Source organism: Danaus plexippus (assembly GCF_018135715.1).
Source record: "Danaus plexippus chromosome 9 unlocalized genomic scaffold, MEX_DaPlex mxdp_24, whole genome shotgun sequence".
In the NCBI taxonomy this organism is placed as follows: domain Eukaryota; kingdom Metazoa; phylum Arthropoda; class Insecta; order Lepidoptera; family Nymphalidae; genus Danaus; species Danaus plexippus.
In genome coordinates, this window is record NW_026869847.1 from 2,506,753 (window position 1) to 2,650,931 (window position 144,179).

Sequence of the window (144,179 nt, forward strand, 5' to 3'; positions counted from 1 at the left end):
ACTATTGGGGTTCTGCGTCATATTAAATATTGTTTACTAACGAAAATAAATGTAAATAATTATATTTAATTATTTTCATAGTTTTATGTTAAGTATATTTTAATTAAAACAGAAATAACAGAAATGTTGAGTCCAAAAGTAGCCATAAATAAATGATTTACAACATACCTTCCCTATGATATACAATTTTTAGATAATGTATATGAGATCAAAATTTCATATTTCCGGAAACTGAATTTATATTTATACGAAGGAACTAATAACGGGGAGGTTCTATTACCTTACAGAATTTAAATATCGAATTTCGTTTATAATTATTAATTTAAATAATGCTTACTCTCATTTTCTACCTTGACTCTCATTCAAGACCGACATGATCAGAAAAAACTAGCAACTCAAAATTAGTACAAAACTTTTACTTTATATATGACGGCACATCCAAAATATATTGTATAAACTACCTCATTTTAAGAGAATTTGTTGATATTTTGATAATATATCTTTTATGTTTATAAATTAAAATTAACGTATTGTTTTGGAGCAATTGTTGAGATTGAAGTATCAATTGAGACGGGGAGATTGAATGCCCATACTTGAACGTAATATTCATAATTTTTTTATATCAAACTAAATAACTGTCTGTATGTTGTTCCTTTAACTTAACATGGTTCTATTAAAAATGTATCGCAGTTACTATATAACCTTTGGAATAAATATTAATCTATAGGACTATAGGAGTACTAAAAGTTATTTTGGAGATAGTATTTATTTCTCTCACAATTTATGATTATAAAAAATTATAATATATCCTTACTTAATAATAGTATAGCAAAAAAGGGATTAAGAGTCATACTTACACCTACATTTTTATCTTCAATATTCCCAAAACTTCCTTTGCTCCACTGTGCCCCAGACACGAAGCACATTGAAACACGAGCAGCATTCATATGAAAAAATTTGCCAAGGCTGTCAATATCCTTTGAATATCTTGTTAGGAAATGTGCAGTTGCTTTAAAGACGTCTAGTTTTTATGGAAGGATGAGTTTTACAATTCCAGTTAAATATCCCCAGCATCCTCAGCTGAAACCATTACCATATCCAATTCTATTGGAAAATAGAAACCATTGCCAACTTTTGCGCTTCGTCGCAAATAACTTATTTGAAATTCGTTCTTCTCATCTATATTCGAACAACGGAAAATTTTATTGGCTTCTAGGCAAATTTTGTGATGATAAAATTGGAATAGGATAATTAAAGTTTTCCACCGCATCCCGTTCTACAGCGTTCATAAGGTGTGTAAAATCAGGATATATTTGTGAAATAGCTAGTTTATTTTTGAACTATTAACAGCTGTGCCAAGTGGACAAATAATTAAGATTTCTCACAAAAAGTAACAGTTAGCAATTACCATTACACAATACTTTTGAGAGCACCATGATCTTGGGCTTTATATTGGAGACTTTTAGGAAGTATTCTTCACTAGAGAGCTCACTTTTAACTTAGAGAGCTGTTAAAGATGCGACATCTATATCAAATACATAATCATCCGGCTTTGTTAAGACCTTAAATTAATTTGAGAAATATATATGAATGAAATTTTGTATTTTAATTATGTGTGATTGTTTTTCGTCGTTACTCTGTACATTGATTTTAACTGTCTCCCTATTATTAATTTACTATAACTGTTCGTAGCCATTTTAGGCAGTTTCTTATTTTTGAAAGACCGTTCGCCATCTGACTTTTTGATTAACGAAACTTGAAAGCCGTGAATATGAAATATTGGAGCGAGTGAAACAACAATATCCGTTTACAATCCGTTCACAAATATAATTTGCGGAAAGGATATTTCTATTTGGGAAATATATTTGAGGCTAAGCAATTATTTCAACACAATATATGATATTGGATTTGTTTAAGATTGAAAATGACTATTATACAATATACAATATTGCAATGATTATGTTTGCGTATAAGTAGGTGTGGTGCGTATTTAATAGTGTGTATTTCCAATTTTCTATATCTGAGAAAGAACTAAATCATCTGAGAGTTAATTCAAAGAAAAAAGCGAAGAAATAAATTTGGACGGTTGAGGTGAGCGTTAAACGCGCGTTAGATATGGGCCCCTTAAACTTATACCTGGGCCCCTTAAACCTGGGTCGCAAGTCCCAGGCACTGGTAAAGCTCCTCTTTCTGCAACGGGATGGGTCCGGCAACCGCACGGTGAATCCATTAAATGCTGAGAGGTTTCGTATCTATATATAACTTAGGAATGATATTAACTATCAAATATAACAAGAGGTAAACATTGCCATAGTTACTTTGAGCTAAGTACAAAGAATATAAGATATAATATTGATGGTATTTTTACAGCGACGTATAGTTGGTTGTATATAATACACAACATCGTTTAATTTAAAATGCATTACGATTATAAGTTTCCTTTTCTATCTTCGTGGTTATTTTGGTCGTAAAACCATGCTATAAAAGACATCATAAGCATAATAAATAAAATTATATCCGTTTTCTCTGATATAAAGCTCGGTCAAATTTGTTTTGGTGCAACTTTTATAATTGATAAGATACAGATGCGACTCCTGTAACAATTATTTAGAAAGGAAACATAAAACAGTACAATAAATTTATTCATAATATATACGCTGGACATCATTCGAATAGAACAGTGTTTATAAATTCAGAAAGACATTTTAGTCTATCTGACATTGAAAATTGAAGTGAAGACCTACTTGGTGACAGTAAAATTTGCATTTTGAACTAATTTTGCTGGCTTAAGTTTCAATTTATAGCGACTAGTTATATTATTGGTAACCATTTGTCAAATTGTAGTTAAGGGATTTAATTAATATCTGAATAACGCCAATAACAATGTTCCAAAGCATTAATTAGTTTGGATTTTTTAAATATAACTTGGTACATTATAAACTTTATATATACTGGTCAAAATTGGAATTAAAATGAATTACTTCAGACTGAAAGAACGATTACTACAAAGTTAAATTTTAACATTGATATTAAAGCCAATTTTCTTTGGCAAAGATTGATTTTAAAGAATTCTATCTAAATGACTTTTATTTTCTCTTGAGTTTGAACATTTTTTTTTTATCATACCTTTGAAAAACCTTTCGAAATAAAATTTTGCTACTACTTAACTTTTCTTGATATTGAGTTTACTCTTTTGGGTTATTTTGTTTGGCTTCTAACAATGTCCTTTCAGTCTTTTCTAGTCGTTTTTTGGTTCAGAGCGTTCCGATTCATCACGCACAAGGCAGTAAATATATCTAGATTCCGAAAAAATCTTCGTTTGAATTTATCTTTACTCCTCTATAAATTAAGGTCATTGCTTTTGAGAAATTGCGAAATTTAAATATAAAAATGTTTAGATTTATTCAAAAATATTTTTAGCGGATACTATAACTTTTATCTAAATTTCATACGAAAAAAAAAATCATTTATGGTTTGGTTAATAGAAAAAGTAAAAGCCTACTAATTTATACACAGTTTATAATTTGTCAAAAGAAAATTTCGCTTTTTTCTATAACCTATAATAGAATTTAAAACGTAGTTACATTAAACGAGTAAAACATATAATAACCTTATCTAGGTAGCAATAAAACTGCACGCAATGCAGTCGTTTAGCTCCAGAGAAGAATTGGCTTGAAGCAATTTGTGCGGGAGAATATACAAATTACACAGAACAGACAGGCTTGCGTTAAATTGATTATAGATACAAAACGATACTAGCTCCAATCTCTCATTATCGTTACATAAATAATAAGCTCATACTTTTGCCTGTCTTTGGATTATGTAAGTTTATTACTTGTTTCTGCGAAAAATACACATATGTACATACATACATATGGTCTGATTATCCTTATTCTTGGGCGTCTGGATTCGCATGTTTATGTTATATTTACATTGACCTACAACAAAACTGACAGTATCACACCCACACGGGATTTATGGAATGGTCATGGAATGCTCGAATTGTATATTTTTTACTTTGGAGTGTCAAATAATATAAATTTATTATTATTAATCCCAGTCTATATGAAAAAGTCTGTCTGTCTGGTTCAACTTTTTCTCTTAACCTTAAAGAAATTCATGTGTGATTGAATAAAACTATATTATAAGGAAACATGTACAAGAAGCGGGTAGTTTTTAATTATGTTTGTATAAAAATATTATTGATTTACACAAAATTTTCGCGTTGTGCTCTGTTGTTATGTAATATTTTTAATAAATCTGCAGTTTTAGATAATGGAAATAAACCATACGTTTTCTGTGATCTATTAACAATAATAAATCAATATGAATGTATCATTTGAGTTACTATTACAAAAAAAAAAAATTAAAATTAAGCGTCTTCATAATTTATGAAAAGGAAATAGATATCTTAAGGCAAGAGCAGTAAATAAATGGCAATTAACAGAAGACAAAACAACTATTACTTATGCATTCAAATGCCCGACGGACGTGACATGCATCATGGCCTTTCATTTTCATAATCATTATTAAAAACATTGAAGTATATAAACATTCAAATTACAAAGCGTTATCGCTTTAAATAATTATCGTAATTATAGGGCCAGACATCAACCCACTTTCTACATGTACCAACGATTGGACATAACGATTATAAAATTGGACCTGGAAACTATTTTCTTTTACTTTGTTGATTACTTACGTCATATATTCGTAAATTATTTATCGTATAGAAATTTTATCAAACTGGAGAACGGATATTTAGACGTAATACCTAGCTCTCGTATTAAAAGTGACACAACAAACAATGGAATGCTAAATTTAATTATCAATATACACATTTAATTTAAAAATAAGGTTGATTTACGAGAAAAGGAATGTTGAGGGCAATCAAATAAACCTTGGTGTATCACAAGTTTTTTTTTTCTTACATCTTATCAAAATCAATAAAGTTTTATATCTATTAAAATGAAAAGCCTATTGGGACAGACGTTCAGTGATAGGGAATAAAGCTATTGATCACTGACAATTAACTGACCAATCATGTGTCCGTGCTGACCCCTGATCTTTCGTAACATTTAAAGACATCGAGTTCTCTCCAAGCTTTAAAAATCTTCCATTTAATAATATGACTAGTTTTATTGTTATGATTGAGGAGGTTATAATATATATGATTGCTTACGGAATACGATATGCTATGCGAGAATGCCTATGCCAACTTATTTGAATTAACATCCACACGGGAGCATTTGTTTCACTAGGAGTCATGATGAGAGCTTTAAGAATTGCCACTCAAAGGTTTTTATAGAACTTTGTTTTAATTTAAATGTATTATTGTCATTTAAAGCAATCATTCTCCATTTTTTGAGATATTTTTTTTGGGGACATTACCTTTACATTACATGTTGACGCAAGTGACATTCTTAAAAGAAACATGGCGGAATATGTAATGTAACGATTAATAATATTTTTTTTGTACTCTCCCAAGATATCAAATTCAATAGTTCATAGAGATGAAGGTAAAAAACATTAATTTTTAAATTCACCATGGTGGATGGGTAAAGCCTGGTGCTTTTTAAGCTTTTTTTGAAAATATATTAAAGGTATTTATATTAAATTTACAAATATTACAAAAATATTAAATTTATAATAAAAGCATGTTTCAACGGCTGAGGCTTAGTTTCAATATAAATAAAATCCGTCAATGAAAAACATACCTCAATAAAAATATCATATTTGTAAAAGCTTGGGATCTCGAACTCAGTAAATTTTGATTTGTTCATGTACGCTACAGAAGAGGAATTTTTCCTGTAATGCTGATATCACGTTAATGGAAAATATTTTTCTCAGTTGCGTAAAAATTGTTGTCGTAAAAAATTTTGTGCATGCCAACTTTCTGAGAACCTTTGTCGGGGTGAATATTCGACGCTTCGAACAGCACAGACCAGATCAAAGAAAATATGAGCACGTACAGAAAAAATATATAATCTTCAAATTATTCTCACAACCAAAACTTTCCGTAAACCGAAAACGAAAGAATTGTCACTTTTGTCATATTTTCAGATAACAATGTCGATCTTTTGATTGCATATTTTGCTAAAACTTAATTAAGTTTTTTATTAAGTCATAAATTATTGAGTAACTAATTAAGATTTATTGTGTTCTTAAACACAAATTTCAATCAGACTAAAATGGTACAAGATTAAGTTAATCAACTAAAAATTTCAAGTATATTTTTTCTTATAACAACAAAATGAAATACGAGTAGCTTAGGGTAATAAATAAAACAAGTCATACCTAATCCCTTTTAATCTGATGGCGAGATTATATTTTGTATTAAGAAATAACGTAGGTATTATAAGAAAATAATAGCTTTCATTAATAATCGTATAGTCAGTTAGTTTAGTTATTTAAGGTTATTGTTGTAATAAAGAGTAATAAGTGGTGAAATGTTATAACGGTCACTTTAATGTTCTCGACAAGGCGAATGGTGTACAGGTTTTTTATGTCTTTTAACATTTAAGCATTAATTGATCCTGTTTTCTTATAAATATATAATTTTATGAAGCCGTATATTCTATTATTTATTACGTCTTAAATTATTTTTATAGGTACTCTTTGTGGATATAAAAATAAAAATCCCGAATTACTTGACAGAATGACTGACATTCACATGCCAGGATGAGAGTGACAGTCTTATTATGATTAATTCTATAAATCTCTGACTTAAGGGCTTTGGTAAAAGTGCGGATTGTGTTTGGGTTGTTTAGGAAACCATATCTTTTTAAATAACAGCAAATTATGTCATAATTTTTTTGACTAAAAGTATATTTAAAGTGTTTTTACGTCAGGTAAAATATATACTGGAAAATGTTGTTGAATAATAAGTGAAATGTGAGTCGAGAATAAATGGAAAACTTTAATTACCCTAGTGAGTAATAACAGTGACTGAACCCCGTCATTACGCTTCCGAGCTGTTATTACTCTGTAATGAGTTTTATCAAAATCTTGATGTATTGTCTACACTGATATATATATATATATATATATATATATATATATATATATATATATATATAAAGTTACCGAATTCCTATATATAGCCTAAAAACATGAATAATATATTATAAGTCACTTTATAATTGTTAAATGAATTGAGTTCTTGAAAGTTATTATTGGCTTTACCAAATATATACAAAACTATAAAGGACTAATGTTAGATTAAAAGACATTAAGAAAGAATTTAAAACATCGATCCATGTGCAACTAGGATAACCGTAACATAATTACTTTGTAATTTTCATTTTAAATTGTATTTATCATTTAATTAAATACAATAAATAACATTAATTTGAATAAACAATCAGTATTCTAACGAACTTGAACTGTCAGAGCACTCAAACTAAGTGAACCCGAAAATAAAGTGCCATTTTCACTACTGTGAAAAGCCACAGTACCTACTGTCTATATATACAGGAGGAAATTGAAATTTTGGAACCAATGCTTTATTAAATCTATAAAATGTTTAGTGGTATGGTTTAGGTTAACTGTAAAGTTTATTTCTTCTTAAAATACTTGTAAGTTGTATCATCATTTATGTACCAAAATTTGTAAATGTGTATATTTTATTATTTGAATTATTCGATTCTTACATAAGTATATATTTTGGCAAACAGATTTTATTTCATATTATTATAAATTGTATGTATTTATTCCACGATCACAATGAGCTGTAATTAAGTCATTGCTTAATATATTTTAGATCTGTGATAGCTATAGTGTATACCACTCTTTAGTTCGCCTGGCACGCCGCCAAACCTTGTAGACTGAATGTTTTATTTAAGGATATCTAATCGATGCGGTACATCTATAGAGACTGTTGGAACCATCAACTTTGTCTTTGATTATTATCTCGAGAAACTTTTGAATGTTACCTTAGTTTTAATTTAATATAAACTTTATATTCTATTTAACTAGAAACAAGTTACGTCAGGAGTGTTCGTTGTGTCGAGAATGTCCTATCTCTTCCTTACTGCCACGTCAGCATATTATTTGGTAGCTACAAAGGAACCTCTTTAGTTTCAAAACTGTTAATATTTTGTTAGTTTTATTTATGTTGTGGGATGTTGCTTTAAAAAAATAAAAAAAATCTTTGAATTGCAATGTTTACGATTAATATACACCCGAAACTCTACCTACTTTAAATAAACATCACTACTTCTATATATAAATTTCGGTGTTGTACATCACGTTATTGAAATTCTCAGACTGAGACTCCTTTTTTATTCAGATTTCACAGCTTCCAATACCTCAAAACAGAATGCTTTGAATTTGACTTTGGTTATTGGTTTATTCTTGAATAAAAAAACAGATAATACTATTTGTAGTTTCAAAATTTTTTGTGTAAATTTCTTTAAAAGTCAATTTTATTTATACATAAAATTTTAATGAACTTGACTACATTTTATGTCGACTAAGCTATTATATGTTATCGTTCATTTCTTTATAAATGTTTTTTACATTAGGTAATAACTTTATTAGAGGTATTGTTTTCAGAAAGAAAATTAAAAGTAATGATAAGATAAAAATATAAGAGTCACAATTATAATATAATGTGGTGTCTTTCAAATGTAAACGTATATAAGTTTTATAGTTTTTTCTGGCAATAAAAGATTTACGACGATCAATCTTTGTACAACAATTCATTTTATACACATGATTTAATAAATTCTTTTTAGTTAACCTATCATCAAAATAGTAAACGACAGGCTTTTATTGCTTTTCCTTTTAAATATTTTAGTAAAAATATGATGAATTCGCGCATACTCTACGAGATTATAAATGGTTTCACCCATAGAAACTTTAGTGAAGGTAAGTTGTGTTAAGACCCTGGTGACTCAAGGAATATGTTAAGAAATTATAGGGTTGGATATAGGAAAAGAGGATTAAAGGATTCCGGGTCTTTCACGTATATAGAAGCTAACAACATCGAGGTCAATTCGAAATATATAAAAGTTATTAAAAAGAAACTTAGAAGTTTAAAAAGTTTCATTGTTCTGCTAAAACCGAATAGTTTTATTGTTCTTAAAAAAAGCTATTCTTGAAAGCCTAATAAACTTTTTGTTTTGTAAGAAATAATAAAAAATTACCACTACGATAACGATATACTATATAAGCATAATTTTCTAGAAAAGTAGTATTCCACGTTATAATACGATTAATCCATGCAACGGTCACTTTGACAATGAGCTAACTTTTTGCCAGACCCATTCGATGACGTTTGTTATATTGAGGTTAAAAGAGAGTGATTCATCTCAATGGCTTCAAGTTAGATATGATAGATTATTAGCACTTCATCCTCGACGTTGATAAAAGTATCGAATTACAGTTGGTTCTGTTCAAAATGGCTTTTCTTCAATATTTTATGGAAGGTGGCCATGGATAATTTTATGGTTGCATAAATCTCTGCGTTTTCCCATCTCGGTGTTTCTTTAATCTACAAAAACAGAAAAACATCTTTAGTATAAAAGAGCGAGTGGATGACGTCAAACCTAAGTCAACTGTAGAATGTCCGTCTCCAAAAATGCCATCATAATTGCTGGTGGAAATGCTATCATAACTGTTGCACATTTCAAGATTGAGGGAGACCCCCTTGAATGCGACATGATAATAGAACAAATAATTTAAAGTTTGCTCTTTTTGAGGATTGCTTCAGCGGGTCAGCGTTTGTAAAGGTATGGTAAAAATTCTACTATCGCTTTTTCAAACGACAAAAATTAAAGTCATTATCTCTTTTTTGTTTATTATAGCGATATAATTTGAACTGTGATAAATTAATATGATCTTCATCTTTGAATTAATATGTATTGGCTTACATTACTTTAATTATTAAAAAGTTTTGTAACCTTGGGTATTTTATCGTAAAAAAAAATAATTAAAATTGCAAAGATGTATTATTAAATTAGAAATTTGCAATTAGTTTATAACAAAAGTTTGTCGATAATAGTATTTACCTTCTGTGTAGTTTTTGGTATACCAAATTAAAATGTTGTTCCTAATATGAAAATACAAAAAGAAATTCTCAATACGATAGCATGTAAATCGTGAATAGAGTATGAATAATGAATAGAGTAAAACAGTTGTTTTATTTTTTTATTCTTAAGTATTTCAATATAAAATGTTTTCTGGCAACGCCCATTTGAGAATATCCATTTGAAAATTAGTGCTTCAAATAACATGATTAATAGTTATCACGATATTTTCCTGTAAAATTTTCTCATCGTCAAAAATATGTTATTTTAGCGTTCTCGTGTTATAAAAGGCGTTTTCCATCGAACCGTTATTCATGGTTCGCTAGTTTCGAATTTACTTAAATAAGTTTTCACAATCAGCAGTTTAAGACTCTCCGTAATTTCTCTTTTGTAGCTTTAGAGGTTCTTTTATTTTATATTAACTTAAAATTTAATTAAATAATTTAATTTAAAAGCAAAATAGTATTAGATAAAAATCATTTCATTAATCCGTAGCAGAAAAGTCTTCTCAAGATAGAAGCCATTTAATTTGTGCCAAGTTTTTTATGTTCCTGAACACAAGATAACATATCGGCAGACATAATTAAATGTATTATTTCTTAATCAACTTTTTATTCTGGAGTTTGGCAGTTTTATTATTTCCAGAAAAAAAATCTGGTTATATTAAAAGAAATAAAATTTAGGCATTGCATAAAAATATACATACAGATTTTAAAGGAAACAATTTTTTTTTGATATATATAGAACTAATAAACCCTACTCATATTATCGAGATGAGCGATACATGCATATGCAGTAGCCTGCCGGCAGAGGTTTTTAATTAAAAATCACCTGTTGTTTTTAAAGAGATATAATGAACTTGTAGTGGATAATTTATTAATTATTACTGTGTATTTTTTTTAATTATATGATATTATAACTATAATATTTAAAATTGAGTTCGATTCCATTTTACAATATATTTTTTTATAATAGTTCAAATAACTGCTATTTGTGAGTTAACATCTTCCATGTACTTCTATTTTTCAATTAAATTGTATAAGTTGCATCATTGTTTCATATAAATTAATAAAAACTTTGAATATAACCAGATATATTAATTATGGGAACAATACGGGACAATTGACAAACTGATAGCGTTAACAAACATCATAGCAAAAATCTTTTTTCGGTTCTACAAATGAGCATGTTGTGATTTATGCTTAACAACAGGTATTTTAGGCCAAATGACCAGAAGGGTTTTTTATCCGGGGTTTCTGGATGCCTAGGATACAACACTTTGTTGTCGGAGAGCTTAAAAGATGATAGAAAAAGCGAGAGGCAAATTACAGTTTGTTGGATAGACTTAGAGAATGCGTTCGGGTCGATGTAATATGAATTAATGCTATTCGCGCTAAAACGGTATAACTGTCCAACACTAGTTAGTGATATGTTCGCGTCATATTCCTCAAAATTAATGTTTTCTATAATAACTAAAGAAAGCGTTTCAAAAACTTTGAGTTACAATTTAGGACTATTTCAAGGCTGTTGTTTGTCTCCAATAATATTTAATATTGTTATTAACATTTTAGTATATAAACTAATAAGCAGCGATAATAAATGGGGGCTTAGGTTCAAGTTCAATACTAAATACACAGAATCCATTTTAGCCGACGAAGCGAAATACCAAATATACCTCATACGAACCGGGATAATCGTAAGGCCGTCAATGCGTTTCTACGGTTTCGGAAAATGTTCCTTTAAATTTCTCGGTCGTAAGATAGATAATATAGGTCGTACTCCATCTTTAGGAGGAATTAGTAGATAGCTTTTTGAACGATCTTAACAAGGTCGATAACCAACCGATTAGTAAAAAACATGAAAAAAGCTTGGATCTACGATAATTATATAATATAATATATAGGAAGTAATATAAAATCCCAGAGGATATTTGTGCGACGGCGTCCAGACCGGACATATTTTTATATTGCCGAATTTTAAATCGCGTTGTGATAATAGAGCTCATGGTTCCTTGGGAAACCAACATTCCCAAAGACCATGTCATGCAGGTCAACAAGTATTACGAGCTTACTAAGAAGAGTTTCGTTGTAAATTTGTACGCGATAGAGGTAGGAGCGAGAAGTATAATAGCCAAATCTCGCTACAACCTGCTAAAAGACTTGGGCCTGTCAAGAATTAAAATCAGTTCATTCTTGGAACGTGCGTCGACCGCAGCCCTGGTAGTTTCGTTTCAAATTTGGTTAGGTAGAGAGAGGAGCTTGGACAGTGGAGCTGAGCGTTTACCGCGCGTTAGATTGGGGCCTCTTAAACCTACACCTGGGTCACAAGTCCCAGGCACTGTAGAAGCTCCTCTCCCTGCAACGCGATGGACTCGGCACCCGCACGGTGAATCCATGGAATACTGAGAGGTTTCGTCTCTATTATTGAATAAATTATATAGTCATTAATTAATGTAAGATGAGGTGCCCTTAATTCGTTGAAATACCTATAGGTGGTGCCTATATGACCTGAGCTGTAGCTAATAGAAACGTGAAAGAATTGTTTTTATTCTACTATCCGTTTTGAATTTAGCATAAACAAAAACTCCTGATACAAATAAATAGCATTTACTCAAATATATTTTTCCTACTTGATAACAATACATCAGTCAAACTGTCACTTTTAAAGAAGCGATTGGGCAACGTTTTGATTGCTTGAATGTAAGACAATCTGACAGTGTTTTTCTTCTTTCTGAAGTCGACAACAATTTGTTGAAGAAAATATTGTAAGAGTCGACGTAAGCGGATCTTTGGAACGTATTATCCTTTCTATAAAAAATAATAACGTCGTTAAATCTTCAGACTCATTATTGGACTGGTTCGCTTTAATAAAAACTAAGCTTTTCTTTTTACCAGCATCGTTGATGTTATTATGTTTTGCTAAGATGACCTCAGATTATTTTAAAAATAAACACAAACTAAAATATATCGTATACGTTTAACATAGAAATGAATTCAGCTTGTTCTTAATTTTAGATTCGGAACTAGTGCTAGTGAGTAATGCTTTTAGAGTTTTTTTACAAGTTTGAATTTATATTTTTGCATGACTACGGATTTGTATGTTTGAAATTTTTGTAACAAGAAATATAGGATTCACTAAAATAATTTTTTTGACATTTAAAAAAAGAATTTTAAACCGTTATACAAATTAAACCTGCGATGCTGTTTGTTTAAAAAAAAAATTAAAATCTTCGTATTGAATGTTGCGATATAGTCTCTGGAATTGGAAACTGGACTGAACGATATAAAAGAAAAGATAATAGTAATTTGTTTCATGAATTAAGTTAAGACATGTGATTTTAGTATTATTTGACATATCCATTTGAGAAATTTAAAAATGCCATAATGGTAAAACATAAATATATGTGTACAAGTATTCCCTTCCTAATATTAAGTTCGCGTGAAAGTGTACGATACGCGTATTTTCTTGTGGCTATTTTCTTGTAGGCCGTTTATGTTCTTTGGTTTTCTATAATAATCATAATAAGAACAACATTTAAAAACGTATGCTATATATAACACAGTCAGTGGCTATTATTACATTATCACTCTTTTATATTAACATCAAAATAAAATGTTTTTTACACCGTTAAATTTTCGAGGAAATTCATTATAAATGTCAGTAAAAACGGGCAAGCATAAAAAGTAATTGATACATTAAAAAATGGCTGGCAGATGAATAAAATAGAGTCAGGTGCTACAATATTCGGAAGAGGAAAAGAGTAAGTATATATATATGCATGTATACATAATATATTTCTTTTTTTCGTACCCACACTGAAATCATTCACCCATTTCTATCTCAAATCAATCCATTTAAGCAATAATTGGGCTCCATTCGCTCGTCTGCTTTATTTCAGACTTATATTTATTGAACGATATAATTGTTTACATTCTATATGTGTAGATGATAATAACCGCATTTCTGGAATTTTAACTATAAAATGTAAACGTAAGGAGAATGTCTCTGAAGCTAGATATCTGATATATCCCGCAGTATAAAATATTCTTTTAGCTTTTACTAGCTATTGACAAATGTAGGAGCCATTATATTCATCCTTATGGGTTGAAACGTGAGACTTTGGTCTTTTATGACTATCGAAAACGCTTAACTAGAAAGGAAGTATAATGGTAAACGTTCCTGTTGTCACGTTTATTGGATGACGTGATGTAAATTTTAATTCATATTATCCAATTCACCACATATGAACATAGTGTGTTATATTATATATTTTGACAACTTTTTCTATGGATATTATCTATCATTGGCATATACGCTTAGTCATTGTCGTTGTAACCAGCGAGCCCACGAAGCTACAGAATAAAAATAATGATTTATGTATTTTTAAAATAAATATAATCCAGGAGATTTATTCGTAGTTATTTACATGTGATTTTTGTGATCATAACTGTGATGTAAGTTCTACGCCGTAGCATCTCTACGACGTGGGTTTGCAGAGCAAGCTGTCGAGATGGGCATGCAAATAGAATTAGTTGGAAGCAAATATGTTTTTGAGCAATGTATAATATTTATATGTTTTATTAACATTTTAAATCTTAAGAGATATTTTTAAGATTTTAAATAGTTTCAATTCACATCTTATTTAAAGAGATATAAAAATGACGTTGAATGTAACTTGTTTTGCCAAAAACACTAATAAGTATTTTATAGGAACTAATTGCGTTATTCCTACGATTCATCTTCCCAACTCATCTCAATATAGGGAAAGTTGTTTGTTATAATGGTATTGTTCTCATGAACCTTCACATCAACAAAGGGAAGGCACAAATAAATGAGATTCGAATTACGATAAATACAAAATTACTGTATTGTTGGCATTCTGTTATTTCTCAAGGGTATTTAATAGATTATTTTTTGGAACATTAAATATTCATCGACAATTTAAAAAACAAAACGTACAAAATATAAATATTTTTTCCATAAAGCAAGATATCTATTTTCTTTTCAATAACCGATAAAACAAATCAATCTTAAACAACAATAGATTGGCAGAAAGTGTGCCATAAAAATCTGTTCCGTATAAAATTTTGTAAAAGCTTTTGGCTATGAACAATGGTGTTGAGTGTCACAAAGGGCGCGAAGTCTAAACGAATGAAGGCACTGAGAGGGTAGGAGGGGTGGCAGAGCGGGGCGCGGCAGAACAACGCGCGGTACTGCGGCGAACGCACGCTGCCTTTAAACCTACCCCACACAGGACAACAAAAATCGCGCCGAAATCGTATGTGAGACAAAGCTTATATATAAGCGGTGAGGATAGTCCAAAACTTTTTAAGTCCCCCTAAGTCAGTTTTCATCCTTACATGCAGAAAGAAGTCTAAGAAGTTCTGAGCCGCATCTTTTGAGGAAAATTTTAAGGTGAGTAGGATCTCTTTTGTTGGTACAATATATTAAAATACTGAAGTCGTTGATTGTCCACTTAAAAAAAAATCTGTCTTTTTCGTTTCAGAAATAACAAATCAAACAAGTATTACATATACATACCAATATAATTTAAGGTAATTTAATTGCCTTGATTTTGTATTTAATTTAACGTATCCTACAATAAGAGATTATATTATTAGATTATCTAAAAAATGATTAATTAGGACATTTCATTTAATAAGAAGGATAAATGAATTTTAAAATTAGTTTAAAATTCTATAAAACTATTGAAACTTGTCGAGAACGTTTGAACCAGAATAACAGTTATTTTTCAAACTACAATGTGCATATTCAAATAAACCTGATTACATATTGGTTTAAAAAAAATACTTATTTTAATATCGTGAAAGTACCAAATTTAATTGTAACTAGCAATGTTTAAATATTATCACAGGCAGAATTCATTGTCAGTCAACATTACCACCAACAAAAACCTGTCCTCCATTTTGTTTTCGTTTCTTGTGCACAGCAACATCGTGCTTAGAAATTACAGGTAAATATACAAAATTATCAGTAGAGTACTGGGGACTGAGCCTATTATTGTGCCCATAATATTTCTACGTCTTGCGTGCACCGGTTGTAGTTAAATTCTTGGGAATATTTTTCATGTCAGCCAAGTATTAGTAAGTTGACCTACTTGGTAAGTTTATATAATGTCTTAATAGTGCGGCTAAGTGTGCGGTAAGCTTACCACTAGCTAGTGCGACGTTATGATTCTCACATGATTCTGAAAGGGGAATACGTAATTCAGACTCAAGAGAATAGACCTTTATTCGGCTCGTTAAAACTTTGCAACCCACATAACGAGAGAGACGTACATGAGGGATATATCGAAACAAAGAAAGCTTAGGCTTGTTTAATTTGTTCTGCTAGGGGACTGGATTAATCAGTTTAACTTTTATTACTCGATGTCAAAAAACGGCGGCCCCCAGCGGTTCGCTATAACTAGTATCTTTGCATAATTTAGCAAGGGATCAGTTTAGAAAACGATATTCTATTAAGCTTCGGGGATGAGACAGAAATTGTTTTTATAAATTTTCTTGCAAACAAATTCAATTAAGTTCTAACATAGCCTCAAGGATTGAAAGGGATTGTGTAGAAAGCTGCAGAATGAGATAATACGTGGATATAATATAATAATCACGTATGATACTGAAGACACTGAAATATTCGGTGAGGAAGAGGGACGTTGTTAGAAATAAAGTGAAAAAGGTCAAATTAATTTTGATATCTGCCAAAATATTGGTTCAAATTTAAAACTTAAAGATTATTATTTTAAGAATAACAGATTGTTTCACACCATTACCTTAATGCTACGGTATACGGAATGTTTGAATTCCATGCTAGTAAGGTCGAGCTAAACTACTTCTGTAGTTATAACAATCATATATAGATAGGTAAATATGACGCAAAAACATAAAATTTGATTTTATATAACAAAGTATGATGCCCAGTTATTAATGATATTATTGATCCGTAATTAATATAGCGAAAGTTTGATTATACAGATCCATTTTTATATATTTTTTTCACAAATATACATAAATATTATGAGGAAAATATTATGATTGATGAGGACTTAAGGTGTCTCTTACTCATTGTTTTTCTAACATTCAATTTCGATTAATTGTCACATAGGAACCGATTTTTATATGAAAAAAAATTGTTGGGTAGAAAATTGAGCATAATATGGTAAAATGAATCAATGATCGCACCTATGGGATCCATTAAATTTTGTGTGGAATGTTTTATTTGATAGAATTTCATGAACGTTGATAAAAAATTTGAACCCTTTATTTCTACCACTTTCAATTTTAGTTAACCTATATAATTCGATATATATATATATATATATATATATATATATATATATATATATATATATATATATACTCTTCTCCTCTTCTGAATATACGAGTAGAGTTTCCAACATAATATGTAGATAAACAATAAATTGTATGGGATAGTGAATATTTTTTTTAATTCATTATAGCATAAAAAAAGTTATATATTTTCACAGATTGGAATTTAATAAATAACAGGTGCTTTAAATATTTAACGAGACGGATCATATTTTTAAAATTGGAAGCATTTGCAATTCCTGTTCAACATTTAAGCTATTAAAATATCTATTAACTTATATATACATATATATATAAGTTAATAGATATTTTTATATATATATATATATACATTTTAACGTTATTCATAATAATGGTGAATTTTTAAGTGATAAAAATATTTATACATAAACTTCAAAACATATACATAATGGTTATTTAAATGTTCTTTTGAATTTGAATCGATTTAATGATGATTCCAAAACAGTGACGAAATTATTTTGTCCAAATAAATGGTTTCCTACTAGAAAATACAAATTTAATGCATTCTCAAACGTTTGAAACACACAAGAGCAGTACTTGAATCGTTGAGGCGAAAGACGTTACTGTAGTTTGTACCGATACAATCAATAAATATAGCTTTAGGATACAACAGTTCCTTTAAACAAATTTTTTAACAAATCAAACAAATAGTTAAATTTTATTTAGATGATAAAGTGAATTCATAACTTTTTAAGCGAAATAAATTTTTATTTTTCAAGGAACTTAAGTATGTACTCTGCTGAAAGAGTTTCAGAATGTAGCTGTAGTTAAACTTTCTCCTTATTGGTTAGTTAGTGCTATTGTACGTATGTACATATGGATGGAGAACGTATCTTTGTTCCCTGACAAAACCTTGAGATCCTTACGAATTGAATATAATTATCATTAATAGGATTTGTTGATTGCTTTAGATGTGAACTCTATTGAATATAATATATCCCTTAACGAGCCCTATTTTCTAAGTAATAAAAGTGGTGGCTTCCGCTAAGTAATAAATGAATTTTAATTAATCAGAGTACTCCAGCAAGGGTTAATTAGCTTAGTAGACACTAGGTATCTATTAGGTAGGTAGACTATCTAGGGGTAGTCTGAACACGTCCTTCTTGAAAAGTTAATCATTTGTTAGGTGAATATATCTGAACTTCTAAAAGTCATTACTAATATTAAACTTTTGATAACAAAATATATTCCATCGCGTATTCTAGTTTTTTATTTAGAAATGTGTTTATTTATTTTAAGACTAATAAATCCAATATTAGCTGTATAATCATAGTTTAATGTTTGTGAAATATAAGTAAATATTCATCACGTTATAACGAAATTGTAAAGATACTAGCAGTTTTTTACCTTAATTTGTAATGCGAATATATCATTGAACCTTCCCATCCTGAGACATTTCTCATTTATGATTCAACGATATGCCGGCTTAGAACCAATATATACTATCGCAACAACATTCTTTGAATCAATGCTAGAATACTTGTAATACATTCAATAATTTTCCTTGGTCTGTAGTCAAAACATCTATTTAGTAGACACACAATATATATACAAATGTTTATGTTATACTGCTTAGATCACTTGGATATAAAGAAATATACCTGTTAGAGTGTTCCATTGAATCGTATGTTAAAGAGAAAGTTATTGCTTTAAGAAAATCTATGTAACTGATTTAATATTGTAAAGTGCAAGGTATCAAACAAATATTTAATGTATTTCGCTATATTCTGAGTTCTTCGAAACGAATTCAAATTTATACCGAGCTCTAGGCTAGATGAAACCAATGTTTATACTTGAGATATATTTTAATGCACCCTCAGAGGATAGTGTGAAACGGCTACAAGTTATGGATGCTGTTAAAAATATTGCCCTAGTTTCTCGGAGTTTCTGGATAGAACGATGCAGTTTTGGCATATAGTAGCTTGCAGTAATTTTACGATGCTGCAAGCAGATTGGTTATATTTAAACATAGCGATAAAACCTTCGCTTCAAATCGATCGTATAGATTTAGATTGGAACAGATTTTTATGACTCCAATTTAAGCTGTTGATTTATTAACTTCGCTGTTTTATATGACTCTCATAAAACGTTATTAATTCAGAATATAAGATCATAATTGATTGAGAGTTCTATAATGATTTAATAAGGATTTTATTCAGAGAATACTTCCAGATTTTGGTATTAGTGGTAATTTTGCAGAATGTTTTTTTTTCAAAGCTCTTGGCAGCTGTTTCTAGGCAAAAACCCTTTGTAATTAACATTGTTATTTTATGAAGAACCGACAACCCTAAGGTTCAGTAACGAAGTCTATCCGAGCGCGTAATGGCTCATTTCCCTTTGTCATAAAGTTGCGTTCTAGAGCACATATGAACGTAAAGGTACATTTTAATTTAATATCTTTGTTGTTTCACCAGGAAATATAGATTAATTTATTTTAACTACTCTATGAAAACTACAAATTTGATTAATATTTTAGCCTATATTAAAAATTGGTTTTTGAATTCGACACTAATGAGTACATCCGAATGGGATTATTCGATTGGGTTTTTTTAATTTATTGTTCAGTCTACTAAAAAAACGTGATACAGATATTTTATTATAAGAAGCGTTGTTTAAAACAGGGAAAAGTAAATAAACTTAAAGATTTTATTCAAACGAATAAATAATATTGTTGAAGAAAGGATAGCATTGTCGGGATTTAGAGCGACATTTGTGTAAAATGGAAAAATAAATGGAACGTCTTAACTAAAACCGCAGTCGGAATCGATTCCGGGATTGTACCTGGCTAAAAAAATCAAATTTACATAAAAGCCTTGGCTAACTTTAATCTCTTTCATTCATAAGGGAAGATTTTTGGTTCGTGTTAATGAAATCTTTGTTATTCAAATTACCTTTACCAATAAATATTTACAATAGAATTTTGTTATATATTGTGTATCTGAGGGTTTATGTGTATACATATATTTGACTACAATAAGTTCAATCATTCCTGTCGGTCATATCGTTGACAGTTTTCCCGTATCAATTAATTTTAATAATAAGTAAAAAAAAATATATACTCACATTATACATGTTAAGGACATTCAATGTCTTTAAATAATGTTTATTTAAGGTTATATTGTAATTAAGAGACTACAATACTTTCGACTGATCATTTTTAAATTAATCTACAAACTCCATTATGTAGAATATCGGCGCTGTGCACACCCGATTAGAAGTCTTTTATAGGTTATATTTTTTAATCTTACTTCACTAATTTTACGAATTAAGACTATTATAACAGACTTAAGTAATTATTTTATAATTAAGGCTATGTAAATGTTTCAAAATTTTACATTTTATTAGCAGAACAATATATCGAACATATTTTTTATTTATATATAAAATATATGAAAATTAATTATCTTCTAATAAAGCTGTATCAAACATGTTTATTATATTGAAATCGATTTGTATTGTGTACGTATGACGTTGTTACATAATCTATTTATTGATGAATATAATTAATTCGAGCTGCAATACAGTATTTTTGCCAATTATCTTTAATATATATTGAATAGGTATAGTTTTTGAGGTTCATAAAAAAATAAACACACATAAGAAGGATAAACAAATAATTGTATCCAACTTTTCATAAAAATGTCCATCAAATAATAATAATTAAAAGATAATATGGGCAATGAAGAAATATAATATTATATAGAAATCTTATATAACGAAATATTTGTATTTAATTCAATTTGTTTGATATAAATATGTCATTAAATTAATCAAGTATTCGACCATTATGAGCTTGGTTATTATGTGTTCCTACTGGAAAAATAATCTGCGTGCAATCTCTCCTCACCTGAAGTAGCACTTACTTATGCTCAGAACTGATGCAAGTATGAGTTGCATTGTTGAATTTTAATGAGGAGGCCTTTAGCCTTATACTTTCGATTGTGTACTGGATACTAATGTGGAATGAAAGCCTGTATTAGAAATTATTATTTCACACAGTCTGCCCCGGGGGAAATCTGAAAGGGAAGGTTATACTTTTGAAAAATAGTCGTGATATATTCTTGGTTGTAAGTGTCAACTTTATAGTTTCATTTTTAAAGTTACGTATTTCTTATAATATAATGTGCGTAAAAGTGCTGCTGGCACTATGGGTTCGTATATACATACATATGTCTCGTAAATAAAAAGTTATGTTAAAGCTATGAAAACCTTACAGTTAGTTGTGCGGCTTATTGGATTAATGTGTATATGTCTTATATATAAATTTCTCGTGTCACAATGTTCGTTCCCACACTCCTTCGAAACGGGTTGACCGATTCTCATGAAGTTTTGTGAGCATATCGAATAGGTCTGCGAATCGGCCAACATCCATTTTTCATATCCCTTAGTCATAAGGGTTGTTCACCCTTAAACTTTTTTTTTTAATTTTTTGTTTTTATTTTTTTATAATGTGCCATTAAACAATACATATAAACCAAAATTTTTGCTTTTTTATCACTAACCCCTATTTTTTTATATATATGTAAACACAATAACGAGTGCATGTTTGTTTCGGCTAATATCTAAAATGGCTGAAGCACATTTAACGGGACTTATTGGCAGGTTGCTTATGTAATAAAAAGTAACTTAGGGTACTTTTTTTCAAAATCCCGAATGACCATTCCGATATTATAACCCGCGAGTCGGAGGCAGGGCGCATACGGGGCTTTAAAGTTTTGTCATAGTTTCTTATTACTTTTCAAACGCAGACGGAATCGCGGGTAACAGCGAGTATATATATATATATATGTATATATATATATATATATATATATAAGTTAATTGATATTTTAATAGCTTAAATATTAAACAGGAATTGCAAATGCTTCCAATTTTAAAAATATGATCCGTCTCGTTAAATATTTAAAGCACCTGTTATTTATTAAATTCCAATCTGTGAAAATATATAACTTTTTTTATGCTATAATGAATTTAAAAAAATATTCACTATCCCATACAATTTATTGTTTATCTACATATTATATTCGAAACTCTACTCGTATATATTCTCTATTAAGTTTCCGTGCTTTTGAAATACTAAACGAGATCCTCCTAAGAGTTCTTCATATTTCTAATTTTACAATATTAAAGAGAAAATAACGGTTTTCTTTTCCGACTCTTACTTTAGACTGAAATAATTAGACAAGGAACAAACTCAAAGAATTTTTTTATTTTAGTCAACTTTCTGGAAAATTCCTGCCAGTGTTTTGTGTGGTTGCAAAGAGTTCTGTAATAACAGAAGCGGATATTCGCGAAGTGTAAAACAAACATAAATAAAACTTGCTCAAAGAAAATAACTGTGTTACGTAATATAGAGTTTTATTTATAATAAAGTGAGCACGCAAATATTCTGTTACACTAATTACAGTTAATCCAAGAACATACGAATGTTTCGTGCATTATTAAATATAATGGGTATCAAGGTTTGCGTTAAAGTGAATAGTAATAAACTCGAGGGTCGTAACACAGCTATATTTGTACATCCTACAGTAAGTTGAAGCTAGCTTAATCTTGTTTGTAAAACATAAAACACGAAAATATTCCCAAGGGAAATACGTTTCACGGGAGATTCGCAAAATATTTAGGTGTTGACATCTTTTTTTACCGTCCGGCTTTTAAATATTACATGTTTTGTGTCTTATAGAAATTTTGTTAAATTTTTAGATGAATAAATATTAGCATATTCGTATCTAATTATATTGATAATCACTTAGCAGCAGACAGGTATACTTATAATCGTTATTGTTTAAAGCAATAAAATATGTGTATTAAAATACATGGTAATTTAAATTTAATTAAGAGAACAATTCTCTTTCTAACTGAACGGACTAATGATGTATTTAATTATGTTCCAGAAAAGATAAAAGTAACGTATCACATTCTTTAATTATATTTGTTAATAATATCATAAAACTGAATGCTCTCTAAGGCTATTTTAGAAATGATAGTCGTTTGAAAGTGATTGCATAACAGTTTTGTGATTTAAATCGAATGCAGTAGGGAATGCTGGCATGAAATATGTTAGGTAATTTTATTCCGTTACCATGGGTAGCGACAGGATCGTTACGCTGACGTCAAAGTATAACAGTTCACGAAACAGTATAATTGAGTAAATGTAAAATAATTAGTGAGGTACCGAATGTCTCTATGCTATCGATTTTGTGTAACACATGTTTTCGTTCTCATAAAAATTTAAGATTCTAACATAATAGAAAAATCGTTTCTTGGTTTAAATTCAAGACGATATACATTTTATTTCTCGATTTTGAATTTATTTCTTACGTCAGTTATATTTGAAATGAATCTTAAGGGAATTAAGTGATGAAACCTAGCAATGAACAACCACGGTAATGTTATTAATTTTTGTCTCAGACTTATTTTAAAAACTTTTGGTGCTAAACACAAAAAAAATTAATAGACTCAAATTTGTGGCTTAATATGATGAGTCTGTAATGAAACTGATTAAATTTTGTTCTAGCTTTATTTTATGCTCTTCCCTCTTCGTTGAAATGAGAATTCAGTGTACTTTCTTTTGATGTCACAATTGCCTTCATCTGATAAGTCATTATTTTGTAAATTAACTATGAAACTCTCTAGCAATAGGTGGTTCCTTTCTTTAATTACAACAGTTTTGAGCTCTTTTAAGTAATTTTGTTTCCAATTTCTCTGGCTACTATGTAAAATCGAATATAGACCCTGAAACGTGTACGAACATCGAAGTTAGTAATTCACTTAAAAATATGTGCGTTGTGTGAGGTCAATTGGTGAGAAGCTTTAGAATAGCTTTATATTAAATATTAGGGGATAAACCACTCTAAAACCAACTTTCAAAATCTGTTAAAATATTTTTTCAATTGGATTCGTTTGAAACATTGTTTATTCGTGAAAACATCATCTACCATAAATGACTCTATGCAACCAACAATAGTCTATTGTCTCCGGGTCTCAATAATTTGGTCATTGTAGAGACTGATTTAAGTCTGAAACTGTACTACTCGGTAATGAGTGTTTCTCCAAGCGTTCGTTACCAATTGAAATGCCAAAGAGCAATGTTGAAGGATGCCATTATGTGATCTGTGTTGATGGGGCTTATCTTCGGTCGAATAATTTGTATGTAACAGAAGTTTTATGTTTTTTAATGTATTTATGAATATGATTCCTGAGATATCTACTTATTAATAAAATATGAATTTTTATTGAGAAGCTTTTGTTTAGTATCATTAGTTTTTCGAAGGTCCAAATATTAGTTTTGCATTCATATTACAATTTGATGCAAAATCTAATCCATATCGAAAAGAAAACGAGGGTTGTACTGTTTTTTATTATTGATATAATCTTAAGTTTTTCATCGAAATACATGGTATACAATAAGACTTGCAGACAATAAATATGAAGTCGAAAAAGGCTGTAAATTCAAGAAACGTCTACAGTACAATGTAACTTCATATAAATTTCATATTTGACCTGAGTTTTGAAAAGAATAAGTCTTTTTTTAAACTTCGTCTCTTATTTATTGAATTCAGAAGATGCGATGAATTCGTACTGTCTTGTTGTGATACAGAGATTACAAACCTTTTCTTTTATGTGTGTTCACCTATTTCTAAATGTAAATTGAAACCGTTATTGGTTCTGTATGTAAATGTCATGGGGATTTGCTTCAACGCATAGAAAGTCATCATTGACACAAATGAAACTGTAAAGCATGGGGGTTTCAAATATATATTTATAACTATAAAGGAATTATTTATATCACGTTTCTTGTTATAAATAAAATGGAATTACGACATGTTCATGTTACACGCTATTGTATATTTTACTAAAGATATCTGCACACTTAAGTTAGTAATATATAATTATGGTATAGTTGATTTTTAATTATCGCCTTTTTAAAGTTCTAATGATATTGTAATTGTAAAAAAAAATAAGCGGACTAAAGAAAAGTTCTCTATGAAAACAGTCACGACAAAGTGTTGATTGCTTCAAAAAAACGACCCAAATAAAACTGACTGCTAGCAATCGTTACGGATGAAAGCGCTCTAGAATTTTGTTTGGCTCTTGTCAATTAATGATTGAACGGTGGTTGAATGAAAAATAAGGTGAAAGAATAAAAAACGTAAACGTAAGGCTTTAAGCTTTTTCGGATTACAGTTCGGGTCTATTCGTTTTAAATGTTAAAACGCATGTTTGATTCATTTCGTGTTTGTGTTACGATACTATTTAACAAAATTATACACAATTTATTTGTTATCTGATAATTATATTATGGTATTTTGATGACTGCAGTTTCAAACGTAATAAAGTCGTATATGATTTTGATTTATTTATAATATAAAATAAATATTTTTACACTTCTAATTGAGTTGCACAAAATACTGACTACAATTTGTAGTTAATGTAAAAAGTATGACCGCAATGAAGTACAACAGACATAAAATATCTGTCTTTTTACTGAGATGGATTGAGTTTGTGGCCTTAGACATAATTTATAGAATTCGTATGTTGCTACATCAGATCGTGACATAATATTTGAAATATATATTTTTTGTCAGAACACCGCTATTAAATAATAAAAGAATAAACAATTTTAGACATAAAGAATCAGACATGTGGTATTTACTATAATATCAGGCTTTAACTTAAAAAAAAAATACAAATACAACCTACGACAATTTTTAATTAGAATAAACCGTTGGAAGTTTTATTAAAATTCCGTATGCTCTGGAATGGTGATTCCTATTAAGGGTAAAGCAAAATAATTTATGTAGTGCCCGATGAACAATCAAACAAGTTCAGTCCTTGCTGCTGAGACTTGAAACTCAAATATTTATCAAGTCCCTACTACAATGTTAGCTTGTATTACCTAGTAAAATTGACCACCATTAATTTAATGGCTTACAAACTTTATAGTATCCAAAACATGGTAAGTAACTTTTATAGTTCTAACAGTTGTTGTATTCAATTTACTTGCATTGCTTCGAGATCACGTAATTATTTAAGTAATAAGTTCTTTTTAAATTTTATGGAACAAATTTACCGTTTAAAGCAGGCGGAGTATTTTAAGTAACTTAGTTATAGTCACATAAACAACGCTTTCAGTATGACCAGCTACATTTAAAACTTTGTCCAGACATTTTGAAACTCAAACAACATGGTGGACAAGTGGTTCGATACTGACTTCCGGTACTGAAAGCTTTTAGTTGTTACATAATGTTTCTCCTTTGGTAAAAAGGTTCATAGATTGGCCGGAATTTTCAATTTTTTCTGTAATGGTGCTCAAACGACTATAACTTCTTATAGATTCATTTATTCCAGTTTACGCCTACCTAATAGATCTATCTCTGTACTGCTATTTATATATCTGTAGACTATTTTGTCCAAACTTTGTAAGGTCAATGAAGTAAAAAACTTTAATATAATACATTCATATTCTGATTCATCTTTACTTGCATTAAGCCTATACAGGACAATGTCAGGTATAATACAAATATGGTACTAGTCATTTTGTGACTGAACTTAAGATTTCTTTCACTTCGATATTAGGTTTCGTAATTATAGCACTATATGTGCATTTGAAATTTGTTCGAAAAAGTCATTAATTTACTTGATAGAATAAACTATTAAAAAGTTATGCAAATCGTGCAAACTATTAAAAAGTTATGCAATGTGAATTATATGTAAGTTTATAATCTGATACCGTAAACTATTACACTCTATCAGATTTCTTACTTATACTCTAGGAAACTTGCAATTTTCATCCAAGAATTTGAAATATGAAACTATTTATCTTCTAAGGTTTCCATCAGGGAAATCAATTACTTGTTAAGAATTAGTTCAACAATATCTTTTCAAGAAGTCCTTTAATTAAAACTACCAGTAATAAAATTCAGTAGAGTAATATACATTATATGTAAAATTTCACTCAATGTGATATAAAAATACTACATAATTTGAACACTTATGCCTATTTGTTATTTCCACACTCCCTAAATGCTCGTTCGATTTCATGCAAGTCGGCCACACTAGCTGGGTCACTAGAGGCCACTACGGGTATGTTTGGTCACTTTGTCCCAAAGCGAGGAGATTTAACAAAGGAATTAAACTATTATGCAGTCAAAGCTCCTTCAAAGACTAAGTTTATGTATTCTGTTCAATTATTTTTATTGCTTACGAAGTGAGTTAATGGAAATTCAAATAATTTATAATATTATTTAAGTTTATAATAAAATTTCGTAACAAACGTGTTATTGATAACATGAAAACATTAGTTTTTTTGTGATACAATTAAATAAATATTAGATGTATGAAGCCCATTCCTTTTTTAAGTAATTAAAAAGCGTGTCAGTTTGATTAAATATGAATCATGTTTTTGAGACCTGTCGTCTAATAAATATGCTTTTTGTGTTAAAAGATATTATTTCTTTCGTGATATCAAACAACTTATTAACAATAGTTAACTATAGTTGGTGGAAAAATAATAACTAATGTCATATAAACATACACTAGCAGTACCAATGAACACAAACCGGTAATCAACATTGAAGATCTTGAAGCAAGTGCTCTGCGACATTTCTATAGATCGTATATTCAGATCTTCATAGGGGGTAGGTTAATTGTAAGCTTCGTCATTTGATTTTATTGGCTTGAACGGCGGAGGGTCGAGGTTAGAACAAGATTCGGGTCAAAGGGTTTGTGTATCGTAAAATAAAATGAGCACACAACCGGCTAGGCCAGAGTAATTGACAATTCTATCATCATCAATAGTGAAGTTTTGTACACTTTACTACAAAAAAATATAAACGAATTAAGTAAGAAATGAACTTGGCCGGTTGTTGAAGTCCATTACAATCGAGATATGAGTTTTATGTTATTTATGTACATTCTTAAACTCAGTGTATGTTGATGTATAGCTATTTACGAATTCAGATGCCGTTGGGAGTAGCTTAAATGTCAAAAGACGTTGCATTTACGAAATTTATCATGCCGTCGTCTGGTTTGCATCGGTAATGACAATGGACGTGTAACTACCCTCTTGTTATTATCTCACGTTCATACAGTAATTAGCTTATATTTTTATTATTCTATATAATTGATTTCATATTACAAGTTATATATCAATTCTATATATTTGATTGAATGATAAATCGTAGTATACGTGATGTGTTCCGAGATTTTGCAATCAATGTACCCCGATTTACGGGACTGTTTTACCGAAAATTGACATTTCAATTCTCCGTGCAATGGGAACATTTAGTCACGTATATGATTGCCGTCATTGTGCTAATTTTGGTTTAGTAAATCAATTCCGAATTGGATTTCAGACGAAATGTGTCTTGAATATTGATTTTTTTTATAAACTTTATATATTAAATTGTTGAATATTGTGCTGCTTGACAAGAACAGTGCGTCTATTTTCAACACTTATATCTATTGATAATATTTATGATTTATATAAAGAGTAAATGATTATTTATGTAATGACTTTTCCGATACCGTGACTAATGAGAACTTGTAATTAGTGGATTTCTCGATATCATTGTTTACGAGAATTATGGATGGAATATATACAACAAATAAATATTAAATCGTATAATTTCTTACGTGCCTTTATTTGTTCCTTGATGTTTTCGGCCGTGGTTGACATATGCGAGTAAGTATTGTATTGTAAACAATTACCATTACATTTTTGAATACGATTTAGAAAAATAAACTTTTCACAAATATATATATATATATATATATTCAAAGATTATTTAGTTTATACATTGTGACGTAGTAAACCTTGAGGTATCTCGTACGCTGATTAATTATGTTACTTGCCCGTCAACATTTGTTATTGAAAATACGTCATTTAGTACAATTAACAAAATTACATTTACACTTATGTAGTACTTTTTTATTTTTACTATGTTCCAAATAAGGTTAAGTGAATAAATTAATCGGGCGTTTCAACTTGAATATATAACAATATTTAATTAGGGTAATACAAATTTAAATATTATAAAAGTAAACATGAGATTGAAAAACATTTAACGAGGAAAAAAAACTGATAGTAATCTATAAACGAAAATTGATGTTTATAATTTCGTTTTTGAAAGCGTTCCGATCCGTTTGGAGAGTGGCGTGAGATTTGGTTCGCATTCAATTTGCTAAATACAGAGAAGAGCATCTTTTCATTTTTCAGTTAACATTTTCTGTTTTGAAAATGTTTTTTTTTTAAATCATTTGGACGGTTTTCAACCACATAGCAATAATTTTTATCTTTACGGGCAATAGACGAAGGTAAACTAATAACATTTTATTGTTTTGCTCCTTAATGGTGGTCTTAGTCCATTAAATACGATATCAGCCCACAAAATTTAACAAATTAGGATTATAATTAATTGTGAGATTTATTTTCACCGGAAATTAGGCCCGTGCGTTTATTTTTATTTATGAAAGAATTGTAACAAAACACCAATTAGGCTTTAAGAACCAGAATTGCTTGAGGTAATTATAAACGGAGATATTTCCTCTTTGTATTAATGATAAAAGTAGTTTGTTTAAAGGAAGCAAGTTAGAAATAGGGTTGCCTAGTATTAACACCTAGAGGTTTATGTAAAACATTTTTATGACGTAAGCAAATAAGGGGTGTCCTGCTGTTTATGCTCTAATTAGTATCAATGTTTTAACACTGAAGAATTAAGTTTTATTAAAGTGAAGTCGGGATCATTTGGAAATTTTCAGTGCCAAAAAATTTGACGTATTATATTATGCGTTCTACGCAAAAATATATGCTTTGTACAACAAGCGACATTAAGAATGTTAGAACAATATTTAGTATTTTAATTTAATGTTTGCTAATCGAGCAAAATATATTAAAAAAAAATGGAAAAAGATAATGCATATGCTGTCCCAGCATATATTGGTTTGTAATGTCGCACAAAATTGTAGCTATATTTCCCAATTAGAGTAGATTAAGTGATGCCGCACGTTCCAACGTCCCCAGCTCCCCGGATATTCGTCGTAATTCACTCTCAGCCAACACCCTTACTGCGGGACAAATGGTTCATTGCTGTCGTCCGACTGTAAGGTCGTACCAATTTGATTCATTAATTGTACTGTTTCGATCTGGTGTTGATGTGAATGCAAGAAAAGCGAACTCTTTAAATCTCTGTAGCTCAATAGCGGCTTGTAAGTCTTTTATAAACTTTCTGCTATTGGCAAGTCTATTGTAGTCGCTTGTACGCTTGATTTTCTACAACGACAGTTTAAAGAGAGAAGCCGCTTCATTTGTTCATGAGAGTATATTATCTAAAGTGGTGAAGTAGATCGGAGCATATTCTCGGTTTATATATAAGTTTTCTTTCCTTTAATGTCGCTAAATAAAAATTATAGGTATGGTTGTCGTCATATTTTTCCTGGAATTGCAAATTAATGACGCAAATCAAACACCTTTGACATTTATGTATACTATGAATTGTAGGCAATATAAATTCTGTTCAGTTTTATGGAATAAACCTAACCGTCTCAGATTGTTATTATTGTTCGAAACTAAGAAATTACTAATGGAAGATTAAATATTTGTTGAGATACTGACTTATTAAGACTGATTTATTAGGTATACAGATATATGTTTAATAATAATTATTAAAGGAATAAAATAACGAAACGTGTTTGATCTAAAAATATGTGTAGATTCCTCTTTGAAGCTAGTCAGAATGAGTTGGCAATCGATTTCGCAAACTGTGAATAATTTTCTATTATTATAAAACTAAAGAAACTTGCATTGCGTTGTATGAAACCATTTGTCGTTACTACGAATAACATCAAAAAGTATATTTTTAGTTTTATTCTAAATTATCATGTTTATTATTTTAGTAAAACAAGTGCTAATGTGCTATGGTCTCTCTCAGAGTTATTAATGGATAACCTGTTTAAGTTTTCGAAAGAGCTTTTCACACAAAATTAGCATCTCGTTGAGCTATTACTAATAGATTAACATAAAGTTAAATCTTAGATTAAACATTATAGTAACAAGAGTGGGATGTGGATCGGAACTAGCTTGGAGGTCTTTTATAAAGTTTTCATTGAAAATAATATGTATTTTTTAAAAATTGGTTTTGTATTTTTAAATGATAGCATTTTGAAGGCAAACTTAAAGTTTTTTTTTGATTCGTTGCTGGATGGCAATTTTGATTTCAATTAATTAAGCAAACAAAGCGTTGAGCTGGACGAGAAAATATGTTTGAATAGAGAGACGATGTAAAAAGTTTAGTTTTAAATAATTTTTGTTTATTATTACTCCGTGGTAGCAAATCCGAAAAGTTTATTTAGGTAATAGAATTTTGATCCGCTCAGTGGAATAAAATAACTTTAAAATTATGAAATGAAACAACAGATTTGATAATACTGAAGTGTATAGTGATGACAATGTGTTTTGCCTTGTTTATAGCAATATTTTACAGATATAAAAGTGAATAGGTGACGTCTGCCCGTGATCACGGTTGCTGCAAAGTAACCGAAACGTCGGGAATATGTAGTTTTTAACATAACAAAATACGCATATTAATCCGAAAAATATTAGTTTCATCATTTTATTTATTTCGAGTTTTTAGGTCTCATAAAAGTCTAATTTAATGCTTATCATGAAAAGACTGTAATGAAAACCATGAAAATGGGCACCGTAAACATAAATTAAAATTTCTATTAGTACATATCTGAGCCTTAGCATTCAGTCAATATAGTTGTGAATGGTTAAAATACTTTATATGGGTCTGAGGTCGCGCTTAAATTATCAGGAAATAAAAAAACAATAACTGCAGTATTTTTACATGAAAAATATTTGTGAGTAATTAAGTAATTAAGATGGAATAAAAAAAAATATTAGCATTGTCAAAAGCCGAACAATTTAGAGAAGTTAAGATCATTTTGTACCCAAATTCCTATTTAAGTTTTAAATGTTAGGTGCTTGTGACACTCAAAATAAAGGGTGTAGGAACCATTATATTCATATCTTAATTTTAACATAATTGATATATTGTGTAAATTTTTGTAATGGAGGGTAATTAGTGCAGATGTTTGATTGTACATAATACAAAAGCTGAAAAATAATAAGTTATATCTTAAAATATAATAATAATAATTTACATGGTAAAGCTATAAAGATGTATAAGCAACAAAAGATGAATTGGCAGCTAATAGACGGTTATCGTGATCCAGTGAAAAGACTGCATGCTTGAACGGAGTTCCGTGGAGCAATTCATGTAGTATATTGCTAAGTATTGAATAACGCATTGTAGGGTAGTCGGAGTTTATTGCGGCGCCTTTTACTGTCATTTGTGCATTAGAGCTCGAAGTAGCAGGACGTCTTATGCAGGTTAGTTAGCATTTATTTGTTAAAAAGATTTTTATGTGTTTCTTTTATAATATTATAGAAACTTAATAATTATTAAAATATTAAATTAAAATCGTTTTAGGATGGTTACAATTACATAATGGATTTCATAACAAGTTTTGGATTCAACTTTGAATTTTAATATTTGTATATATAAACTGAATTAAATTCATTGATGAGAATATTTATTGGGAACATAAACACAAAGAGCGTAGCTAAGTCCTTGATTAAATAATAATAATGCAATGCTTAAGGTTGTCTGAACAAAAAAAAAAACTTTCTAGTTTTCGGTTTCAATACGCTTGCGAAAACACACTTTAAAATATAATTCTCATAAAAACACCAATGCTTTCTAAAGTTTTCAGGAGCAGAATAATTTTATATAAAACTATGTTTGAATCGCGTATATTTTTTACTATGGAACCTTTGTAATTCTGTCTGGGTAACATGAGTACCGTAAAGTAAATGAAAAGTCGTAGTAAAGGAAAAATTTTAAAAAGAGGAAGCGAAAAAAATATTCTCTAATTTTATTCTTCATTTAAGAAGAAATTTTTCAGCATCGCTATTACTGTGTAGTAAACAATTTTTTGTGCTTTATTTAAACAATTTCATCCTCAGTTGGATTCAGTCTCACTGACTGTAAATATTAACATCAAAAATTTCATTTACTTCAAGAAACATTATGAACTCATGAATTATTCAACTTCAAACATATTATTCTCTAAAACATTAAAGACGATTAAATCCCTATTGTTTAAAACAGTTGGAAACAAAGAAAAATATCGAGTTGCTTGGCAAGTTTATACAACGAGTATTTCTCTGCTGTCTTGGATGTAGATTTACAAACATGATTGCAAAACTTTTCCTAAGTCACTCGTATTTTTATTTGTTGAGATAAAGCAGCTGGATAAGTGGAAATGTATAATGATGTCTTACGTCCATCTTTATGAATAAAAATTATAGAAGAAGAATGGTAAGTTTTACTTTGATATAATGTTATGGCTTATGTATTAGTGGTAGATGGAAACAAGTTGGTAATGGATTTTAAAGGTAACATGTAACATTAATTATTATATATTATGCAGTATTTGGTGTCAAGACACTGTATATTTCGTCACGTTTAAATTTTAGTATCAAGCCATAATTTTTCTAATCATAATCTTCTTTAAATATAGCCCTCTATTACAGAATGAAGATTTAAGAATACAATAATAAGAAGTTATTATAATTGCTTAAGAGGGTTAGGCGACGCGGTGCCGTAATTGAGTGTTCAATTTTCCCATCTCCTGTTTAAGAAACCCTACATCTTTACACTTTATTATCACGAGCAGCTCGGAAAGCGATCACTAACTTCGAACATTAATCCCCTTTAACTCTGTTTTAGATTCTTTCAAGGATATCGCTAGTAAAGTTGAAAACAAATATCTCCCGACACCTCGTTTCCCATTTTACTCTTAGGGGTCGGATCCATAAGCCATCGCTTAAAGCAAGCTAGGATAATGATTGCTCCAAAATTGGCTCACCCTGTCGCCATATTGGATATTCCTCGGTAAGAGATATAAAGGATGAATTTTGGCCAATTACCAGCAGCGGAGTTAATATGGGTCCGTTCTTTAAGCGATTTACGGTAATATATAACATCTTTTGTCTATATTACATATAGATTTTTTGTATAGGGATTGCATTCCAAAACAATTAATTTTAATGATAAACATATTTTTCAAAATGGCGGTCGACGTGGTTATTATGCTGAAAGCTTTAAGCTGTCACCTTTTCTCATTCTCCGGCAGTCTGTTTATGATGTAACTGGAATCGAGAGATGAGTTGATCATCCGGAGTAAAATGCTGGGCGTTGCTCGTTATCTGAAAATCAATAGTTAAAGCAAACATTGTTCAACATTTATCGGTTGGCACTCGTCGGCTCTCTGACTATAATAGATCAGCCATCATATTTTTAGCATCGATTGTAAGCCCCTCGGGATTGTATATCTATTAATTTTTACAACACATTTCGGTGAATTGGTTTTTGATTAAATATTAAGGTAATGAAGTATTTCAAATTAACGAATAAAAAAATAATAATTTAGATTTGAATGAAAAATGTGACACAAGTTTGCTAGTTTTGTTTTGAGTGGATTGTATCTCTTTTACATTTTTAAAGATTTTTTTAGTTGTTTTTACATTATATAACATATACACTTAATTCAAAAAGATTTTTGTATGCTTCTATAAATATATTTCATAGTAAAATGTAAGAACCCGCAATGGTCTGCAGTTATTTTTCCAATTAATTTCTTATGATAGTGTTAATTTGTTATTATAAAAAATAAATTCTATATTAAATTCAGATGATAATTTTTGATCTTAAAGAAGTATTTAGTTATTAGGATTTTAGACTCGGAAAGATCAGCACGATCCCGGAATCTTTAATTGATTTTTTCACGACTTTAAACAGTAACATCATAAGGAACGATGGATTCTCATAATTTATGTGTTTATATATATCTAGACTAGCATAAGCTCTAGTGTTCATGTTCATCCTAAGTCTAAAACAATGTTTAATGATAGCACGTCGCTCAAGACGGACTGGCTTAGAAGACCTGGGTGGGATTATTCTACGGATTTACGTTAGAACAGCCTTATACGGACCGATCTTTAACGAAGATGAAACATTCATACATACAAAATTTTCATTTGTTACTGTTATCACAAGTTATATTTAAGTGTTTTAATAATTGGGATAATGCTTTTCAGTAAAAAAATCGACTCGTCTTTTTAAACATTTTGTTAGTAAGAGTGATTGAAGAAAGTGTAACAGTAAAATAACTTGGAATGTAAATTTCGGGGACAGAAAAGACAACTTTGCATTATTAATGAAGTCTTGTAGCACTGAACAGACTTATAATACATATCTTACTGTACAGAAAAATGTAGCCAATTTCGTTAATCAGACTACAAATATGAACTCTTGACAGTTACAAATTGTCTACGGCCGAAGGGGGTATTCTAAGTTTTACTTGGGTATTAGATTATATAGTTTCTGTTCGATATAAAATAATGAAAATACGTTTAATTAAAACTCAATTCAGTTCTGATGTCTCTTAATAGCCAATAATCTTCTGGATAATATTTATTTAAATGGGATAGATACGTAATTTGGTGTATGTACACGGCCTTAATCGACTCCCAAAAATTAATTATATTGTATCATGTGGTATGAATTTCGCAAATTATTTTTAGAAAAGAGTCTGATAGGATAATAATAATAAAAGAAGCTTCTTCATAATTAGAAAATAAAATATATGTGAGCTTTAAAATGAAATTACATTTTCTGTTTACGTACAAATACAAACAATTTTCTTTTATTTTAATACGAGTTCTTGATTACTTCGCTGTTACCGTGTTCATTCGAAGATCAGGTGAGACTACACGAGATGTGTTATAACATACACGTAAGTACATGACCTAATAGAGAAAATCGAGTCTTATTTCAAAGTAACTTTATATGAAAATAGCTTAATAAAAATAGTTTATATAAATGAAAATGTTCTATTAATTATTTCTAGTAAACATATGTAGACTTTTGTATTGTTTTAGTTACAAAGATAAATATCACAATGAGATTGGGTAGTGTATCCATTAAAAATAATTGCAACATAGTCTAACATAGATTATGTTTCATATGTACCTACGTACGTAGTAGGGATAACTTTTTTTTTACTGTGGTTGAGAGGATGTTTAAGCACGCTATAAACTTTTATAAAGCCTGTTGTAGACAACGTTTGAATTATTAACATCAGCTTTTTATCTCAGTATTATACATTCTGGACATAAACAACAGTTAACTGTATTTGATTTATCACGTTAAAACGTTCTGTGACATATCGGTGATCAATTTTAGTGATATATTACCTTTCGCGCAATCGTCTTTATGAGGAAACAAATATCAAAATACCTTAAGCAAATATAAATAAACTCTTGGTTAATGAAATGTAAATTTCATATGTTGTTTGAAGCTAAACATTAATACAGGTATAATATATTGAATAAATAATAATTAAGCGCTTACTTTTGGAAAAAATATAACGAAGAAATTTGCTCTTAGTCGTTATATGAAGATACTAGGCAAATATTAGAAGAGAATTGCAAAATAAACGAAATTTCGCATATAAATCTGGTGCATGAGTATCAAACGTTACAATTATGTCTTTGATATCATCACGTCCTAATAAATTTATGGCTAACGTACAATTAATCACACGAAGCAAGCGTTAACTCAACGAATGCTCACACGGTTGATTGGCTTTGGTCCACCAATTTCACTGTAGTTATTTAATGGACTGCTGCCATAATGTTTGTGTGATAAGTGAAGATTAAATTTGGGTTAGAGGAATGTTAGTTTTTGTAGCATTATTCAAATATTCTGGGCTGACTTTCTATTTCTGTATTAGTCTTAGTTTGGTGTATTTTTTCATAACGGTTTAACTTAATAGTTGGTATATAAACAATGTATTTTGGCACACATTCTCACATACTAAATAAAACACGTAGTTCATATTATATGATATGAATTTAGCTCAAACAAATCTTTGCCGCAATATATGCCAAAAATATTTACTCCTAAAGTATCCTAAAGCCACAGAGTATTCATTCTATTCGATGAACCCTTTGGTATTATAAAAGCTACCGGGAATTTACTAGTTTGTGGAAGTGTGTATTTTGGGAGCTTTAACTTCACTGCCCCCAGCAGCTAATCCTTGTAAGTAATTAATGTGAGACACGTAGGGAGAAAACACGCAACTGACTCAACCGTGAATATTATAACGGTGGGGTAGAAAACGAAACTATGTATATACACAGTCTATAGAATTTCTTTACCAAGTGTTTTTATTTCTTGACTTGACGTAAAGAGAAAACTATTCTATGTATTTCTTTGAATCAGCTTTCTAAGATTTTATGATTAAATATTTTTAAAGCAAGATTTCTTATCATCTGGTATGCTTTTGAAAATATATTTTTTGTACCTTTTGTTGCCTTTCTTACTTGTTTGTAGTTATTTTATAATTTACTTAAATTCTAGTAAGATTATTTTAATAACATAATATAAAGTAATTGAAAAATTTAGAATTTACACAAAATATAATTACGGCAAATTCACAAATGAAAAGCAAAAAAAATATATTTATTCTAAGTTGATGGGACCTGCTTAAAGTATGAAACGCTGTCTGAAAAACACTTAAATTTTTATCAGTAGTATACTACAAATTCTTCCGTGGACTAATACTATATATAGAATAAATTAAAATGTTCAACCCTGACGCTAATAGAGGAGTCTGTTTGTGATATCACAGCTCTTAAACGTATCGACCGATTTCAATGTGGTTCGTGTCGTATAAATTCCATATCCCTTGCGGTGGTTTTGGCTATCTTTTGGTTAGCATCGATTCAGCAGTTAAGAGTACCAGCTCTTCAAGATGATTTAATGCATTTTGGAAGTATAATTAGTTGATCAAGTGCCTCCATATACCAGCATAATTGTTAAATATTAACAATTCAATTATAAGTAAACCTTTTAAACACTACATTTCTTCGTAAATTCCATTAAACAAGAAAAAATTATAAAATATACTTAAAAAGTACAAAATCATAAATTTATAAGTCACTTAAAACTATGTTTTTCAAATATATTCCAAAATTTTATTATTCCATTGTACATTTCGATTGCTTTGTACCACTTTAAAAGTGCTTGTGGGTAGTTTCATTTTAATTGAGTGCAAATAGTGTTCGTTTTTCAAAGAATTATCTTTGTGTGATTGAAAAATAATTATCAAATAATCGGATATCTTTTGGCCCTTGTTTATTTGAGCAAATGCATTTGTATCTAACAGGTTAAATAAACTTAAAGTAATTGTACAATTAACTGTTGACGACTTTACTTTATATCTTGATTCATTAAGCCTTAATTAAATGAAAAGTTCTCTTTAACTAGTCTCTTCGTTCTCTTCGATAAACAGCGTGGTGAGATACTTGGAAAACTATATTTAGTGTGTTATGTAGGTATATTTTAAGTCATTAAAATTATTAACTATAATTTACCAAAATACATAAAACTTAATAATGAAATCATAGTTTATGAATACAAGTAATACTATTTATTTAAATTTATTATGTAATTGAAATTAGCTGTATTGTATAAATTTTTATTAATACTTTGGACATATAGGAGAAGGGGTATTTATATGGGAGAAGTTACTGTTGAGAACATTTTTATTCCTAGTTCTTCAGAGCAGCCTATTAGGAATCTAAGTTATTATACTATTTATCTGAGAATACTTTTCATACACAATTAATATTATTCACAAACTTCACACTAAATCAAGGTACTACTAAAATATTTACAATGTAAATTTTGGGTTTATGAAATGCAAACATAAAACACAGAAGGGTCTCGAACGTTTGATATTATACCAAGGATCCCATTGTGCTTATACATTATAAACGAAATTAGAAAAAATAACAATCTAACATTGAAGTTTTGACGATAAACAAAACCTTTATTACATTTTAGTTTATAAATTGCATATATATATATATATATATATATATGTTATCAAGCTAGAAGGAAAATCATCTACAGCCATTTCAATGATGCTATGACGTAACATATTATTTACAGTAATACAGTAAAACCATACAAATATAACAGAAATATATTTAAAGATATAGATATAGAAACAAAAAATTGGTATAGATAAAACTGCAAGTAAACGTGATCTTTTTTGTATTGAAACTGAAAATTTCACCTGTAGTCATATGTATTTTTATAGTAATATTCTCTCCCATCCACCATTTTCAGTACGTGGATATTACATTTGTAATTTATGCTACGTATGCTACGTATGACCTTCCGACGGCCTGTTGCTGTATAAGTGAAGAAAAATTTGCAATCGAATTTTAACCTCATCGATTTCGCTGTTCCTGAAAACTAACACCTATCTACGACTACATAACCTGGTTGTTATTTTTAACTGTATAACAAACGATTGCAGTTTGGTTAAATAAGTTTATTAAGCGAAAAAGTTTGAAAAAATACCAACACAAAATATTAACGAACGCCGGAACGTTGTCAAAAGTTTATAATACTGTCATGAACTAATTTCACTTAATAATTATTTATAAAAGTTTTGTGAAATGTTGTAACCTTCACACTAAATCGCTTGTTCTAATTATGATGTAATTTAGTTATTATAAAATAAAATCTTTATTCAATTGTTTTTAGATTATATTTTATTTTTTGTTTATTTAGGGAATAATATATGGTAAGATGGAAGAACATAACTGTATATAAAATAGTCCTGAATTTAATTCACGACGTCTTAGGACAACGCTTTATTTTTTCCTAGTTAAAATATTTTCAATACTTTAATTTACTTTCTCAAACTATTCGTTAATATTAATTTAAAGTAGGTATTTGTTAATTTATTAGAATTTGGGTGATGAAAAATAATAATGGCCTTCGTTAAAGGTTTACAGACCCTTGACATTAAAATGTTAGAACTGGTTATTAGCTAAACTATACTAACGGATACTTATGAAAATGTCGTCATTTTTAGGTTGACCGTTGTTTTAGTTAATATAATATTGTTATATAAATAGTATGCTGATAGAATTCTATATTATCAAGCGATAGTGAATGCTGCAATATGAATTAATCAAACTTTTGCCTTTTTTCCAGCCACGCTTGTTGCTTCATTCCATTTCAAACTTGGCTCTCACCCAAAGTAACACCACAAGTTTAATTCCGTGCCGTTTTTTGGCACGCCTCAATTATACAAAGAAGTTATTTTATAACTCGTTGTTTAAAAAAAAACAACTTCAAACAAAATAAATGTTAAAATTCACTGGAAACCAAACACGACTTAAACATTGAATATAAAAGGGTAGTTCATTTTTTTATGTTTAATGTTTTTGTGGTAATTGTTTAAGTTAATATTTTAACAAAATGTTAACCTTTTTTTTAAAATTTTAACATTCTTAGTTGTTCTTCTATTATAAAAATATAAACAAGTGAGTCGACCTTCCAATCCTAGCACACGCCCGTCTGTAAATTTGGGATTTTTGTTTTAATTATCAGGATTTAAGAAAAAATAAAATTTTATTTGCCCTCCATTTAGTTAATAATTTATATAAACATGGACTTTGGACCAGAGATAAATGTAAGTTTTAAACGCCAATGATATTTTTTGTTTTATAATTTTATTTCTAAAGTTGATATTGATAAATCTCGTTACGCGCGCAAAGTTTACTCATATTGAAATTGAACGAACGTCGCCAGGGCATCAATACTGTATTGCTCTCCCGGTGACGTCAAAGCCAATAGGGCTAAAAGCTAAAATCAAGTTGCATCTAAAACGTTGTACATTAAATATGGGTAATGCTGATGACTCCGCACAGAGAACACGTGAACCAGAACATTTTTGACACCACACAAAAATTGTTAAGCCATTGCTTTACTAACATTGGGCCAATCATTTACTCTTTTTCGTTGGTCATAAGTTCCTCTGGCCTCTGGCTGGCCGTGAACCGCGCCCTGTATCTTCTCACATTGATATATTTTTTATGTCTCTGCTTGTGTATTCAAACCACGGTAGAGTGCATTGCATTTTTGTCTATTGGTATGAGAAATTCTCGTAGTATTATTTAAAATAATTTGTTATTCTGTATGTAACGTTCCTCTATTAAAAAAGGTATAAGTCTTTTAAATTAAAACAACACACATTTCTAAGAATATTGTACTGGATTTCTGATATTGGATTTTGTATTTTATTGAAAGGAACAAAATTAAAATGTATGGATTACGCCTCCATAGACTTTTCTAAATTTATTACCTTAACAATCTCTTATATTTCATGAACCATATATCTATTTGAATTTTGCTCCTGATGACTTCTAGTTTGGCTTATTAAAAAAAATATACATTTTGTGAGCCAGAGCAAATGCTCTCAAAGTAGTTACTTTATACAGTCATTCACAGTTATTTACTGTTTATTCGTTCAGTAAACATACCGCACGAAGTTACAACTGACATTAAATAAGACGTCTTGCTTATTTATTTTATAAGTATACATCGCTTCGTACGTTCCACGTAATTGGAAAACTTGTCCTGGTTACAAAGCAATGTATATAACACAGAAAGTTTATGCAGCGCAAACATAGTGTGAACGTTCTATCGGCTGTTGTCGTGTAACTGGGACCGGTCGAACGTAGATTGATTGTTCATTGTGCTTTAGATCGTGGCACGACCGTTTGAAAGCACTTTGATCACTAAAATCGCATTTCTACTAAGAATCATTGTTTTACGACTCCCTTTTTACTAGATTTTACTTTTAACCTTTTATTATTAAATCAAAATTTATTTTTTGTTAAACGCACATAGAAATTAGTATTTCATTTGAAATAATGTGAACAAATTAAAATATAGTTACCATCGTTATGAACTTCGTTATCGTTATGAGACATACCTTTTATGTCGTTAAATTTATAACAGTAAGTTGTACTATTTAAAAAAATAAATAAATTTAAAGTACATTAATCTATAAATATAAATATCTCTATACCTAAATCTCACAATCTAGCCGAATGCATATCTTTTCCCGATAATTTTTAGTGTTTTATAAAACTTAAATAGTGCAATACTGCATAATTATTTAATGAAAACAATAGAATTCTTAATATTTTTCTATACTTCAATAATAAATCCTACGCGTATTGATGGACATGACATTGTTATAATTTAAGTGATTCCATCACACCCTAATGTAATTACAAGAGTGGCTGCGGAACGTGTCAATATGTACACTAAACTAGCTAGAGAAGTTGATTAATTCAGGAGATACAGCAACTGTCTAACCGGGCAATGTACTTGATTAGATTTTCCTTGATCCGATAGATTCACTTAAATGTTGGTACATGCTTTAATACGCTATTGTTGAGTAATTCAATCTTATACGCCGAGAAGCGTCCGATTAATATTCCGAGTGAAACCCCAGCTTCTCCTGAAATGATGATGAAATGGAGGAATTTTTATATTTTTTTAATAAAAATATCAGTTTTCTCAGCTTCTCCCGGGGGCTGAAGAGGAAGGTTTGATTTGAAATAATAATTTATACTTTCCTTTACATCTTATATAATGATTGTACTCTTGTAGCTACTGACCCTTTTTGTCTTTATAAAGTCAGAATTAATATTTCAAGTAGTATATTTATTTTAAAACACTTAAACAAGGAAGGGATTTGAATTTATGTATAAGTGTGACTTTAATTTTCTTGGCACGCTTGTTTAATGATACGTAACACTTGCTTTGTTTCAATTGTGCTTCAAAGTCAAATATAATTAAATAAGCATCTATATATAATGTATACTAACAACACTTAAAGCCTGAATGTACATGGCGTTTGAACAAACAGATCCTGAAACACAAATGATCTCGTTTATTTTTTCACCCTGAAAGTCTGTTTGACATGCTGGTAAAAGTTTTTAAGTAAAAGAAGAGAGAAGCAGGATTTAAAGATTGCACTTTACAAGCAAACTTGCAATTTGTTCTTCTAATAATGTTACTAGAGACCTTAATCTTTCCAAGCTTCTTGTGCGACCGGATGAACGAGGACTGTGCTAAATGGTCAAAGTTTTTTTGGGGAAGTGCTTAACACTATTTTTTTAAAGTAAAATGCGTAAGAATTGCATTAAAGTAATTAAAAATATCATGTATGAACCATGATATTGACAGACACATATAATACATTAAAAAGCGCAGATTCTTAAATATACATGTATATTGACATTAATCTTTAAACACAGTAAAATTTCTATCAAATTATTATAATTCGAATAATCAGTAAATCATATTGTTTATATTAAATAACTATGTACATTTTTTGTATCATTATTTAAACAAGGATTGACTTTGCATATTTATAATATAATTGAAAATTTAGCAGTAGTAGTATGTTGATAAATGACTTAGACAAATCCAACAGCCATGATAGGTCAGGAACAATAAATAAAAAAAAATCCTTGATCCGTGCAAAGACATGCACAGTAGTTTAAATGACACTAGTATTATTCGGATTTACTACGCGGATTTTATTATTTAAAAACTACATAATCCCGACGTTTCGGTTACTTTGCAGCAACCGTGATCACGGGCAGACGAGGATCTTAGATCTCATTATGCACAGTAGTTTTTCATTATTATTAATATTTGGACTCTCCTTTTCTGTCAAACGAACTGTCCGTTTCTTAAGTCAAACACATTCATATCTCTCCTCGAAGTTGCCTGTTCATTTATAACTTTTGCTGAAAACAATATAGCGGTTAAATGAAACAACAATATTGTAGCGAAATAGTAGCTCAAGTTTCTCGTAGCTCAAGTTCCTTGCATAAATCTATGAAACTTTTGAAACTTCATGTTAAGAAGTTGGTACTTATTTCTCAAAGTTCTGTACGCCGCACTTAATTTTCCACACACGCTTTTAAGTTTTCTATGAAATTGCTATTTTAAGGACGATTTAAGATAGAATAAACTAAAATACATCCAAACATATATTTAATTTGTTTAAGAGCTAAGTATGCTTAAATTACTAGCACACTAAATTGTTAATTAGTTTATATAAAATTAAATTCTATAAATTATTAAAAATGATTGTTACTTCCTAGTTGGTATAAATCTTTGCTAATAAATTACGGAAAGTTCTTTAACAATTGTCTTAAGCATCTTCAAGAGCAAAATTTGCTGCCAATTTTTGTTGGGGTCAATTGTTACAATAATTTTTGTTTAATGAACTTTGTATGTTCACAGTAGGTATGCGATTTTGTAAAAAGAATTTTATAAAAGGTAAGGCTTATTAATTCAATATAATATTAAGTAATTTTCTTGCCACCAGGATAATTTAATATTAGTTAAAAAGATGAATTCAGATTCACAATTTTATAGCTGAAATTACGTACTGCGAGAAAAGGTTTAACAAACCATTTTATTTTAAATCAAGTCGTTCGTAAATATGGATGACTCGATTTAAAATATACAAAATTAAAACGTAGTCGCATAGTCGTATTTGGTCATTTAACGACCACATACAATCATCATCATTTTAGTGTCACAGACACATTTACAGTCGAGGTGGCCTGGAGGTTAAAGACCCACCTCTCATACCTGAGGGCGCGGGTTCGAAACCTGGCACGTACCAATGCGATCTTTTCGAATCATATGTACTTTCTAAGAGTATTTAGACACCACTGATGGACAGTGAAGGAAAATATCGTGAGGAAACGTGGTCTTATAATTTCAAAATTATAAGATTGAAATTGCCAATCCGTCTTGAGCAAGCGTAGTGATTAATGCTCTAACCTTCTCCATGTGAGAAGAGGCCTTTGCTCAGCAGTGGGCTCCTATAGGCTGATGATCATGAAACATATTTCATTTTCATAGTATTTAATAACATATTTTATCCTCGGATTTTTGTCATGAGAAAAATAAGCATTCTTGAAGATCTAACTTCGGCTTGAGAAGACAGACATCTCTCCCTGTTTATAACACCGTTTAAAAACTTGAAGTATGTTAGAAACATCAATTTAAAAGTTTTTGAGAAATCGATGATTTTTAGTATCGATACGATATAACGGTCTTTGTCCATTGTCACAATAGATCTTATCAGAGTTCTTACTTAAGCTGAGTATACTTGAATACAATGAATGGGTTTTATCTTATGTTTTAATTATCCTTAAAATATCGCTAGATAGGAATTTCTCGGTGACCTTAGGAATGGTTTAATGCAATACTTTCATACAAATTTCAAAAACTTAAAAATAACGATCTGGTAGAACTTTAAAATAAAACTTATATTATGATATGAATCGCAAGCAAGGTTTAGAGCAATTTCATGTATTCTTTGGAAGTCGAAAGTTGTGTCCTGAACACGAGTTTTAATATTATTTAGATCTAAGGCTTTCGCGAGTTTTATTCATTTAAATAAGTTTTTATATTATTTTAGTAAACTCACGATGATAATATAACATGCATATTTATATTTAAAAAAACTGTGAATGAAGCAGTAGGATACATAATATGTAAATAAATATACATTTTTTGAAGAATTAAATATAGTATGTTTGTAAATGAATCGGGACTCAAATAAATGTAATCAACGTGGGTACATATTATTTATGAGCAAATAATTTCATTTATTACATCGGTATTGTTATAAAATTAATCACGTATTTTATTTTTCATTCAGATTAAAGCTTTCTATATGTAATTAAAATTGTTCGTATGAATATTTTATTCATCAACCGGTTATGCAATGTATTGGTTAAGTGTTTATTATCAGAAATTAATTATAGTGTCATTGTTTTAATACAATTCGCAGAATGCTGCAAATTGTGATAAAATTATTGTACTTTCGGGAAAGAGACAACTAAACAACGAGTTACAAATTGTTGTTACTTAACTTCGAAAAGCATATTTTGAAAAGCTGTGTTTTTAAATCCGAATAAGACGGGTATAATTTACAGATGTCGTTTGGGAGCTTTACTTCCGAATAAACAAGTTAAGCTATGGTATAAAATTTTAAAATAACACAAGCAAAAATATAAAATTTACAATAGTACAATGTTGTTATAATGGAAGTGGATTACAATATGGACGCTGTCAAAAGTTTAATTTTGTTTTACTCTAAAATAATTTTATAAGAACTCCGAGGAAAAAAATAGATAAATTATCTGGGTAAATGTACGTTTTTTTGTTAATCGAATAAAGAAGCAACTAATACAATATTTTTTATTACGAAAATAGATTGAAAAGTTATTGTTGATACAATATTCTTCACTACACGCTGTAATAACAAGGAGAAAAATACTTACGTCAGTTCTGACTGACTTCTAACAGTGAAATTTCAGTTGTGGCTTAGTATATATAAATATGGCAAAGGATATAGTTTCAATAAAAAAAATTAATGTTTCAAAATACAGTAATTTTCTCATGACAAATTTTATGAAATATATTTCTTTACTGTCAGTGTTAATGGTTAATACGCAGTTCTTTATCAAAAATATTTTTACAGCCGGAAGGCCAAGTGCTGACGTCGGACAATTTACATAAATTCCATTATTCATTCACGACTCCATCTTTTTATACACATTTATTTTGTTATGTAAAACGACGTGATTTATTTCATAGTGTTGTAGTACCAAAATATAAAAATTATAATTTGGAATTAAAAAAATAAATAAACAGACAACAACACAAAGCTTTAATTAATGCTTAGAATGGATAGCAGTTGTTGGGTTTTGTTGAAAATTTAATTTCGGTACATAAATACATCGTTTCCCATCGTTTATATTACTTTAGTACCTATAATATGGAACCTATGAATTAAAAATATCCTTTAATTAATGATAATCAAGAAATAAATATGAAGTTCTTAATATTCCTTAATGGCAAGGAACGTTCAAATCCAAAGCATTCCTCAACTTCTTCAGCCTTACTTTTTTTACCTGAAGATATTTCTTAAAGATAATTTTATAACATGAAGTGAATATGTCTAATGTTTTCTGGTACTAGGGACTCTGAAGAAATAAAAAGTCTAAAATTTAGACTACGTCTCCTTTACATTTAATATTTCCTTTCTGCAATAATTATGGCCCATTCTACAAAAATCTAGTAAATGAAAAATACTTAAAACACCTTTAATCAAAAAATGTTTCTCTTCGTTGGCCATGATATGCTTATTTCTATAGGTTCTCTTTCAGAATGTATAGTAAGCAAGGTGAAAATTATTACACTGAATTTTAATTTATTAACAAAACTTTATTATATTTATAATGTAATGTTACGGAAGGGTCTTTTTGTTTTTTCATCTAAGCAGTTTGTCACGATTATTACAATTCTTTACTCGAACATAAAAGGAAAATCCTGTTCAACATCAACCCGTTTTCTCTAAAATAGAAAACCTGGTTTTCTACAAACCATGAAATTTACTCGGAAATACGATCTGTTATTTTAATACTGAAACACGAGCAATACTTGTGGCTTCATTATTATGGTTATTAAATTCAGAGTCTTTATAAAAATTACATGAAATATATTAACAATCAAATGAACATAATAACTAAATAAATAAAGGATAAAACGGTAAAACGGTAAAACCTTTTATACAATCATAAATAATGATGATATCCAAGTTTCTTACATCTACCAACTCATTTAAATTAAACTAAGCTTTTCGGATACCATGTGTTTCATCATTTTCATATTGTGTGCCCGTGATAACGGTTGCTGTGAAGTGTCAAATAACCCCAACAACGGGATTATGTAGTAACAAAATAATAAAAAATGCACAATATCCCAAAAAGCTTTGTCTGTTTAGATAAATAATGATTTTGAAATTAAATATATGATCAAAAGTTATTAATACATTTTATGAACCTCCCACTATTTTGTTGAGATGTTATCCCTCGTACATAACGTGTGCCTTTGTACAAGAAAATTTGATTCAGCAAAAAAAAAACCTTAAAAGGATGGGTGTCAATATTTTCGAACGAAGCGATTCATATAATAATTTTCATACATTCATAACGTATTTCATCATATCGTAATTTTGTTCTTAACCATAATTACATTTCAGTTTGAAGGAATTTAAATTTAATTGTACTTTAAATTTGTATTACTATTATTACTTTTAGAATAGCTATGGTTCAATAGTAACAATAGACATTTTTGACTCTTAAATATTTTAGTGTAAACCATACGTATTTATTGTACAATAAGCTGTTATAATTATCTCAATCAGGCGAGTGAAATTTTTAAGTGAGCAATTTGGTTTTTCGAAAATGTTTTCAACGAATTGTGCAATATTAAATCATTATTTATATTAATCGAGAAAATAGATTTTTGGTGTATAGAATATGGAATCTGCAAATTCATTGTAGACATTATATTAAGATTTTCTTCTTTAAAATGAAAACCTAAATATTTTCGGAATGTTAGGTGAATTAAATGCTAATGAGATCTAAGATTTTCGCGAGTTTTATTAATTTAAATGCAACTAGTATTATTCGGATATACTACGCGGATTTTATTATTTGAAAAACTACATAATCCCGACGTTTCGGTTACTTTGCAGCAACCGTGATCACGGGCAGACGAGATGGGCACATCTCGTCTGCCCGTGATCAAATGCTATTTAAGAATAAGCTTCTATATAACAAATTGTCTTTACTTAAAGGCCTGAAAACATCATGAGGAATAAATTATGAAGCTGTTCTGTAATCTGAAAAATTTAAAAATGTGACTAAAAGATAAACTTACTATAACTGTTTTAGGGTTTCATATAAATCTTCTTTTATAATTAGTTTTTGACCTAAAAACGTAGCTATAATTTCAACTATAACTGGCTTAAATACATAAATAGCATATAAATTTAAAAGGTGATCTATTGCTACCAAAAGATAGGTGCAGTCACATCGAATTTACAACGATCACAACAGTACAGTACTGTGGTCTTAAATACCCTTCCATACCCAGAATAGAGTATGAGCTTGATTTTTAACTCATCTGAAAATAGTGGGATATTAGTGATTTTATGATATTTGAAACGAGACATAATTTTGCCAGCTTATACTTTATTTAACGTCGCCTCAGCCGAAGACATTAATTGATACTCCAGTTCGTGGTTCATAGCTTTGAGCTTCTAGTGAGAATGAAACGGACTCGTTTTCCTTGTGTAATTTTCTTGCCTCCCTGTTTTATGGGTGGCGAGAAGGTGTCTGGCAGTTTTTCGGGAAGATTTAGCAATGTGAGTCCCGAACATGCGAAAAGTATGCTTTTGGCGTATGTGCTCTATTAATTTATTACCATTATTTGGTTATGGTCTTCAAGTCTTTAAATTTTTCGATAAGGTAGTTTTAAACTTCACTAGTATTCTTTCTAGTTTGGTCAAATATTTTCCCGTAAAAAGACTTTATCTTAGCAACGTGTGATGATATTGTCCTTGTTTACGTTTTCTGACAACGAGGTGCGACATCATGCGTTACCCGCTAGAAATTTAACAACCTGCTGATTATTATAATTTTAAACTAACAAATTTAATATCTTGTTAATCTCTGTTAACCCGGCTTTTGGCTGGTGTTAAAAATTCAACATCTTATTTCAGAATCTTTTAGTTTCGGGAATTGCTCCTTGTGCCCTCAGCTTTGGCATAGAAGCTTGGAGTAATGAGAAAACTATCTTCGATTAAATATCCTTTCAAGAAGGTTTGAGACGTTAGTTTTTAAGTTAGTGTGCTTCCGTGAGGGTATATATCAGTCTATAGATATTATAATTAAATATTAATTGTCATAAATCATCACCTTCTTAAATTTCATCTCTTTGCCATTTAAATCTTGCCAAAATGGCATTTATTATAATAATAGTATAATAACAATACTTTACTCAGGTTAAAACTATGACGTCACCTGGGAGGTCCTCGTGGTGTTAACATAGTATTTTATGTATGTATCTTAATGAAAAGACACATATACATATATTATTACTCCTCGTGAATTCATCTCGGCCAATTTCCTGGTAGAAATCATTAATTTATTTCAGTAACCTTTGTGAATTCAACTGGTGAAAGTTCTGGGTATTAGGGAAAAATAAGTTATAATACGATCTATTTTCCAATATATTATTCGCATGTAATTTTATTTTATTGCATTTACTTGAATATTGTCCAAAACTCAAAGAAAAAATGTCCTATAATTTCGATTTTGTTTTTCTATTATTCGTATCTTTCTCTGATAATCTTTAATCAATGGATTTCCTTTTTAACATTGCTAGGCCTATTTTTAGAGCTCTCTTTGCCGCATACTATAAAAGAATGAAGGTTACACTATGTAAAGGCACAAGTAAAGCATGAAGGATACACTCACCAAATTTGAAACATAAAACGACAAAGTTGCAGGTAAAGAAGGGGGAAACTACATGTATTAATAACCGAAGAATGTAACGATGAAAAGGATCCATTCTTATGTAAGGAAATTTAACAAAGGATTGTCATATCAACTAATATGAAGTAACGAAAGATTTTGCTAGAAGGAAAAGTATAGTATTGTCTGCAGAGGTCCACTATATATCTATATATGCATGTGACAGATACTATTTTGTGAATAATATATAATCATACAAATTACATGAATTGCTTGACACGCTATTTTCCTACTGTTATCATTCGATAGTGACAATATATTAAAAATATCGACCACAATATTGACGTAAACGTATTGAAAAACTAGTAAGGAATAATGTTCAATTTTTATAAGATCCCTATTATTATAGAAACATCAAAAATGTGATTACATCTACAGAGCCACTGTTATTTCTTAATGATACTTACTAGTGTATACTAAATTGTACCATTATTACTATAAGTACTCTTACACAGCGCTCTAGATCAGTTATATTTTAATAAGAACGAGACAGGGTAAAACTAATGGCTTTCATTGACGGTACGAAAATATGAGGACATATTTTAAAAGGCCAGTGAGAACATTAACTTACACTTTTAATTAAATGTTATTCGTACTAATCACGAGACAATCACGTACAGTTTTTCACTGCCAAAATAGTCGTGCAGGAATCCTTACATAATCGAAAACCAAAATGTGTGCACTTCAAACTTTGTATTGATTTTTCTTTTTTAATACTAACGACATTCAATCTCCGTTTTTTAATCGAGGTGTGGTCACGACTTAGTTCACGATAGTCGTAAATTGAATCGAAGTTTTATTCCGAGTTAATTTATAACTTGTAACTTTTTCACTTTACAATATCACGATAATTGAAGATGAAATCTATGCTTCCCCACACTTCCGTTCCGATGATTGAACACCAAAAGAAAAGAACTTGAGAAATATTTATGTAAGAAGAGATATTTCTTAAGTTGGAAAAATTTTTGGTCAATCGAGAGAAAATAAAATGAAAGGTCCTTTCGGGCAAACGGGAGGATATTAAATATTCAAATCACAATACGATACAATACAATTTCCTTTCTAAGAATGTATATATATTTATTTTTACTTGCATCCATGAATTTTTATCTCATGATTAAAAGGAATTTGGTAACTCGTATTTCAATATGTATTTTAATTTGTTGACAGCGAATACTGTTTTTTCTGTTGCTTAGGGATCTTTCAATATTTTTGAGTATTTTGTTTACATACTACAAGTAATAAATATTGTGATTATTTCCTTTGTATAGTGAGAGTGAAATATAAAACCACATATAACTTCGCAATGATAACTATTGTTATCAAATTAAATTATATAAAATATAAACCCACTATATATATAGCTATGTGACATTGTTTAATTATTTTAATAAAGCGTAAAATATTTTGGAAAGAAATAGTTCCAAAACAAGGTATTATTTAAATGTCTTTATACAATGTTGCTGCAGTTTAAAATATAATGAGATCTAAGATTTTCGCGAGTTTTATTCAGTTTAAAATATTTCAAATAACATTCATCGCGTTCTATCACAATAATAATATTATACAAGTATATATCACGCAATCTTATATTTTCGCTAACGAAGACTCTTCTTGACTTGGAAAACACTTTTTGATTTCGGCTTATGTGATAGTAGATGTAGGTTTAAGCTGAATAGTTTGTAGAATAAAGACTTGCTTCAGATTGTTGTTGTTTTGGTTCAGATCACAATTTTATACTGTAGAAGTTATTAAATTGATACAAACATTTTATTAAGACGTATATTTTTTTTGCTACTATTTTCAACAATTTAAATTTGAATCTATCTAAATATATGCTACAAATAAAAAGCCCTTGAAAGTTGAAACTAGTTATAATAAAATAACTTTCTTCCGAAATAAACCTCAAGATGTTTTCGGTAGCGATTCAGAAATGGACGATAAGGTGAGGAGTTGTAAATACAACTCTATACAACAAATAACAAGTTTTTTAATTACAACTATTTAGTTAAAATAGAGTAGAGTAGAGTCCTAGATCTAATGAGAAGTTACCAAATTATACATATTTCTCATTTTAAAAAATCATTCCTATCTTAGTACTGATGAAGAACAATATTTACTGTATGGGATTTTAATATTAAAAGAATATAGTTTTTAATAAGATGTTACGCTCTTGTAAGGCAGCTTAGGACTCAAAGAATCTGCGACATTATACTGATGGTGTATGTCTGGAGGTACCCACTTGGTACGGGAACATTTGGGTTTTAATTTACATTCATATTACGTCATCGTGATTTGAGACTACATCTTTTATCTTAACAAGCACACTAAGTTTGTCTAAATTGCAATTGTAAATTCAAATTATAAAATGTTAAGTATTTGTGTTGAATTTTAAAGAGTGGTTTTTTGCTATTGACGTTTCCAAAACTTACATGCACATGTATGTTATAAAAACATGATATAAATATTTTTATGATAATTACTATTATATGAAATGCAATTTTATTTTCATATAAATGAAACAAATAGTGCCTTTACCATTTGCTTGGATACATGTAATATTAGGCTTTAACAACGGGGCTAAAAGAAAGTAATTAAAAATCGAGAAGATTGTGATAGTTTTTAGATAGTGGGACAGATTCAATCTATTTTTTAAAAGTGTGTGGTTAAAAAAATAATCTCCGGTCTGCTGATACCGGTTTTACAACACATATTTACATTGTTCCCGTGTAAATATTATCTACTGAAAATGAGTACGGAATACAAATATTTATTCGTTCATACGAACATTTCATAGCATAGCGTACAAAGTTAGGAGTTTACAGTTCGTGGAACAGGTTTAACAATAAGAGCGAACAAGGGCACGTAAAGTGGTTACTAAGTAAGTGGGATGGTTATAAAGGAGGGTGAGGGTAGGTTGCGTTATAAGCGTTAAGTCAGTGGCTGGAAATTGTTAAGATATTTCTAAAAGTAAAAAAAAATACATTGCAATAATTTCATATTTTCTTATCGATATTTTTTTATTAATTAAAATATATTTTACCTTACTTTTTCTTGTTTATATTAAATAAAATATATACAAGTAATTAAAACGAACGGATCATTTTATGTTTTTTTTTTTAATTAAAAATATAAATGTACAATAAAATTTTTATATTTATTCTGTCTTCTGTAACCTCTGCAAAATTGTTTCTGTGGTTGAATTAACAATTTAGTAGACTACACTCCCCTTACATTTACACTTTACCTTTATACTTTGAAAGTTTTCTTGAAACGCAGACCTTAATTTGATTCCGTACGGGTTGAGTACAAGAATAAATGATAAAAATCATGGCTGCTGAATTTTCGGTTTCACGTTGAAATCATAAATCTAATTTACGGCACATCTCAGCCTTTAAGATGTTTTGCGGTCTAATTTATTTGATAATTATATTAAAAATGCCCTTATTATTCATCAGAGTTGCAGGAGAGACAAAAACGATTATAAGTTTGAAAAGTAATGATTATTTTATAAAGACGATTCAAGTAAAAAGGTAATGAACTCACTAATTGGATATTTTAACATTGGAATACATTTTTATCCATGTAATACTTTTACTGAAGGTAAGATGCGTTGCACGTAGGTAGATTTGTAAGGCTTTGATATTAAATTGGCTTTGATAGACGGAGAGTGTTTTATCTTATTTCGTTTGGGATCTCGCCTTTTTAGGGGAAATATATCGAACTCCATTTTACTGGTGACTCACAGAATTGGATTTGCGTATGAGATTTTTTTTCTTCATATTTTTTAATAACTTCTTTCACTTTTTTCAAAAATACCGTATTTATGAAAGTTATTTAATATAATATAATTTACACATTTTACTGTTATCAAACAAATACAATAAATTAATTTATATTTTATGTAAATAATTTCAAAATTGTAATTAATTTTTTCATAGTTTATAAACTTTAAGTTTGTTTATAACGAGCTATATATCTTGGAACCAGTTTCATCAATCAATGTTAAAGAAATAGCGTTTTATCAAGGCTTTTGATGGACAATTAAATATATCGAACATCCCACCACGCGTTAATGTCTGTTTAAATGTATTAACAAGACATTAAATTAATAGCTGTTCTAGAGGTCCGTCAAATGGCCAACGGACTGTTAATCATGTATTTTGTAAATGTATTTTCAAAACTCAAATGTCCAATCCCACCCCTGATTTTTTGTAGTCATAGTAACAGCATCTTTTTTGTCATTTTCGACTATTTAATTGTATTTATTAATAAGGTGAATTAAAATTTCTTTTTCATATGATAATTTCAAAATTTTGCCCTCGGTTTTTTTATGACATCGCAAATCAGGTACTCTTTTCATTACTTATAACTTGAACACAATTTATGCCAATAAATTGACGACATGATTTTGACGGGTGACACCTAGCAAACTTAAAAGAAAGCTTTTTGTGTGCCAAATCTATGCAATCAACGATATATAAAATTAGGTCGCATTAGCTAACAGGTGAGGTATCGACGGATTTATACGATCAAGGATAAAGTGTTAAACGCTATAACTTCAATTTGATCGTCTTATAACAAGAACGAATAATTTGGTAGCCGGTCATTTAACGTGTAATTTAATAATGCCTTGTTAATTTTTCATCGTGGGCCGTAAATATTATGACTGACAATTATATTTTTGAAAGTTCCCCGAGATTTAACAAACAGAGCTTGATGAAAACTGGTCTTAATCTGAAAAATTAAACGTGTATTATTTTTAGTATAAGAATTTTTTCTGACGCTCTCATTACCAGTGAAGAAAGTCAATAGCATATATAACCTCGTTTTGGTATTCGTATGTCAACAAGCGTTGACATTCACAATAACAGTTATTCTGGACTTTTATTTATTTTTCATTTTCATTAATAAAGCAAGCAACTATCAAATGCTATGATATATTAATATATTCATTGGTGCATCCATGAATACATTGTCACAGTATGTTCAAATTTTAGTTAAGGGGATCATTGTATTGCTATAATTGGTCATATAGATTATTTGAAATAGACTTGCTAGAAAATAATTATCTCAAACCTTTTAAAGCGTCCTTGAAGCGGTAATAGCATTGAATTTATTTGCTTCATACATAATAAAATCTGCGTGTGAGTTATCCTTAAATATTTAAATAAAAAAACATATATAAATCATAAATGCATGTTTCCGAAATATGAAGTTATGCAATGAATATCACCCGTATATTAAAAATGTTTCAAAACATAAATCTAGCAAGGTTGGCGGGCAGATTCCTTTCATTGCATGTTCATTCGTCTTGAAGAACTTTTATAAAGTTCCCACGGGATACAGGAATAATAGAATGAGAATATATATAGCCCTGCTCATGACAAAGTACTTCAAGAGCTTTGAATTGCTCAGTATTTGAGTGTAACTTAAGCCTCACGTTAATGTACCGAGTGTATCAGACTCTCTGGACGTTTAATTATACGACTCAGTGGGCTGCATCATATTTTAAACTTACTTGTTATATTTTATAGACGAAGGCCATTATTTTTTACAACATAATAATAATTAATGTTGGTTCAACAAGCGGTATACTGCAATTTAAATTTATTATGCATAGCGTAAAATGTTCAAGTTTCTTTTTTCTAGTTCAGAGTTCATTATTCATTCATATCAATTTTCTAGACTACCTTTATGTACATAATTCTCGATTGGATGGTTGTAACCGAAGTAAAGAGAAAGATTTTTATATATTTAAATACGAATATTTTATTATGGGAAGGTTAATCATTGATAGAATATTGGTGATATTCTTATATTATTGACACTAATGTAATCAACAACATGCAACATTTATGATGTATGAGACGTGATTTTATATTGCATTAGAAGTTGCAACACGATATGTAGGTTATCAAAAATAATGGGTAATATTATTAGAAAGTATCATAGATAGGCTAGTTAGATAGACCTACTCTCTTACTACTAAGCTGATGTCACGAATAAGAATATATGTATTTAGGAATACGTATATACATAGTCGTATTTACAACTGGGCCAAATATAGGCTAAAAAATGTTGGCAGGTTATATGTCTATTGGGAAAAGCCAAATGAAAAAACTGAAGCAGGATGATGGTAGTGTAGTGTCCAAAAAGTGGAAGTTTTAAGAAAAATTAGAACTTCTATAGTAGGCTCTACGATACAAACGCAAAGCCTGTTTCCAGTGCGGTTATAGATTCTAGAACCAAACTAACCCGATACTTTATAGAGGAAATCCCGGACATCAGTCTGTATGAGAATGAGATCTCCTTAAAACAGCTAAAGAAAGACAAGGCATCGGGTGAGGAGGCAATTACTTCTGAATTTTTGAAAGCGGCTGGTTCACCGCTACTTAAGGTCCTTCAGAAGCTTTCCAATTCTGTCTTGTTCGAAGGTACCACGCCTGAAGCGTGGAACAAGAGCGTAGGGGTGTTATTATTCAAGTAAAGTAATAACAACTGAACAACTATAGATCAAGCTCCCTCTCGAGCTATGTTCACAAGCTGTTTTCTCGAGTCATCGCAAAAAGTCTATAACTCAGGTTTGATGTGTTTCATTTCCGGAAATGCTATAGTATCGTAGATCACATACATACCGAAGACCGAAGCCTGAAACCGAAGGCCGAAGAGTATAGACTGAAGAGTATTCCTTGCTGCTCCGATATTTGTGGACTACGAAAAAGCCTTTGATTCGGTCGAAACAATGGTGGTAATTGAGTCTCTCCAGCGATGCCATATTAACTATAGGTATTTCAAAGTTCTGAAGTATTTATATAGAAACGCCACTACGTCGGTCCGACCTCAGAAAGAAGAGTTCGAAGCCAATTGATTGACTTAAAAGAGGCGTAAGACAGAAAGACGTCATATCTCCAAAACTGGTTACGGCCTTTCTGGAAGAGCCCTCAAAGCTTCTAGAATGGGAAGAACTGGACATCTATATTAACAGCGAATACAAAACTAAGATTTTTTTTGATCTAAGATTCCTTTGCTATCACTATCTTAAATTTAATTAATAACATAAGTTCCAAAAATTTATTTGCTATTAATAGTGATAAATTTTTCTCGTTTTAAAATAGAGAAATGTGAATAACTATTAATAAAAAAGAAAAATTAAAAGTCAGTGTTGAAATTCTCAATATTTTATGGACACTTTGACTTTACCGCTACTTTTCTTTTATGCGAAATGATAAAACGATGATTGTTTACCAAAATAAATATTTTTTCACCATACATTTGGTGTTTCGTAGGAGTACTATTAATATCTTGCTATCACTTTTTTCTAGAACCTGATAGATACGGCTGTTTTTATAACATTTGTAATTTTTTTGTTATTCACGTTAGGGCGCAATCTGATGGAGAGTAATAAGTAGTAATAAATATTATGCCTTAGTAGTGTTTAAATTATCAGGTATATTATACCCCCACAATGCATCAGACACTAATTTTAGTGGCCCATACGTATATCAACGTATCATAATTAGCGTGATGTTTATGGCTTTGTTTATTAATTTCATTGCAATGTATATCTTCCGTTGCAGTGCCACGTTGTATTAGTGTTACATCTGATCAATTATTATTCTGCAGGATTGTATAAAGTTCTGCATCATTAAAGGGTGAGAGATAAATTTCTAAATGGATAGCCTTGTTCTATTCTCATATTATATATGAGTTAAAATAATTTCATTAAAATGAGAAATTTAATTGTTCTGTATTATACAGTTACTTTCTTTATAGTGGTTCTAATTAGTGGTGAGAAAATAATTGTGGATTGCAAGCGGGGTTTGAATAGTATGGCGAAGATAGTTAAAGGAGTTTGATATGTTAAATGAGGGCCAATCTGACTTGGGACCAATGAAAATGATATATTTTATTTTTTATTTCGTTAAAAATAAAAATAAATAAATTTCTGTTTGTATTGAATAAAAATTATTCCTAACACAGAATCGAGGATGTGTCACATGTAACCATTTGATAAAATAAATACAACTATTTCAATTTTAAGACAGCCGGAAACTTCAACACTCCAGATAATAATGAAGCTTAGTATGTATTCAAAAAAAATCATTTACAAATAAGAATAACGTTTTGTTAGTTTTGCAGAATTATTTAATATTCAGTTTTATAATTTAGATATTATAAAATTAATGTTTATGTCAACGCACTTATGGGCTACAGCAACTGAGGTTGCTTTTTTCACTACAGACTTTAAAAAAATGTATAAAATATTTTATTAATTCAATCTGCGTGGAAGTTTAGTGACTGAATAAATATCTTTTTGTTAAAAGTGAAGGCTTTTAAAGAAAAATATTAATCATTTCTGAAAACATATCCGAGACGAGGTGGATAAAATAAAAAAAAAGCCATTACTAGATCTCACATTGTGATTCCATACAATAATCCTTCCTTGTCTGTAATGTTAAGAAAATCTTTAAAATAAATTTAATTATTTGTGATCTTCTTTAACTGTTCTAACAAATTAAGGATTCAAATTTGTTTAGGACGAGTTAGAATTGTTAATACAAATACTGGCCTCTCACAATATTTTATATGTAAGCAGTTGTAAGTGATCTTATCCTGAAGGATATTTTTATGGAAAAAAAACATTGAAGTGGTTGTTTTAATTTTAGTCATGAGTGGTAAAAGGTTTTTTTACCCTAACCATAAACATATTATTATGTTACAAAGAATGGAGACATTCCTTGTATTTTACTTCAGTTTGAGTTGACTACTGTATATATGAATTTCATCTTTTTGCATAGTTTTTTATTTGCTTAGAACTCAACAAATATAAAAATATAGCAGAAAGACTGCGAGTAAATGTAATCCGTATATTTGTATAATATTCTCTCTCAAATCCTTCACACAATACACTTTTCAAATGCTATAAAATTATTATAATAATTTAGATTTGATTTGATTCAGCTAGTACTTACGGCTCATGATATAATTGATTATGTAATTCTGGAAGTAACATGGTTTCAATACATCATATGTTAGTTAAAACAATATTTGTACTCTAATTTTAATACGTTCTTATACAACGAATTAAAAGTTTTTATAGAATATTTAACTACTAACAAGTAAAAGATCGACTGTCCTAAAATTTTATTGGATATAACTTTAAATTAGTTAATTATAGATTTATAAGTTAAATTTATAACCATTTTATTAAAATAATTTTAATTTAAAACGCACTCATATAAATCACTGAAGAAATTTATTACTGGGACTGAATTTAATTTTATAAAACAAGTGAAATATAATATTATCTTTACAACTAATTAATAAACATGATCCTATTCTGATGTTTAAATTTTGCTGTGTTTGATGTATACGGATTGGAGACAACACACTATAAGAAATAAACGAATATTATATCAAGTTTAAATTATACAAATACGTACAGATTGTTAGGAAATCTCAAAAAATATAATCAATATAAACTTCAACGATTCAACAAACATATTAACAGAGAATAGTTCTTGATGTGGGTTCAGCGACTCGCTATCAGAAGCCGTGAACCGGCAGTTCGTCAAAATGATATTATTCCCACAATGTCGGACGGAGATGAGCGATCAAATCATAATAGATGATCTACCAAAGGGGCCTGGGCAGTCGGTGCCAATCTACGTCCCACTCGTCCATGTAATACGAACTCTTTAAACTCTGTGAGAATCTTAGCTAATTAATTATTTGTACAGTCATGGTGACAAGTGTTTTTATTCACAATCCTAAAAATTTTCATATATAAAATAGTGCGTGTTTTAAATCATTCTGTTGTTTTGTGCATTTTTTTAACATCTTGTTATGACTGGATATTAGGTTATATAATTTTACTTACTGACATAAGGTAATCTGTTTTATTTAAATTATATACTCGTATGTTAAGGTTTGACTTAGAATTCTATTTCATTTGGTGTATTGAAAGACTATTACGTATAACATGTCCAGTTTTGGTAAAAATTTATATTATTAAAAAAAAATATCATCAGTATTGATTGATTACGTTTAATAAATGTAATGTCTAAATAATGTATAATAATAATAGAAGTCCATAGAAAAACTAATAGATACTGTCTGAATTTCTTGTATGCTACTATATAAATAGTCAAAATATACATCCCTGGTAAATTTGTTTTAAACTTCCGTATATTTGAACTTTTTAAATTGAAAATATATCAGTATGCTGAATATTAAGCAGGAAAATTGTGTACCGTTCCGCCTTTTATGAATAAAACAATAACATATGTATTGTTCGTAATCTGATTATAGCTCAAAAGCATTTTACATTGATTCTTATCAGGTAAATTATTGGTTGTTTCAAATTAATTTTAAATTCACTTATTATATGTAGGAAAAATTATTTAACACAAATATATTAATAACGGAGTTTTTAAGTAATTTTATACAGTTAATACTTTAAATATTATCAATATGTTGATGATAAACTTTTATTTATACGAATTATTTAAGAAACCATGTCTTTATTCGAATAGAAATACTATAATAATAGACTATTATTTTAGTTGAATAAATATTAAGGTTAAGCCAAAAAACCAATTTTAAAAGGAAAGCAAAATGTGTAAAAATTTTAGATCCGAATTCCGAAATTTAGATCTCGCGAAATATTTACGCCACGTACGATGTTTTTCCATTATCGTAACCATAAAATCATTTACCCTGCCTAACATACATTGGAACATTTGTGATAACCCTTATATTTCGGTTTCGTAAAGTTTTCAACAAAAAAAGGGAAAACATACATATTTTTATATATATTTTTCGTTTTGACTACACTATTTACAGTCATATTCTTCTGAGATTGTGAGGGGATGTGATTTTTGAACTTTTAAAGAATTTTATAGTAGTACCATTTAGTCTAAAGTCTGCCACCCTCAGTTTTGAGTAATGCAGATTACTGGCATACGAGGACCGCGGCCGCAGTTAGAGTAGGATTTAGCGGCGAGCGATTTCTTTTTGGAACTAATAATTCTCCAGTTTCGGGCTTCTATCCAGAAGAGATACGCCCAGTTCTTGCGCTTTCCAGCCTGCCAATTAAGCCTAAAATCAGTAGTAAATTATGCCACCAAAGGTAGAATGGTATCACTTCAGTTATAGCCTCCCCATATGCAAAGGATCTACAGGGTAGAGTAACAAACTCATTACTAATGGTATGACGTAAATAAGTGACGGTCATCATACCAGTGACTTATACCGCTATATTCGCAATTCACTGTAAAATTCATGATCAGGCAAGGGATATATCGATTCAGATATAACCAGGCAATGGTTAGTAGAGATGAGATTTCGATGATATGTCTATTTGGACCTGTCGTCTGCAAAAAGACAATTGTATAGTCATCCATCACATCCGGAACCCTATTAGTTTTATTAACTAGCAAGGAAGTACTTGTCGAATAGTGTTGATGATGATCAGCTTATGTAGAAACGGACAGTCTTGATGAGATCTAACATTTTTTAAAAAGATCATCGGTGCTGTAGGGTATTGTTTATTTTCACCTCAGTAGTAATATTGAGATATTCGAATAACCTGGTCCTTCTTTTTACCTCTGTGACCAAGTCTTCTCCTCTCGTCTTTATGATACACACCCGATAAAATGAAAATCTTTACTTATCATACTCGGCTAAAATTTCAACACAACTATATAGAGCTAACATTAATTCGGCTTCAGTAAACGACGTACTGGATCCGGCGAATGGGTTGGCGGCATGACTTTGTCTGGGGCATAGTTATTATGCGAGCGGGTCACATTATAGCTTCCTATCAAGAAAGTCGAATATAAGTAGTGAATAAAAAAATCTTGTCTACAGATAAGAGTTCGATAGGGAACTTTTTTAAAGAATATATTTTCTTTTCATTACCTATATTTATAATACTTAAAATCTAATAAGTGAAAAATGTTAATTGCTATACAACAACTGCACTTTTGTACACGACCTGTTTCCACTATAAAGAGGTTATTGTAATAAATTTTAAATGAGTGTAGCTAGGAAGGTCACCACTGAGCTCATTGTAGATTTAAAGCGTTGAAAACAGTTAACAAAGCTTAAAAGAAACGTAAATAAAAGAAAGGTTTATATCAATTTTGCATCAAAAAAACCTTCGACCACCGCTGCTATATCGTCGCTACAATTTTCGTAGCTGACTTTCTTGAAGAACCGAAGTCCAATATAAGGGCTCAGTTATGAATTCCATAAATTGTCTACCTATTGAATATAGACATTTTCTTGCAATATTCTATTTTAATCTCATTTATTATTTATAGGGTATCCAGAGGATGCCTCAGAACATGACTTAGTGCCCCATGAGCGCGGCACGCCACTCACCGATACGTCACATACGTAAGTCATAAGTATGTGTATGTAAATAAAAATCAGTTTTACTAATGTATGTTTTGAAAACAAAATGGAGTAAATGTACGTGGGCCATAGTTCCCCTGGTTATAAAATTAATATGTAAATGATTTTTGTAGTTTTCAGTTAAAATGGTTGTTTACCGAAAAAGAGGTCTTTGTTATTGACGCTGAAGAATCGAGAAATTATCATATGTAGCTAAAATATAACCACTATTATTTAGAGCAAAAAAACTAACAAGCAGTATTTACGTACAAGTACAAGTTGCAATATTAATACATTAATTCAAATTACTGAAACAACTAAGTGAATTATAAGGATTTATTTGTAAATTATTTAAATTTCTCCTAAAACCTTTTTCAATCGTAAAGACAAGAATTTGTTAGATTAATTTAAACCACTTATATTAGCTATTCAAAACTGTGACCGCCTATCTGCAATATTTTTCTGGAAAATCCATTAAAATTGACATACGATGGTTATGCGATGTTTAGTTAGTTTTATTAAGGTTGAAAATGAAAAAGTAGATAATATTACGTTTCTGAACATAAAATGTTGAAGTAAATTCGAAGTTTGCTCGCAATTATTCCTATCTTTGCTTCCTAACCTTTATCCCTTTGCATTTTCGTAACGAGAGGCAACTCGTATTTTATACTTACAAAACTTAGCCAGGATGGAATGTAATGTCTCCCTCTCCAAAGAAACTGCTCGGAAATGTTCTGTGGAGTTATTTGTCATAGTCTACGCGATTATACCATCGCAATGTTTCATGTCACTTATAAAATGGGACTTTCTTTCTTTCTATCCTTCTTAATATGTACATACATTGAAAACTCCCCAACTTTGTCAGACGGTTGTAGTTTGAGTTTTAAAATGTTCGAAAGTTATCTATTGTTCGTGTCATTTACTATTTTTCTATTAATGATAACATTAAGAGTTTTTGTTTGTTGCTATTACTTAAATGTGAGTCACATAGTATATTTTAAAGTGTAGTTTTCACAAATTTTATGTATAATCTAGGAAGAAATATCTACATTGTTGAATGTATTTGCAAGTAACAACAACTTGAGCTTATATATCAGTTTTTGCCTTTCAGATTTTAATATTACGTAAATAAACCATACAAAGAAAATCGTATTATTTTGCACAGTACGAAGACTGTAAGATTGTCGCTGTTGGCTCAGTTGAATATCAGTTATTTAACAATATAAGGTTTGGGAATACTTACGTAGCTGAATGACTGATATTATTTAAAAACTCTAAGAATGCTTATTTTCTTAATACACTGTTAAGTAAAATAAAAGACAATAAAACTGTAAGTAATATTTATTCCGCACCCACAAACTACTAACAAAAAACTTGTGTCTTGTTCGTTTTTCAACTCTGACCTTCAATAGCGGACGTCGCTATTATGAAGTTACACCATCACATAATATACTAAACAGCTGATACTCTCCAATTGTTTGTATTAATTTTTTTGTGGAAGAAAAATCTTTTTCTTGCTGTTCGATCCGTAGCTACTAAAAAAATTTGAATTGTTTTGATAGATTTTAAAACAATATTGGAATTCTGATCTCGTACGGTAAAAAATAATTACATTGGGTATAACGAATAATAACCTTGAGATTCAAAGCTGCAATATTCCACTATAATTAGGAATTAATAATAGAGTAAGCAGCTGGAGAAACCAACAGCTCTTTATTAAATTATTGATACCATCTGTAACTCTCGAATATCAATATCTGTAAATTTGCCTAACCCCTTAGGATTATTGTGTTTAGATTGTTACCGAAGCGTATGAAGGTGTAGTAAATACAATGCAAATGTTATTCATAAACGGTTCAATGCCGAGATTTATTTTAAGATTTAAAAGATATAATAACTTTTAGATGGGTATTATTACGTTTATTATAACTCGCAAAAATTTTCTTCAACTTTACCATTTATAAAAAATTCTACATATTGTCGAATCATCATTACCTCTCCGTACTATTTCGCAAAAGTAAACATCTCTGGAGAATTTCGGCCCCTTATTTGATTTTCGAAAGTTTAACTTTGGATTCTGCACAATCTGTTAATCTTCAAGCTTATTATGTTAAAGAAAAAAGTTTTTGATAACAAGTAAAGAAGATTTCCTACTTAGTAAAGTTATTTCTTGATAATAAATACGTACTATTTTCTAATAGATATTTCAAGATGGTGCCTCGTTGGTTTGTGGTCTGCTGCGTCGTGCTGTTCGCGAGGCCGGTACACCCTCAAGGCGCTCAGCAATGCCCCCCTCCAAACACCATAACACCCTGCTCTTGTACCGTCAAGAAGAATGGATTGGACATTTTGTGTGAATTCACTGAGCAGCAACATATTCAGAAGGTGTCTACGATTGTTTCTTAAAACGCCTTTTTTAAGACATTTTAAAACATAACTAAAATTATATTCAATCATTCAATCATTGCTATTGTTGCAGGCTATGAACACGCTCCGATCGAAGCCCATGATAATATTTTACTTGAAGCTCCGCCACAACAATCTAGCAAAGTTGCCGTCATACATATTTCTGAGCTTGGATATACGCCACCTAACTGTTCACAACAGTAGTTTAGCTGTTATTGAAGACTCCTCTTTGAGTTCTATCGGTAAGGAATAAGTAAATTAGAATGTTTTCTTTAAATAATATTGATACATGATTTGTATAGGTTTATAATACTCGAAATTACATAAAAGAAAATCAAACTGAAAATGATTAAGTTTCATTTTTAGATTGAATACGTTTAAAAAAATTTATCAATTTGATAAAAACTTTTACTTTAATCTGTATTCCTAAGATCACTTTAATTTAATGGTTATTTTAATTAGGAATCATTTATTCGATCACAAATGAAAAAACAACAAATAAATTCCTTAACCTTTTATAGCAGACATTAAACAAACCTTTAAGATTGTCTTCGTGAAATTCAATTAAGGGTAGAGGTTTTTATTTCAACGCCACAGGGATCGCCTTCGAACTTTAGAAGATTTACTGGGAAAGACCGAAAGGGAATTATGGAAATATTGATTAAAAATATTGAAATGTAATTTATAAGGAAATCGTTTTGTAAATAGGTGTTTAAGTATTTTATAATAGTATATCAAGAGTTTATAACTTTTATAATATGTCAGTACAAATATAATTAAGTAAAATATTGAAATTTTTATATTCATTTTGAAACAGTTGTTAATGTTTTATATGCATATGAAATTGTGATCGGTCTACTTAATTATGGAGACTATATGCTCAGATCAAAAGTAGACAGTAAACTCCATATGTACTTAAGATTTAACAACTAGACCAATGCCTTTTATAGACTCGGTTAATTGAGAGTTGGGGGGCTCCTATATTATAGAGATTTATTTCTAGCCCTAAGTTACTGTTGGAAATATTAGACAAAACTTAGAATTTTCTTGTAAGGGTGTATTAAAATCAATTTTGTTAAAATGATGTAAAACAGCAATTTAATAAAATTCACGCCTTATAAGATATTGTTATAGTTCAGATAAATAAACTTTTATTATTTTCAGGCAACAAGTTAACACAGCTTGACGTGTCCCAAAACAATCTGGCGACAATTCCGACATCGTCCTTCACGCATCTGAATCACCTGCTTATACTAAACATGAATCACAACAAGGTAGGAATATAGATCTAAGGTTATTTACATTCAATAAAAATTATATGTAAGTCTTATACATGAAATATTTCTTTTTATACATTTTTAACGTTCATCGAATATCATAGAGGTCATAAAAATGAAACTTCATGCATATTTATTTTGTTTCGGGTCAAGGCAGCGTCTGTGCGTTCCAAATTAATCGAATTTACTTTTCCAATTTAAGGTCGAATATGACGATAACATTGTTTTTAAAAATTTTTTTTAGATACTAGTAAAAAGAAGTAAGTAGTTGCAGGAGAAAGCATTCAGGATTTTTCAAAACATGCTATCTTGTACAGTCGACAGAATCTTCTTAAGGAACCATTACATCTCTTCTCATTATAATTATAATTGTCTATGTTGAATGAAAATGTGTTTTGAAATGTAAAAGAGTTCAGAAGGACTGCGTCGATCTAAGTAAAATTTTAATTTTTAATATTTGCGACATCATCTGTGTCATTTATAACAGTAGAGATCCTTATTGCGCCAATAAAATGAAGGAAAAAAGAATATCATAGCACTTTTGGGACAAAAAAGCATTAATTGTCATTAGATTCAGTTAAGACTCATCTTCAGATATTTTTATACTTCGTCAAAATTGAGAGGCTTACTGCCTGAAATCTAGGGTCCTAAAGGATACTGAAAATTGCGGATTTGATTAAAGAGTTTTTAGCCCAACTAGATCTTCTCTACTCACTTTAACATCATTTGACCTAGATAACAACTTAATCTGCCAGCCAGAGTAAGTTATACGCGTCCATAGAAGGGACAGACAAATGGAAATATTTTTTTTGTTATTTAAAAGTTTAGCTAGCTAATTTTGTTGTTGCCGATTAGAGTAAAAAATTTTTATTAGGTATTAAAACAATTTGTAACATTTCTAAAAAATATTTTTTTTGGACTCGGCGCAAATTTATTGATGGACAAAAATCAAACCAAAATTGATCATTATTCACAAGCAGTAAACAAATTTAACTTGGAAGTAACAGAGTGTCTCAGTTTGTGATTACCGTAATACTATAACGAAAAATATTAGTCACATTTAAATGAATACTCGCAAAAGTCTTAGATCTCATAATATGACGAAAAATTTATAGTCGACATTTAAAAGAAATCGTTCCATATGGTTCATCTTTTTTGTGAAAATGTAAAGTAATTGATTTAAAAATTTATTTTAATATCTGTATTTTGCATTCCTAAAAGCTGTTACTTCAACTTAGCCGTTAAACCAGAAATGTCGCTGTATTTTCTTGGTCCTTTTTTGTTTTGATATGAGTAAAGGCACATCTAAAACGAGCAAAAGTTTAATTTTAGTGTGCTATTTATATCATTAGTATTATTTAATATATTTAAGATAGGATAGATTATATTTAAAAATTATCAATACCTTAAAGAGTTTTCTTTCGAAGGTGACTGCTATTCACAACAAAGCATTTCTGGGTCTGGATACGTTGGAAATACTAACTTTGTACGAAAATAGAATATCTGTCGTCGACGGCGAGGCTTTTAAGGGCTTAGAAAAGTAAGATAAATTAATTTTCTAATTAAAATTCCTACCCGCACCAAAAGTTACTTCCAGTTTTATATGCAGAACATGAGGTTGCTCCTACGAAGTTAATTTTTTTTGATTATGCTTAATGTAATTAAAAAAAAAAAGTGTTTTATTTTTCCCAGAAATATCATAATTTATTAACTAACAAATTTCAGAAGTTCGTGTGAAACGTCATGAAATAAATTTCCGCCTAACAGCTATTTCCTTTTGTTTCCTTATTGCTTGTTATAAAGTTTGTCAATTTTAAGGAAACTTCTGAATTCGAAATATGATTTGTTAATACTTTCATTGCTTTGTAAAGTCTGATATGGCTTTGTACAATCCACAAGTTAAAAGATGCAAATTTTCTTTAATATAAAATTTTATTGTAGGAAGCTGAAACGGTTAAATCTTGGAGGAAACGAATTAACAGCGGTGCCACAAAAGGCTTTAGCTCTGCTCGAGAATTTAAAGAAACTTGAAATGCAGGAAAACCGTATTACGTCCATTTCAGAAGGCGATTTTGCAGGTTGCGGTTCTGTTTCTATATTTACTTTATATTCGTTTTTTTTATTTTTGTAACTAATTCAAAAGAAATTTGTGAGCATAAAGGATATGAAAACTATATTCATTCTAATTAACTATAGCAATAAATTTTCCTTATTAGGCCTACGTAATTTGGATTCCCTCGGGCTGGCCCACAACCAGCTACGTGAAGTACCAGCAAACGTATTTTCTCATTTGACATTCCTCAACTCTCTGGAGTTAGAAGGCAATCTCATTCAGCGGATCGATGAGAAGGCTTTCGCTGGACTGGAAGGTAAGATAAGACTGTTATTTATTTTTTTAATAGTAAGGAAGCGGATAGCCCATTTCATATAATTATTATAGTTTTTAAATCAATTTTTATACGTACAAATCCGAACCACAGAAAATGTCAAAAAGACGTAACTATACTCAAAAATATATTTTTGATATTGATAATATAATTCATGACTAATATAATCAATACTCTTTGTGAATTTTCAAACAGAAAACTTACAATACCTTCGGCTCGGAGATAATCGTCTCCACGAGATCCCATCGGAGGCCCTGCGCCCTCTACATCGCCTACGTCATTTGGACCTTCGCTCGAATAACATTACTTACATCAGTGAAGACGCTTTCACTGGATACGGCGACTCAATTACTTTCCTGAACCTCCAAAAGAACATGTGAGTGATATTTCATTTCCTTCAATTACCTTTACACGTAATGTTCTTATAAATGTGATACTTTTCGCAATACGGAAATTAATTAAAATCTAATCTTTTCTTACAAGTTAGGGTATCCAATGATCCGTATTACAAAAATAAAAATCTGCTCAGAGTAAGTAACAAGCAAATCAATAATATTGGCATTTTTGCTAAGCAAAATATCGTTTTGGAAGCTGTCACTTTCTTATAACTTTTGTTTTCGACTTTTCAGGAATATTGGTTATTTTAAATTATTACTTTTTATGTTTACTAGATTTAACATTTGGATAGAGCGCATTTGTTGCAATCCTGACATAATCAGTCGTATATAAATTACAAAAAATGTATTGCTACAGCTTGCTGTAATAAAAAAAAATTATATACATTCATTCCCGAATAATCTTACACTGTTACAATGTAATTTTAAGTATGGACGAACAATGCTGACGAGAAAACAAAAATAAATAAAATATTCATTTAAAGAAATATAAGTATTCTGAAACAAAAACTCACAACATATAAAACGTCTTTCATATTGAATTCATTAAAATAAAGATGTACACTGTATAAATTATTTTTGTAGGATAATATTTTAAAAGAAAGCATACACCGCATCTATTTAAAATAACAACATTGTCCCAGCCATTGTTGTTAATTTAATTAAGGACAAACAAGGGAGAATTTATTAATTTGGTTAAATATTCTGTCTTCAGCTGTACTTTGAACTTCGCAGTGTTTTGTTTAATTGCCAATCAACCCTTTATTTAAATTATTTTTCATATAGTTAAAGGGAAATCTCTAATTTATCTATCATTTAATTCTATGCGTATTTTTTAAAAATATTTTAAATTAACTGTTTGTTTTTTATCCTCATGTGAATTGAAACGTAACTGCGGGTGTTATACATACAAAGTGAATTTTTTTTTGCCATGAAATGGCTTTGTCAAGTATATGTTACTAGCCGAAGAATTCCCATTTCAGTGTGGAGTGCTTTTATAGCACAAGAATAATAGAACTGAACAAACACTCTGATGATATGCGTTTGAATTCAAATATATAAATTTGAATGTTCAACGAGAGAGTTCATTTTTGACAATTTTTGTTAACCTCATAAATTATACACGGTTAAAGGCATAAGCAAGTTAAAAACCTTATTAACAGCCAGTGAACAGTTTAATGGGAAAGCCTCTTTAGATGCAACTGAGCAAAGCAATTGATCACGCTCCGAATCACTGTTTATTTGGGTCGGTGACTGCAGATTCAGTGTTTCCGCTTGTTTATTATTAATACACAGAGCTACTGTGGGATCTTGGAAGTGGCCTTGGAACGTTATACTGTTTTTAACTCTTATATAATTTCTGTTACATTATATATTCAGTTCTAAACGTATTGATAAAGAATGGTACCGTGAAGAATTACACTCATATTATAACTTAAAAAAGAATTCACAACCTTATGGACTTGTCACCTCCATAAATTATTTGACAGTCAAAGTCCTGCCAAAATCGATCGTGCCGTTCCAGATATAAACCGAAACAAACAGACTAACTGACAGATAAAATTAATAAAGAAAATCACTAACACTCACTCCGATTTTATGTATTTTTATAGGCATATTGCTTATTTTTCAATTACAGATAACTGTCTTATATATATCAATACATCCATGTCTGTTACAGTATTTACAAATTATTCAATATTACCAGTGAAACTAAAGGAATTCATTTCGATATCAATGATGTTTTTTTTTTTTTATTAGTTAAGTAATTGAATGGAGTAAAGCTTGATTGCGAGTATATTGTTTAACTTGATCAGGATACATCAATTGCCTACAATGGGTTTCGATAACTTGAACTCTCTCGAGACTCTCAACCTGCAGAACAACAAGTTGCAACATATTCCCGAAGAGATTATGGAGCCGATACTCGATACTTTGCGTGTTGTGGATATTATGGGTAAGTTTTAGAAATTTCTAGAAATATTTAATAGAAATTGAGTTAAAAATAAAAGAAAAATATGTCCAGCAATGTTCATATATATGAAGGTTTTATATAAAAATCTTCTAGTATATTTATATGGATATTATAAATCGTAAATAATTATGTTGAACAAAATTAATATTATTTTTATAAAATTTCTACATTCTGAACATAATGTAAATTAATTAAAAGCGAACTTGCACGGGTCTTTACTTATCTTGGAAACAAAAATACGATGAGTTGACCTGTTTTATCAAAGGATGAGTTTTCAAAACTACTTAATTTTCGTTATAAACATGAATTGAATAAGTCACGTATTTCATAACTTTATTTTAATGATTTATTTATTACTCTATAATTTATTGTTCAGATAATCCTCTCATTTGCGACTGCGACCTAGCTTGGTACGAATCCTGGCTATCTGGTCTCCGTGACCGTGACGACGAGATGATGCAGAAGAAACGCACCATTTGTACAATGGCTAGCGAGCACCGGGAGTATAGCGTTGCCAAGATGCCATTAGAGAAAATGAGCTGCAAGCGAAAGCCCGGTTACGGTAGACCTTCCAGCGCAACAAATATCTCCCCAATTTTGGCTAATGTTATAACCGCTGTCGTCGCTAGATGGCTATAAATGAATAAAACCCTTTCATTTACCCTTTTAAGTTCAACGAAGAGTAACGTCGGGTTAGCTGTGGCCGGATAGCTCGATGTATGCTCTTCAAATGTATTCTCTTTTAGTTATGACGTGATGAATTTGTGCAATAAATTACGAAACATATCAATTTGGCTGAATACAAAAATTAGTAATATTTGGGACGGTGACTTGTGATAAGTAAGGATTGTTTATAAAAACGCGTGGAAGTAAATATAGTGTGATACACTAGATATTTTTTAAATAAGACCTTTATGGTAGCCTTACTTTAGTATTATACCAACAGAGAAGTGATGAAATTTTAATTCACATTCGTAAAATTAGAAATTTCGACAGTAGTTATTTAAAAAAAAAATATAGTAAAAGTTCTCGAAGATATTTTATCGAGCTCTTATACTTTCCTGGGAGCTAAACTTTTAAAGCAATATTTTAAATACCTTCAAATAACGATCCTAATATTTTTTATTGTTTACTCCTGTCATATACTCTTATTACGTAATAAGCTTTTGCGCATTTACCAAGTTGAATATTCATTGTTATATTTATCTGTACACTTAAGAAATGTGAGGCTCTGTCGTAACCAAATTACAGAGGAGCGTTTCATACTATATCCGTATTTCTACCTCTTGTTTGTCGTAGTGTTATGTTTACTTTATGGAAAATTAAATGAATGTTATATTAGATACCCTTAACGTTCGGTGTAGTTTAGTTATAGTTATTATTGTTAGATATATTTAATTAAACGCAGTTGTTACGTTTCTTTGTATACACGTGTTTAAATTAATTCAAATGTTGCATGTTCGAAATAGTTAAGCTTTTAAGCTCACATATAGTAAAGCATGGACGAGATCTAATTTTCAGTTACGTGTGAAAAAAAAAAACATTTGAAACGCCACCAAATAAGGCTTCGTTAGTTCCTTCATATTATTTATAAATTTTATTTTTTATTTTCGTAATTCTTATCAGCATTGAATAGTGGAATAATAAATGTGACTTTAGATGCTTACACATTTGCCATTTTGCATTTAGTTACTGTGCACGATGCTCCTTTATCTGTGTAATTCATAATTTAAATACTTGCTAATATTTTTGCGCTTTTGTAATCCTACATAAGTGATATATTTGTAACCAAAAACATATCCCCTAGTCTGAATTATATTAGTATACATTAAGTATATTCGTATTAAGTATACAAATGTTGCGAATAATTGAAGCTTTCTATGTGATATCCTGTTCCAAAACATTCATTTCTTAAGAGTTAAATATACGCATTTTTCTATATAAACAAAAAAAAAATGTTTGGCGCGTGTATGACGCGAGATTGAATACCTATTTTGTATTCTTTTTACACGCGTTTATACATTTTATATATCGTATGTGAATGTGAAAATATATATCGTTGTTAAAGTATTCACTATAAACGTAACTGCACTATGTTTAATGACAGTTATGCACATAACATAGTAACAAATCAGAGTCAAAAAACCTGATAAGTTAAGTCAACAATGTAACGTCTTAAAATTGGTGTAGTGTTGTATTTAGAATATTTTTTCTATATTCTACGTGTTGTATAATCTATGCGCTGTATTTATATTAATACATATATTCGGTGTTGGAATTCAGTCAATGTCTGATAACGGCGAGAAAATGTTTACAAAGTATAAGAAAAAAAACCAAATAAATGGTACCAAATATTTCAAATCTTGACTTGACTGTATTTTGAGCTGAACACTAGAGCGTGACTTTTTAATATTATATGTTATTGTCCTTCGTAATATGAATAAATGTTAAATATACTTTGTACCCTTCGAAAAAATTTACGGTATATCTATAAAGTTAACCAGGAACCAACATCTGACATATCGGGAGGATGGCGCGTAAAAAACAAGCAATTCGCCCACAAGATGCATATCAATATAGCTGTAAGCCATTTAATATATACATTTGATTGTTGTGGAATTATTACTGTTAACGTTACTGTGTACCTTATCATATTTTCGATGTATGTGTAATTAATGTCTTACTAATCGTCTATTAAAAATATAAGTAGTTTTAGCAGCTGTTATTTTATATGATTTAAAAATCTCTATAAAATTTCATTGTTGATTCCGAGAGATACCCTATCAAGTTTATAGTCACATTTATTATTTAAGTTAACTTAAGTATTAATTATAAATCTCGCTGTAAATGTGTATCAAATTTTGATTTTAATAAAAATTTAAATATGTCTATAATTTTGTTTTACTGAAATAAATCTAAAAACTAAAAAACTAAAAACTATTTACTTAACCGCTTCATAAGTTTTTTGTAGCTACTTTAATTAATGTACGCCCAGTATTGGGCACAAATTTTAGATGGCAATTTTGTAAGTATAACAAGTTTACGGACTGAAATTGAATGAAAACATAATTTTGGCATATTAAAGTGCTAATAACGTTCCATGCGTGATCACGTTTACGTGAAAAATATGGAAATGGTCTGAACCATAACTCTATGTACTGTTATAAAGCAGTTAAGCGGACTATATGAATCATTTAACCACACAATTTATGCAAAGTTGAAATATTTCTATAACGATTAATGAAGAAAACTTGAAATATCAACTATAAATCTGTATATAATATACAATGATAACATCTTAACTGTGAAGAGAATTTTGAACGGGAAAAATTAAACTAGTCTACATTTTATTGCTATAGTTTCACATACACTAAGCATAAAAATTTACGTCTCTCCAAAGACTAATTTAATACATAAAAAAATTAACAAGAGTTGAAAATTTTGCTCCATTACTATAATGACCGTATATTTGTGGTATGTTTAGAAAAAAAAAAAAACAATTATAACATAACAAGCCTACCTTAATTTCACGTGTCTATACATTTCATAAATGTACCCTGTCTATAAATTATTTATTTAATTTTAGATCCAGTCAATATTAAACTATTGGCCCAGGTTTCCAAATTAATCTTAGTATCAGATTAACGAGGTTTATCGTCCATTTGTAGTGGTAGGAAGCTCGGTTTACTAAAACGTTCGCTATTAATTGGATATTTTCTGTTCAACGTTAAATTGTTTAAGCTCATGTACATGTTAGTTATTTAACCGTCAGATAATATTAGTTCACAATACCTCGTAGTTTTATTTTTCAATCTAATTGTACATTTTACATTAACGGCTTATATAGAATATAGTTCAGTCATTATCAGGTTATAAAAACATATTTCTTATATGAAAAAGGAAATCTGAATATTATTTATAAAGTTTCTCCAAGAAATACACTGAAAGAAAAATATAAAGAGGTTTTTATAAGGGCAGCGCTTACACGTAACGTACTTTTATTTAACATTTTGTTTTATGTTAATATATTATATTAATGTTGTCGACATAGATAATAAATTAAAAAAAAATATCATTCAACAAATATACCTCTTTATCTATAAATGAAACAAGATTAAACAAATTCAAGTCGAATATTTAATTCATATATTTTTTAACGTTTAGCTTATTTATGTATTAAAATAGTTTTTTTATAAATTTGATTAGAAATAGTTTTTTTTATTAATACATCAACCGATGTTTATATTAAAAGCAAAAAAAAAATCACCATAATATACTGCTTCGTGAATTATTTTTTATCTATTACACGTCTGGGTACTATCTTGACATAATTCTCTTATATTATGTACAGTACATTTGTTAATAGGCGTGTATAAGAAGCTGAAGGGGAACGATTCCTTCGTATTGATTGTACTAAATTGATATGTATAATGAAATGTTCAGGTCGGTCTTGTAAGAAAAAATGACATAACCAACACAAAATCACATTTATTTCATTTAAGTTTTATGGATCTAATATATTTTTTAAATTATTTACAATATACTTTAAATTATAGTGTCTTGTTTTAAAAATATTCAATTGTTCGCTAAGAACACATGTAAGTCCGTACAGAATATAAAAAAAATATTAGACGCTCGCTGAAAATAAACTTGAAATATAATTTCGTTGACTTATTTTCATCGGCATTAACTATTCGGCCAATATATATTCCCGTCATAAACTTTAAATGTAACGTGTCCCGATTCGGAAGTAACGTAATAAAGGCAGGGAATGTGTAGACTAACTTAGAGCAATGGTGCGTGCTGTTTGATTTATCGTTTCCTTTGCCGTTTTAAAGTTTCTGTTATAAGATTGCGATATGAATTATTATCGAATTAGTTCCAACTCATATTCAGTCTGCCAGAATTGATGCATGCTTTATTACTATTACGGTATTAATATGCCACATTTGTTACCGTATAAAGAGGTGATCTCAAGAATTATGGTTTTTATGACTTCAGTTAAAAATTTAATTTAACAACAGAATTATTCGAATCGAGAACTGTATGAAGTAAATTCTATGCTGTACCTCATCGGGATATTTTGTGGTTATATTTTCACCTCCTGTTCTAATTCCTTATCAAAATTTTTATATAATAACCAGTTCAGAACCAAAGATACTTAATACAATCTGCGGGAAGGTTTTCAAATGCTTCAAATAAAAAACTTTATGAAACTACAAGAAATGATTTTTTTTTTCTCAATTCGACCCCAATATAATTTAAAACAATTATTACATAATAAAAAAGATATATAGTACATATTTGAAAAGTGGATGTCTTTATCTTTTATAATAGTTCCTGTGAGTGCAATTACGTAAATCAATTGATAAGGGTAAAGTGACGTGCACGAATTCGTTTTTATACAAAGCTATTTTTATCCGTTCAATGAACATAAACGTACTTAAATAAAAAGATATCAATGGTGAATGAGCGAAAAATGAAAAGTTGAATGAGGGCGAAAGTGCAATAAATATATTTAAATTAGAAATTAAATATGTATACTTTTGTAAAACGTCTCATATTTTTTCATAAAACTCATTGGACATGTTTGATGTTTGAATATGTATTTGGCTATTTTTTTAGTGGCCCGCTATGAAACGTCATGGTAGGAAATGAAAAGGTTTCTATGGATAATTTCTAAGGAAACTGAAATTATTACCATACACTTTGACTTTCTCATCTTAAATTATGTTTTATATTATGTTTAATTTCTTCTTCATATGGAGCGCAAAATGTAGGTATCAATTGTGTCAATCAGTAAACTACAGTGAAATAAAAATAGCTAGGATTTTTCGAAGAAAAATATAGGAATAATTCAGAAAAAGAATAATAAAGGAATGTAAGGCAATTAACAGACGGGAGTACTACGGGCTAGACTTGTTTCTTTTTGCTATTTTTATACTAGAAAACTGACTACTATTGCCTTGGTAGTGCACGTAGGTTAAGTAAATCCAAACAGGCTATTCACTGCAGCTCTTCCTTTCATACAAATATAATATTTCTTATGAAGGAACGATGTAAATATAATAAAGAAATCCAAGTAGAATTTAAGTTTGTTGAAAGATCCGGACCAAATTGGTTTTTAATTTAAAAATTAAAAATAATGCACATATATGACACAAACAATAAAATTCGTTTGCTTTATGATTTATTTTATTACAAATTGAATTAAGGGAAGCCTATTTTAGCGTCATTTCCAACATTCGTGATAAAAACAACCTTGTTCATAACATTGCCCCCTTGATCATTATTGTTTGCCAAGTTTATCCATACGCCTATTAACATTTTGATATGTCATTATCAAAGCTTATCGTGATATCGTTTATTGGAAATGATATATCCTTTGCTTTTACATAATTCATTATAATTGAGCCGTTGTGCTGGACGTTGTTTTGTCTTTCGTATATTTCCACTGTTAAAACACTTTACATTATATTATTAAAATTGCAATCTAGTTATTGCGACACTACCGCAATGGTGCTTACAGTAAAAGAAAATATAGCTTTATTTTCATGTATAAGGTAAAAGTATTGATACAATATGAGCTTGAATTTTTATAGATACAGCAAAAATATATTATGGGAGTGTTATGGATAATCACATGTTTATTTTTTCAGGGACGCTTCCTGTAGCAGGGGTTGGCTTCGTCTATTGATGCAGATTATTTTTGGAACTATTATTGTAACAAGTTTTATTCTGATAGTCATGATGGCGCTAGATAACACGACAAAACCACCCCCGAAACCGCCGAAACGATGTGAGATTTTACGATGTCGAATAGTTTGTTACGAAATTCCATATTTTGGAGAGAATGAGGATCAGATTATTAAAGCTGTTGCGGTATGTTATATCGATAGATTGATAAAATATATAACTTTATTGTATTTCTATTTTCAATTTAACAATTTTAGGCAGCTGATGTAACTTGTGAAGACATTGCTGTTGAATTAAATGAACCCACATTCAAAGATTCAATATTACCAGAGTTCTGGCTCTATCAAATGCGTTCTAAAGTCAGTGAAATGGCTATAATTGGGGGCAATATTAATTATATAACACCACAAGCTTTCTTGAGTCCTTTTAGTAATAATCTTAAAGTTTTGATACTAGAACAACTAAAATTAGTCTCGTGGGATACTTATATGTTAGTTGGACTTTCAAATTTGAAGAAACTGTATGTGAAGGATTGCATGATCGCAGATATAAGTAGTAATGTTTTAAAACCAGTCAACGAAACATTACAATATCTCGACATTAAAATAATTAATCATTGGAATCCACACAACGTTACCGGACGTGGTGATCTCGAATTAAGAGAAGTAGATTTTTCATTTAACTATTTTTACGACGTTCTCAAAAATACAAGCTTTTCCAAATTAGGAAAATGCAAAGTATTATTTTTAAACTCATGTAAAATAACATCGATTGCAAAAGGTACTTTCGATTATTTACAGAGTTTAGAAATTTTATATTTAAATAATAATTACTTAGTGACGATTGCGGATAATTTATTTAAGGCGATCTTACCTCACCGACCACGGATCGCATTACAAGAAAACTACTGGCACTGTGATTGTTTAAATGTCCATTTAAGATCGATCCAAAAGTCAGGGCTTCTCATTATTGATCCATTATGCCACTATCCAGAGCGAATAAGAGGAATGACGTTTACAAACTTCGAAAAATTTTGTAAGAGTGAAATTAAAACCCACGAAGGTGATAAATCTGTTTCTCTGCAACCTGTGAAAAATGTGTCATTTACATTATACACCAATGAACTTTGTAGCTATAAAAATGTATCCTTATACTCATCTGACAGTATAAGAATAATCACACCATCAAGAAGTCATAGATGTAAATTTAATAGGATGGCTGATCTGGGTATTAATATTGGAGCAACGAGAACTTATTCCTACGTATGGACAACCAAACAATGGATAACGCCGGTATTTTTTATGGAACAGAGTCCTTATACAATGCTAGAATTAGAAGCCCTTGAACAACCCGGAATTGGCCTGGTCTGGTATCAATCTTCTTGTTATACAGACATTTATTGTGTTAATAGAATTCCAAACGTTTTAAAAGTTTTTAATGTTAATTCCGGAGCGCGGTACACTTTTTGTCCTTTCAATATAACAGCTGGAATGATTGTTCAGTCCGAATGTTTATTTTATGACTTAGGAAGCTTCGAAAGGAAAGAATATTTAAATATCGTTACCTATCTGTGTATATCTTTAGGTTGTCTAACTTTTGGTGCCGTGTGCGTTTACGCTATCATTTTTAAAAATCCTTCTCTTTTAAGAGCGAATAAGAGAGTTTTATTTGTAAAACACAGGTCTATTGAAGCTCTGATTCTGCCTCCTTCAGTGCCTTTGAGAAAAAATTTAATACACGAATCGGATAATTTTGTGAAGCACTATATAAAAAATCAGAATATTTTTGTTTTACCGGGATTAGGAATAAATACACCGAATTTTATAAGATCAACGTCATCTACAAGAAGCATAGTAAGCGATGATGACAGTTATATATCAGCATTACAGCCCACCGAGGAACAGCTTAAGGAATGGCGAGCTAATCAAAATATAAACCAATGTGATAATGGACCCAGTTCTGGCTTTGATACACCTTTTCCCAGTTTTTACGACTACGACTCTTTTCCCTATTACACTTTACATAGCAGTCAGAGAGTGTATGAAGTCCCCAAAGAATACAACAATAATAATTTCGAAAAGTTCAATTAAATTCTTCTAACATATTTCATGATTTTGCAAAATTATTTGTTCCAAAGCTATTAACATTCCTTGACATATTAGTCGTATCTAGGAAGTGTGGACATCGTTTATTCTGGTCGTGGTTAAGACGAACAAATCGGTCAACCATATGAGAACGTCTGCGCCCTTTAAGTGAATCAATTTCGTACAGCTGTTTTTAGTAAGCAGCGCCAGGACAGAGTTGTATTGTCTGTGGCATTGGACGAGAGATCTATTTTGAAAATACACAACAAAATCGACTATACCTTTGGTGATAGTAATCATTAGGCATTATAAAGACACATGTATCTCTTGGCGTATGTAATTAATTTATTAGATTAATAACATGTTTTATACTTGTGTATCCTTAGACTAAATTTATTTTGGTGTGGTCTTAAATAAAATAACTATACAGTTTTTTATTAAAAGAAAAGTATTGGATGTTTAAATCGTTAAGTCCTTTTAATTGTATGTCAATAAAAATAATTAGTGAAATCCGAGGAAGTACCAACAGTAACCAACATCATATTTATTCACATTTTCCCAGATTTTTGTTAAGACCATTATTCCAATGACGGGAAAATTTAATACATAATATTTATTAAATTATGTCAGATTTAAAACTTTATTTAAAGTAAAAATTTTAGCTGTTTCTAATGTATTGTATTTAGCTTAAAATGGTTTCGACATATTAAATATTTTAGCCACAAATTGCTAGTTATTAAAGTTTTGTTTCAAAGTTAAATTTTTTTGCTATGCTCGAAACATACGTAGAACTTTTTTTTTTTTGAGATTTTATAATAATCTTGCGGTTGAGTTTCGAAAGGCCGTCAATTAAATGTTCGATATTTTCATTCTATGTATTCTATTATTAACAAACTATAATCTACTCGTTTCAGTTATTATAACGACATTTAGAAATAATCAATAATTAAAATGCTTTCCTTACCTGTTTTATACGGGAATTAACGAATGATTGTTAATTTACAACTAAAGTTAATGGAATATAGAGTATCATAATATATTTGTTTTATTTATTCAGCCTAATCATTTTATTTTATTATATATTTTTTCTTTTATTATATGTTGTGTAGAAATTCTCAACAAAATTGTATTTGATTATAGCTGACCTTGAATCATTCAAACCTATCATGTCTATGTTTACATTCTGTAGTAATCCTTCCCACGCAAATTTTGTGAGTGCGATTTAACTGTAGGTTTATCTCTAAAAGATTTGTTACTCTGTAGTGACGCCGAAACGAATCAGTTATATATATCAAACCCTTTTACGGCCGCGAGATTCTGTCATCAAGATCACGAGTTTTGATGTCCTTAATATTTATACAGTTTTTAAATTTAAAATGTTCATGTAAGCCGTATATCTCGGTGACAAATTGAGGTAATGAGATCTAAGACTTCCACGAGTTTTATTCATTTAAATGAAAATAATATTTTTCGGATATACTACGTGTGTTTTATTTTTGTAAAAAACTACAATTTGATGTGTGTGTAGGTGTGAATCTCGTCTGCCCGTGATCACGGTTTCTGAAAAGTAACCGAAATGTCGGGAGTCTGTAGTTTTTTACAAAAATAAAGCACACGTAGTATATCCGAAAAATATTAGTTTCATTTGAATGAACAAATTCAGGTACCGAAATTTACTTTAACGTGAAGTTATGTTCTCTTTATGTGTCCACATACGTTTTGTTTAATTTTCATTACTTGTCCGAAAGGTAGATTTTCCAAATCTATGCTAATTACCTGAAGGCGTTGATGAAAAAAAAGGTCTTAACTCAAGGCAAAATGAAAAAAAAGACTAATAAACTAACTGAGGTCTTTACGAAAACTCTTTTTTCTTTTTTCTTCAGAGATCCTCAATTTTTAAGTGAGCTACAAAACCCTAAAAGAAAAAAAATCAATGTAATTCCTTATTCCTATCTGTTTTAGAATTGTTATTTTATTATATTAAAAATATATACATATACGAAAATTATCAATTCTGAACATACACACTATATACTTCTTGTATGAGAATTGTTTGGTGGTAGAATATTTTTTGAATGTGATGCTTTTGTAGATATAACATCTGTAATTTAAAACTTTTCTGGCTTAGATATTTTTATTGTCGTTTGCTATAACAAATTGTGATATTTTTGTACGTTAGTAATGGTAAATATAATGAAATGATTATTTACTATTCTTTATATTCTGCTAATCATAGATAAGGGTTACTTTGGATGCTAAAATTTTATGTCCAAAAAATAAATTCTTTAATCGAAATAAAAGTTTTGCGTTTGACAGTATTTTTAGTAAAACCTGCGACTATAGCAAATAGAATATTTTCTACTCTATTTTAGAGATACGGGTGGATGGTGCTCTGAAGTTATTTGCCGTTTTAATAACGCTAAAATTAAAAAAAATACATGTTCCATTTTTAATTAAAATTAAGTCACGCAGCTTCTGCATTCGATTCGCTGTCAATTAGTTAGTATTTATGATTAAAAACTTAAATCCGTATGAAAAAACCTACTATAAATTGGTTTGTTTTATAAATAAATTTTATATATAATAACTGTCTCTTTATAGCTGTTTATTAAAAATGTTATATAAAATAACATTTCGTACATTTGGACACAGTTGGCACGATGGGTTGAAATAGTACGAGGAACGTTGCAAATATGTCACTGTCTGCAATCGGAAAACCTGTCCGGATATAGCCAGACTTATTTACTATGAAAATTATATACAGTGGACCGGTGGGTATGTGATTGTTAAAAATAAACGTAATTTTAATAATCAATAAATTTTATTGGTAAAACGTGATGCCGTAATCAATATCATAACTGTTTCCTTTTCGAAATAACACATTAAGAGTCGTGTGTTATAACAAAACAGGACGTGCATAAATTATTTTTTGATCTAAGCGTCGGCATTTTGAAGTTTCATTCAATTATCGTAGTCGTCGTCTCTTTGACAAATAAGGGCATTTCTACACTTTTTATAAGTACAACATTTGACGCAGTCATTATCACACAATTCGATTGTTGTGTGGCTGGATCGTGGTAATATAATTCTCTGACAGAACCAATTCTAAAGTAACTATTTCCTTTAATATTTTTTTTGTTTAATTCCTTTATATAGTCCTTATCAGAAACACAACCAACATACTTTTAGGTGTACATTAACAGAAGTAGCCACTTACATAAGATGTGCAATCTCTCTGTGGTCTTTAGATTTAAAGAGCACATTTTTATTTTAAGAATTTTATATTTGGAGTAAAATACTTTTATATTTTTTATAGTAAAATTATAATACTATTAATTTACTCTACTTTAATCATTACTGAAAGATAATATACCGAAAAATAATAGAAGACAAGTAATAAGTTATGTAAGCGGATTATTGTATAGCACTTACACATTTTTCTCATGTTTCCTGTGATATAAGTTATGTAACGTTAATATTTTCTGTAACTTTCTGGATTTTCATCGAGTAAATCTTAATAAATATATTACTTTGGCTCTGTGTTTGTACAGTATACTTGTGATAATGATGATGAACCTTGAAAATGTAAAATTACCCATTCTTAATTTCAATGAAAATCTGTATTTTTCATACTTGAAATGTTTTCACTTCGCACACAAAGCATTTATTCCAGGGCTTAGAAATTATACGAAATAATTTTTAATAGCATGTGTAGAAACACATAGGAACTTACGTTATTTAAAAACCACTAGAATACACTACATTTGGCAAAACCTATGGCATCCATCCAATGCTATGTTAATTAATTATTATATAATAAATTTAAATTGAATGTTTTAGTCTGCATCAATTTAGCCAGTCGGACAACGGATCAACACGTACGGCAGATAAATTGCGGCCTTAACAATAACAGTTAAAAGCGTTCGTTTGGCCAAAAAGAGATTACTCGATAGTGTTGGGATGGACCAGAAACGGAGCCAATCTGGGTGAAATAGTCGTGCGGCTGCGATTAGTCTGTCAAGTTATACAGCTAAAAGGGCTTGTGTTTTTAGTGCTTTGGTTTGCGATCGCGTATACACTTTTGCTCTTCTTTTGACAATGGTGGGCTGTGAATTAAAATATTTGTATATTTTTCTATTATGGTTTAAAAAAAATAATTATTAAATTTAATTTACAGGAAGATCTACCGAAGGAACAAATTAATAGTAAGTCGTGTTGTACAAATATAGTAAGTTATAAGTGAGAAAAATTGTAAGAAAATTATGTTTGTTTATTGCAGTTCTCAAGAAAGCCTTCGAGGCTTTTGATCATGAGAAGAAAGGATGCATTGGCACCGTGATGGTGGGGACTATTCTTACGATGTTAGGACATCAGATCACGGACGATTATCTCCAAGAAATTATAAAAGAAGTAGATGTTGACGGTGAGAGATTTATTTTATTATTCCTGGAGCTAATTTTTTATTATTGTTAAATTATTTTATGTAGGTAATAAATAGGCTTAGATAGAGATTTTTTAGTGTAGACTAAGACTATGTACTTGTTTTCTTTCTATTAAAGTATTTATTCCTTGTTACTTATTGAATATTGGTTCAGAAAAGTAATTTTCTTATCTTTCATGAAACATCCCTTACTTTTCTAATTGAATAGTCTAACTATGAAGAAAATATTCTATGTACATTCTTCGATAAACAAATGCAATAACTTCATTAAGCGCCCTCCAGTCCGCAGAAAACTTTGCTTTAGTTTCTCAAACCGAACACGGTTTTCGTAAAATGATCTAATATCTTTTAAAAACATTAACGTGAAAATAACACATACCGATATTTACTAAGTGATATATTGAATAACCATTTACTTAATGTGTCCGGATTAATTGCACAGTGATTGCATATTATACATTTGGCATCCCGTCATCTCTGTCATCTTAAACGTTTTACGTTTGCAATTTGTGTATGGTGCCAAAGTTTGTCTGCCAATGTTTTGATTTATGTTTCTTTTATATTTCTATGCAATAAAACTTTCATTTATCACATAAATACTATTTTTAAAACGTGCATAAAATCGTACTATTGTATTGTGTAAGTGATAAAAGAGAATCTGGCATCAGTTCGATACTAATCGTAAAATATTTTTCCAGCTTTTACCACGCAGTCATGCTGTCTTACAATGAAAAAAGAGTTAAACTAATGTAAAGTTACTACCGGTACTGCAATGGTTTCATATGAATTTAATTTGAATATACGTTTTCTATTCCATACCGTGGAACATTAAATTAATTGCGGTCAACTTGTCATTTTAATAAGTGAGCTCGCGCTGACTATTTAATAGCAGCTGTTAATCCCACGTCATAACGACACATGAATCTCTTTTGATATCTGATGCAGATTTCCGATACGTTCGTTTGAATTGTACGTAAATTCATTCCAATAAATTGTTATATGAATACCTTTGTTGTCATGATAAATAATAAACATACGGGCTTTGTTGAATTCTGCTGTTTACTGTTTGCTTCCGGAAATGTACATAGATTACAATTATTATATAAACAATTACAAAATATTTATAATACTGTACACATTAAATTGTGTACAATATTTATAATATTGTACACATTAAATTGTGTACAGTTATTCGTTGCACGAATGTTTAGATACATATATTTTATATTGCTAATTTTCTCAGGATCTGGAGAACTTGAATTTGAAGAGTTCGTAACATTGGCTTCAAGGTTTATGGTTGAAGAAGATGCTGAGGCAATGCAACAAGAACTCAAAGAAGCATTCCGTTTATATGATAAAGAAGGTTAGTACTCGTCTTTAGAACTTTTTCTTAATTTAGTGTTATTTCTCGCTCCTATCAGCTCTAAATTACTGAACCACGGCGCTCGTAAAAAATTATACAACCGTGTATATAAGTATATATTTGCATACAAAAAGTCAGCATTTATTTTTCTTACCTTTCTAAAAATTTTTGAAAGTTGAAAAGAAATGTAGACCCTGTTACATAAGGAACTCATATAAATCAGGAAATATTCAAATTATAGAAGCATAAATGATGTTAAAAAGCGTTTTAGGCCATAGCTTTTATAATAAATACATCTCATTATATATGAATTTTTTTATCTTCATATAAATATGATGAATACTGTTAACCTTCATAATTATCTTGCTAACAATAGAGAAGAATTATTTGTAGGCATTGGATTATAATAATCGAACGTTTTCTTGGAATTAGAATTCCACGTGCTATACACTCGTCTGGTTAATATCAACGTGGGATATATACGAGGGTACGAGATGATATTTATTACGCAGCCATTGAAATGTTCCTTGTTATAAATGATTTAAGGTGGCTGTGTAACAACAAACATCAAAAATATCTCTGTTCAAATATTAACGTAATTACATTATATATCTAGGTAACGGTTACATTACGACACAAGTATTGAGAGAGATTCTGAGGGAACTGGACGACAAAATCAGTGCTGAGGAATTGGATATGATGATCGAGGAAATTGACTCCGACGGTTCTGGTACCGTGGACTTTGATGGTGAGATGAAATTTATTATACATTCTTATCATTAACATTGTGATAAAAAAAATATATCTAAAACCACTTTTTCGTCATGTCTTGGTCATTCAAATACATTAAAGTTACTGTTATTAAACACTATAACTAATAAAAAATAGATATCAAATAATATTCAATGATTTCATGATATATTAAAATTAATGTTTAATTTTAATTCGAACACTAAATTCAAAATATTTCATACTAATTTGCTTCATTCTGTCGCTGTCTGATAATATCAGGAACAGACACCTGCTAGCTTGTGAATTTCTTTTAACAAATTATCTCACGAATCAGCCGAGAGATAAATTACGCCAGTAATTAATTAAACTATTTTAAGATGAGTCTTAATAGTAACTGCCAGCCGACCTTTATCGAGACTTTAGTATCGGCTATACTCGTACATCGTGGAATCAGGGCTTGCGAAACATTTTTAATTTATAGTTGAATAATTTGAATCTATTTATGTATAGAATATCTATATACTTTTATCGATCGTATTCTTTAAAATTTTTAAACAATTCATTCATAAAGTTATCAATATCAAGATTATTATATTGAAGAATATGAAATATTCCGAAAATTTCATTTGAAAGAAATAGGTAAAAATTTTATAAGTAAACTTTTTTTATTTATTTGTGCCAGTTATTTAGTGTGTTACATTCACAATAATGTTATGATTTTGTAATACTTAACATCGCTTTCATAAAAAATAAAATAAAAAAGTATTTATTTGCTTTAAGATGTTATCTGTGGATTACATCTTTTTAATTAACACAAATTATTAATCTTCCCTCAAGCTAATCAAGATATTCTCAATTTTTTAAAAGGCTACTTCTTTAATGAGTTATGGGGACGCTTTTTTTCAAACGTTCATCATTTATATTATTATACATTGAACTTTTATTTGATGTCGAGTTAAAAATAAATACGTTTTTAATAAATGTATATTGTCGATTTCAGAATTCATGGAAGTGATGACTGGCGGCGACGACTAGTTCACTGACCGTTCTCATGATAAAATACTTTTATATCGACAGTTTTATAACATCACCATACAAAAAAATTAATGATAATCTTTTACACTTTAGTGCAAATAACTACTTGTCTTGTAGGACAAGCAGTATACATTTTGTTATCCTGTGATATATAGCATGTAACCACATAATAATTTGTCTTCGAATAAAAAAAATCAATGACATAATAACACACGTGTCAACATACAACGGATAATGTAACTATTGTGATGATTTTTAAAGATTTTTTTTTAAGTTATTACAATAAATTATGATCAAAAATTAAAAATCTTTACTTACAAACCACATATTTATATATTTTTTTTTAAACTGCAACTCCTAAGTCGTAACTAAAAACTGGGTAACTTTAATTTTAACTTACAAATGGAGGGTATATTCATTTGACGTGCAATAAATTCTTTGTTAGATTTAAAATCTATCCGACCATTGGAAAGATAAAACGAACTTACTCGCTTTCTCGTCCCGCAATATTGTGAATGTTTAAAAATTCCTAACCATAAGCATTGATGAAGATTTCACGTTTTATGTTAATCACTTAATTACTGAGAAAGGTTACTAAATATGTCAAAGGAGTTTTCAACATTTTATTCATTTAAATATTCACAAGTAATTACATTTCAAACGAGAATGTACTTTGTTTAATTATTTTTTCTTTTTTACGATGAACTTAATTATATAATAAACATTATTTTCTTTAAACCTTACCCTCGTGTTTCCGATGACTATTTAAATAGCAATTTCTTACAACAGCAGTCAGGTATTTAACTAGAATAATGGGCACTTGATATTTCAACTTAATACTTTTAGTTATTTGTAACGAAAGCTCTTTTTATTTAATTGTCTCAAATAGCCCAAAGCAATACGCCAGTCAATGAAATTCCACAGCCATGGGTACGATTTTAGGAAAAGCATTTAGGAGTTAAAAGAAGAGATAAACAGCATTATGAAATGAAACCTTCCGGCTTTCTCATTCATGGAATAAGAGAAAGAACGTTTAATGGAAATAATGATAAGACAATTCCATAATGAATTATAATTGACTCACGATCCAAAAATATATAATATAAATTTATAACAAACCAATTCAAATAAACGGGACTAAATAGCACATATATACAAACATGAATTTGACAAAAGCATTCCTAGTGGAGTAATTTTGTTGCGGCATTAAATAAATCAAATTGATTACAATATTTTATTTGTTTGTTATTTCATCAATAAAGCTTTAATTTATTATTAAAGCAATTATAAAAATTAAGTCATAAATTATAAAATCGAAATTTGCGATTGGATAGTTGCACTGGCATGACCTCAGCCTTAAAGAAGTTTTAATTGGTCGTTATTCGTTTGTTTATCTCTGTGAGTTATGTAGTTATTTCTTTTATTTTTACCACCTCTATTAAAAGCAAAAAGGTTTTGCTATTGAATTTATTCTTGTAAATTTATAGACTTATCACCAAGTTTATAACTTTATTAGTAAACTCTCAGATAACAACGAAGAAAAACGGTGTATTTCTAAAAAGTTTATATTTTAGTATCTTGTTGTTGTTTAAATAAATAAGGGAATATTTAAATAGTTTACATTTCTTTCTTCTTCCTCGTTATTTTAGATCACGCACATCCAGAGATCAATTTAAATTATGTGAGTGAGAGCGAGGGAATCCTCGTGGAACCAAAGCCAAGCCCCTACTTCCAAAAAAATATATATATTTTTTAAATCCTATTCCAATTTAATCTCATTATTTACTCTACTTCTTAAGAAGTTAAAACAATGTAAATACTTACAGTACTTGAATTCTGTGTAATCTTAATTATCATCGGAAAATCTCGCTTCAGTAAACATATGGTCGTATACGTCTGTGATCGTCAAATAACGTTTTCTAAGAAAGAATATTTTTATTATTGTCAACTATAAGGTATCAAAATTCTTCAAATTTAATGAAGCAAAGTTTGATTGCTTCGAATGAAAACTGTTAGAAATGTAATTACCTTTCAAATAATACGTATTTTTTTAAATCTTTCTCATTAAACATTTTATCCTCATAAAAATTCTATTGATTTAATTCTTTTCGTCAAAAACTAATAATTATCATTCGGATATCATCTTTTAACGTAAGATAATGTTTTTTTTACATTACGAGTTTAGTTTGACATGTTGTAAGAGTAAACTTCAATTTGTAAAAATCGTTATCTTATTATATATCTTATTAACATATGTATTAACGATGTTAGTAACACGTACTGAGCACCTATAATGCGTTTGCATTCTATATTTTTCTAGACCAGTAAGTAAATAAAGAATCTCCGACATTTTAAGAGCCAATTTTATAAGAGCAGAGGGTCTATCTGGTGATGAATTGTTACAGTTGCGTATAACATTTGTTTTATAAGGACAATTGCAGATGCGGCGCTAATTTGGTCGTTGCTGGAGAAACCTGTCGTCTTATTTTGTAAGACCCTATGTAGCTCGGCTTGAGGAAGGCATCGTACTGACTTGATCAGACATTTGTATCGCTTCTTAGATTTCAAATATCCAAATTCGTTTCAATAGCCAATTTCCAGCCAAATACAAAAGTCGATTTTGAAAAGACAAATATTGATAAACTTCTTTTTTTTTTAAAGAAAAGACTGTACTCATTGGTAGTATATGTCTCTGGCCCACATAATTCTTATAACTACAAATAATAGAGGAGTATAGATGATATAAGTTAATTCTTGTCGAAAATGTATTGTGATGATTTCTAATATTTGTGTTTATTAAATCTTGATTTAAAATATTTCTTTTATTTCCTTATAAAAATGTTCATAGACATTATTAAATAACTATGATTACTAAGCTTAATATAACTGTGAGTCGTGAGACCGATCTTAGTGGAAGTGGTAACTACGTAAATGTTTATTGAAACAATCGTTCGTTATGATTATATATATATATATTTACTAGGCTCCGTTACGGTCCATTAATTTTGAATAAATTTTAAGTGAAACGTAGGTATAAAGAAGCCCCAAAAGTACTTTTAAGCAAATATATGTACAAAATGTATCTTATTTCCTAAATACTGTAAAAGGATTTTCACGTTGTGCTATGAAACAATAACAACAACCTTGTGCCAAATAAATTGTTTTAATATATGGTGTGAGTTTTTATGAAAGAAGTTGTGAGAACAAAGATTTTATTAAACCTTTCGAATGTCTGTGTACTTTTTTACTCAATAAAAATTTGGATATGATAGTTTATGTATACAATTTTAACGTGTCAATGTGTCAGTTACTAATATTATTTCTGATCTGAATGGAATAAATAAAAAAAAAAAAAAAATATTAACAGTATTTTTAAATCGCCTTAGAATATCTTTAATAGTGCCTCGAGCTCGTAAAAACAAAACTTCAACACTATAAATATTTTTATGTTTGCAGCAGAGGTGAAATTTTTTGAAATGTCATTCATTTAGTGGCAAACATTCAATTAACAGACGATTTCATCACAAAATTTATATGAATTACAACTTTTATACAATCATTGTAACGTTACAGCGAACCCGTATTATTTTTAAGTATTCGCATATAAATAGTCTTCTCAAAATATGAAGCTACTGAAGCGAATTCTCAAATGTATCTTACGTTTGAGAATTTTGACCAAAATTTTGAATATGCAATTTGAAACTAGACAGCTTTCGTAGAATTTTCTTTATGTGTACGCCCGTGAAATTTTTCAAGCTGAATAAACGATGTTTTACTTTTTCTCCATTTTAGATTGTAAGATGGCTCTGAATGAAATTTTAATTAGTGACACATTATTGGACTTTATTAGACACTATCGGATACTATTTTATAAATTTGCTTTGATATTTTCAGACATCACATTATCATTTTTCATAATAATTATTACACTTATATCGAAATGTCCAACAAAATTGTAGTGTCACACGTGCATATCATTTGTCACGCCCACAAAAGATTTCAGTTTATGAAAACATTTTTTAAATTCTTTATCAACATTTCCACATGACAACGTTTTGTTACGATGGAACTGTTTATATTCATAACATACTTGCTCCGATATTTTTATTCAGTGCATCATCTGATACACAATAAGAGCGTTTATAATGCGAAAGTTTATTTGGCCGGCATCGTTATGCGAATTCCGGAATTTTTCTTTCGTTCTTGTACATCAGAGCGTTGAGACTTGAGATGGAAACAAATGAAATATTCACAAAGATAAAAACCACTAGTTATTGTTGTGAGTACGTTATGTTTGATGTTATTTCCGTTGAGTTGAACATTTACTTTTCAAATCCTACCTACTAGTGGCTTTCCTTAAGTTATTAGTGCGATTGTTGTATTGTGTAAATTTAATTATAAAATCATCTTATTGGCAACTAACTATGACAGGAGTAATGAATACGGAGTAAAACGCATCCCACGCTTTTTACTCCGAGTTAAATTATTCTGTTCATAACTTTTATTAAATTATGACTTTATTTTGAGGTAATTTATTACAATTGATTGTTCGACCTCCTGCTGCTATATACACTCTTTGTATATATTTTTATTCCCTTTTTTATTTCAGTTACTTATATAAAAAATACAGTAATTCATTTATTAATTATTAATGTTTATAAAGGTACAACAGTGTTTAAAAAACCTTGAACTGGTAACTACGTTCATGATATATAATAAATAAAAGAATGAATATCGACAAGTTGCATGTAATATATACGCGTGAAAGAAAATTAAAGTATGAATAGACTGTATGAAATCTTGCTAATAGCTAATTATCTAATCTTAATCTTAATTATAACGTTTTATGTGAAAAAAATTATTATAAAATAAAATTAAATAACCAAGATCGTGGAGGCGTGAGGCTTTTAAGAGTTTTAATCTTACTCTCGATCGAACTAATCGCGATAGGGAAATGGAGTTATGGTCTATTTAAGTTCATGGTAGACGTGGTTTTAATTTGCAATTAAAAAATATAATTTCTCCTAAGTTTACTAAGTTATTTGATTACATGATTTTCAGACGTCCTTTTATACGATGTGTGAATGTCGTATCCATTTTGGCATTTGGATATACGCGTAATGATTTAGTTTCTTGTATTGTGCTGGCCGAGGTCACCGTAATTGTAGCTTTGCCGTTATTCAAAGCTTTAATGGCCCCATAATAAGAAAGGACACACTAAGTGTACTTTGGACTGTATTTTACCGCGTATACACCTCCATAATTCCTGTTAAAGGCCATTAGTATGACAATTTTTTTTAATTATCTAAGATAATGTTGTAAAATATTTATGTCTTTGTTTGAAATTTATGTGATTAAGAATGATGTTTGATACATCAAATTCATAAAAAAGAGAGTTAATCTAACGTTTCCGAAATAACTTTATTACTAAAGAGGTTTATTTTATTTCTTACGTCATAAAATAATAGATATGATTACATTGATTCTCCTAAACAATCTTATTTTACTGGAAAAAAAAAATTTTTAGTAATTTCGTGTTTGAAACACGTAATGATTCTGTTATTTGTCCTTGCAATGATAATAAAAATCTAAGACATATATTTTATAAATAAAAATATTTCCGTCTATACCATCATTTTATTGCTTCGTAAAGAAAATGTCCAAGTTTGTTTTTCATTACACCTAGAAAAATTTCCTTTTTATCTACTCTACCGTTTTTTAAATTATTTTGCGGTTGGCTTAAAATGGATGCCAACATAATATAGTCGGAGTTCCTGACACTGAAATGACAAAAAAATTATAATATATTAGCATCAGTTCCTAGTTCCTACATTGCTAAAGAAATATTACAGGAGCTTTTATTTATGAGAAACTGTTGTCTTACTTTATTATTTTAATTCCCTGTAGTCTTTTTTTCTGTAAATGTACAAACTGTGTTGATAGTCTTTTTTAAATGTATCCCCAAAGCGTACATAACTATTGTAGTCGATATACCTTGCGAGTAATATTGAGAAGTATGAATCATATTTTATGAAACGAACACATTAAAGAAATTTACATATTCCTTGCATGCTTGAAAAGGCTTGGACTTGAAAATAGTCTTGAAAGGAGAACTGATAAAAAATCGCGCCAACCTATACAACTGCTCATTTCTTTTTAAATTTTCATTTTGTTTATTAAATGTTTTTGTTATTACAGTTGCAGATAATATTTTTTTTATTTTTTATTGTTAAATGTGTGTTAGTATTATAAAATAAAATAACTAATTTAATTATTTTTTGTTACCATTCTTATCATGAAATATATATCGCTACTGGTATCCTTGCGATAAGGTTTGAATTAAAATGTTAGCATGTAATTTTAATGACTATATTCCTTTCCTTGCAAAATCAAACGATGACCATATCTCAAGAAGAGTATAGTGTATCTTAACTCGAGTTTTATACTTTTGGAAACAGATGGCGCTGCTTACGATCCACGACGGAATCTGTGTGCAAAGTTTGATAATATATTCATAGATGGCGTTAAACATAAAGTCAAAATAATTCCACATGCTTGAAATAATAATACTTTAAAGTTTAATATAAAATGATCAAAAGGGAAAAATATGTATAAAAGTTCAAAATTAAAGCCTCACCGTGACAATGTTTTCACATTGCCGTGACCAGGATTCGAACCTGGGTTACTACGGCCACAACGTAGGGTCCTAACCACTAGACGATCACGGCTATCGAGGCACTATTGGCGTGAACGAATTTATACATGAGTATCTAACAAACAAATGCAATATTTAAAAAAAATAAAAATATCTATATAAACCTTTTCAAATAATGAACATTGTATTGAAAGAAAAACCAATCATTTATAATAAAACTTTTTTTTAGTGGAAATAAAATTTTTCTCTGACTAAATAAAAATGACAAGTTGTTTGAAATGGGTTCAATATAAAATCACTTTTATGTTTCTACATTTCGTTTAAGCCTTGATAAATCCCTAAAACCGGGTAATTATTTCCAAAAATTCGATAAAGTTAAAAAAAAAAACCTTCAAAATTCGTTACTTTGTAACGGAAAGTAAGTCTAAGTTACTTCACTAATTGAATAACAATATGATTGCATTTCATTTCCCGTTACCTGATTTTACAACAAACAATAAAATGAAATAATAAAATTATGTCATAATAAATAAAAACTTCTTACTCGGAACATTTTCTAAGTAGGAACGCGGACAGAGATTATAAGCAATTCAAATAAAACAATAAAACTACGTCTTATATAATGCAATTTAAAGAGTTTAAACAAAGGAGGTTCTGTTACTTGTTACTCACTTTAAGAAATGAAAAATTAAAAAACAAGAAACCAATTATTTTCGATTTAGGTCAAAAATAAAACGATATTATAATAACAAATCTTCCATTTGTAGTACCTACAAAAAATACTACGTTTAATATCAAATAGAGGCAAAAATATTATCTTCCTATAAACATTACACTACAAACCCTATTACAATACTGAAATTAACTCTCCAGGTCCCATATCAAAATCAAACATATAGAAACTTCTATTCCCATGCGGCTGGAGTTTTGAAAATCAATTCTAAATTTAATGAAGTCGAGGAACGTATTAAGAAAGTTTAAATTAAAATTAGTAAACGCCTTGCAATTTTCTAATGCCCATCTGCGGTAACATCTGAAAGTAATTTAAGCTAATTTATGTCAATTTAGAGCGGACGGTTACATGAAACATACAGAGAAAATCTTAATTTATACAAATATCACAATTTGTGACGGTAGGCGAAATATAATTGTGTCATCTATAAAATATATGAAAAACTGCTTTAAATATTATTTACTCGTACTATTATAGTAGATATAGCTGGTAACGAATTTATATTTTTTTTATAATATTTTACTATCATATATAAAAAGTTTTAATTCCCAGAGAAAACAATTTTTTTTTGTGTATTTGTATAGTTTATAGTAGATACAAAAAATCACATAATACAACTATTTAGCAAGAACTAATTACCTGTGACAGTGACATGTTTTAAACATGCACACATCATTAATTATTCATCATATCATATCATATCATATCATATCGTATCATTTTCATACAAATTATCATGCAATTAAAAATATAAATAGTCGACTTATAATATATATAGATTATTAGCGGAAGTCCTAGTAACACCTAGTACTGTTACTATTGGTACACACTATTCTTGAAATACTATGATAATAGGCCGATAAAAATAAATACAACTTAAAGGTTTATGTCGACTGGATGAACAAAATAGATGCAAGTTTTAAACAAAAAACTATTTGCCTATTACTTCTTGCATCGGTACTTGATACTTGTGTCGTGGGCATGTGAATTTCTTAATTTTATGAATAATTGCGTTTCTTGCGCATGTTTTAAATTGATCACTAATGTAACAGCTTCCTGCAGTGGTTTAATGAACTTAATGTATAGCAATACTAACTGAAGTTATGTGACAAATTGTAAGCTTTACGGCTAGCGAGTAATTGCGAAGCATTCGTTATGGACACTTTTTACTCAAGTGCTCAAATTTATTGTAAGCACCGTAATTAGTATATACACTTGCGAATAAATATCTTATTCAAAATTTCATTATATAAGGAGTAAATTATTTTATTCTGTAGTTGTATATTTTTAGTACGTTTCATATCTTTTACGAGCGACCATAGATTTTCTTTGAGATAAATAAGGTTTCTATTTTACTTCGTAGGGTCCGAAGGTCAGATGATCAACAGTCTCGATAACGTAACGGGTCTTGTATAAAGTAAAGAGGAGTGTTTTTTATTTTGCTATAAATAAAAAGAAAAACATTTGCTTATCCTTCAAGTTTTATAGAAGACCTGTTTTTTATATATTTGACAAAATTAAATTTACTAACAAAGAATTCAAAAACTCAATGGCTCATCACACAGTGATTCCATTAATATCCTGAGCTAATAGTACAGAACCAATTTGTTATTTCAGTTTAAAATTGTATAGAATCAGTATACAAGCAAAGTAATGTAATTTGAAATATCTAAATATGTTACTGTCAATTTCAAACTAGCAACACTCAAAAATCGACACAATGACATATATTTTTTATTAGTCTAAATTTAAATGTATCTAAGAATGTACAAATTGAAAGTCACAAAAGGTGGTACATATTTGGTTCCGAACGTACATTGTGAGATAAATAAACAAAATATTAATAAGCATAATGTAACTTATTTAATGTCCTTCGTTTGTTGAAACCAATCAAACGAATTAAATGACCAGTTTTTCAAAGTTCCGTCTTAGTGAGAAATAAATAATGCGGTTGTACAAAACTATTTTTTAAATGGGCAATGAGTCATGGCTTATATCCGGACACAGGGAATTTAAAATAGCGGAAAACTTTTAATTGGTTACTTGTAGTTTTATAGAATTACATCAATCAACAATTAAACCCAATTTTTTTAGGTAAAACCAATAAAATATATGTGAATTGAAGCTTAAATAAATAGTTAAATTTAATAGAAGTGGAGCATACTTGAAACAGATAGCTATGAGAAAAGAACTTAGATCTAATTTTGAGGTCATAATAGCGTCAGTTACGCTTTTTATGTGAATTTAGTTTTGCAATTGCTGAGACCCTACTCGCTTCACAGAATATTAATGTTACCAGGTCTGGTCTAATTTCAATAACTTAATCTACTTTTTATATCAACCACGCTGTTTTAATATTTAGACATTCCTTTCTCGATTATAATAGATAAATTTTGGCTGTTAAAATGATAAAAGTCTGAAATTACTTTGTCAAACCAAAGTTTATTTCGGGTTAGGAATGCTTATATATAAGAGGTAAATGTACCTAACAAGCGCATTATACATTATATACGTTCCAACTATTTCGTGGTGGATAATAATGTTATATTAAATTTTATCGTCCGTCATGTCTCTCAACTTTATCGACAACACCCAGAGGTACGGACACGCCCGCGTGATTGTGTTATTTCTTTGAGTTCGTGGAACAGACATATACAGAATTACAACTGATAAAACGGCTACACTTCAATTGTCTACTTTCTTCTTTATTACATCGAAGAAGATTAGAGTAAATAAGTATGTTTTCGATAACAGTTATTTAAAATCACTAATAGATTTTGTCATCTTATTAATAGCACAGACATTTTTTAAGAAACCGACATCATGCTAATTTGGTTCAGCTTTACGTAACACATACTAAGTACAACGTTCACGTGGCAAAGATTTTATTTCATGTTATTTGAGTAAATTATTGTAGTGTACATTGGAATTTGCAAATCATATCCATTCATATTAAAATCATAATTTCCACATAGATTAGATTTACATGGATACATAGAAATCGGAGTTATGAGTAACAAGTATAAAACGATATCCATCGAATTAGGAATTTCTTATTTCGACGTCAGCTTTCTGACGGCGGCGGTAAGTGTAACAGTTAACGTAATAATTTTTTTTTTTGAAATTGAACAAAATAAATCGGTACAGAAAAAGTGTTGGTGTTGCTCCTATTTTATATGTATTAAATTAATATAATATTGAATTCTTATAAATAATACTTATTTCCATTCTTCATTCCTGTTTTTTACGCATGTATAAAGATTTTAAACATTTTATCAGAGTACATAAATGACTATTTATCATGTCATAAAACTATATTTTATTGACGACTGTTGTTAGTTTAGACTGACTGGTTGATGAGTTTTTTAATACCTACTTATGTAAACTAAGTATATTATATAATGAAGATTTTAAAATAATTATGCAAATAAAATTTTAATTAAAAATTTATTAACTATTCTGTCCATTATAATTAAATGTTGAGTAGTAGAAACTCCTATTATTTGTCTGAAGTTAGGGCAATGGGATTCTTAAATTATTCTATAAAGTACATAGACAATTTAGATTTTAAATCGGTACAGGTTATTTTTTTTTTTGTTTTTTAGAAGAAAAACTTTAGTTAAAAGTAGGTTTCATATAAAAATATAATCTCGAAGAAAACATTGTTAAAAATAAAGCTATAAAATAAAATCCAAATATCACGATTGTAATTTTTCTATAACCCATTTAGAATGCAATGCCAAAAAAATTAATCAACCGTTTTTATCGTGATAGCCGATTTTATTACTTAATAATATATGGCAACACTATAGAAGAGTCTTAAAGTGAAATTTACTATATAACATCTATTTTATAGTTACAGAGAACAGTACGTTTATGACTACTATAAAGAGACTTTCCCAAGCAGTATTATTAATTAGACTTGCATATATCATTTAGGATACATAAAAAACCTTACTCTTGGGTTTTAGGTAAATCAGAATTTGTCTAACAATATAATAAATTAAATAAAACCTAGCTATGAATATATGACACTACTGATTTTCCTGTTTTGCTAGTTAACGTGTTCAAGACATTATAAAATTTTAATAACGTTATACTTGAGATTAGACTATATAACAATCAAGCGTAGAGGTGAATTAAATGACAGATTGAGTTTATTGAAAAGATTTAAATAAAATAGATTTATCATCTTTTTAGTACCGAATTATAAAAAGTTCTTCTAGCACAAACCACAGATTATAAAATTCGGTCGTTTTCTTGTCTTTAGTATACTATTATTATATTCGTTTACCATTAATAAATCAATTTTATTCCATTCGTAAACAAAAACTTGTAGATTTGATTTTATTATAAAATGTAATTATTTTCAAAGGTTCGTGATATATCATATTTTATCTGGACGTCGGCACCTTTGAAGTTTCGTAACAATTTCTCCCTTCGTGACCAAACACATGCCCGGAAGCAAATGGCATGTTCTAAATACATTTTTATTACCCTCTTAACATTTGTTGTATAATTTCCAAGGTCTTATCAATTGACCACTAAACGATTCGTGTACATTAAACGTATAATTTAAAGACATTCCAAGTTTGACAAAACTTTATGCGAGTGAAGTCAAATTGCAATCAAACTTTTGTTTATTTTAACTTAATTAATTTATATAATACATATTATATAAGGTTCGTCCTATATTTAACCATACTACGTATATCACTTTTATGTTTTTATAGTACCCAATAAGAGTTTACATCCTTTAAGTTATTAGAAATGGAGGCGTCGATTGGAATCAGGCAAAGATTTCTACCATAATAACATGCATATGAAAAAATCGTTTTCGAATATCAAGAAAAGGCGAAGATTTAAAATATTGCGAGAGTTATTTATAATGAAAGCTGACGTGAAGAAAATATTATATTATTATTATTATAAAATATGAGATTATTATTATAAATTCGATATTCCAGCTACCGGAATATCGAATTTAATGTGCATGTGTCGATGAATTTGTCATTGAAATTTTTTGATTTAAATGTTACTTAAATTCCAGATTGTTTTTATATTAAACACAAATAAGTACACTGCCGGCCAAAAGTTTGAGACCACCGTCATCAAAGAATAAAAATGATATAAAACTCAAAAAAAAATACGAAGCAAGAGGTTTAATTAATAATGAACATACTTATACATACTTCCTACACATACCTCAAGAAGAAAAAAATAATAATTTACATTAAAAATGCCGTTAATTTGTCGATTGTCTCTTGTGAAATATTGTTCCAGATTTCTTGTAAAGTCTTCCACATGTCTTCTTGCGAGGAGGGGCAACAACTGCTTACATTTCTATCAAGCTCTTCCCACAAAAGCTCGATCGGGTTGATATCCGGGTTCTGAGGGGGCCACACCATGTTTTTTAACACCCCTTCTGTTTCTTTATCTTCTAAATAACCCCTGCATAATTTTGAACTATGTTTAGGATCATTATCTTGTTGGAAAAAAAACACTATTTCCAATTAATCTTACACAAGACGGAACGGCGTTTTGTTGTAGAATTCGTTTAAATGCTCCTTTTTCATAATTCCTTCGACTCGTACCAAATCTCCGGTTCCATAGCCCGAGAAGCATCCCCAGACCATAATGGACCCACCACCATGTTTGACGGTTGGTACCACACAGTCTGGCATCATCTTTTCCTCGGCGCTACGTCGAACGAAAATTCGTCTTTTCGATCCAAATATTTCAAATTTGGATTCATCGGTCCAAAGAACTTTTTTAAAGTCTTCTTCAGTCCAGTCTCGATGGGTAAGGACCCACTGCATCCGTTTCTTTTTGTTTTGTGGCCTAAGTAGTTGTTTTCGAACGGCAACGCAACCAAATAAGTTAGCATCTTTCAATCGTCTCTTTACTGTAGTCAGTGACACAGGTTTAGATCGGGATTTGTTCACATCTGCGCGGATTTGTGGTGCTGTTAGGCGTCTATTCCGCTTGCTGGTAACGACGATAAATTTATCCTCGCTAGAAGGGGTAGCTCTCGGCCTTCCCGATCGCAAATTATCTCGATAACTGCCAGTCTCCTTGTATCGGGCTATTGTGTTATGAACATAAGTCTTCGACAACTTAAGTTGAGAGGCAATCGCACGTTCAGATTTGCCTTCGTTGTGTATAACAACTATGGCACAACGAGTTTCACTGGTAATTTCGCACACTTTACCCATTTTAATGTCTTTACTGTAACAGTGACGAGCTCAGACTTACCAAGATTTAACTTTATAAAAACTCAGGTAAAAAATATGTTTTAGAATGCTAAAATAATCCTGAATTACTTTTAACTTGAAAAAAAAACTAAAATTATTAGTAATGAGCAGCTCATAAAAATATTACAATGACTCTACCACCTGGTCCCAGCGCGGCACTCACAATTTTTTTGTAACAATACACCTTTATAGCAACATAAGTTATAAATATACAAAAATATTGACAATAATTAGTAGTTTAATAACAATAGAATATGCAGGCATTCAAATTAGCTATTTATCATATGCACTTTTGAAATATTTTGTTGGTGAAGAAGATTTTTACAAGTGGTCTCAACCTTTTTATATTATATTTAAATTATTGTCATTGATCTTAATCACTTAATTAGTTGATTAGTTAATTACTTAACCACTTGCTCTTTAGTCGTTTTGCGCCAATTTTTTTTTAATAACTCATGATTTCTCGATAATAAGACGTTTTGCGTGCATTTATAGCTAATGAAGGTTATTATCAAGAAAGTAAAGTCAAAATCACTCATACAAAGTGTAGTCATTAAGCCCTCCTGGTGTAAATTGTGTGCTGTAATTACTTTTTTCATTTGAATGACATTTTCTTTGAAGTTCTCAGCTATGTTCATTAATATCGGCTATTTGGTTTAAGAGTTTCAACTTTTTTCCAAAATCATATAAGGCATTTTTGGCGTCTGATTCCTTGATTAAGTACTTAATGCGTGCGAGTAGTCTACATGGTAATCAATGTAAAAAGACTTTATTTAAAACAAGTTTATCTATTATAAATAACGTAACAAACAAAAAAGTTATAATAAAATTTCTAGCTTCCAGAAATCTATAATAATAATCATAGATTTAGAGCCTTGTAATATAAGGATATGAAAAATATAATTTTTAGTAAAGAAAAAATTTAAATGCTTATTCTGATATTATATGTTATAACACTTGTTTTGAGTCTCTGAGATTATCTAGTCGTTTAGTCGTATCGTCGTGCACATCAAATACTCTAGGTTGAAATATTTTTTCATTTGTATGCCACACGATATCGAAGTTAGCGTATCACATTACACAACCATCATATAAAATTCTAACAGACTATTAACGTTAAAAAGTAAACAAAAAATAACGAACACCATATTTGAATAAATAGTTGCACATAAAAGATATAAAACATAGCAGTGTTGACATTCTTACTAGCGAAATAACGTAACTGCAACAGTTTAAAAAAATTGGTATAAAATATGGCGGTGGAAGTGGAACAAAACTTTTTTTCTGTCACTCATATTTATGATTAGAAAAATTTTTTACGTAACAACCAAAGTATGGAGAAATCGATTCTTAAATTACAATGCAATGATTATATCTATCGGAGGACAGCAGTTATCTGGTGAGTAATAAAGCGCTTATATGGTTCAGCGGTTCCAAATAAAGCAAAATTTGTTACAGATTGACTCAACATCAGCGCTGGTTTAATTTTCTATGACCAATTTCGACTATCATTCATTAAATTTAAAATATTAAACAATATATCTAATTTGGTCGCAATTTCAAATGTCTGATATTTACAATCAATGAATTAATTGTTTCATCATGAAAAGGATTTAAAATATTACTGGCCTGGAAATTTATTTTGGACGTGTTGTAGTTGTAGTTTTTTGTCTAAAAATAGACATCTTTATTAATGCACCCAACGTTATAACTATGGATATATTTATCTGCCTGTTTTTGACTTATATATTCATAGAATTTATCGATTATTATAATCAAATAGTCTTTTATGTTACATTTCATTAATTTTTATTTTTGATGCCAAAGTATTTAAATCTAAATAATCGTCTATTTCTATTCCCTTTTCAAATATCGTTGAAAGTTATTTGTGTATAATAAAAATTCGGTTTCAAAGAAAAATTATAATCAATTTTGTACATATTTTGTTTTACTAGAATATTTCTAAGTCAAATCACACACTGAAAATTCTATGCTATACTACAAGTATAACATATTGAACCTTCAGCAGCTATTAAGTAACAATGTTTTAGTTAACTTAGTCTGTGTATAACTATGGTTAAATCGCAGTTATATTTTATAACAAAACAATCATGATTAATTTATGTTGATTCTATTGTAAATTTTTATTAAATTCATTGTCTGAGAAACTGAATCTATATTTTGAATTGAAAATAAATTTTAAATAAATATTAATTTATTTAACTTAAAACTTATAGGTACACATATATGCTGTGCCTTAAATACAAAATGGTGACAATATTGCAGTCAGTTATAGAAATTGATGATGTTATATTATTCTTCTAAGTATTACATGATAAATTCCACTAATAATAGCACTTTTCATTTTAATATTCCAAATCGCAACTGAACTATGTATCTTAAATAAAAAAAATATATGCAGTATATCATTCGCTGCTGAATATTATAGAAGTGACGTAATAAACGGACAATCGAATGTAAAATTTTGCGCAAACCGTATCTGCATTTGAGATTGTATCTCGCTGTTTTGTACTATTTTGTGTTGACGTTCCACCTGACTCCGATTACAAACTGTTGCGCTAAGAGCTCGTTATTACACAGATGACAATTTATTTAAGTGGCCAGTAAGCATACAACATGAACAGTTTATACTTTGTAATGAGTAACGGTTTGTGAGAGCGGTACTTACATTTCAAACGAAAATTTACATCCAAACCAATGTTGATTAGGTTTGAATTTTTTTTTCTTTTGCACAAGTAATGGATAAAAAGCAGTTATTAAAAAATTTCTCGCTGTCAAAAAATAAGTATTTTTTTTTTTAACTTCTAACACTCAAGGACTATAATAAAATTTATATGAAAAGTAATTTTGAAGCTCCAGTTTATATGTGTTTTGTAAGTTACACAGGTCTAATTTAGTTAAAGAAATTTAAAAATGTATTTCAAAAAAAAATCTCGTTTTAAATACGAGTACAGTTTATTAAGTTGTGGTGGCCTGGAGGTTAAAGGCCCGCCTCTCATACGTGAGGGCGCGGGTTCGAAAAGTGGCAAGTAACAATGTGATCTTTTCCGAATCATATGTACTTTCTAAAAGTATTTAGACACCACTGACGGACGGTGAAGGAAAACATCGTGAGGAAACCTGGTCTTATAATTACAAATTATAAGATTGAAACCGCCAACCCGTCTTGAACAAGCGTGGTGATTAATGCTCTAACCTTCTCCATGTGAGAAGAGGCCTTTGCTCAGCAGTGGGCTCCGATAGGCTGATGATGATGACACATTTTATTTGAAGTCAACAAAAACTTAGCACTTAAATATACAAAAACTCTTAGGTATCATGTTATGTTCCGTATGTACATAATAGAGGAATTGTCAACATTTCATCATAAAAGCGGTATAGAAGATGCAAAGTAAAAAAAAATGTGACTAAGAAAATTGGTTGTAATATACCAATATGCTTATCCCTAATTTCTATCGTCACATTTTATGTACCGTTACAATTTTCTTATCCATATTATACACTAAAGTATTGATTTAGGATATTTAATGTAAACGACAAAATCATTAATGTGTTGTAACGTTGCAAAATTTTTGTTAAGCAAATAAATTATGATGAAATTTTGTTTGAAGTTTGAATACGCTTGCCAACTTGTCTGGCCCGATTATCTTAATTTGTGGTTTTAGTGAAACATATTGCTTTACTAAAATGTATATGTATAACGGAAACTAAAGTTTATAGATTGAAGAACAGACATTGTTATAGAACTAAAGTGAAAATATGTTAGAAGATATGGCCACATGGCCATGGCACATAGCATAAAGCGTACAGCGTACAGCAAACTATATTCCCCTATATACTAAAATCTATTATACTAGATTCGCTATACTGTAAATTCTCCTAAACGATGGAATCGCTTGTGTACTAAATTCCTTTTTTTACCAGGACCATTTATATACTAGACTGGCTTATATCAAGTATATAAGGAAAGTTAATTATAGTCCAAGAGCCCACGACGGCCAGACCTTTATTATTTTATAAAGGTTTCGTTTCTCTGCACATGTCTCCTACACATAAAAACAACGAACGGCTATAGAGTTTGGGTTGTGGTTACTGGGGCAGGTAACAACAGTTAGTAAAGATGTATAAAATAGTAATTAAGATTTGTTAGAGTATCAAGTTATTTTTTTTTATATTTATCTTCTGGATATCTTTAGAAATCTCGCTATCCATTGCCGGACACTTATGAGGGTTGCTACCTCCTGACATTAATATTAAGTTAAAATTAATCCCCTTAACTTTAATATATTACAATTATACTTTGGTTATAGCATAAAAGCTAAATTTTAGATATGTTACTTGGGGACCAATAAAAAGATGTATGTCAGTAGTCGGACAGTTTTCATTTTTGTAATATCTGAACAGACACATCGAAACTCCACTGGAGGTGTGAGCTCCAGATGACAACTGTTCAAGCGGGTGGGAGTGGGATAGAGCTCTTAATCGAGTGCGTTTTTGTACTTCATGTCAGTTATTTAGTGATTTATTGCACTACTAGCTGTTGCCCGCATCTTAGTCGCTTTTCGCATAACCATCTATATATCAAACTTAAAGCAGTCACATACAGAAAAGAAATGATAACAAATGATAGACAACCACAATTAACAAACGTTACTGAACATTCGGACCGCATGGCAGTCATTACACAACGGAGAATCTTAACACCGCGATGTAGGTTGATGACGTATTTTATCAACGCCATCTATCGAGCACAGTGTTCAACACTTCAAGACAGACAGACAGATAAAAATTCCAAAAATTGTTTTCTTTGGTTTCTATGACCCTTCTTTAATTGAATCCTATCAGTTTTTTGGAAAAATATTTAATGTACAGATATTCGATTTTTACTGTCTTATTATATGTATAGATTATGCGTAGATGCAGCCAAGTTTTATAATTGATATTTGTGAAATAAGATACATTAATTTATTTCGTTTGTATTAAAAATTATGGTAAAATAATATTTTTGTCGGAGAGAACATTAAAAAAAATGACAAACTGTTTTAAAAGTCAGAAAAAAAATTACCTTAAATATAAAGATATTATTTTGCCTGATATACAGAAAATTGATATCACTGGAAATGTTATAAGCATTTACAGGACTTATGAAAAAATACTTTATTTCTGAACCAGAAAAATTTACAAAAAACATTGATAAACTAAAATCAGCCAGTGTACCTGCAGACAATAACTCAACCTCGTCGTTGATGGGTAACACAGAACCATCTCATTACAGTCTTCCTCTACAGATTTTTGAATAACATTGCGATCAAGTTTAACTTCAATCAATATAAATAGGACCTCAAGCTACAACCTCTCAAGAGAATATTGATTTTTTTTTACTTTACACAACATGGCTGTGAACGTAATAAAATTATTTTTTATTAGATATTTTAAAAAATAATAATCAACAAAACATTCGCACAGGAACGTAAACAGCAGCAGTATATGGATATTTGTTTAAATCACTGGGTCATGTTCTGGTTTAAATGAGGACACAAATAATTTACGGGATGATTATCGAATCCGAGCAGCGATCAACTCTGACAAGAATCTTTTATTTACACAGGAGAATGGTAACATTACATGCGATAGATAGACCGAAACTTTGAGGCTATGTAGAAGTTAAAATACGACTAAGGTAAAAAATTGTGCTTTTTAAAACTATTTATTAATAACTTTACTTTTAAAATTGTATGTGACAACACCTGAAATATTTTATTGCTCTCAAGCTAACCATTTTATTCTCCAAATAGTCTTCGCTACCGAATCCCATTTCTGCTTATAATTACAGCTCTATTATGATGTGATTCTTTGGTTTATTCTAATGCACAGTGTTGCCGAAAATTTTTAGTTTAAAAGTCGTGTCTAAAAGTGTAAGTTGTCATAAAATTATTTATATGTACCTAACAATTTTTATACACTTCACGTAAACTGGTTGTAATAAAACGTCTAAATACTTCTGTAATTGTACTAGTAAGAGTAAGATTCTGTACTATAACTTTATTCTGACACAATTAAAAAAAAAAAAAATACGTAATAAATAATATATAATTAATATATATATCAATATGAAATACAAAAGGAAAGAAAAAAAATATCAAGGTTATGTTGAAAGAAAACAGAAAATAGAACGACTTCATTAATTTTAGTAATTTTATAAAGATACAAATTTTAACTAACCATTTGTATCTATAGGGTAACGAAACGCCACTTACCGAAATGACGAAGAAGAAGACGATACAAATTAATGGTACAAAACTTGGAAGAGTGACAATTAAAGATCATAAATAATTTTCCAAATATTCTCCATATCTGAGTCCAGTCAAATAAATTCTGTTTAGTTTTGTGTCGATGTATAATCTCACACCTCATTTCATTTTCTATACTCAAAGTATTTATATAATAATAATAGATTTTTCTTTCACTTGAGTTTTTACTTTAAAAGCATTAAATCTTTTTATTGGATTTTTGGCAATCAATAATAATTAATTACTGTTTTATATATTGCAAATACACATATTGTTTTAAAGCGCTGATATAAAAAGACTTGTATTTTTAATAATTTCTACGTCACATTTCAAACGGTCACTCTTAACTGGTAACCAATATTTAATATGATGTACACGTTTGTCTTAGTGATGAGAGTTATTAGCGGTATTGATTGTTTGGGTTTTTGTATGACATCGATTAAGTGAGGTAGTGTTATAGAATATCAACTATCAATATTATTATCGGACTAAATAAAATTTATGGCTTATTCTCAGTTAGGTGATATCGTAAAATGGGACCCGTAATTGGAACCCGAGGTATGGAAACAATTTAACGATATGGCTATAAGTCAATGCGGAACGATATGACTATGAATTCATAACAATAGAAGGGAAATATTAATTGTAACGGAAATTTAGATCAGAAATTTATAATATGTAATTTATTTTATTGCGTATTCGCATGTATGGGTACTACTTGATAAGGTAAGTACTAAGTTAATCTCTACACTATATTGTTAGCAACTTTGTACTTAATTGAAAGTGAAATATTTTACTCGATTTTTGAAACTCGCATGAGAAGTTTTCCCGTAATGAAACCTTACAAAGAAGCTAGAACATTTTATTAGTAAAAACATACCTGCCAACGTTACAGTAAACGTAGTATTAAACCAAAGTTATAGTAAAGTAACGTTATAAAAGTAGTATAAATTATCTGTATGTATTACAAGTGTAATTAATGGTAACATCATAGAAGAATACTGACATTTTATTGTAATGTAATGCAATAAAATTACAAATTTAATTAAATCGTATTACTTTCTAATCGTTAAGTTAGCAGCAATTACGAGATGGAATGTTGTATCGTCTTCCGTGAGCTTGCGACACCTCGCTCGATTTATTATCACCGCATATTCTTAGGAATGATTTCATTAGAGATATGAATAGTTGGAGCGGGAGATATTTGCATTACCAGAATTCATTACAGAATATTGCTTATGATAGTAGAGAAGCATCGGGAATGGGGCTTTTTTAATACTCGTATGAATATTGCAATTCAATAATTTCTTCATTTATAATCAATTGTAACGTTTAATAATACATGGTTTTGTTGAAAAGAAAATATATATAAAAAAAAATAATTGAATGTCATTTAATAAATAATTACTGTGACCTGTGGTAACTAACGAGATTTTTGAGCGTGTATTTATATCAAAGGCACGCTTAAAACAGCTTGTTGCTTTTAGCTTGAGATTTGATTACATTTGGTTTATAAGATATCAAATGGTTACACAACCACACAGTCAAAAAGGTTTTAAATATAAAGAGTGCGACTTCAAAATAAAAGATTCATTAACATGTAATGAGATCTAAGGTTTTCGCGAGTATTCATTTAAATGAAACTAGTATTATTCGGATTTACTACGCGGATTTTATTATTTAAAAACTACATAATCCCGACGTTTCGGTTACTTTGCAGCAACCGTGATCACGGGCAGACGAGGTGTGAATGTCTGTGCAGACGAGGTGTGAATGTCTGTGCAGACGAGGTGTGAATGTCTGTGCAGACATTCACACCTCGTCTGACGAACCGAACAAACCGAATAATACTAGTTTCCTTCATTAACATGTATTTACTTACTGCTTGTGTTTTCGCTTTAACAGTTTAGCGAATGCTTTCTTCTTGCAAGAATAAGAAACTTTTATATGGGAAGAACTCATAGAGCGTAATATAAAAATTGATTTTTTTTTCTCACTTAAACATTAAATAGTAAACTAGGATAACTCAGTAATAACTATATTATTTGCAACATGTTTCAGATTGGATTTATACCGGTTATTATTTCTCAAATAACCAATCCATTCCCAAAAAGGACATCACGTACAAAATATCTTAATGAGATCAGAAGCTCACGTTAGCAATTAAAAAGTTGTACACAATCTTAATGACAGCTTTATCGCCAAATACAACTTCATTTATCTTAAATTCAGTAATATATCAAAACGGGAACACTAAATCTAATGTCTTTTTTAACAACATATATATATCACAAAGAATTTAAACATTCATAAGTACCTGTCCTGTTTTCTGCATAATTTTTTTTCGGAAACAGAAGAGAGAAATTACTATCTAATGAAAAGCTCAAGAGCATGATTCTTATATAGAAACCGTCAATTGTTTTTCTTTATAAAGATATATATATTATTCTGATAGCCATCATTGGGAAATAAAATAAATTCATTACAAATATTCACCCAATTAGCTTCAGGTGGTTATAAGTTTATTGGAAATGTATCAAAATACAGTGAGGCGATTTGCATTATGATCGCTTATTAAGAAAAATCGTTTTAGCTACCTGCTATACCTAATGTGCAGAACCTCTGTCTCTCTATAACATAATTACATTTACGCCCAAACCGAACCCATGCCAATTGTCAAAACAATTTCGTACATAAGGATCTTTTTTATAATATTTATTTTATATATACAAATGCTTGGAACTAAATAAAATTCAATATATATATTTAAATTTTAGACACAATTTTAATTCCGCCCAAAACATTAACCTATTTAGAAAATCTAATCCGTAGTTTCAAGGTTCACAAGAGACAAATGATGAATGATACTATGAGTAATATGACTTGTCATCGAAGGTAATGTATGTATAACATGTCCGTTGTAGTCAAGGTCCACTCTCATTTTCGATATGGAAAATCTCACAATATGCAATGTTTAAATGAAACTAGTATTTTTCGGATAAACTACGCGTGATTTATTTTTGCAAAAAAACTACATACTCCCGACGTTTCGGTTACTTTTCAGCAACCGTGATCACGGGTAGTTTATCCGAAAAATACTAGTTTCATTTAAATAAATAAAAATCGCGAAAATCTTAGATCTCATAATATGCAATGTTGTTGTCAAAAAGGAATTCTAATTGATATAGTGTTCCTTTAATTGATTTTTTTATTCAAAAATATAACCACGAATAAACTCATCGAATTATCATTTTAATGCAATTAAATATTTATTCATAATAATAATTAATTATTTAATAGTAAACATTGACATTATATGAATTGTTTATTTATTTTTTTCAAGAACAAGTCACTACACATAGTATAAAACTATTTCCTAATAATTACTAAAATGAAATAACTATTTTTAATAACCGTATGTAAATAAAAAAATAAGGTCAATGTTAAACTTGAACTAAAGGGTTCAATGAAATATAATCACTTAAATAAAATTAAGTATGACGAATAAATAAAAGTTTTGCTTCTGACATAATTGCTTTTATTAAAACTATAAAATTATTGTAATTATTTGAATAACCTTAAGGTATAATGACTGTGCCCAGAGGCTGGAGCATTCAACATAGATTAAATTAAATTCTATTTGTAAAACATACTGTATTCATGTTTGCGCTTGTTTGAACAACAGTTTAAAAATTAAAAATAAAGTATGAGAATTTTTTAAAAAGGTTCCTCTTTCAATAAATATTCGACAGTGATATGCGGTCACATTTATAAATTTCTTAGGATTTTTTGTATCACGGTTATAACTTCAATGATCTCGTTAGCAAATGTTACCTGTCTTCAATTTTAAAAGACGGTTCTTATCGCTGACAGAAAAGAATTATTGCACTGAAAGTCTGGACTTTAGCAACGAATACGTCAAAGTGAGAACCTTTAGCAACGAATACTAGTGGAACACCAAAAAAATATATACATTGTGATCAACATTAAATAGTGCTTAATAATATTTTCCTATTACGACCAAGAACGTTCAAAAGTGGACACAATTTAGAAAATAATATAAACAATTAAACTGGGACAGAGACGTGTCACAATACTCTGTCTAAGATGCAATTTAATTTCATTATGTTACTACGAAACATTATATATTTATATTATTAAAATTTAGAACTTAATTTCGTCATAATAACAAAAAAAAGTACCAGTGACTTTGACACACATACCATTGGAACTTACAATACGTATGTGAACATCAAATATAAACAATAGTTTTATAAGAAACGCTAAAAGTTCATTAACACAAACTACATATGACCATTATATGTTAATTATTCAAACTACAATAAATTATTTTGAAACAATTGTTCTTCTGATTAATATTAATATTGACAATTGACAGAATGTTACACGTCTTTTTTATGAATAAAATCTTCTGGACGGACATTTTATTAAAGCAATTTCATGCTACCGCCTGCTCTACTAGAGAATCCATGACAGCCTTAGCCTTATTCAATTATTTAACCTACATTACAACTATATAATGTTCAAAAATATTTTTTACAAACATATTATTAGGCGTTTAAAGTGCTGTAATAGGTATGTCTCATAGGAATCTCTAAATATGGTTACATTGCCAGAGAACAGGCTTATAGGGTTTTACTTTTCAAGAGTTTTCTAAGCACTTGTATATATATTTTAGCTACGACTCTGTATTCTCCCGCCTCTTTAGCTTATCTCTGTATTGTATAATAATAATAATAATGGTCTCTCAACTTTTTCTTATATCATACATCATTAAAAATACCACGTATTTGGTTTCGATCCTATAAATTTGCCTATAAGCAATAGTATTTTATTGTCATTTCGAATATAATGTCAGCAAAACATTATTAATTATGCTGTATAAAAAAGTTTGCCCACGTTTCGAAATAAACACATATTTTGTTATAAATTGATGTTATATTAAGGTCATGCGCGTGCGCATGTGACCCTGGACCGCTTTTTTCTCCTGTTATTTATCGATTTTCGCTAGACGGATAATTTATTACAGCTTTATATGCTATCATAATCTATATACGCCCACACTAAATTAATGCTACATGCTAACATTGTTAACATTAGCAAATTAATTGAATTTTTTTTACTAACATATTCAATTATGATTTGAATACAGTGACTAGTAGTATACTTTGAGTTTTATAGCTATATTTTATGATTTTCCTTAAACTAATTGGTGTTCACTTCAGAGCTTTTGGATTTTAAATGCATTACAACCAGTCTGGGGAATTTTTAAAATTATTAGCGTTTTATTACACATTTATAATTGCCCAGTCTCACTTTCAAGACATTATTACTTGTTGATTTACATTCATTACTATCAGACTATTGATTAATATTAAAGCATTTTTTTATATAAATAGCAGTCTGCAGTGACCTGTTACAGTTTCTTTAATTTAAAGACCTTCCACGATTACGCAAGTTGACTGTTATTTAAAAAAAATATTACGCTTACTTAGAATAACTTGAGGCAATTGGTTTGGTTCAAGATTACGTAATTTTATTGTCACAGAGAATTAAACTGTGCAATATTTTATCAACGTTAACTTAAAATAAATAGTTAATAGCCTAGATTTATTTTCATTATATATTTAATTAGCACACATGTAATTAAAATATATGAGACTAAAATATTCTTCGAAGAAAATTCCAAAAATTTTTTTTTTTGTATACGATATAGGCATAAATATTATTGAGCTTCAGATAAATTAGTATTAACGGATGCTCTGTCTAAATAAAATGTATTATTATTAATAACAGAACATTAAATACTATATAGGGACAGTTTCGTAATAAGATAATAAGACTTTTTAATTGTTACATTTTTTTATTTCGTAGTCACTTGCTGACCCTGACTGTAACCGTTACTCTGATATTTTTAATAGAGGCCTTTATATATTTTTAATGATGATTATTACAAAATTTCATTGTTTCAAACACGCAATCGCTTTATGGCAAGTAACGCAGACAATACTTCTGTATTATAATCATATAATATTGTATTTTAATTTGTGTCATGAAATATGACTGTAATTTTGGATTTATCTTCGAAATATTGAATTTCTCTGTATTTCAATTCAGCTTGACGTTCTGACTTCTTTAAAAAAAACGTGTTTATACGAATTATAAAAGTAACAATATAAAAGATGGTTTAATTTAAACGTGTATTGTTATAGAAAATGTTTGAATTTATAGGGCTTATTAAAATTCTGTTAACTGAAAGGACATAACGCTACAAGTTATAGAACATTTTTACTATCAACGTTCAAGAAAGGCATCATAAGAACAATATATTTATTATTTATGTCACAGCAATAAAATTATTATTGATAACTAACTTGCTTCCCACAACTGTACACACGGACACGTTTGTTATGTCTTAATTAAAACATAAAACTATGAATTTCCATCTAAATGATTCTGATTTATGCGATATGAGTTATAATTATGGATATTTATGAAAACGCTTATTGTTCTAGTGCTGTTTATTTGATATATCAAAACCGAAAATATAACATAATTACTGTACAATTTGTACCCCTCCTAATGATAGGAAGTAACTTAGAACAGAAAGCATTCACAACTCGTTAAGAGACGGCAAGGCGACAATACAATATCCTGTCTTATTTTACGTCAGTTTTATTTTATAAAAATATATGTTTATAAGTCTTTTAAGTGCCGAACGCTGATGGTTAAAGACATCGCATAGTTTTTTTTAATATTGGGAATTGTTTCTTTATTTTCTTGCCTTTTTTTTTGGTAGACATAAAACGCAAAAACCATATTTTCAATTTCTGTGGCTTGAAAGTCGTCAAAATAATAGTAATTGAAGTCAACTCTTGTGTCAAATAATCACCAAATCTAGTATTCTGCACGGACAGTGTTTTTATGTCCACTTAAAGTTATTTTAATTATAAATTAAATTGAAACTTAAAGCTTAATATATAAATGTCTTTATTCATTGGCAATACCAAAATTTAAATTTAATAAAAGAACAACATTTCATTTCAATGGTTATAGAATAAGCAAGGTTAGAAGCAACTTGGATATCTGGAGACTTAACATTATTATACCGACTTATGCACTAGAATGTGAACAGTTTAAAATATGTATAACAAGCATATTATATTATACAATGGGTAGATTGAGTCGTGTGAAATGTTCACTGTAATTAAATGCAAATGCCAAAGGTCAGGTTGCAGGAGAGCTATTTCTTTGAATTAAAATCAACGTTGAATATAAACTTGCAGATGTTGCCCTGGCTACATTAGTATGTTAATGTTTGCTATCTATCGACTGTAAGCAAATTTGGTTCGACGAAATACAAACTACGTCTGCTATTTACACAATGGTATAAGCTTTCGATTAAATTAAGCTGATACATCAATGTTTGTTCCAAATTTGAATTACTCATGTAAACCACAGCCTTAATTAAGTATCGACGTTTATTTTAATCTAATTGCAATCGCTTCGCATGACTCTAAATAAAGACTTACGATATATCTTTTACTTCTATTTTATTAATAGGAACTTAAACCATTTTATTGTTAAGATTTTTTGTTGAGCTTAACAAAATTTTACTACCGAAGGCAATTTAGGAACGAATTTTATATCTGTTGCGTGTTTTGTATAAATTTAAAGTAAACTAAATATTTATTACAATTATATTTTTTAACGATGTAGAGCTGACCCTTAGATTTTAATTCATGTTATAATTTATTCAGCTGTCTATGAATAAGACTGTTTTACGCAAGAATAATTTTTGATTAGATTTTACAGAATGATATCTCATTTAAGTGTTCGAATCAGCCGCTTTTATCCAACTATGAATCTTAATCTGCAGAAGCATAAATAAATTCAAAAGATATTTTCTCTTTCTTGATTTCTTGGTTTATTGTGCATTTTGTCCTAGATGAATATAACACTTTACATATTCAGTTCCTTAATACATATTAAATCAGATTCCTTTGCATATTAAAAATCATCTTAATATTTAAAGCATAAAAATTTAAATTATGATAATTAAAACAATTCTTTAAACTATCTGTGTCTTAAGTTGGTATGAGATAGTTATGGATAATTTACGAGTTTCTTTCAAACAAGAATTAAATTCTAAACTCTAGTCTAAATTAAATGAATGCACTTATGTTACAAAGTATGATACTAGAATTAATTTAAGTGCATTAACGTGATGTGTGTGAATTTGCCCGCGTAAATTTCAATATATTCAAATGAAATTAGTATATAATTGTTATATATGGTCTTATGCATTCAAGCGAATGCACATGAGATATATCTCGATGCGTTCTACTCAGTAGGTATGTTATTAACAAAACACAAAATATATTCTAAATTTAAATGTGCGATTCTTAGAAAATTATATATTAATTTCATAAATATCTATAGTTTTTTTTTTAATTTGGCATCAGTTTAAAAACGATGCTTACCACAGAGCAAACTAGAATGATAACACAGATACATGCACAGGCTTATAAGCTAACTCAACTGGTATCAGGATATATCGGAACTAGAAATAAAAGAACGATATTTTAATGTTCAGTACCATAACTTTTTTGTACGGCTTTTTTCTGACTCACCGACCACACTACTTTTGGTGGTCCATCGATGCCTCTATGGGTTCTGGTGATCAATGTCTAATTTAAATAACTTTGCCGACACCCTTAGTACATATAGCGCATCTTCTATCTCTTTGGAGACTGATTAAGTGTAGAGTCACCAAATTCGGTTAGATTCTCTGAACTCTTTATATTCATGAATAGAAAGAGTAATATGTTTAACGTCTTGTTTCAAATTAGCAAAGCTTGCTAAAAAGTAACATCTACCTAGATTGCTATGTAGATGTTGGTGGTTACTTTGTACGCTAACTACGCCAGCTATAATAAATGCTAATTAAAAAACAAAAACTTCTTAAGGCAGTTTTTTACACAAGCAATACTGAGTTTTGGTCAGTTTAATTCCTCGAAATGACAATTGTTCGCATTTTTTGTAAAAACATTACAGTAAATTTCTCGTCCTATTAGACACAATATCTCCTCCCTATAATTTCGCATCCAAAAACTATCGTCGCTAAATAAAACCGGTTGATAATTAACATCAAACACTGTGTTTGGCAACGCAAAGCATAGGTCTGTCTTCACATAAAGTATTTGTTCATCTCTATTCCGATGCAAAATAAAATTCTACTGCACACGTAAAACTTTATTCATCGATAAATGATAGCAGAAATATCATTATATACTCTAAGATTAACAAGATTCACTGTATTTGTACAAAATATTTTTCAAGGATTTCAATAGTCCACATGAAGTTTCTAATACTCTATATGCGAGCCTCTACGTGTGATAAGATTATCAAATATATTAGTACATATGTAGTATAAGTATGAAGTATTTTCAAATGAAAAACTCTGTACAAAAGTTACATAACTGCTGATTTTTTATTAATATTATGTAATAAGTACATACTTATGATGCTGACATATGTATAACAAAAAAATAATAAACAAATAAATTTTAATAATTATTAAGTATCTATATTAAAATTAATAGTAATGGAATGCAATCAGCCTTTTTTACATACCTTGTAATTGTATAGTTTAAAATTTGATATACATAAGTACCCACTGCAATTTTAGCTTATTTGTTAAAATAGTTTAAAACTTCATACCCTGATTTAGGAACAATAATACAGCGTTCATTACTAAACGTATTTAGTGTAATTTACAAATACGAACCTCGATACGGAGAGATATAGTTCACTAATAACCTATAATGTGGATTGCCTCAAGCGTAACGTTACAAAGCAAACATTCGATTGTACTTTATTACTACTGAACTCAGGATTCCTTATAAAGACAAGTATACACTGAGAGATGTTAATAAATATATGTAAAGAAATAAAGCAAATTTATTTTAATGGAAATTTAATCGCCATTTTTTTATCATTAACACTCGCCCAAAACGTGATATAAAATATTTACGAGTATGTATGTATGGTAACAAGTACACATGTGTAGTTAGGTACAGTTGCAGTTTACCAGCAAGTAACACGTAACACATTACCACATCTTAATTTAAAAATATACGTGATGAGGTAAACTATACTATTCAAGAGATTCTATCAGATCTATTTATGTCATTGCAGTGTGAATAAACTTTAGATCGAAATGAAGACATCGTTAGAGCCGGACGAAATGCTCAATCAAATATTGCGCAATTTACCAAACATTCAAGAAAAAGATACGTCATATTGATTCATTGGATAATATTCATTTATTGAGATTACAAATGATTTATATTATATATATCAAAATGATTCCCTTATGATTGTATCTCAACAATCACGCGTGCTCTAATGTTTTAAAACTTATCGTGTCGTGTCAATTGCTTTATACATTTATGTCAGGGTTATTTAAAAAACCGGATGTGGTTTATTTTGTTGTGTAACAGTATATGTTTACTGTATATTATAACGATAAAAAGTTTAATTAATAAGCGAAAAATTATAATAACTTTAAGTGCGTTCTTGCTTATACCCGTGCGTCAGTTAATAGGTATCTGTTAAGATTTGTATATTATATATTTATATTTGTATAATGATTTACGAATTATCTAAAAATCTATGATTAAAAATTTTTTTAATTGGTTCATTATGTAACTTTCATGTTATATAAGATAAGTTATGGGGTGATGACCGAAGTCTGTTTTTGAATGAACAACGCCCTGCGCCACTTGAAAACTCACTTGCATAATATTGTGCAATACATAAAAAAGGCATACATAGGGAATATATAATATAATATCTAAAACGTACCGAAACCTTTAAAATATTTTGGATAAAAAGTAATGACTATATTTATGTTCCAAACGCACACTTTCCCCCAGCCCTAAACATAGTCGTCTGGCTTAATCTCATATAAATTTTGCTTGAAGCATACATGTGCGGATGCCGTATTAGTAATAAATACTTTACTGATTTTAATCACACATTCTTAATAAGAGAGAGCTAGTTAACTAGTTTTCTCAAACTTAAGTCGCCCTTGACATGTTAGAAGGCGTGGCGTGGGCGCGGCACATCACACTCTTATGGTTTGTATGATCTTATTAATTATATTAACTGAAATATAAACTAATTAATGAAATAACTCTGCTGTGATATTAACCTTGATTAGCTACTGCGTGAATGTTAACAATACTGTAAAACAGTATTGTTATATTTTTATAATTATATCAACCTATCAATGTCTAGTGAAAAGATTTGAAATCCTCTGCGAGCGCTTTCTCGACGTGTGTAAATTATATTATGTATATAATTCTTTAACCTTTTTATATTTGCCAATAAGTTTATTTTTATTTTCAGATGGATTATATGCATATGTATTGTTAATATTAGTCTAAAATAAGTAAAAAGTCATTACAATATCAATTCATTTATAAATTTTCGTTACCGTATAATTTTTCCTAACCATTGAACTCTAAGATAATTTAAAGTCCTTTCTCTTTGAACAGTTTCTCCTATAAATGTTTTGTTTGACCTATTCGATGTGAAAAAACAAACAAGTAACGAAAATTTAATACTATACGAAGTATATACATACCACATTTTGAGATTATGATCGTTTTTACGATTTGCTTTTTGTTAAATTAACTCGTTTCGTTGCCTTACATAAAGACACAAAAATCTCGCTTCCCACTTATTCCTTTCCAAACATTTATACAGTTAAATTCTAAATCCTTCGCCCACTCATTGAACCAAGCTGCTAGTGGTTCTGATCAATCTTTAATTTTAATGAATGCCCGCAGGCAGTATCCGTCTGTGTATCAGTTACATATTACAGTAATAGCTCAGCTACTATTGCTTAAAATCGAGACGGTCGTTGTTTATACAAGGATCTTAAACCAGCTTTCTTTATTAGTTTTAGACTATAGTGTTATGTGAATGGCAGTATAATTTGTCGATTTTGTAATTCAATATTCATTCTAATATATTTTATCGTGCAGTTTATGTAACCATGAATTACTTTCTGTGCCGTAAAGATAAAGTTAATTTTAAAATCAGATTTTAAAAAGCAATGAATTTTGTGAGCTCTTAGTTTCTACGTATTAATAATAATTAGAATATTTTTTTTGTCATTAGTTTAATTTTCCTTCTCTATTTAAGTACATCCTAACCATCTCAGTCTCCCTTATCTGAGTTACTGAACTGTCCCGCTGAACGTGTTTCACCATATTTTTAAAACAAGAAAAAATACAAGTGATCTACAATATGTCTTTCCATTTTCCCTAAATTAAAACCGCAGTTTTTTGCTCGTCATAATCAAATAATATCAAGTTTTTAGGACATCAAAAATTATATACCAAGTCATTGGTAAATACAAATCAGTATTACGCGATCGGCGACATGGCACAATTATTGTAGGTTTATTAACGACTGCGCAACAAATTTAAATATATATCAATGAAATATGCCATTACATTAAAATTTACTTGACTGTGTAGTAATCTGTTGGGAAAGGAATGCGGAAAACTAATAAGTTATGAAAATTTACCGTTTCACATCCAAGCCCAGCCAGACCGGACAATTGATGGACGAAACTATTAGTCTTTATTAACTTATGATTTGATCTATAAAATACAACAATTTTATCCGTAAATAGACAGTTGGTGTTATGTAGTAGAAACGCTACTATTATCCCAAAAGGAAATCAATGTTTAAATAAAGGAAATGGCATATCCAATACCAGAAGTGTAAAACAGAATTTATATAATCCTGATATGTATCATATGACATTTAATTGAGTGATAGTATATTTTGGAAATTATGTAAATGTGTCTCACACGAGAAACTTAATTAGACATATATGAAAACACTTATGCAATCATTAATGTTAATGAGACACGAGTATATACACATTGAAAAATAAAATCTTAAAAAAAGATACGTTTAGTGCCACAATTAATGTTAAACACGATTCATTAATCGAAACCCACGTCTACTCGTTGCACGCATATAAATCTGTAATTAGTACTAAAACATTACTTTTCTTATAAGAAAATATAAAAAATATATATATCAATTACATTAAACCTTATTCAGTGGTGATAAAGGCTATTATACACGTTAAATTAAAACTAGAATTTACATCATGCCATTTTGGAGCGCTTTATCCGCGTCGCTTAAAGTACCTGTCAGTGATACTTTAAAAGAACAAGTTTAAAAACGGCGTGGAGCCATTCGCGAGATTCCTGAATCTTCACTTTTTAATAGAACATCGGTAAATTTTCAAACTTTTATCATAAAGTTTTATATTATAATTCAGTATATTTATTTATAGTAAACTCAATGTATTTTAAGTCACTTGAAACTAAAACCAAGCTAGAAATTATTACACAATATGGTCCTTAGTAAAACGGTTTTAATGAATTTTTTTTTTATTATTTTTAGGGAATATTGTGAAGATGTTAACTATATGACAAACCACAGACCCTCGATCTTGAAGACAGGTGTATAAGGAGATTAATCGGCGAGGCTATTGTAATACAATAACATCCTAATTTCAATAGAGGACATGGTTGATATTTATTTATCACCTGAGAACCCTCATCAATAGCATAAAATCCCATTTCCATGACCACACTACTAGATCTCAAGATAAAGTTATAGTACTCTGCGTGCATCGAGAGCATTACGCTAAAAAAAAATAAGAAGTCGTTGGCGGCAGATGACTAAAAACAGGACTATCTGAGGATCATTCTGATCTTGTCTACCCATGAAGACGGTGGCTATGAAGTAGTCTTAATGTCAGCAAAAATGTAATATAATAAAATGCGCAGTATATTCGAATACCAAAGCTTTATTACAAATCCTAACTCTTTTTTTTCATAGCAAAAAATATATAAGTTTTAAAAGAAAACTCTAAAGTCAAGGTTACAAATTCAACTTATCAAGACCTTTTCTCATAATTGATAGCAATGTCTTAATAATGATCTCGTTTGAGAGCCCTTACATATAATTTATTATGAGACCACTTTACGTTATAAATAGACTTGTTAAAACGAATTCCTATTATTTGTCTTATTCCATTACCTTTATAAACAAATGACGTTAAATTTGCAAGTCATTTGCCTTAATTTAGTTGTATTTGGTATGATAAATAGTTTTATATAAATACTACATAACAAGACTTATATATAATATCTTAATTGACGTAATTGAACATATTTCCTATGGCAAGGCTTCGGGCAAAGTTTTAAGCGAAACAAAGCACTACTTAAAAGTAATCCTGATATCAGAGTTACTATCGATTTAGCTTTATTGAAATTTAATAAGTGTAGTAATTTTTAAATAGTTAGACGTGTTTGATAACAAGAAAATTTAATTAGCAGACACCGATCACGAGAGGTCACAAAAGGTCGGAGGTCATAACTGCACGCCCACAGACCGTTTCTGTTTGTTCGAGTACTGCAAAGTAGTTTGTAATCTTACATATAAAGGTTAAACGTGATTGAAATTTAAGCTCAATATATAAAAACGAAATTTAAAAAGTCAGTGAAGACAAGAAGAAGTATTTTAAACGGTAATAAAGAAGACTTAAACCATTTAATAATGTGATTATACTACCAATGTGTTTCAAGTCCTTGAATGATAAAATGCCAATACTTCCTTGAAAATGGTGCCTTTAAAACGTGCTCTAAGATTTGATAAACATTTTAAGGGTAACAAAAAATAAAAACTGTCATTCTCATCAAAAACTAAACCAAAACATCTTAACTCTAGGTTATGTAATAGACAACATAAATAATTTATTTGGAGCTCAATCGCTACATCGTAAGACATGTACTTTGACATACGGCATAAATCAATGTTAGGGCTGTCATTTCGATTGAAAAAATTCGATTTACCGATATATAAAAAACCAATGAGGAAGTATAACCGTAAATTACAACGCGTATTCTTTACCCGAAGAAATTATCGCCATCCCGGCAAAAAAACCCATACGTAAATAAAATGAAACGTGAAATCCCCTGCCTCTGTACATATAGATTGAAACTGCTAGCCCTACAAACACGCGACCTGCTGATTATTCATGGATGTGAAGCGTGTATCAACCTGTGCTGGATGTAATATGTCAGGATGTACATAACAAGGATCTTGTTAGTAATAACTTAACATGACTTTTGCACTCACTCGTAACTCGCGCAAATAAGTCCTGTGACTTTAATAGGACTTGACAAGGTTTGACCTCTGCACTTTACACTTGGATCAAATCTATGATTTAATCCAATTAATGACGTCAGCAAAATTTTGAACTTAGGACAAACTTAATAGCAAAAGGTTACTTAAGTATGAAGTACATAGTATTCTATGTAATTCGTTTTGCGGTAGGCGCTAGTACAAAATTATCCAACTATATTTAAAAAAAAAACTTACAAACTCAACTGGAATTAACAATAAAAAAATACTTTACGTCAAACCATATTGAATTATGATAGGAAATTGCTGTTAATGGACAACTTTAGACTTTAAGTGGAAAATAATAGATTACAGTATAAATAACTCAAATTACACGAGTCATGTTTAATGATCTATGAGAAAGTGTTTAATTCTAAGCTTTTCCGTAGTCATCGGGAAATAACTTATATAATTTTTTTCTAACGTTATTGTTATAGCGTTATTACTCCCGTAGACGACGACAATACGATTTTTACTTATTTAAACCATTTTGTATATTTTACGGATGTTGTTATGAAAAAATATTAATTGAAACTAAATAAGTCGTTTTCTTTCGCAAATAGTTAAATGGTTACAATTAAAACAAATATTTCAAATCTTTATAACATCTTCTTATCTAATAGAGTACCAATAACTATAAGTCTAATCTCCTCAACGACGATAAGATCTAAAGCCATTTAGATCTAGTCAATTGAATCGTCTTTAGAGATAGTTTCGACGTGTTTCAATAAAATTATCGAGGCGCTGATTCTCTCAACTGCGTGTTAATGACGTTTGTGAAACTGGAATTCGTTATTAATTTAAAAGAGATTTACGGATTAAGAATAGTTAATATTCCTGTCAAATGTGGCACCTCGATTTGAGATCTATAGTCGAAATTTAAATGCGTCACTCAATCCTTCTCATGTTATGAGATATTGATATTACTTATACCGCGTATAACATGTCAGAGGTGGAGTCATCAGAGCTAATCTTTAAAAGTTTTTTAAAAAATATGAAATAAAAAATATTAAAAAAATATCTTTTCAAAGAATATTTTTTTTCCTCATCATCCCCGTTGTTCCTTCATACCCTCCTTCATACCCCCCTTCATACCTCCCTTCATACCCCTTGATTCCTTCATACCTCGTATAAAGTATCTAAATATAATGCCCCTAGTCATTATATTTAAATACTTTAAACACAAGCAACCCGTAACAATATGATCCTAAATAGTATCTACCTTAATTGTTATAGAAATTTCATGGTGTGATTTGTGTGAAATCAATCAATAAATTCAAGGTGCACACTGATTACGCGTGGGTTATGAGATCATTAATAATTGGTTTTGTAATATCAATTTATGATTAATTCTATAATAGTGAGCAAGGACATATTCAACCTGTAGCTTAAGAGTGTTAGATATGCTGATTCACTTGCGTGACTTTATAAGGAACATCTCTTATTTTGTTTTTTTATGACTTATAAATGTGTCTTCGTTCGAAGTGTAGTTTATGCCCCGAATATTTCTAAAAAGCACAACAGACGTTCTTGGTCTCCTCTTTGCACGACTCTTCGTAGAATCCCCGCTATCGTCTATTAAACATGTACATTAAAATATTGATAAATTTTAGCTTGATGATAAATAATAAACCTCACATTTATCCTAATACTCCTGATTCTCTATTTTATTGATTGACTATATCCGTCTCAATCTCTCAGAACCTACGCCGGATCAAAAATACTTATTGAAGAGTATTGAAAATGATAAAATTTCAATTGTATTTCCAATCCTTTTTTTATGTACTTATAAACAGTTATAAATATATATAATACAGTTTACATGAATGGACTGTTCATTTTTTCAATACGAAAGTAAACAGTTCAGTCCATTCATGTAAACAGTTTTTAATAAGGGACCTTTCAGAAGTTTCATTTTTACCGTGTGTGACTTGCACACACACACACTTTTTTGTATTTTTTAATAAACTCAATTTTATGAGAATATGTATGTGTTGAAGATTATGAATTTTTGTGTAAAGGTTAGGTTTCATATTAAAACTATATAATTGAACCAAGTTATACGACTTTATTTCGAGTTATTCGTTACAGATTTCACAACATCCCTATTAATAATTCATTATCCTGTTAGTATTCTGTATTAAAACTATTTTTTTGACAGATAAATGTATCAATCATTATAATTTAATTGTCGTTTAAGACAATAGAACCTTTTAAAGTTGTTAAATGTAATTACATTTGACCTATATAGTACATTGTAAGGTTAAGAATTTCGTCATGGTGTACTCGTAAAGTGATTAATCTATGAAATTGACTATTACTTCCTTTAGGTGTGACTTGTCCTTGGTCATTGAATTATTGTTTTGTTATTATTGAATAATGCGATCGTAATGTAAGTACAATGTGCGGTTAAAATTACATTTGCTAATAAATTTTCCCATAATGATTAGACGGATGTTATTGTTATAATTTTATATATATTTTATAAAGGATATAAACAAAACTGCAATTTAATTATGTAATACATAATATGATGGATCTCTCTACGTTTATATGTGCGTTTAAATCTGAATGTATCTTACATATATTTGCACAGCATAATCTGTTTGACAATACCTACATATGCATAAGTGTCTACTATGTACTTACACATATGTACTATGTTTTGCCTGCGTGCAAGTGTGTTAATGTTTTATGGCTATTATAAATTAACTTAATGTGGTTCTTAACAAAAAAGTATAACATTATTAAATACGATAACATCTTAAGACGAGGAATAGTTTAGTAATTATTTATAAAATGGCATTACATGACTAACAAAAACCGCTTAATATCTGCAACACATTAGCGTAACCAAAGTCATTTTATAAACGCTACCGTTTGATACCCGATAAGGTAAATGGTCCGATGTTTGTAACGGCCGAACAGATCACGTTCAGCAATTTTCTGTCTAAGTACTTAAATATGTACTTCACCTTAATACTGTGGAATTTTCTAGATCCCGTTTCAAGTCAAGGGCAATTAATAAGACCTTGGTTATAAAGTAACGTTGTAATATATAATCAAATTTTATTCTTATTATATATACTAGCTTTTGCCAGCGACTACGTCCACGTTTCCGTCGAATATGTCCTTCCTCAATGTTCAGTGGTTTTGATGTAACAGACAGATTGACTTTAGTATTTTACTAGGACAATATAATATGTCAATCAACATTACTGTTGAAAAATATAACGAACCGCAGAATATTATTATTAATAGCTGTGTCCACGACTCCGTCAGCGTGTAACTCCTTTTTTATTATTAAGTTAATGTATTGCTAATATTGTTTAGATCACATTCACGTGAGGCTTCCTATCGAAAGAAAATACTTCAGTGCAAAGCTTCCGAGTAAACTATGTTGAAAGTTGACCCTTCCGGCACGTGAACATAAAGATATCTAGAACTGCTAACCCGGGAAAGAGCGACGTATAACTGAGATGCGAGAAACAACTGACACCGAGATCTACTCCAGCAATAAGAAAAGTCTGCCCTTGATCCTTATTAATTGTCATTGCATAACACACCGATACTGGGAATTGCGTTCTTTTAAATTGCAATGGAAAATTATTTGGTATTATGGGAATTCTGTGAATAAAGACGGTTTCTTCTGCAGCTGCACCGCAACCTGTTAAAATTTGAGCCTCGATTACATTTTGTTGCAAAGTTGTGGTGGTCTTAAATTTCGAAGCAGAATAATCGGAATGCCAATTTTTAAACAAATTTCATGAGAGGGTAGTCTGGGCATATTTAAAGAATTTAAAAATTCTATCGGGTAATTAGAGGCTTCTTGTTTCATCGACCATTCTATTCATTGAACTATAAACTTTGCTTTCTCCCAGTATTTTAGTATTTATCTTAGATGCCTGGTCATTGCGAGGAGTTAAAATGGTCCTTTTGTATAGTCAAGAATTGTCCCTATTTAATATATTTGTTCCGTCACTGTAAACCGACGCTATATGATGTTGTTGGGATTACACTGTACAACATAGCTCAGGCGTCAAAATAAGTTTCCCTTGGTGTATTTGTGGATAGGTACCCTCACCATTCTTTAAAAATATATTAGAAAATTTACGATCATCTTCGGGGTACCTCCAGTTTTCACTCGCATGTTTTTAGTCAAATGCACCGGTTGTATATCACGGTGGTGGATGTCTTTCGTGAATGTTAAAACTTAAGATCCACCACACAGCTTCTGAGGAGCTGATATATCTACCTTACTGAATTTTAATAACTTTAACATGTTCATTTCTCAACGCAAACGTAGCGTGGTCACTGACCTTATTAATATACTTACAAATATATTTTATTGACTTTACACTATTACACAGTTCTACATTAATGTGAGGTTGAAATGCTCTAGACAACACAGGCGAATAAGAAAGGACCCACCTATTATCTAAAGTAACCTTTTGCCCAGACACTCGTTTTTCAACAGTAAAAGCATGCAAAGAGCATTCCCGTGCAATGCACTTCTTGGACCATGTATCATATGAGTTTTAACAATGTCGTATAACGGGATATGCAATCGGAACTGGAATTTCAGCACTGATTGAACTGTCTACATAATTAGGTCGAACCTTATCTCTTAAACAAAGCAAGATATATTCGTGAGGTAAGCTGTGTTTTTCCAATCAACACTATACATATACAACAAAATACTTCTCCAAAAATGTTATCTTTGGTAAGTAGATCTACATTGATTTTATTTTTAAATGAAAAACTCTTGCGATAATATCATGGCGGTCATGCGGTGCTTGACCCTCAAGAAGCTCCCGAGTGATTTCATCCAATTTTTGATTCATAGTTACCGTAATAAATAAGTCGAGACTCCCATATTTTCTTACGTAGTAAAAAGCGTTGTGAGTACGTTCTTGCATGGAGCGTGGACCACCAGTAAAAGAAGAGGGTAAAATAACTAGACGGCCCATATTCACAGTATCATTATCTTGCTGCATGGCGTCGCGAAGGCGCACGTATTCTTCAGCGCGCAGGTGCCTTCGATTAGATCGTATATAAACTAATATTTCGGTTTCTATTTTTGTGTTCATGTCAACAATAAACTGATTAAATAAGCAACGAAAACGTTGAAAGTTTACAAATCTATTCCGTCTCACTTGCGAGTGGTAATAATATAATTGAAGACGTGACACCCTTTTATTATAATTAGGTGCGCAAGTACGCGGATCGGTTTGGTATACAGCGAAATTATTACCATCTTCCTCTTGACAGTATATCAAAGGATATAGCAAACTGTTGTAAGCCCTGTGGATTTCGAAAATTCGTTGCAAACGATTATCTCTGGAACCGATAACAATATGATGCCTATGACATTCCTACAGCAACCTCATTCGTGAATGAAACGTTATTACGCCCAGGGTGTGCCTGAGTTGGACGCCTATCGCACATTTATAAAAATTTTATAATTGTTATCACCATCTTGAGGAAGAGCTTTTAATCCCGATTTAAAACCGCATACATACGAATTAATCTGATGCAACATGTTCTGAAGTTGTGAAATGAGTTCGGTAATTAAATTAAATTCGGAAAATATTGATTTCTTTTATTCGACTGTTCGTTGTCGTCGGATACAAAATATATTTAAAGAAATTTAGGTTGGTCTTCAGGCAAAAGGGACCCAAATGAAAAGGTAAACTTTACCTTGAATCTTAAAAGTAGGCATAAAAAGACCTTCTGAGATTTGTTGGACCAAAGGATGTCATTTGAAACGCACTATTATAAGTGCCAATATTGTCTAAGAACTGTTTCGATTGCACATGTTCCCCTAAAAGTAGTGATTTCAAAGATTCCGTTGGGTATTCGAAGGAAGGTAATTTTTTTTAACTCCAGAACAACAGAAACCAGCAGACGCCTTACTTGTTGAAGCATTACAAAAAGAATATACAACGTTCATATCGCATATTACAGAAAATTATCTGTAATCAATTGAGAGGTTATAAGCAAAACCCACCTTTTTTATTTCTCGGGCCACGACACCGAATTTGTAGATTAATCTTCTGTGTGCATCTAAGTCAATAAGACTATGTCGAAATCTGTCTGCAGTAAGACGGACCTCTCGCTGTTTGCCTGTTTCAAGAGACCGAATATTTTCGATTTTTAATCTTTAATTAGACAAAATGATAACTCGTTCTTGTTTCAAAGAATAAGATGTCTCAAAGAATAATAAAATATTGATGCCGTTCGCAGTCACGTGTAAGCCGTAATTCCTTTTCAGTGTAGGTTTCAGACTCGCGAGATAATATATGAAGTTCGCGCTCAGCCGTGAGCCGCAATTATCTTTGTGAAGCAGTTTCAGCTTCTCGGGATAACGCATGTTGTTCTCGGTCAATGGTACGCCTAAGCTTTTGTTGAGAAGAGCTTTGACACGCCCGTGATGTATTTCGTCTCGCTCTGTTAGCTGCTAATCGCATCTCTCTCTCTCTCTGAAGAGCTTTCATTTGCTCGAGAAATTGAGGCACTAACTCTCAAAAGTGTAACCGATGTGCTCTTTCCACTGAATTTCGAGATAATGATAATCGCTTTTTAAATGGCATTGTGTATTTTATTTTTAATCGACGGTGACTGAAAGGCTGTCAGTTACCAAACAAAATAATCTACGTTAGAGGTCTTAACTATAGCTACCTTACACTTAATATCTAAGTGCCTATTTAAATTAAGATATTCTAATAGAATTATACCCAGACATAAGTACAACTTACAACAGAAAAAGTAATGAAAATAACTCTGAAAAGCCTGTGCAATATTATTTACCTTTACCTACTTCACTTAAAAATAAATACCTATAATTAATAAAAGTACCTACAATTTTACCTACTCAATAAAAAAAAATTAACATAAATTAGCCAAAACTAACCTATCGGCATCAAAAAACTTCTAAAAAGAAATAAAATGGGAACTATTAATAATTTGGGGTTTGAGCAACTATTAAAACACTACCAAAACATTTAATACCTGTTTATAAAATAACAACAAAAGAAATTAAAATAAACTATTTAAAGAGATCTAAGATTTTCGCGAGTTTTATTCATTTAAACTTTTTAAAGTCTAGAAGTCACGCTGATAAGCACGGTTTATAATATCAATTATTGTCTATCAAAAAGTCGAACGCTGTGACCGCATCAACAGCCAATTATTAAATGAAGCTTGCGCTCGCCTCCCGCCCTTTTTATACCCTACCGCGGCGAGCCGTGTCGAGCGCGGCAACCGTTACGCAAAAATAATCCTTATAGCATTCGAATTTTAAAGCGCGTTGTGATGATAGAGCTTACAGTTCCTTGGGAAACCAACATCCCCAAAGACCATACCATCAAGGTCAACAAATATTACGAGCTCACAAACGAACTCACTCGAAATAGGTTCGTCGTGGATTTATACGCGGTAGAAGTGGGAGCAAGAGGTATAACGGCTAAATCTCTACAACCAACTAAAAGACTTGGGCCTTTCCAGAACTTACATCAATTCATTCTTGGAACGTACTTCGAAGGCAGCCCTAGTAGGTTCTTTTCAAATATGGTTAAGTAGGGAGAGGAGCTTGGACAGTGGAGGTGAGCGTTTAACGAGCGTTAGTTAGGGGCCCCTTAAACCTACACCTGTGTCGCAAGTCCCAGGCAATGTTGAAGCTCCTCTCCCTGCAACGCGATGGACCCGGCACCCGCACGGTGAATCCATTGAATGCTAAAAGGTTTCGTCTCATTCAGTATTCACGCGCGATGGCTTATTAGCGAATTTCACGTATGTTTGTTATTTCTATACCGATTTCCATCATGTTTTTTTTATTGAATAGGTAAGAATGTAATTTTTTTTATTAGGGATGAGTGAAAGTATTATAAACGTAAGAGTAAACAAATATAATCAGAAAGCTCCAAACTGCTAAACTATCGGGAGTTACACGCCTTATTGTGAGTCAACCATAAAAGACAGACATATGCTGTAGTAGAATATTTTTTATATAATTTTTGGTAGAATATTTTCGTTATACATGATTTCTACGTAGCTTTAACAATTAAGACTGCACACGCGACGGAAGCTTAAAAAATGAAGTAATTTCTCCCGTTTTCCCAGCATTTACCTTCACTGCTTTGCTCCTATTGATTGTAGCGTGATAAAGAGTATGTTTCAAGTTTTGTTAAAATCTATCTAGTAGTTTTTGTTTCTATAAGGAACATACATACAGACAGACAGACAAAAATTTTACTGATTGCATTATTGGCATCAGTATCGATAACTAATAACCCTCTGATAGCTATTTTGAAAATACATTTCATGTACAGGATTGATCTCTCTAAAGATTTATTATAAGTATAGATTATTAAAGTACTATATGTTAATTGTTTATTTATCATTTTATAGTTACATAATTTTTATTGATTTCTTTAGAAATGTAATAAATTAATTGTATTTTTATATATTCGAATAAAACAAACCTTATGGGAAAATTTATGAAGTAGCATTATTTTTTATTAACCTAGCTATTATCTCTGAAGTGCTATCATCATTCAGATAGTGTATATCGGCGCAAGCAGCTTCAATGACGGATGCAACATGAAAATAACTCAAGGCTGTCATCAATTATTATAACAACTTATTAGTCGTCGTTACTATTGTTAAAAGTAAAACGAAATCAAAGACTGTTTAAAAGGAGAATAGAACTATGTTTGAATTCTGGTATAAAAATGACGTCTGGACGCACGACAGCGAACTGCAGAGTTCAGCGAGTGCGGATCATAATGAATGTGATTATGAAGAACCTTCGAGAAATACAAGAACATTTAGAAGAATTGAAGTTTCATTTTAAAATATCTGGCAAGTACTGAAACAAGTGACATTAGTAACGTCAGCGAGGCTGGCGTCCTGTTTTTAAAATAATGAATTTGTAATAAATCCGATATGTATGTTTTTTGTTACAAAAGTTACCCTCACGAAAACAGAAACACAGAAAAATTCTCGCTATTATATAAAATTGAAAACCGAACCGAATGCGACTTATAACCGTTTTAATCTATCGAAGTTATTTTATTTGAATTGAAAATAAATACAATTAAGCTGTGATTCTATCGACTGTGCCCTTACACGGTCTTGTTCAAATATCATTGAGTTATGAACATTCAATTGGCTTTTAAGTTACTGTTAATTTATAATATCATAAAAGATATAATTGTTTCACTTTATTTAATGTAGTTCAAAATAAAATTGAACTTAGAAAGAAATGTATTATAAGTTTATATGTTTTATATATTAATCAACAAAATATTAATGTTTAATTATGTGAAAACATAATTATTTTAAGACAGTATTATAATCAAAACACTGCCGTAATTTGTAGATAGTGGTCAGCGTTAGCTACATTTCCTGTACTTTACGTAAAGCTTTGTGTTGCAAAGTGAATCGAAATTTATAGCAATTTTTACGATCGATTTCCATTTGACTTTACTGCTTACGTCTTATGTATAGACAAAATGTTACGTATTCTATTATATAGGAAAAAATAATAATTATATTTTTTTTTATAAAAAATCTCAGCGATTATTCAATTAATTCAAGCAATGTTTCATTAATGTGTTTCATATGAGAGAATTATGTGACAAAATTTCACTTTCATTGATTTAACGAATATGAGTGTAAGTATGACTATACCATCAGCGATATAATTTTCGAACAAATAAAATTAATTGAATCTTCATATACAATTCAAAGTTGTGTTAATTTTTGCTCACAGTTTTGTTTATATAACATATAAAATTTAGATAATCGTGATTCTCAATTTTTAAATAACATAGAAGTGTATACATAAGTCCATCCTACATTTATTGACGAGCTATTAAAAATAGATTGTTTGAAATAGTGGGATTTCTAAAGTTTTTATTTATCTGTCATGTTACAGATATTTCTGTTATGTATATTTATATATATAAGTAATATTTTTACTTAATTTTTTCAAGAACTCTTTTTTAAGTGTAGATCTGAAGGCACAAACGGGCGATATAAAAAAAGGAGTCCCTTTCTTCAAAGGATATTTTAAATTATAACTCTACATATAATCTATACAGTCATCAGCTGTTTGTCCTCTAAAACTAAAGAATCAATATTTAAGGTATGTACAATCAGAATCGGCACTTAATTGCATCATTAGTTAATAAACGGATACTATCACGTTTCAATCTTGAGTTAAAACAATGCTTGAAGGAAATATTTAAATATAAATTATAACAAGGCGCAGTAAAGCACAATTAAAATGGAACGTTCGACACAATTAACAAAACAAGAGACATATCCTACTAAACTAGAGCGTTGGTCAATGAAGGTCACTGAATAAGTAACTAACAGTCAAATACGCTTTGTTTTTAATTTAATTATATAATTTTTAATGGTATGAAGGAATCTAATATAAAACAGTACTTATTCAAAAATCTCTTTAATAAATTAACAGATTAAAAGAAAGTATTTAAACTATTTCAAATATTTTTAGATTACATAGGAATATGTAGCTGATATGAAGGCTATTTTTTATTTTAATAATCTCCCCAAGGCAAGCCATGATGGACTTTGTACGAAGAAAAGCTATTCTGTAGAAATTGTTACGTATCTTCGTTATTATATCTCTTCTAAGTAATTCTTTGAAATGGTACCGCAGAGGATTACAAAAAGGTGTTGAAGTTTATATGGAATAATGATGTTTATAGACTATAAAGAGGAAAGTTTTATTTCCGTCGAAGGTACTACCAGCTATTATTATTTTTTCATTTGTATGTTTTTATTATTTGTGTGCACTATATAAAATATTATAATAAGTAATAAAAATGTCTGTGTTCTTTTCTTTTTGCCTGTAATATTTATACCTTATGTATTTTGCATTCAAATCTGAAAGTGAAATTTGAATCAGATATCCCGAACGAATGATGTAAACTTGTCCTAAATGATGTCATTTTGAATTCTTTATGTCAAATGACCTAAGATGGCTTGACTTCTTATTTTTTTGTCCTCTCAAATGATATGTGTAACAAACTTAAAGAATTGCTTGAAGTACTTATTAAAGAGCATATTATAAGAACAGTACTAATTACTGAGATTGTTTTTTACATGGTACTTAATGCAAGTCTAGTAGCAACCCTGAAGTGACAATTAGCGCTTAAACTGATATTGTCATACAACAAATCTATTCTTAATGAATGATCGTAACACGTACGCAGCTTCTTGGATGCAAAAAGACATAATGTTCTGCTAATGTGCCCATAAGTCGTTGATATTAAACAAATGAGTTACGTTAAAGCAATATGTCAACATTTTGCGCAAGCGCCGGAACAAATTCCAAAGCACGCAATGACTATAGATCCATTGAGTAAGAAAATTTGAATAAACCAGATTGAATTTTTATTTGTTGATCAACTCTGTCAACATGTCGATAAACATGATGTAAAAATTTCTCTCGACAATTAATTTTATGTAATAAATGTTTATCGAATTACCTTACTACTACTCTAAATAATAATATTTTTGTCTGACCACCGATCATAGTTGGATATACACAATCACTTTAATGATTATTTTAATCGAATTCAGTTTATTTTCATGCCAATGTAAGGGCGTTAATTTATGTCAAATCACCTGTTAACAGTAACTTTCAATTGTTTCCGTGTAATAAGACCAAGGACAGTCGTGATAAGAGCGATCTAGATACTGGCGAGTAGGCTTTAAAAATAAATATCATTAATTGTAGCGGGTCTTGGGTAATTTTTAATGTGGACATTCACTTTTATTGCCACGATTAGGTATGGTCCTTTTTAGCTCGCTAATGAATTCTTATAGCGGGCAATAGAATTCAGCAGTGCTGACGGCCGACGGTTAGAAATTTTGAATGCATATGTTGGTTGAAATACATTTCTGCATTGTTTCTGTCATCTGCTAGCTAAATCACTATTGATAACGTATATTATAGTTGTATGTTTTCGATTTGATATTAATTTATTAGTAATACATAAATGAGTAACTTAAATAGTGTTAATTAAGTGTTTAATACAGTGAAATTCTAGTGATTATGTTGTAATTTTCTCTTACATCACTCATCGTGACATATTAAAGTAAATCAGATCAGATAAAACGTGATTTTTCACAAGTCACGATACAATTTAAATCATTCTTTGTTAGTAAAGCAATAACAGAATTTGAAGATTGTAGAGATATTGGCAATTGTTCGATCAAATGATATTTCATAGAGTTGCAGCCGAGACTCGAATATATAGCTATAAATATTAAACGAGACAACTTCAGTTGGACGTTGGCTGAAACCGTATCATATAAATAGTCAATTTATTAGTGTTTATTCCTGTGTAATATAAAACTATAGTTTAACTTATCTCTTAGCTATTTTGTTTATGTGCCAAATAAAATATAACATAACATATGTGTAAACAGAACAACGAGAGTCATAATACAAATACAGACAATGTCTAACCTTAGATTTCTTCTCGTTCAACTTGTTTTTGTGTGAAATCTGTTAAAATAAAAATAGCTTCGTACAAGTTTATTTTTAAAACATTCCAAATGTAATCTGTGTTAAGGCTTTTTGATACCTTATATAAATTATTTAATAAGGTTACGTTTTTGCTTAATTATTATATACAGACGGCGAGTTTTATATTTGTTCCAAAGAATGAATTAAAATAAATTTGTAATAATAGTGATTAATAAAAAAAAGATTAAAAAATATGTAATATAAATGAATGTACAAAAATAATATCGCCTCAGTTTTGTAGAGTTTTCTTAACACCAATAAAATATAATAGATTTATGGATATTAATACAAAAGCTTTTGTTAAAACATAGCAATGGTTAACGAAGTATCAAAGTGTTGAGTCCAACAGCGAATGGCTTAATAAATCACCCAATCCAGAACGTGAGATCGTAAACGAATACTTGATTGCAAATATTCGACAATGCTCTCTCCAACGACACAAATAATATATAACTGATGCTGGCTATTGCATTAATTAATTGTGAATTCCGATTTGTATTAAAACGGAATTTCATAAAACGTATTATGTGACACAAGTATTTTCCTCAGTACGTTTTTATTTAATTGATATATAAATTAAAAGGCTAGCTATTCATTAACAAAATAATTTATGGTACAATATTTTCGTTCTCATATTTGAGGAATGTAATCGACTTCCACATTTAACTACACAGTAAATTAAGACAGACACTTGATATAACTTAATATACTCTTTAATATATGTGTAAGAGAAATAAATATGTATAACTTCCTAAGATAATTAAGAGATCAAAATATTCTCATTGAACTAAGGTCATAATAAGTGTTGGTTTACTCCGTAATATTTACATAAAAACTTTATCCGGTTAAATAAAAAACTGTTTCGAATTAATTTATACATATACATATGTGTATTTATATATATATATATATATATACATATATATATATATATATATATATATATATATACACATACATACATATATATATGTGTGTGTGTGTATACATATGTATTTAGGATACCAATCAAAATGTACTGACATGTTTTCTTAAAGTAATACATACCTTTAATATGAAAAGAAAATACTAAATCGGTCTTATCATAAAAATAGGTATCATGAATGATGTAAATACAACAATAGAGGAACCCCTTCAAACTTTTTAGGTGTATTCTTGTTCTGTAGCTCTACTGAGTTCGTAACTTTCTGTTGTTGCTCTCGAGTGATAGAGTTCAGCATTTTCTACATTGTATTTAATTTTCCCAAGCATTCAGACGACGTTATTTTTACTGTTCAACTTTGTTTTCTAACTAATATGATATAAAGTTTGTGTTTGACTAAAATTTTTACCTTTTTGTAATTATACCGCATACCTTTTTGTAAATATACCAATAAACATAAAAAAATTAATATATTTTGAGAATGACTGAAACATCATTATTTATTTTTATGCATATTTTTTCCGCTTAGGAAATACAATAGTTTCATTCTCTTAATTATGCTAAGTCAGTATAAACAGAACTTTCTATGACTTTAATTTTGCCACCAATTTTATTGCGATTCCGTCACAATTTCGTTTCTTAATTACATTTTAAATTTCGTCAACTCGAAATATCTCCATGCTTGAATGGATTCCGTATCAGGTCCGAGAAGTTAAGACAAATTACAAACTCTCTTTAACATACCGTGTTATGAAGGGGAATAAGATTAACGTAACAAAATTGTTCCAATAATAAATATATACCATATCATTTTGTCTTTCATTCCATAGCACTTTGTCTTTCAATTGCGTATACAATGAGTCTACTCTTTGAATTAGATCATTTAGTATAATGCTCGCGTTACATATCCGGCACTTTCTGTGGCATTGGAATGTCGATCACGAGCAATAGATTAGAAATTGTAGCTTCACACGTGATCTGATGTCACTGATCAATCTCTGGATTACATGTTACAGAATAACAATTCGAACCACTTTCTTGCATGTTTTTAACTAATATCTAATATAGTTTAATAATACGCAGCATAAATAGTGCAATAAAAGTTAGTTTTCATTACACACGATCGATTTTTAAAATAATTCCTTTGTAGTAAATAGTTCTGGGAAGTATTCTGTTAGACAATCATAACATAATAATTCCAAATTGTATATTATGTATTGTATAATTTATGAAACACGTGTCAGTGACCATATCATTAATATTCACAGTTACAAAACACTTTTTGAAATTAGTTTTTTATGTTAATTAAAGTGACTAGTTTTCGAAATTTAACTCTCTAGAATCTAGATTATTTTTTGTCTTACGCTTATTATTTTAAAGACAATTTTAAAACGTTGTTAAAAGAAATTACATCATCTTAATCTTATTGAGGTTATATTCAAAAGAGACAGCTTGCTTTTATATTTTAGAAACTCAAAAACAACTTTTGATATATTAAAATTCAAAATATTTCATGCGAGTTAAATCAAAGTGGCCTCAAATAAGCTTCCTATACTTTCAAATTTTCTATTACCCCGGGTTGCGCAACTTGTCAAGCATATCAATATGACATTGGTACACAATTAGCATAATTCTGTGTTCACCTACAGTTAGTATCCCTGCGGGCAATTAATTGTATGCCGCTGTGAAATACTATCATTATTAGTGGAATTTTAAGTGCTAGTTAACTTGGATATTTATAATTATCATATTGACGTGTTACAACACTATATATGAGTATTTTAAACGATCTTATGCCGGTTTTATATAGTTTTACCGCTGGCTTATGCATGACATGCATATGGAGCGATAAATGGAATGAATTGAAGTCGTCTGTAATGCATGACATTTATGGATGACAATGTGATTGAACCGAATAAGAACATGTCAGAACGATTTATAATAATTTGAATATTAGACTTAAAATTCAATAAATAAAATATATAAAATACTATAATTTTTCTTAGGACATGATGTCAATAACGAAGGGATAAATTTTTTATCTAATTTTATATATTTAGTGTGACAGTGAAGGAGAAATCGAATCATTATAACGTATTAACTAAGCAGTAAATTATTAAATTTGATACCCTACACATTCACCAAATAATAAAATTATTTTTATTATTATTATCGTAATATTATTAACGTTTAGTAATTCTTTTATTTCGAACATTTATTTTTTTATGAGAGATAGATTTACCGATCTCTTTAGTTACCACATTTTTTTCTCAGCCAATAAGATTTAAGCAATAAGTTTGAACAGCTGTTAAAAAATGGTACTAATAAATATGAAAACCTTTACCAATAAAGTAATAGGAATTTTTAACACAGATCATCTGTTTGAAAGGTGAAGAAAACGGGAATTAAGAAGCTTATATAACTTCTGTAATCCCTTCATAACTTTTACATATGGAATGCATAACTATATACCTACGTACACATATTTTACGTGCATATGTATTAGTCGACATTTTATAATATTCGCCAATTTCATCTCATTATTCATCTCATTATTACTATAAATTTCTTTAGGCCATATAAATCTTAAAATTAAAATGTTTAATAATATTATTTAAATTAATAATTTCTTAGGTTTTTAAGCATTGCATCGGCGAGTATCAAATAATTGGCTGCTCTTTAAATATTTTTAGTACAAATCTTGTGAAGGTGGCGCTGAGTGAGGAATAGAGTTAAACATTTTATTTATCTTTTTTTTTTTGATGAGTACATAAAAATAAACGATCCATATGGCTGTTCAGACCTTTTATAGCTTCTAAAACTTTTTTATTGTATTTTCTCAACAAACCCCTTACTCTGGTAATCACCTTACTGTGAGAACACTGCACAAAATAAACAACTCCGTCATCACGGACCGTCCTTGGTATAATATTTAATCAACCACACTTATTTAATAAAACTGATAGATTTTTTTCACTTTTAAAATCACCTGCAATGTAAAATTATACATGAATTACTATTTTAAAAGAAGTTAGTTATGAAAAGATCTCACACTTATCCTGGTGCAAGAAATTAATAGAGCCAAGAGAATTGTAAATTTGAATTTCTAGCGTAATGTAGATTTTTTTTTATTCCATTCTTAATAGAATTCATGTAATTACAAAACAAACTGAGGTAATCTAGGTAGAGTTGAAAAAATACAACACACTTAACCACGTCGAAGTGACAGATATATGTATGAAAGTATTTCTTTATCAACAAAAAAGTGGTATTTTATTCTTCATCCAAGCCTTAATGAACACCAACTTGGAGTAAAAATACATCTCACCTGAGAACTATAAAACAAAAGACGCTGTAAATTTATAGCTTACTTCAAGAAATTATTTACAAAGATTTTTCCTACGCTTTAAGAACTCCTTTCGAGCTGTCTTACGAGATTAGGAAAATAATTATGGCAGTACGAAAATGTTCATTGTAGGTTTCTTTTCAGGAATAAACAATAAAGCCATTTTAACTATTCTTCTTCTAACAGGAACTCTGTTATAAAATTTAATATAATTTTGAAATGGAAACAACGTATACAATAGCAAATTGTAGTGCAAATTTTTATTTATTATTTATAAAAATTATATTCCATAATAACGAGTGGAAACCGCATGGTTCGACAGTTCTAAAATAATTTCTTGATAAATAAAATTTGCTAAGAATAGACAAGTAGAATAATTATAACAGATTAATGGAAATAAAATACATTGTTTATGGAGTTATATTAAAATTGTGTTTATATAACAACTTGTTTTTCACTTAAAATGTTTTTTCTATTGAGATAACTGACCTTTAAATATCTTTTATAGAAATCTTTACTTCATGAGGACATCGCTGTGGAATCTAAAATATATCACTTATATGAATTAATTGTAATAAACATATACACAACTATTTTTGTTTTAAGTAAATATTATTTTAAGAAAACTTTCGAATAATCACGTAACTGTCAAAAATGCACGACACTTAAATGAGGGGCCTGTTTTTTTTTACGATATATTTATCAAAAGCCGTAAAATTATTTAATTAAAACAACAGTATCTTTTGTAATATCCGTTGATAATATTCAAAGAGCATGTTTGAACGTTGTTGTAGGGAGGAAACTATAAAAAAATATTATGAAATTTAAGTATTTTTGAAAGTGTTTATTAACATATATGTGGAACATGAGAAAATTTGTCCTCTTTTAAATTACATACGAGTGGAAATCGGCAGCAGATCGTCTACTCTGTTATATAATGTCAAATAAATTTATTATTTACTGAATTATTTAGTGGATCGAGCACATACTAAATCATTCTTAAAGAATTAGAGCAACATTCCTAGACAATGTTATTATAATTTATATACGTTCGAATGATTTTTTTACACACTAACTATGATATTAATATAACCGTTAGGACAACGATAAAATATGTATCGCACCCACAAAAATATTATCCTTCAAATAATGATTTCACAAAATGTTATTTAAATTAGTATTCGCTAGCTTATTTCATTAAATTTTCACGCTTCCTGCTCCAAATGAAAGTAGACAGAATTTCATTAAAATGTAAAATTTATTTTACGTAACTTATAACACACCATTATCATGCTTCGCTCATCCAATACAAGTTTTTATTACTCCACATACGTTTTCTTATCAGATATATTCTATACAATTTTAATCTTGACGCCTTCCGGCTAAATCATTGCAATATTGAGAAGGTCAAAACAATTGTGAACACGAATATTTTCCAATCAATTCGAAGTACATGCTTTCCGCTTTCGGCGACCAAGGATGTAGTATAGCTTGACCTTAGTCTACTTTCGTTACACCAAATAGAGATAATCTATAATTTTAAAACTGTTAAACATTCGATTCGTCATCGAAATATGTAATCAAATACATATTATTTGTTTAAATAACAATGTTATATCCGTAATTGTAATATATATATATAGTATATATTATTTAAGTTTCACTTAATTACTAACACAATATGTTAATTTCTAGAAGCCGCCCTATTTCTGTAGGTATGATGTAAATGTTAGCAATGTTAAGTAACAGAGATTTTCGTAAAAGAACATAATATTTATCCTACCATTTACATATAATAACTTTGAAATGATTATATGTATTTTCAGACACTTTTTACTGAATTACTCAACGATATTAAATAACTTAATTAGCATTTTAAGTAGAATTAAATAACCTAACACGTTTTTTCAAATAAAGGTTAAAAAGAAGGTCATTTTTGTTCAGCATTTTATGATACTTTATAAAATCTAGTCGTATTTTATACAGTTAAGTGCTATTTGTTTCTGTCAGTATTGTCCTTCGTTATATATAAAAAAAAAATAATGAAACAATAAGGAACAGATGAACATAAAATTGATCTTATGCCGTTTCATAATAGTTTTTGCAAGAGAATCTTAATTGATTGTATTAAAAAAAATTAAACAAGAAATGTTAATAAGTAAAGTAGCATGTTACGATTAAGACCAAACAACGAACAGAGTTTAAAAAGACGCATAACATTAATTTATCACGGTTGAGAAAATAAAAACAGAATGTGGAAGCGAGATGATTTAATGAATATCATATTATATACGTCTTGCTCTTTACACAATATATAAAAGAAACTTACGTAGTTTAGCAATTTTTTTTTTTTTTGAATTACGAAAACCACATTGGGTCAGTTAATAAATAGGTGGAGTAGCGTTAATTACTTTAATTGGTTTAAATTTTAACAAGTCGTCACAAGTAACAGTGAACGCTATAAATATACGAGCACATCAAATATGACAGCACATTCAACATCGATCGCTGTAATTTATAATGATTTAATTAACTTTTTTTTATTGATATGCTTAACAAATCTCTTACTAACGAATCTATAAGACGAGCACTTTATATATTACGTCATTTTCTATAACCTAATGCATCATATGTTAATAAACCTAACTTTAATTACAATTGGTATTGTTTCGCAAAAACTGAACAGGGCGTTGACATATTTATAATACAATAGCTGACGATGTCTAACGTCCAAAACCACAGATAAAATCACCTAAATTCCACGTTGTTTACACACAATGCAAACATTGGTGCCCTAATAAATGCAGTCGAAAATATTTTGACATTCCGTGGGAAAGTTAGCGTTATGGTGAATATAGACTAAAGACTATAAATTCTTCGAAAGTACACAGAAAATAGGACTCTAAACTGTTACAATATAAACGAAATTAAAACGATGGTCTAATTGCGAGCCCGTGGTCAAACGTCACGTAGTCTTTTGCTATGTTACACTTAAAACAATATAAAGCTCACGAATTTCTGTGACACTGTTGTAACGCTGTATGATGTGTTGTAATCTACATTCGTGGACCAAAAATTATTTTAATATGCTATATAATTTTTAAAATAAACCATTTATTGTACAGAGCTCAATTCAAAAAATATAATTGATGTGAGCATTTCATAAGAATTGTTTAAAATTAAATTAGGATTTCTTTATAAGGTTTTAAGTTTAGAAATGTAGCTAGAGTAGAAACATAAAATAAATATAAAGCAGAATTATATATAGTTAGGATTGTATTTCACTTTTAACGCTACGATTTCGATATCAACAACTTGTTTTACATACAGCCATTAATTCCACTGTATAACAACCACTGTGTAACTGGCAACTAAGTCGTTAACAGTTTAAATAAGAACGTAAAAATATTACAAACGGAAAGTATACAAAACCGAATGGAAATTTAGTCGAAGGTATTGATTTGTCAATAAACATAAATTTTCTCTAAAATATTAAACGTGATTGTATAATGTCTCTATGATAAATGGCTTACAATGTCCTAACAAATTATCGTGTCATAGCACATGATTGATCCTTTAGGCTTAGTAAATGTTATTAGCTAATGCTTGCCGTTAATTAGATATTAATGCTTATTATTTCCTTTTAAACACTGCTATCTCATAAAAACTTAGGGGCACATTTCTGTTGCAACACCAGTGCGGACTTGTTCAGATTCTTAAAGTTGTTTAAATATTTAATAATTTTGGTGTTTTCCCACATATTCATTTATTGATAAAATCTATGAAATCCTCTTTAAGTCACCGTTAATACAGAAACATATCTAGGCTCTGGACATACGAATATATTGTCGAACATTATCATTAAATAAACTAAACAATAACGTCAATCGCTCAAGTCTTTAAAGAATGTAATGTAATAATGTTGAGAAAGGATTTTATAATGAAAGACACCTTGAAATCAAACTGACATTGAGTGACTACTGGAATATTTTGGAAATAGTTTTACGTTTTTAAACGAGCAGAAAGATCCCTGAAAAGCATTTAAAACTTTTCCTTGCTG

General features: G+C 29.6%; 3 protein-coding genes, 1 long non-coding RNA gene and 1 other non-coding gene across 8 annotated transcripts in view; 3 read left to right on the top strand and 2 right to left on the bottom strand.

Moving 5' to 3' along the window:
- Positions 1-15,231: 15,231 nt before the first annotated feature.
- Positions 15,232-74,564, top strand: LOC116767323 (slit homolog 1 protein). 4 transcript variants are annotated; one of them, XM_032657585.2, is made up of 11 exons: positions 15,232-15,446; positions 63,158-63,233; positions 65,432-65,615; positions 65,710-65,878; positions 66,801-66,910; positions 68,341-68,453; positions 68,855-68,991; positions 69,130-69,282; positions 69,496-69,676; positions 71,513-71,652; positions 72,047-74,564. In XM_032657585.2, exons 3-11 carry the CDS (start codon positions 65,442-65,444, stop codon positions 72,307-72,309), a joined length of 1,440 nt encoding a protein of 479 aa, XP_032513476.1. In that variant the 5' UTR covers positions 15,232-15,446; positions 63,158-63,233; positions 65,432-65,441; the 3' UTR covers positions 72,310-74,564. The 4 variants fall into 4 exon arrangements, with proteins under 4 accessions (XP_032513476.1, XP_061383254.1, XP_061383253.1 ...); XM_061527270.1 differs by lacking the exon at positions 15,232-15,446 and adding an exon at positions 15,552-15,586; XM_061527269.1 differs by lacking the exon at positions 15,232-15,446 and adding an exon at positions 37,450-37,566.
- A 3,535-nt stretch (positions 74,565-78,099) lies between these two features.
- LOC116767667 (uncharacterized) lies at positions 78,100-81,471 on the top strand. The gene is made up of 3 exons (XM_032658096.2): positions 78,100-78,233; positions 78,330-78,552; positions 78,624-81,471. The coding sequence occupies exons 1-3, from the start codon at positions 78,187-78,189 to the stop codon at positions 80,454-80,456; spliced, it is 2,103 nt and encodes a 700-aa protein (XP_032513987.2). The 5' UTR covers positions 78,100-78,186; the 3' UTR covers positions 80,457-81,471.
- Positions 81,472-84,302: 2,831 nt separating this feature from the next.
- LOC116767668 (troponin C, isoallergen Bla g 6.0101) lies at positions 84,303-88,328 on the top strand. The gene is made up of 6 exons (XM_032658097.2): positions 84,303-84,551; positions 84,628-84,655; positions 84,730-84,873; positions 86,135-86,254; positions 86,871-87,002; positions 87,987-88,328. Exons 1-6 carry the CDS (start codon positions 84,549-84,551, stop codon positions 88,019-88,021), a joined length of 462 nt encoding a protein of 153 aa, XP_032513988.1. The 5' UTR covers positions 84,303-84,548; the 3' UTR covers positions 88,022-88,328.
- Positions 88,329-94,677: 6,349 nt separating this feature from the next.
- Positions 94,678-94,749, bottom strand: Trnah-gug (transfer RNA histidin (anticodon GUG)). The gene has a single exon. It is a non-coding gene; the product is annotated as a tRNA-His (tRNA).
- A 44,811-nt stretch (positions 94,750-139,560) lies between these two features.
- The window catches only part of LOC133320124 (uncharacterized), a 5,430-nt gene continuing 811 nt past the window's right edge, over positions 139,561-144,179 (bottom strand). Inside the window, exon 3 of the long non-coding RNA XR_009753573.1 lies at positions 139,561-139,762. This is a non-coding gene — a long non-coding RNA (uncharacterized LOC133320124). The remainder of the gene's footprint in view (positions 139,763-144,179) is intronic.

What these genes read in the sequence shown, in the direction of transcription:
- LOC116767668 (XM_032658097.2), top strand. An exon ending in CCGTTTATATGATAAAGAAG is followed by an intron (nt 86,255 to 86,870) that starts GTTAGTACTCGT and finishes TTATATATCTAG; the next exon opens with GTAACGGTTACATTACGACA. An exon ending in TGGTACCGTGGACTTTGATG is followed by an intron (nt 87,003 to 87,986) that starts GTGAGATGAAAT and finishes TGTCGATTTCAG; the next exon opens with AATTCATGGAAGTGATGACT.
- LOC116767323 (XM_032657585.2), top strand. Translation starts at nt 65,442, where the DNA reads ATGGTGCCTCGTTGGTTTGTGGTCTGCTGCGTCGTGCTGTTCGCGAGG. An exon ending in TAAACATGAATCACAACAAG is followed by an intron (nt 66,911 to 68,340) that starts GTAGGAATATAG and finishes TTTCTTTCGAAG; the next exon opens with GTGACTGCTATTCACAACAA. An exon ending in GCTTTTAAGGGCTTAGAAAA is followed by an intron (nt 68,454 to 68,854) that starts GTAAGATAAATT and finishes ATTTTATTGTAG; the next exon opens with GAAGCTGAAACGGTTAAATC.
- LOC116767667 (XM_032658096.2), top strand. Translation starts at nt 78,187, where the DNA reads ATGGTGCTTACAGTAAAAGAAAATATAGCTTTATTTTCATGTATAAG. An exon ending in GCTTTATTTTCATGTATAAG is followed by an intron (nt 78,234 to 78,329) that starts GTAAAAGTATTG and finishes TTATTTTTTCAG; the next exon opens with GGACGCTTCCTGTAGCAGGG. An exon ending in AGATTATTAAAGCTGTTGCG is followed by an intron (nt 78,553 to 78,623) that starts GTATGTTATATC and finishes TAACAATTTTAG; the next exon opens with GCAGCTGATGTAACTTGTGA.